Here is a 144,179-nt window from a genome sequence, read left to right as displayed (position 1 = left end):
CACTCCGGTACATTCCATTCCATTCCATTCCATTCCATTCCATTCCATTTCCATTCCCATTCCATTTCCATTCCCGTTCCATTTCCATTCCCGTTTCTTTTCCATTCCCCTTCCATTTCCATTCCCGTTCCATTACCATTCCCGTTCCATTTCCATTCCCGATCCATTTCCATTCCCGTTCCTTTTCCATTCCCGTTCCATTTCCATTCCTGTTCCGTTACCATTCCCGTTCCATTTCCGTTCCCGTTCCGTTTCCGTTCCCGTTCCATTTCCGTTTTCGTTCCGTTTCCGTTCCCGTTCCATTTCCATTCCCGTTCCATTTCCGTTCCCGTTCCATTTCCATTCCCGTTCCATTTCCATTCCCTTTCCATTTCCATTTCATTCCATTCCGTTCTGCTCGGGTACATTCCATTCCATTCCATTGCATTCCATTCCGTTCTGCTCCTGTCCATTCCATTCCATTCCATTTAGTTCCATTCCGTTCTATTCGGGTAGATTCCATTCCATTCCATTCCATTCCATTCCATTCCATTCCATTCCATTCTACTGGTGTCCATTCCATTCCATTCCATTCCATTCCATTCCATTCCATTCCATTCCATTCCATTCCATTGCATTCCATTCCATTCCATTCCATTCCATTCCGTTCCGTTCTACTCGGTTACATTCCATTCAATTCCATTCCATTCCGTTCTACTCGGGTAGATTCCATTCCATTCCATTCCATTCCTTTCCATTCCATTGCATTCCATTGCATTGCATTGCACTCAATTCCATTCCATTCCATTCCATTCCATTCCATTGAATTCCATTCCATTCCATTCCATTCCATTCCATTCCATTCCATGGAATTCCATTCCATTCCATTCCATTCCATTCCATTCCATTCCATTCCATTCCATTGAATTCCATTCCGTTCCATTCCATTCCATTGAATTCCGTTCTATTCCACTCCATTCCATTCCGTTCTGTTCCGTTCTGTTCCGTTCCCTTCCGTTGCGTTCCGCTCCGTTCTACTCGGGTTGATTCCATTCTATTCCATTCCAGTCCATTCGATCCCATTCGATTGCATTCGATTCCATTCGATTCCATTCGATTCCACTCCATTCCATTCCATAGAATTCCATTCCATTCCATTCCATTCCATTCCATTCCATTCCATTCCATTGAATTCCATTCCATTCCATTCCATTCCATGGAATTCCATTCCATTCCATTCCATTCCAATCCATAGAATTCCATTCCATTCCATTCCATTCCATTGAATTCCGTTCCATTCCATTCCATTCCGTTCCGTTCCGTTCCGTTCCGTTGCGTTCCGTTCCGTTCCGTTGTGTTCCGTTCCGTTCTACTCGGGTTGATTCCATTCTATTCCATTCCATTCCAATCCATTCCATTCCATTCCATTCCATTCCATTCCATTCCATTCCATTCCATTCCATTCCATTGAATTCCATTCCATTCCATTCCATTCCATTCCATTCCATTCCATTCCATTGAATTCCATTCCATTCCATTCCATTCCATGGAATTCCGTTCCATTCCATTCCATTCCGTTCCGTTCCGTCCCGTTCCGCTCCGTTGCGTTCCGTTCCGTTCTACTCGGGTTGATTCCATTCTATTCCATTCCTTTCCATTCGATTCCATTCGATTCCATTCGATTCCATTCGATTCCATTCCATTCCATTCCATTGAATTCCATTCCATTCCATTCCATTCCATTGAATTCCATTCCATTCCATTCCATTCCATTCCATTCCATTGAATTCCATTCCATTCCATTCCATTCCATTCCATAGAATTCCATTCCGTTCCATTCCATTCCATTGAATTCCGTTCCATTCCATTCCATTCCATTCCATTCCATTCCATTCCATTCCATTGAATTCCATTCCATTCCATTCCATAGAATTCCATTCCGTTCCATTCCATTCCATTCCATTAAATTCCATTCCATTCCATTCAATTCCATTCCATTCCATTCCATTCCATTCCATTTGAATTCCATTCCGTTCCATTCCATTCCATTCCCTTCCATTCCATTCCATTCCATTCTACTCGGGTTGATTCCATTCTATTCCATTCCATTCCATTCGATTCCATTCGATTCGATTCGATTCCATTCCATTCCATTCCATTCCATTCCGTTCTACTCGGGTTGATTCCATTCTATTCCATTCCATTCCATTCGATTCCATTCGATTCCATTCGATTCCATTCGATTCCATTCCATTCCATAGAATTCCATTCCATTCCATTCCATTCCATTGAATTCCATTCCATTCCATTCCATTCCATTGAATTCCATTCCATTCCATTCCATTCCATTGAATTCCATTCCATTCCATTCCATTCCATTCCATTCCATTCCATTCTACTGTTGTCCATTCCATTCCATTCCATTCCATTCCATTCCATTCCATTGCATTCCATTCCATTCCTTTCCATTCCATTGCATTCCATTGCATTCCATTCCATTCCATTCCATTCCATTCCATTCCATTCCACTCCACACCACTCCACTCCACTCCATTCCACTCCACTCCACTCCGGTACATTCCATTCCATTCCATTCCATTCCATTCCATTCCATTCCGTGCTTCTCGGGTACATTCCGTTCCGTTCCATTCCATTCCATTCCATTCCCTTCCAGTGCACTCTACTCCACTCCACTCCACTCCACTCCGGTACATTCCATTCCATTCCATTCCATTCCATTCCATTCCATTTCCATTCCCATTCCATTTCCATTCCCGTTCCATTTCCATTCCCTTTTCTTTTCCATTCCCCTTCCATTTCCATTCCCGTTCCATTACCATTCCCGTTCCATTTCCATTCCCGATCCATTTCCATTCCCGTTCCTTTTCCATTCCCGTTCCATTTCCATTCCTGTTCCGTTACCATTCCCGTTCCATTTCCGTTCCCGTTCCGTTTCCGTTCCCGTTCCATTTCCGTTCTCGTTCCGTTTCCGTTCCCGTTCCATTTCCATTCCCGTTCCATTTCCGTTCCCGTTCCATTTCCATTCCCGTTCCATTTCCATTCCCTATCCATTTCCATTTCATTCCATTCCGTTCTGCTCGGGTACATTCCATTCCATTCCATTGCATTCCATTCCGTTCTGCTCCTGTCCATTCCATTCCATTCCATTTAGTTCCATTCCGTTCTATTCGGGTAGATTCCATTCCATTCCATTCCATTCCATTCCATTCCATTCCATTCCATTCCATTCTACTGGTGTCCATTCCATTCCATTCCATTCCATTCCATTCCATTCCATTCCATTCCATTCCATTCCATTCCATTGCATTCCATTCCATTCCATTCCATTCCATTCCGTTCCGTTCTACTCGGTTACATTCCATTCAATTCCATTCCATTCCGTTCTACTCGGGTAGATTCCATTCCATTCCATTCCATTCCTTTCCATTCCATTGCATTCCATTGCATTGCATTGCACTCAATTCCATTCCATTCCATTCCATTCCATTCCATAGAATTCCGTTCCATTCCATTCCATTCCATTCCACTCCATTCCATTCCATTCCATTCCATTCCATTCCATTCCATTCCATTCCATTCTACTCGGGTTGATTGCATTCTATTCCATTCCATTCCATTCGATTCCATTCGATTCCATTCGATTCCATTCGATTCCATTCCATTCCATTCCATTCCATGGAATTCCATTCCATTGAATTCCATTCCATTCCATTCCATTCCATTCCATTCCATGGAATTCCATTCCATTCCATTCCATTCCATTCCATTCCATTCCATTGAATTCCATTCCATTCCATTCCATTCCATTCCATTCCATGGAATTCCATTCCATTCCATTCCATTCCATTCCATTCCATTCCATTCCATTCCATTGAATTCCATTCCGTTCCATTCCATTCCATTGAATTCCGTTCCATTCCACTCCATTCCATTCCGTTCTGTTCCGTTCTGTTCCGTTCCCTTCCGTTGCGTTCCGCTCCGTTCTACTCGGGTTGATTCCATTCTATTCCATTCCAGTCCATTCGATCCCATTCGATTGCATTCGATTCCATTCGATTCCATTCGATTCCACTCCATTCCATTCCATAGAATTCCATTCCATTCCATTCCATTCCATTCCATTCCATTCCATTCCATTCCATTGAATTCCATTCCATTCCATTCCATTCCATGGAATTCCATTCCATTCCATTCCATTCCAATCCATAGAATTCCATTCCATTCCATTCCATTCCATTGAATTCCGTTCCATTCCATTCCATTCCGTTCCGTTCCGTTCCGTTCCGTTGCGTTCCGTTCCGTTCCGTTGTGTTCCGTTCCGTTCTACTCGGGTTGATTCCATTCTATTCCATTCCATTCCATTCCATTCCATTCCATTCCATTCCATTCCATTCCATTCCATTCCATTCCATTCCATTGAATTCCATTCCATTCCATTCCATTCCATTCCATTCCATTCCATTCCATTGAATTCCATTCCATTCCATTCCATTCCATGGAATTCCGTTCCATTCCATTCCATTCCGTTCCGTTCCGTCCCGTTCCGCTCCGTTGCGTTCCGTTCCGTTCTACTCGGGTTGATTCCATTCTATTCCATTCCTTTCCATTCGATTCCATTCGATTCCATTCGATTCCATTCGATTCCATTCCATTCCATTCCATTGAATTCCATTCCATTCCATTCCATTCCATTGAATTCCATTCCATTCCATTCCATTCCATTCCATTCCATTGAATTCCATTCCATTCCATTCCATTCCATTCCATAGAATTCCATTCCGTTCCATTCCATTCCATTGAATTCCGTTCCATTCCATTCCATTCCATTCCATTCCATTCCATTCCATTGAATTCCATTCCATTCCATTCCATAGAATTCCATTGCGTTCCATTCCATTCCATTCCATTAAATTCCATTCCATTCCATTCAATTCCATTCCATTCCATTCCATTCCATTCCATTTGAATTCCATTCCGTTCCATTCCATTCCATTCCCTTCCATTCCATTCCATTCCATTCTACTCGGGTTGATTCCATTCTATTCCATTCCATTCCATTCGATTCCATTCGATTCGATTCGATTCCATTCCATTCCATTCCATTCCATTCCGTTCTACTCGGGTTGATTCCATTCTATTCCATTCCATTCCATTCGATTCCATTCGATTCCATTCGATTCCATTCGATTCCATTCCATTCCATAGAATTCCATTCCATTCCATTCCATTCCATTCCATTGAATTCCATTCCATTCCATTCCATTACATTCCATTTCATTGAATTCCATTCAATTCCATTCCATTCCATTCCATTCCATTTCATTGAATTCTATTCAATTCCATTCCATTCCATTCCATTCCATTCCATTGAATTCCATTCCATTCCATTCCATTCCATTCCATTCCATTCTACTCGGGTTGATTCCATTCTATTCCATTCCATTCCATTCGATCCCATTCGATTCCATTCGATTCCGTTCCATTCCATTCCATTCCATTCCATTCCATTCCATTCCATTCCATTCCATTCCATTGAATTCCATTCCATTCCATTCCATTGAATTCCGTTCCATTCCATTCCATTCCGTTCCGTTCCGTCCCGTTCCATTCCATTCCGTTCCGTTGCGTGCCGTTCTGTTCTACTCGGAATGATTCCATTCTATTCCATTCCATTCCATTCCATTCCATTCGATACCAATTGATTCCTTTCGATTCCATTCGATTCCATTCCATTCCATTCCATTGAATTCCATTCCGTTCCACTCCATTCCATTCCATTCCATTGAATTCCATTCCAATCCATTCCATTCCATTCCATTCCATTGAATTCCATTCCATTCCATTCCATTCCATTCCATAGAATTCCATTCCATTCCATTCCATTCCATTCCATAGAATTCCGTTCCATACCATTCCATTCCATTCCATTCCATTCCATTCCATTCCATTCCATTCCATTCCATTTGAATTCCATTCCATTCCATTCCATTCCATTCTATTCCATTCCATTCCATTCCATTCCATTCCATTCCATTCTACTCGGGTTGATTGCATTCTATTCCATTCCATTCCATTCAATTCCATTCCATTCCATTCCATTCCATTGAATTCCATTCCATTCCATTCCATTCCATTCCATTCCATTCCATTCCATTCCATTGCATTCCATTCCATTTGAATTCCATTCCATTCCATTCCATTCCATTCCATTCCATTCCATTCCATTCCATTTGAATTCCATTCCATTCCAATCCATTCCATTCCATTCCATTCCATTCCATTCCATTCCATTCCATTCCATGGAATTCCATTCCATTCCATTCCATTCCATTGAATTCCGTTCCATTCCACTCCATTCCATTCCGTTCCGTTCCGTTCCGTTCCGTTCCCTTCCGTTGCGTTCCGCTCCGTTCTACTCGGGTTGATTCCATTCTATTCCATTCCAGTCCATTCGATCCCATTCGATTGCATTCGATTCCATTCGATTCCATTCGATTCCACTCCATTCCATTCCATAGAATTCCATTCCATTCCATTCCATTCCATTCCATTCCATTCCATTCCATTGAATTCCATTCCATTCCATTCCATTCCATGGAATTCCATTCCATTCCATTCCATTCCAATCCATAGAATTCCATTCCATTCCATTCCATTCCATTGAATTCCGTTCCATTCCATTCCATTCCGTTCCGTTCCGTTCCGTTCCGTTCCGTTGCGTTCCGTTCCGTTCCGTTGTGTTCCGTTCCGTTCTACTCGGGTTGATTCCATTCTATTCCATTCCATTCCAATCCATTCCATTCCATTCCATTCCATTCCATTCCATTCCATTCCATTCCATTCCATTCCATTCCATTCCATTGAATTCCATTCCATTCCATTCCATTCCATGGAATTCCGTTCCATTCCATTCCATTCCGTTCCGTTCCATCCCGTTCCGTTCCGTTCCGTTCCGTTGCGTTCCGTTCCGTTCTACTAGGGTTGATTCCATTCTATTCCATTCCATTCCATTCGATTCCATTCGATTCCATTCGATTCCACTCCATTCCATTACATAGAATTCCATTCCATTCCATTCCATTCCATTGAATTCCATTCCATTCCATTCCATTCCATTGAATTCCATTCCATTCCATTCCATTCCATTGAATTCCATTCCATTCCATTCCATTCCATTCCATTCCATTCCATTCCATTCCATTCTACTGGTGTCCATTCCATTCCATTCCATTCCATTCCATTCCATTCCATTCCATTCCATTCCATTCCTTTCCATTCCATTGCATTCCATTGCATTCCATTCCATTCCATTCCATTCCATTCCATTCCATTCCACTCCACTCCACTCCAGTCCACTCCATTTCACTCCACTCCACTCCGGTACATTCCATTCCATTCCATTCCATTCCATTCCATTCCATTCCGTGCTTCTCGGGTACATTCCCTTCCGTTCCATTCCATTCCATTCCTTTCCATTCCATTCCGTTCCAGTGCACTCTACTCCACTCCACTCCACTCCACTCCACTCCGGTACATTCCATTCCATTCCATTCCATTCCATTCCATTCCATTCCATTTCCATTCCCATTCCATTTCCATTCCCGTTCCATTTCCATTCCCGTTTCTTTTCCATTCCCGTTCCATTTCCATTCCAGTTCCATTACCATTCCCGTTCCATTTCCATTCCCGATCCATTTCCATTCCCGTTCCATTTCCATTCCCGTTCCATTTCCATTCCCGTTCCGTTACCATTCCCGTTCCATTTCCGTTCCCGTTCCGTTTCCGTTCCCGTTCCATTTCCGTTCTCGTTCCGTTTCCGTTCCCGTTCCATTTCCATTCCCGTTCCATTTCCGTTCCCTTTCCATTTCCATTCCCGTTCCATTTCCATTCCCTTTCCATTTCCATTTCATTCCATTCCATTCTGCTCGGGTACATTCCATTCCATTCCATTGCATTCCATTCCGTTCTGTTCCTGTCCATTCCATTCCATTCCATTCCGTTCCATTCCGTTCTACTTGGGTAGATTCCATTAAATTCCATTCCATTCCATTCCATTCCATTCCATTCCATTCCATTCTACTGGTGTCCATTCCATTCCATTCCATTCCATTCCATTCCATTCCATTCCATTCCATTGCATTCCATTCCATTCCATTCCATTCCGTTCCGTTCTACTCGGTTACATTCCATTCAATTCCATTCCATTCCGTTCTACTCGGGTAGATTCCATTCCATTCCATTCCATTCCTTTCCATTCCATTGCATTCCATTGCATTGCATTGCACTCAATTCCATTCCATTCCATTCCATTCCATTCCATTCCATTCCATTCCATTCCATTCCGTTCCGTTCAACTCGGTTACATTCCATTCAATTACATTCCATTCCGTTCTACTCGGTTACATACCATTCCATTCCATTCCATTCCATTCCAATCCATTCCATTCCATTCCATTCCGTTCTACTCGTGTACATTCCATTCCATTCCATTCCATTCCATTCCATTCCATTCCATTCCATTCCATTCCATTCCATTCCATTCCATTGAATTCCATTCCGTTCCATTCCATTCCATTGAATTCCATTCCATTCCATTCCATTCCATTCCATTCCATTCCATCCCATTCCATTCCATTGAATTCCATTCCATTCCATTCCATTCCATTCCATTCCATTCCATTCCATCCCATTCCATTCCATTCCATTCCGTTCTACTCGGGTTGATTCCATTCTATTCCATTCCATTCCATTCGATCCCATTTGATTCCATTCGATTCCATTCAATTCCATTCGATTCCATTCCATTCCACTCCATTCCATTCCATTGAATTCCATTCCATTCCATTCCATTCCATTCCATTCCATTCCATTCCATTCCATGGAATTCCATTCCATTCCATTGAATTCCATTCCATTCCATTCCATTGAATTCCGTTCCATTCCATTCCATTCCGTTCCGTTCCGTTCCGTTCCGTTCCGTTGCGTTCCGTTCCGTTCCGTTGTGTTCCGTTCCGTTCTACTCGGGATGATTCCATTCTATTCCATTCCATTCCAATCCATTCCATTCCATTCCATTGAATTCCATTCCATTCCATTCCATTCCATTCCATTCCATTCCATTGAATTCCATTCCATTCCATTCCATTCCATTCCATTCCATTCCATTCCATTCCATTCCATTCCATTCCATTCCATTCCATTCCATTGAATTCCATTCCATTCCATTCCATTCCATTCCATTCCATTCCATTCCATTCCAATCCATTCCATTCCATTCCATTCCATTCCATTCCATTCCATTCCATGGAATTCCATTCCATTCCATTCCATTCCATTCCATTCCATTGAATTCCATTCCATTCCATTCCATTCCATTCCATTCCATTCCATTCCATTCCATTCCATTGAATTCCATTCCATTCCATTCCATTCCATTGAATTCCGTTCCATTCCACTCCATTCCATTCCGTTCCGTTCCGTTCCGTTCCGTTCCCTTCCGTTGCGTTCCGCTCCGTTCTACTCGGGTTGATTCCATTCTATTCCATTCCAGTCCATTCGATCCCATTCGATTGCATTCGATTCCATTCGATTCCATTCGATTCCACTCCATTCCATTCCATAGAATTCCATTCCATTCCATTCCATTCCATTCCCTTCCATTCCATTCTATTGAATTCCATTCCATTCCATTCCATTCCATGGAATTCCATTCCATTCCATTCCATTCCAATCCATAGAATTCCATTCCATTCCATTCCATTCCATTGAATCCCGTTCCATTCCATTCCATTCCGTTCCGTTCCGTTCCGTTCCGTTCCGTTGCGTTCCGTTCCGTTCCGTTGTGTTCCGTTCCGTTCTACTCGGGTTGATTCCATTCTATTCCATTCCATTCCAATCCATTCCATTCCATTCCATTCCATTCCATTCCATTCCATTCCATTCCATTCCATTCCATTCCATTCCATTCCATTGAATTCCATTCCATTCCATTCCATTCCATGGAATTCCGTTCCATTCCATTCCATTCCGTTCCGTTCCATCCCGTTCCGTTCCGTTCCGTTCCGTTGCGTTCCGTTCCGTTCTACTAGGGTTGATTCCATTCTATTCCATTCCATTCCATTCGATTCCATTCGATTCCATTCGATTCCACTCCATTCCATTCCATAGAATTCCATTCCATTCCATTCCATTCCATTGAATTCCATTCCATTCCATTCCATTCCATTGAATTCCATTCCATTCCATTCCATTCCATTGAATTCCATTCCATTCCATTCCATTCCATTCCATTCCATTCCATTCCATTCCATTCTACTGGTGTCCATTCCATTCCATTCCTTTCCATTCCATTCCATTCCATTCCTTTCCATTCCATTGCATTCCATTGCATTCCATTCCATTCCATTCCATTCCATTCCATTCCATTCCACTCCACTCCACTCCACTCCACTCCATTCCACTCCACTCCACTCCGGTACATTCCATTCCATTCCATTCCATTCCATTCCATTCCATTCCGTGCTTCTCGGGTACATTCCGTTCCGTTCCATTCCATTCCATTCCATTCCATTCCATTCCGTTCCAGTGCACTCTACTCCACTCCACTCCACTCCACTCCACTCCGGTACATTCCATTCCATTCCATTCCATTCCATTCCATTCCATTTCCATTCCCATTCCATTTCCATTCCCGTTCCATTTCCATTCCCGTTTCTTTTCCATTCCCGTTCCATTTCCATTCCAGTTCCATTACCATTCCCGTTCCATTTCCATTCCCGATCCATTTCCATTCCCGTTCCATTTCCATTCCCGTTCCATTTCCATTCTCGTTCCGTTACCATTCCCGTTCCATTTCCGTTCCCGTTCCGTTTCCGTTCCCGTTCCATTTCCGTTCTCGTTCCGTTTCCGTTCCCGTTCCATTTGCATTCCCGTTCCATTTCCGTTCCCTTTCCATTTCCATTCCCGTTCCATTTCCATTCCCTTTCCATTTCCATTTCATTCCATTCCATTCTGCTCGGGTACATTCCATTCCATTCCATTGCATTCCATTCCGTTCTGTTCCTGTCCATTCCATTCCATTCCATTCCGTTCCATTCCGTTCTACTCGGGTAGATTCCATTCCATTCCATTCCATTCCATTCCATTCCATTCCATTCCATTCCATTCTACTGGTGTCCATTCCATTCCATTCCATTCCATTCCATTCCATTCCATTCCATTCCATTCCATTGCATTCCATTCCATTCCATTCCATTCCGTTCCGTTCTACTCGGTTACATTCCATTCAATTCCATTCCATTCCGTTCTACTCGGGTAGATTCCATTCCATTCCATTCCATTCCTTTCCATTCCATTGCATTCCATTGCATTGCATTGCACTCAATTCCATTCCATTCCATTCCATTCCATTCCATTCCATTCCATTCCATTCCATTCCGTTCCGTTCAACTCGGTTACATTCCATTCAATTACATTCCATTCCGTTCTACTCGGTTACATACCATTCCATTCCATTCCATTCCATTCCAATCCATTCCATTCCATTCCATTCCGTTCTACTCGTGTACATTCCATTCCATTCCATTCCATTCCATTCCATTCCATTCCATTCCATTCCATTCCATTCCATTCCATTCCATTCCATTCCATTCCGTTCTACTTTGGTACATTCCATTCCATTCCATTCCATTCCATTCCATTCCATTCCATTCCATTCCATTCTACTCAGGTTGATTCCATTCTATTCCATTCCATTCCATTCCATTCCATTCCATTCCATTCCATTCGATTCCATTCCATTCCATTCCATAGAATTCCATTCCATTCCATTCCATTCCATGGAATTCCATTCCATTCCATTCCATGGAATTCCATTCCATTCCATTCCATTCCATGGAATTCCATTCCATTCCATTCCATTCCATTCCATTCCATTCCATTCCATTGAATTCCATTCCGTTCCATTCCATTCCATTGAATTCCATTCCATTCCATTCCATTCCATTCCATTCCATTCCATTCCATCCCATTCCATTCCATTGAATTCCATTCCATTCCATTCCATTCCATTCCATTCCATTCCATCCCATTGAATTCCATTCCATTCCATTCCATTCCATTCCATTCCATTCCATTCCATCCCATTCCATTCCATTCCATTCCATTCCGTTCTACTCGGGTTGATTCCATTCTATTCCATTCCATTCCATTCGATCCCATTTGATTCCATTCGATTCCATTCAATTCCATTCGATTCCATTCCATTCCACTCCATTCCATTCCATTGAATTCCATTCCATTCCATTCCATTCCATTCCATTCCATTCCATTCCATGGAATTCCATTCCATTCCATTCCATTCCATTCCATTCCATAGAATTCCATTCCATTCCATTCCATTCCATTGAATTCCATTCCATTCCATTCCATTCCATTCCATTCCATTCCATTCCATTGAATTCCATTCCATTCCATTCCATTCCATTCCATTCCATTCCATTCCATTCCAATCCATTCCATTCCATTCCATTCCATTCCATTCCATTCCATTCCATGGAATTCCATTCCATTCCATTCCATTCCATTCCATTCCATTGAATTCCATTCCATTCCATTCCATTCCATTCCATTCCATTCCATTCCATTCCATTGAATTCCATTCCATTCCATTCCATTCCATTGAATTCCGTTCCATTCCACTCCATTCCATTCCGTTCCGTTCCGTTCCGTTCCGTTCCCTTCCGTTGCGTTCCGCTCCGTTCTACTCGGGTTGATTCCATTCTATTCCATTCCAGTCCATTCGATCCCATTCGATTGCATTCGATTCCATTCGATTCCATTCGATTCCACTCCATTCCATTCCATAGAATTCCATTCCATTCCATTCCATTCCATTCCCTTCCATTCCATTCCATTGAATTCCATTCCATTCCATTCCATTCCATGGAATTCCATTCCATTCCATTCCATTCCAATCCATAGAATTCCATTCCATTCCATTCCATTCCATTGAATTCCGTTCCATTCCATTCCATTCCGTTCCGTTCCGTTCCGTTCCGTTCCGTTGCGTTCCGTTCCGTTCCGTTGTGTTCCGTTCCGTTCTACTCGGGTTGATTCCATTCTATTCCATTCCATTCCAATCCATTCCATTCCATTCCATTCCATTCCATTCCATTCCATTCCATTCCATTCCATTCCATTCCATTGAATTCCATTCCATTCCATTCCATTCCATGGAATTCCGTTCCATTCCATTCCATTCCGTTCCGTTCCATCCCGTTCCGTTCCGTTCCGTTCCGTTGCGTTCCGTTCCGTTCTACTAGGGTTGATTCCATTCTATTCCATTCCATTCCATTCGATTCCATTCGATTCCATTCGATTCCACTCCATTCCATTCCATAGAATTCCATTCCATTCCATTCCATTCCATTGAATTCCATTCCATTCCATTCCATTCCATTGAATTCCATTCCATTCCATTCCATTCCATTGAATTCCATTCCATTCCATTCCATTCCATTCCATTCCATTCCATTCCATTCCATTCCATTCTACTGGTGTCCATTCCATTCCATTCCATTCCATTCCATTCCATTCCATTCCTTTCCATTCCATTGCATTCCATTGCATTCCATTCCATTCCATTCCATTCCATTCCATTCCATTCCATTCCACTCCACTCCACTCCACTCCACTCCATTCCACTCCACTCCACTCCGGTACATTCCATTCCATTCCATTCCATTCCATTCCATTCCATTCCGTGCTTCTCGGGTACATTCCGTTCCGTTCCATTCCATTCCATTCCATTCCATTCCATTCCGTTCCAGTGCACTCTACTCCACTCCACTCCACTCCACTCCGGTACATTCCATTCCATTCCATTCCATTCCATTCCATTCCATTTCCATTCCCATTCCATTTCCATTCCCGTTCCATTTCCATTCCCGTTTCTTTTCCATTCCCGTTCCATTTCCATTCCAGTTCCATTACCATTCCCGTTCCATTTCCATTCCCGATCCATTTCCATTCCCGTTCCATTTCCATTCCCGTTCCATTTCCATTCCCGTTCCGTTACCATTCCCGTTCCATTTCCGTTCCCGTTCCGTTTCCGTTCCCGTTCCATTTCCGTTCTCGTTCCGTTTCCGTTCCCGTTCCATTTCCATTCCCGTTCCATTTCCGTTCCCTTTCCATTTCCATTCCCGTTCCATTTCCATTCCCTTTCCATTTCCATTTCATTCCATTCCATTCTGCTCGGGTACATTCCATTCCATTCCATTGCATTCCATTCCGTTCTGTTCCTGTCCATTCCATTCCATTCCATTCCGTTCCATTCCGTTCTACTCGGGTAGATTCCATTCCATTCCATTCCATTCCATTCCATTCCATTCCATTCCATTCCATTCTACTGGTGTCCATTCCATTCCATTCCATTCCATTCCATTCCATTCCATTCCATTCCATTGCATTCCATTCCATTCCATTCCATTCCGTTCCGTTCTACTCGGTTACATTCCATTCAATTCCATTCCATTCCGTTCTACTCGGGTAGATTCCATTCCATTCCATTCCATTCCTTTCCATTCCATTGCATTCCATTGCATTGCATTGCACTCAATTCCATTCCATTCCATTCCATTCCATTCCATTCCATTCCATTCCATTCCATTCCGTTCCGTTCAACTCGGTTACATTCCATTCAATTACATTCCATTCCGTTCTACTCGGTTACATACCATTCCATTCCATTCCATTCCATTCCAATCCATTCCATTCCATTCCATTCCGTTCTACTCGTGTACATTCCATTCCATTCCATTCCATTCCATTCCATTCCATTCCATTCCGTTCTACTTTGGTACATTCCATTCCATTCCATTCCATTCCATTCCATTCCATTCCATTCCATTCCATTCCATTCCATTCTACTCAGGTTGATTCCATTCTATTCCATTCCATTCCATTCCATTCCATTCCATTCCATTCCATTCGATTCCATTCCATTCCATTCCATAGAATTCCATTCCATTCCATTCCATTCCATGGAATTCCATTCCATTCCATTCCATTCCATTCCATTCCATTCCATTCCATTCCATGGAATTCCATTCCATTCCATTCCATTCCATTCCATTCCATTCCATTCCATTCCATTGAATTCCATTCCGTTCCATTCCATTCCATTGAATTCCATTCCATTCCATTCCATTCCATTCCATTCCATTCCATTGAATTCCATTCCATTGAATTCCATTCCATTCCATTCCATTCCATTGAATTCCATTCCATTCCATTCCATTCCATTCCATTCCATTGAATTCCATTCCATTCCATTCCATTCCATTCCATAGAATTCCATTCCGTTCCCTTCCATTCCATTGAATTCCGTTCCGTTCCATTCCATTCCATTCCATTCCATTCCATTCCATTGAATTCCATTCCATTCCATTCCATAGAATTCCATTCCGTTCCATTCCATTCCATTCCATTCAATTCCATTCCATTCCATTCCCTTCCATTCCATTTGAATTCCATTCCGTTCCATTCCATTCCATTCCCTTCCATTCCATTCCATTCCATTCTACTCGGGTTGATTCCATTCTATTCCATTCCATTCCATTCGATTCCATTCGATTCGATTCGATTCCATTCCATTCCATTCCATTCCATTCCGTTCTACTCGGGTTGATTCCATTCTATTCCATTCCATTCCATTCGATTCCATTCGATTCCATTCGATTCCATTCGATTCCATTCCATTCCATAGAATTCCATTCCATTCCATTCCATTCCATTCCATTGAATTCCATTCCATTCCATTCCATTACATTCCATTTCATTGAATTCCATTCAATTCCATTCCATTCCATTCCATTCCATTCCATTGAATTCCATTCCATTCCATTCCATTCCATTCCATTCCATTCTACTCGGGTTGATTCCATTCTATTCCATTCCATTCCATTCGATCCCATTCGATTCCATTCGATTCCGTTCCATTCCATTCCATTCCATTCCATTCCATTCCATTCCATTCCATTGAATTCCATTCCATTCCATTCCATTGAATTCCGTTCCATTCCATTCCATTCCGTTCCGTTCCGTCCCGTTCCATTCCATTCCGTTCCGTTGCGTGCCGTTCTGTTCTACTCGGAATGATTCCATTCTATTCCATTCCATTCCATTCCATTCCATTCGATACCAATTGATTCCTTTCGATTCCATTCGATTCCATTCCATTCCATTCCATTGAATTCCATTCCGTTCCACTCCATTCCATTCCATTCCATTGAATTCCATTCCAATCCATTCCATTCCATTCCATTCAATTGAATTCCATTCCATTCCATTCCATACCATTCCATAGAATTCCATTCCATTCCATTCCATTCCATTCCATAGAATTCCGTTCCATACCATTCCATTCCATTCCATTCCATTCCATTCCATTCCATTCCATTCCATTTGAATTCCATTCCATTCCATTCCATTCCATTCTATTCCATTCCATTCCATTCCATTCCATTCCATTCCATTCTACTCGGGTTGATTGCATTCTATCCCATTCCATTCCATTCGATTCCATTCGATTCCATTCGATTCCATTCCATTCCATTCCATTGAATTCCATTCCATTCAATTCCATTCCATTCCATTCCATTCCATTGAATTCCATTCCATTCCATTCCATTCCATTCCATTCCATTCCATTGCATTCCATTCCATTTGAATTCCATTCCATTCCATTCCATTCCATTCCATTCCATTCCATTTGAATTCCATTCCATTCCAATCCATTCCATTCCATTCCATTCCATTCCATTCCATTCCATTCCATTCCATTCCATGGAATTCCATTCCATTCCATTCCATTCCATTGAATTCCATTCCATTCCATTCCATTCCATTCCATTCCATTCCATTCCATTCCATTGAATTCCATTCCGTTCCATTCCATTCCATTGAATTCCGTTCCATTCCACTCCATTCCATTCCGTTCCGTTCCGTTCCGTTCCGTTCCCTTCCGTTGCGTTCCGCTCCGTTCTACTCGGGTTGATTCCATTCTATTCCATTCCAGTCCATTCGATCCCATTCGATTGCATTCGATTCCATTCGATTCCATTCGATTCCACTCCATTCCATTCCATAGAATTCCATTCCATTCCATTCCATTCCATTCCATTCCATTCCATTCCATGGAATTCCATTCCATTCCATTCCATTCCATGGAATTCCATTCCATTCCATTCCATTCCAATCCATAGAATTCCATTCCATTCCATTCCATTCCATTGAATTCCGTTCCATTCCATTCCATTCCGTTCTGTTCCGTTCCGTTCCGTTCCGTTGCGTTCCTTTCCGTTCCGTTGTGTTCCGTTCCGTTCTACTCGGGTTGATTCCATTCTATTCCATTCCATTCCAATCCATTCCATTCCATTCCATTCCATTCCATTCCATTCCATTCCATTCCATTCCATTGAATTCCATTCCATTCCATTCCATTCCATGGAATTCCGTTCCATTCCATTCCATTCCGTTCCGTTCCATCCCGTTCCGTTCCGTTCCGTTCCGTTGCGTTCCGTTCCGTTCTACTAGGGTTGATTCCATTCTATTCCATTCCATTCCATTCGATTCCATTCGATTCCATTCGATTCCACTCCATTCCATTACATAGAATTCCATTCCATTCCATTCCATTCCATTGAATTCCATTCCATTCCATTCCATTCCATTGAATTCCATTCCATTCCATTCCATTCCATTGAATTCCATTCCATTCCATTCCATTCCATTCCATTCCATTCCATTCCATTCTACTGGTGTCCATTCCATTCCATTCCATTCCATTCCATTCCATTCCATTCCATTCCTTTCCATTCCATTGCATTCCATTGCATTCCATTCCATTCCATTCCATTCCATTCCATTCCATTCCACTCCACTCCACTCCACTCCACTCCATTCCACTCCACTCCACTCCGGTACATTCCATTCCATTCCATTCCATTCCATTCCATTCCATTCCGTGCTTCTCGGGTACATTCCGTTCCGTTCCATTCCATTCCATTCCATTCCATTCCATTCCGTTCCAGTGCACTCTACTCCACTCCACTCCACTCCACTCCACTCCGGTACATTCCATTCCATTCCATTCCATTCCATTCCATTCCATTTCCATTCCCATTCCATTTCCATTCCCGTTCCATTTCCATTCCCGTTTCTTTTCCATTCCCGTTCCATTTCCATTCCAGTTCCATTACCATTCCCGTTCCATTTCCATTCCCGATCCATTTCCATTCCCGTTCCATTTCCATTCCCGTTCCATTTCCATTCCCGTTCCGTTACCATTCCCGTTCCATTTCCGTTCCCGTTCCGTTTCCGTTCCCGTTCCATTTCCGTTCTCGTTCCGTTTCCGTTCCCGTTCCATTTCCATTCCCGTTCCATTTCCGTTCCCTTTCCATTTCCATTCCCGTTCCATTTCCATTCCCTTTCCATTTCCATTTCATTCCATTCCATTCTGCTCGGGTACATTCCATTCCATTCCATTGCATTCCATTCCGTTCTGTTCCTGTCCATTCCATTCCATTCCATTCCGTTCCATTCCGTTCTACTCGGGTAGATTCCATTCCATTCCATTCCATTCCATTCCATTCCATTCCATTCCATTCCATTCTACTGGTGTCCATTCCATTCCATTCCATTCCATTCCATTCCATTCCATTCCATTGCATTCCATTCCATTCCATTCCATTCCGTTCCGTTCTACTCGGTTACATTCCATTCAATTCCATTCCATTCCGTTCTACTCGGGTAGATTCCATTCCATTCCATTCCATTCCTTTCCATTCCATTGCATTCCATTGCATTGCATTGCACTCAATTCCATTCCATTCCATTCCATTCCATTCCATTCCATTCCATTCCATTCCATTCCGTTCCGTTCAACTCGGTTACATTCCATTCAATTACATTCCATTCCGTTCTACTCGGTTACATACCATTCCATTCCATTCCATTCCATTCCAATCCATTCCATTCCATTCCATTCCGTTCTACTCGTGTACATTCCATTCCATTCCATTCCATTCCATTCCATTCCATTCCATTCCATTCCATTCCATTCCATTCCGTTCTACTTTGGTACATTCCATTCCATTCCATTCCATTCCATTCCATTCCATTCCATTCCATTCCATTCCATTCCATTCTACTCAGGTTGATTCCATTCTATTCCATTCCATTCCATTCCATTCCATTCCATTCCATTCCATTCGATTCCATTCCATTCCATTCCATAGAATTCCATTCCATTCCATTCCATTCCATGGAATTCCATTCCATTCCATTCCATTCCATTCCATTCCATTCCATTCCATGGAATTCCATTCCGTTCCATTCCATTCCATTGAATTCCATTCCATTCCATTCCATTCCATTCCATTCCATTCCATTCCATTGAATTCCATTCCATTGAATTCCATTCCATTCCATTCCATTCCATTCCATTCCATCCCATTCCATTCCATTCCATTCCATTCCGTTCTACTCGGGTTGATTCCATTCTATTCCATTCCATTCCATTCGATCCCATTTGATTCCATTCGATTCCATTCAATTCCATTCGATTCCATTCCATTCCACTCCATTCCATTCCATTGAATTCCATTCCATTCCATTCCATTCCATTCCATTCCATGGAATTCCATTCCATTCCATTCCATTCCATTCCATTCCATAGAATTCCATTCCATTCCATTCCATTCCATTGAATTCCGTTCCATTCCATTCCAATCCGTTCCGTTCCGTTCCGTTCCGTTCCGTTGCGTTCCGTTCCGTTCCGTTGTGTTCCGTTCCGTTCTACTCGGGATGATTCCATTCTATTCCATTCCATTCCAATCCATTCCATTCCATTCCATTGAATTCCATTCCATTCCATTCCATTCCATTCCATTCCATTCCATTCCATTGAATTCCATTCCATTCCATTCCATTCCATTCCATTCCATTCCATTCCATTGAATTCCATTCCATTCCATTCCATTCCATTCCATTCCATTCCGTTCCATTCCATTCCATTCCATTCCATTCCATTTGAATTCCATTCCATTCCATTCCATTGAATTCCATTCCATTCCATTTGAATTCCATTCCATTCCAATCCATTCCATTCCATTCCATTCCATTCCATTCCATTCCATTCCATTCCATTCCATTCCATGGAATTCCATTCCATTCCATTCCATTCCATTCCATTCCATTCCATTGAATTCCATTCCATTCCATTCCATTCCATTCCATTCCATTCCATTCCATTCCATTCCATTCCATTGAATTCCATTCCGTTCCATTCCATTCCATTGAATTCCGTTCCATTCCACTCCATTCCATTCCGTTCCGTTCCGTTCCGTTCCGTTCCCTTCCGTTGCGTTCCGCTCCGTTCTACTCGGGTTGATTCCATTCTATTCCATTCCAGTCCATTCGATCCCATTCGATTGCATTCGATTCCATTCGATTCCATTCGATTCCACTCCATTCCATTCCATAGAATTCCGTTCCATTCCATTCCATTCCATTCCATTCCATTCCATTCCATGGAATTCCATTCCATTCCATTCCATTCCATGGAATTCCATTCCATTCCATTCCATTCCATTCCAATCCATAGAATTCCATTCCATTCCATTCCATTCCATTGAATTCCGTTCCATTCCATTCCGTTCCGTTCCGTTCCGTTCCGTTCCGTTCCGTTGCGTTCCGTTCCGTTCCGTTGTGTTCCGTTCCGTTCTACTCGGGTTGATTCCATTCTATTCCATTCCATTCCAATCCATTCCATTCCATTCCATTCCATTCCATTCCATTCCATTCCATTCCATTCCATTCCATTGAATTCCATTCCATTCCATTCCATTCCATGGAATTCCGTTCCATTCCATTCCATTCCGTTCCGTTCCATCCCGTTCCGTTCCGTTCCGTTCCGTTGCGTTCCGTTCCGTTCTACTAGGGTTGATTCCATTCTATTCCATTCCATTCCATTCGATTCCATTCGATTCCATTCGATTCCACTCCATTCCATTCCATAGAATTCCATTCCATTCCATTCCATTCCATTTAATTCCATTCCATTCCATTCCATTCCATTGAATTCCATTCCATTCCATTCCATTCCATTGAATTCCATTCCATTCCATTCCATTCCATTCCATTCCATTCCATTCCATTCTACTGGTGTCCATTCCATTCCATTCCATTCCATTCCATTCCATTCCATTCCATTCCATTCCTTTCCATTCCATTGCATTCCATTGCATTCCATTCCATTCCATTCCATTCCATTCCATTCCATTCCACTCCACTCCACTCCACTCCACTCCATTCCACTCCACTCCACTCCGGTACATTCCATTCCATTCCATTCCATTCCATTCCATTCCATTCCGTGCTTCTCGGGTACATTCCGTTCCGTTCCATTCCATTCCATTCCATTCCATTCCATTCCGTTCCAGTGCACTCTACTCCACTCCACTCCACTCCACTCCACTCCGGTACATTCCATTCCATTCCATTCCATTCCATTCCATTCCATTTCCATTCCCATTCCATTTCCATTCCCGTTCCATTTCCATTCCCGTTTCTTTTCCATTCCCGTTCCATTTCCATTCCAGTTCCATTACCATTCCCGTTCCATTTCCATTCCCGATCCATTTCCATTCCCGTTCCATTTCCATTCCCGTTCCATTTCCATTCCCGTTCCGTTACCATTCCCGTTCCATTTCCGTTCCCGTTCCGTTTCCGTTCCCGTTCCATTTCCGTTCTCGTTCCGTTTCCGTTCCCGTTCCATTTCCATTCCCGTTACATTTCCGTTCCCTTTCCATTTCCATTCCCGTTCCATTTCCATTCCCTTTCCATTTCCATTTCATTCCATTCCATTCTGCTCGGGTACATTCCATTCCATTCCATTGCATTCCATTCCGTTCTGCTCCTGTCCATTCCATTCCATTCCATTCCGTTCCATTCCGTTCTACTCGGGTAGATTCCATTCCATTCCATTCCATTCCATTCCATTCCAATCCATTCCATTCCATTCTACTGGTGTCCATTCCATTCCATTCCATTCCATTCCATTCCATTCCATTCCATTCCATTCCATTCCATTGCATTCCATTCCATTCCATTCCATTCCGTTCCGTTCTACTCGGTTACATTCCATTCAATTCCATTCCATTCCGTTCTACTCGGGTAGATTCCATTCCATTCCATTCCATTCCCTTCCATTCCATTGCATTCCATTGCATTGCATTGCACTCAATTCCATTCCATTCCATTCCATTCCATTCCATTCCATTCCATTCCATTCCGTTCCGTTCAACTCGGTTACATTCCATTCAATTACATTCCATTCCGTTCTACTGGGTTACATACCATTCCATTCCATTCCATTCCATTCCAATCCATTCCATTCCATTCCATACCGTTCTACTCGTGTACATTCCATTCCATTCCATTCCATTCCATTCCATTCCATTCGATTCCATTCCATTCCATTCCGTTCTACTTTGGTACATTCCATTCCATTCCATTCCATTCCATTCCATTCCATTCCATTCCATTCCATTCCATTCCATTCTACTCAGCTTGATTCCATTCTATTCCATTCCATTCCATTCCATTCCATTCCATTCCATTCCATTCGATTCCATTCCATTCCATTCCATAGAATTCCATTCCATTCCATTCCATTCCATGGAATTCCATTCCATTCCATTCCATGGAATTCCATTCCATTCCATTCCATTCCATGGAATTCCATTCCATTCCATTCCATTCCATTCCATTCCATTCCATTCCATTGAATTCCATTCCGTTCCATTCCATTCCATTGAATTCCATTCCATTCCATTCCATTCCATTCCATTCCATTCCATTGAATTCCATTCCATTGAATTCCATTCCATTCCATTCCATTCCATTCCATTCCATCCCATTCCATTCCATTCCATTCCATTCCGTTCTACTCGGGTTGATTCCATTCTATTCCATTCCGTTCCATTCGATCCCATTTGATTCCATTCGATTCCATTCAATTCCATTCGATTCCATTCCATTCCACTCCATTCCATTCCATTGAATTCCATTCCATTCCATTCCATTCCATTCCATTCCATTCCATGGAATTCCATTCCATTCCATTCCATTCCATTCCATTCCATTCCATTCAATTCCATTCCATTCCATTCCATTCCATTGAATTCCGTTCCATTCCATTCCATTCCGTTCCGTTCCGTTCCGTTCCGTTCCGTTGCGTTCCGTTCCGTTCCGTTGTGTTCCGTTCCGTTCTACTCGGGATGATTCCATTCTATTCCATTCCATTCCAATCCATTCCATTCCATTCCATTGAATTCCATTCCATTCCATTCCATTCCATTCCATTCCATTGAATTCCATTCCATTCCATTCCATTCCATTCCATTCCATTCCATTCCATTCCATTGAATTCCATTCCATTCCAATCCATTCCATGGAATTCCGTTCCATTCCATTCCATTCCGTTCCGTTCCGTCCCGTTCCGTTCCGTTCCGTTCCGTTGCGTTCCGTTCCTTTCTACTCGGGTTGATTCCATTCTATTCCATTCCATTCCATTCGATTCCATTCGATTCCATTCGATTCCACTCCATTCCATTCCATAGAATTCCATTCCATTCCATTCCATTCCATTGAATTCCATTCCATTCCATTCCATTCCATTCTATTCCATTCCATTCCAATCCATTCCATTCCATTCCATTGAATTCCATTCCATTCCATTCCATTCCATTCCATTCCATTCCATTCCATTGAATTCCATTCCATTCCATTCAATTCCATTCCATTCCATTCCATTCCATTGAATTCCATTCCATTCCATTCCATTCCATTCCATTCCATTCCATTCCATTCCATTTGAATTCCATTCCATTCCATTCCATTCCATTCCATTCCATTCCATTCCATTTGAATTCCATTCCATTCCAATCCATTCCATTCCATTCCATTCCATTCCATTCCATTCCATTCCATGGAATTCCATTCCATTCCATTCCATTCCATTCCATTCCATTGAATTCCATTCCATTCCATTCCATTCCATTCCATTCCATTCCATTCCATTCCATTCCATTCCATTGAATTCCATTCCGTTCCATTCCATTCCATTGATTTCCGTTCCATTCCACTCCATTCCATTCTGTTCCGTTCCGTTCTGTTCCGTTCCCTTCCGTTGCGTTCCGCTCCGTTCTACTCGGGTTGATTCCATTCTATTCCATTCCAGTCCATTCGATCCCATTCGATTGCATTCGATTCCATTCGATTCCATTCGATTCCACTCCATTCCATTCCATAGAATTCCATTCCATTCCATTCCATTCCATTCCATTCCATTCCATTCCATTGAATTCCATTCAATTCCATTCCATTCCATGGAATTCCATTCCATTCCATTCCATTCCAATCCATAGAATTCCATTCCATTCCATTCCATTCCATTGAATTCCGTTCCATTCCATTCAATTCCGTTCCGTTCCGTTCCGTTCCGTTCCGTTGCGTTCCGTTCCGTTCCGTTGTGTTCCGTTCCGTTCTACTCGGGTTGATTCCATTCTATTCCATTCCATTCCAATCCATTCCATTCCATTCCATTCCATTCCATTCCATTCCATTGAATTCCATTCCATTCCATTCCATTCCATGGAATTCCGTTCCATTCCATTCCATTCCGTTCCGTTCCATCCCGTTCCGTTCCGTTCCGTTCCGTTGCGTTCCGTTCCGTTCTACTAGGGTTGATTCCATTCTATTCCATTCCATTCCATTCGATTCCATTCGATTCCATTCGATTCCACTCCATTCCATAGAATTCCATTCCATTCCATTCCATTCCATTGAATTCCATTCCATTCCATTCCATTCCATTCCATTGAATTCCATTCCATTCCATTCCATTCCATTCCATTCCATTCCATTCCATTCTACTGGTGTCCATTCCATTCCATTCCATTCCATTCCATTCCATTCCATTCCATTCCTTTCCATTCCATTGCATTCCATTGCATTCCATTCCATTCCATTCCATTCCATTCCATTCCATTCCACTCCACTCCACTCCACTCCACTCCATTCCACTCCACTCCACTCCGGTACATTCCATTCCATTCCATTCCATTCCATTCCATTCCATTCCGTGCTTCTCGGGTACATTCCGTTCCGTTCCATTCCATTCCATTCCATTCCATTCCATTCCGTTCCAGTGCACTCTACTCCACTCCACTCCACTCCACTCCACTCCGGTACATTCCATTCCATTCCATTCCATTCCATTCCATTCCATTTACATTCCCATTCCATTTCCATTCCCGTTCCATTTCCATTCCCGTTTCTTTTCCATTCCCGTTCCATTTCCATTCCAGTTCCATTACCATTCCCGTTCCATTTCCATTCCCGATCCATTTCCATTCCCGTTCCTTTTCCATTCCCGTTCCATTTCCATTCCCGTTCCGTTACCATTCCCGTTCCATTTCCGTTCCCGTTCCGTTTCCGTTCCCGTTCCATTTCCGTTCTCGTTCCGTTTCCGTTCCCGTTCCATTTCCATTCCCGTTCCATTTCCGTTCCCGTTCCATTTCCATTCCCGTTCCATTTCCATTCCCTTTCCATTTCCATTTCATTCCATTCCGTTCTGCTCGGGTACATTCCATTCCATTCCATTGCATTCCATTCCGTTCTGCTGCTGTCCATTCCATTCCATTCCATTCCGTTCCATTCCGTTCTACTCGGGTAGATTCCATTCCATTCCATTCCATTCCATTCCATTCCATTCCATTCCATTCCATTCTACTGGTGTCCATTCCATTCCATTCCATTCCATTCCATTCCATTCCATTCCATTCCATTGCATTCCATTCCATTCCATTCCATTGCATTCCATTCCGTTCCGTTCTACTCGGTTCCATTCCATTCCATTCCATTCCATTCCATGGAATTCCATTCCATTCCATTCCATTCCATTCCATTCCATAGAATTCCATTCCATTCCATTCCATTCCATTGAATTCCGTTCCATTCCATTCCATTCCGTTCCGTTCCGTTCCGTTCCGTTCCGTTGCGTTCCGTTCCGTTCCGTTGTGTTCCGTTCCGTTCTACTCGGGTTGATTCCATTCTATTCCATTCCATTCCAATCCATTCCATTCCATTCCATTGAATTCCATTCCATTCCATTCCATTCCATTCCATTCCATTCCATTCCATTCCATTCCATTCCATTGAATTCCATTCCATTCCATTCCATTCCATTCCATTCCATTCCATTCCATTGAATTCCATTCCATTCCATTCCATTCCATGGAATTCCGTTCCATTCCATTCCATTCCGTTCCGTTCCGTCCCGTTCCGTTCCGTTCCGTTCCGTTGCGTTCCGTTCCGTTCTACTCGGGTTGATTCCATTCTATTCCATTCCATTCCATTCGATTCCATTCGATTCCATTCGATTCCACTCCATTCCATTCCATAGAATTCCATTCCATTCCATTGAATTCCATTCCATTCCATTCCATTCCATTGAATTCCATTCCATTCCATTCCATTCCATTGAATTCCATTCCATTCCATTCCATTCCATTCCATTCCATTCCATTCCATTCCATTCCATTCTACTGTTGTCCATTCCATTCCATTCCATTCCATTCCATTCCATTCCATTCCATTCCATTCCATTCCTTTCCATTCCATTGCATTCCATTGCATTCCATTCCATTCCATTCCATTCCATTCCATTCCATTCCATTCCATTCCATTCCGTGTTTCTCGGGTACATTCCGTTCCGTTCCATTCCATTCCATTCCATTCCATTCCTTTCCAGTGCACTCTACTCCACTCCACTCCACTCCACTCCGGTACATTCCATTCCATTCCATTCCATTCCATTCCATTCCATTTCCATTCCCATTCCATTTCCATTCCCGTTCCATTTCCATTCCCGTTTCTTTTCCATTCCCGTTCCATTTCCATTCCCGTTCCATTACCATTCCCGTTCCATTTCCATTCCCGATCCATTTCCATTCCCGTTCCTTTTCCATTCCCGTTCCATTTCCATTCCTGTTCCGTTACCATTCCCGTTCCATTTCCGTTCCCGTTCCGTTTCCGTTCCCGTTCCATTTCCCTTCTCGTTCCGTTTCCGTTCCCGTTCCATTTCCATTCCCGTTCTATTTCCGTTCCCGTTCCATTTCCATTCCCGTTCCATTTCCATTCCCTTTCCATTTCCATTTCATTCCATTCCGTTCTGCTCGGGTACATTCCATTCCATTCCATTGCATTCCATTCCGTTCTGCTCCTGTCCATTCCATTCCATTCCATTGCGTTCCATTCCGTTCTACTCGGGTAGATTCCATTCCATTCCATTCCGTTCCATTCCATTCCATTCCATTCCATTCCATTCCATTCCATTCCGTTCTACTCGGGTTGATTCCATTCTATTCCATTCCATTCCATTCGATCCCATTTGATTCCATTCGATTCCATTCAATTCCATTCGATTCCATTCCATTCCACTCCATTCCATTCCATGGAATTCCATTCCATTCCATTCCATTCCATTCCATTCCATTCCATGGAATTCCATTCCATTCCATTCCATTCCATTCCATTCCATTCCATAGAATTCCATTCCATTCCATTCCATTCCATTGAATTCCGTTCCATTCCATTCCATTCCGTTCCGTTCCGTTCCGTTCCGTTCCGTTGCGTTCCGTTCCGTTCCGTTGTGTTCCGTTCCGTTCTACTCGGGATGATTCCATTCTATTCCATTCCATGCCAATCCATTCCATTCCATTCCATTGAATTCCATTCCATTCCATTCCATTCCATTCCATTCCATTCCATTCCATTCCATTCCATTGAATTCCATTCCATTCCATTCCATTCCATTCCATTCCATTCCATTCCATTGAATTCCATTCCATTCCATTCCATTCCATTCCATTCCATTCCGTTCCATTCCATTCCATTCCATTCCATTCCATTTGAATTCCATTCCATTCCATTCCATTGAATTCCATTCCATTCCATTTGAATTCCATTCCATTCCAATCCATTCCATTCCATTCCATTCCATTCCATTCCATTCCATTCCATTCCATTCCATGGAATTCCATTCCATTCCATTCCATTCCATTCCATTCCATTGAATTCCATTCCATTCCATTCCATTCCATTCCATTCCATTCCATTCCATTCCATTGAATTCCATTCCGTTCCATTCCATTCCATTGAATTCCGTTCCATTCCACTCCATTCCATTCCGCTCCGTTCCGTTCCGTTCCGTTCCCTTCCGTTGCGTTCTGCTCCGTTCTACTCGGGTTGATTCCATTCTATTCCATTCCAGTCCATTCGATCCCATTCGATTGCATTCGATTCCATTCGATTCCATTCGATTCCACTCCATTCCATTCCATAGAATTCCATTCCATTCCATTCCATTCCATTCCATTCCATTCCATTCCATTGAATTCCATTCCATTCCATTCCATTCCATGGAATTCCATTCCATTCCATTCCATTCCAATCCATAGAATTCCATTCCATTCCATTCCATTCCATTGAATTCCGTTCCATTCCATTCCATTCCGTTCCGTTCCGTTCCGTTCCATTCCGTTGCGTTCCGTTCCGTTCCGTTGTGTTCCGTTCCGTTCTACTCGGGTTGATTCCATTCTATTCCATTCCATTCCAATCCATTCCATTCCATTCCATTCCATTCCATTCCATTCCATTCCATTCCATTCCATTCCATTCCATTGAATTCCATTCCATTCCATTCCATTCCATGGAATTCCGTTCCATTCCATTCCATTCCGTTCCGTTCCATCCCGTTCCGTTCCGTTCCGTTCCGTTGCGTTCCGTTCCGTTCTACTAGGGTTGATTCCATTCTATTCCATTCCATTCCATTCGATTCCATTCGATTCCATTCGATTCCACTCCATTCCATTCCATAGAATTCCATTCCATTCCATTCCATTCCATTGAATTCCATTCCATTCCATTCCATTCCATTGAATTCCATTCCATTCCATTCCATTCCATTGAATTCCATTCCATTCCATTCCATTCCATTCCATTCCATTCCATTCCATTCCATTCTACTGGTGTCCATTCCATTCCATTCCATTCCATTCCATTCCATTCCATTCCATTCCATTGCATTCCAAGGCATTCCATTCCATTCCATTCCATTCCATTCCATTCCATTCCATTCCACTCCACTCCACTCCACTCCACTCCATTCCACTCCACTCCACTCCGGTACATTCCATTCCATTCCATTCCATTCCATTCCATTCCATTCCGTGCTTCTCGGGTACATTCCGTTCCGTTCCATTCCATTCCATTCCATTCCATTCCATTCCATTCCGTTCCAGTGCACTCTACTCCACTCCACTCCACTCCACTCCACTCCGGTACATTCCATTCCATTCCATTCCATTCCATTCCATTTCCATTCCCATTCCATTTCCATTCCCGTTCCATTTCCATTCCCGTTTCTTTTCCATTCCCGTTCCATTTCCATTCCAGTTCCATTACCATTCCCGTTCCATTTCCATTCCCGATCCATTTCCATTCCCGTTCCATTTCCATTCCCGTTCCATTTCCATTCCCGTTCCGTTACCATTCCCGTTCCATTTCCGTTCCCGTTCCGTTTCCGTTCCCGTTCCATTTCCGTTCTCGTTCCGTTTCCGTTCCCGTTCCATTTCCATTCCCGTTCCATTTCCGTTCCCTTTCCATTTCCATTCCCGTTCCATTTCCATTCCCTTTCCATTTCCATTTCATTCCATTCCATTCTGCTCGGGTACATTCCATTCCATTCCATTGCATTCCATTCCGTTCTGCTCCTGTCCATTCCATTCCATTCCATTCCGTTCCATTCCGTTCTACTCGGGTAGATTCCATTCCATTCCATTCCATTCCATTCCATTCCATTCCATTCCATTCCATTCTACTGGTGTCCATTCCAATCCATTCCATTCCATTCCATTCCATTCCATTCCATTCCATTGCATTCCATTCCATTCCATTCCATTCCATTCCGTTCCGTTCTACTCGGTTACATTCCATTCAATTCCATTCCATTCCGTTCTACTCGGGTAGATTCCATTCCATTCCATTCCATTCCTTTCCATTCCATTGCATTCCATTGCATTGCATTGCACTCAATTCCATTCCATTCCATTCCATTCCATTCCATTCCATTCCATTCCATTCCGTTCCGTTCAACTCGGTTACATTCCATTCAATTACATTCCATTCCGTTCTACTCGGTTACATACCATTCCATTCCATTCCATTCCATTCCAATCCATTCCATTCCATTCCATTCCGTTCTACTCGTGTACATTCCATTCCATTCCACTCCATTCCATTCCATTCCATTCCATTCCATTCCATTCCATTCCGTTCTACTTTGGTACATTGCATTCCATTCCATTCCATTCCATTCCATTCCATTCCATTCCATTCCATTCCATTCCATTCTACTCAGGTTGATTCCATTCTATTCCATTCCATTCCATTCCATTCCATTCCATTCCATTCCATTCGATTCCATTCCATTCCATTCCATAGAATTCCATTCCATTCCATTCCATTCCATGGAATTCCATTCCATTCCATTCCATGGAATTCCATTCCATTCCATTCCATTCCATGGAATTCCATTCCATTCCATTCCATTCCATTCCATTCCATTCCATTCCATTCCATTGAATTCCATTCCGTTCCATTCCATTCCATTGAATTCCATTCCATTCCATTCCATTCCATTCCATTCCATTCCATTCCATTCCATTCCATTCCATTGAATTCCATTCCATTGAATTCCATTCCATTCCATTCCATTCCATTCCATTCCATCCCATTCCATTCCATTCCATTCCATTCCGTTCTACTAGGGTTGATTCCATTCTATTCCATTCCATTCCATTCGATCCCATTTGATTCCATTCGATTCCATTCAATTCCATTCGATTCCATTCCATTCCACTCCATTCCATTCCATTGAATTCCATTCCATTCCATTCCATTCCATTCCATTCCATTCCATGGAATTCCATTCCATTCCATTCCATTCCATGGAATTCCATTCCATTCCATTCCATTCCATTCCATTCCATAGAATTCCATTCCATTCCATTCCATTCCATTGAATTCCGTTCCATTCCATTCCATTCCGTTCCGTTCCGTTCCGTTCCGTTCCGTTGCGTTCCGTTCCGTTCCGTTGTGTTCCGTTCCGTTCTACTCGGGATGATTCCATTCTATTCCATTCCATTCCAATCCATTCCATTCCATTCCATTGAATTCCATTCCATTCCATTCCATTCCATTCCATTCCATTCCATTCCATTGAATTCCATTCCATTCCATTCCATTCCATTCCATTCCATTCCATTCCATTCCATTGAATTCCATTCCATTCCAATCCATTCCATGGAATTCCGTTCCATTCCATTCCATTCCGTTCCGTTCCGTCCCGTTCCGTTCCGTTCCGTTCCGTTGCGTTCCGTTCCGTTCTACTCGGGTTGATTCCATTCTATTCCATTCCATTCCATTCGATTCCATTCGATTCCATTCGATTCCACTCCATTCCATTCCATAGAATTCCATTCCATTCCATTCCATTCCATTGAATTCCATTCCATTCCATTCCATTCCATTCTATTCCATTCCATTCCAATCCATTCCATTCCATTCCATTGAATTCCATTCCATTCCATTCCATTCCATTCCATTCCATTCCATTGAATTCCATTCCATTCCATTCAATTCCATTCCATTCCATTGAATTCCATTCCATTCCATTCCATTCCATTCCATTCCATTCCATTCCATTCCATTCCATTTGAATTCCATTCCATTCCATTCCATTCCATTCCATTCCATTCCATTTGAATTCCATTCCATTCCAATCCATTCCATTCCATTCCATTCCATTCCATTCCATTCCATTCCATTCCATGGAATTCCATTCCATTCCATTCCATTCCATTCCATTCCATTGAATTCCATTCCATTCCATTCCATTCCATTCCATTCCATTCCATTCCATTCCATTGAATTCCATTCCGTTCCATTCCATTCCATTGAATTCCGTTCCATTCCACTCCATTCCATTCTGTTCCGTTCCGTTCCGTTCCGTTCCCTTCCGTTGCGTTCCGCTCCGTTCTACTCGGGTTGATTCCATTCTATTCCATTCCAGTCCATTCGATCCCATTCGATTGCATTCGATTCCATTCGATTCCGTTCGATTCCACTCCATTCCATTCCATAGAATTCCATTCCATTCCATTCCATTCCATTCCATTCCATTCCATTGAATTCCATTCAATTCCATTCCATTCCATGGAATTCCATTCCATTCCATTCCATTCCAATCCATAGAATTCCATTCCATTCCATTCCATTCCATTGAATTCCGTTCCATTCCATTCCATTCCGTTCCGTTCCGTTCCGTTCCGTTCCGTTGCGTTCCGTTCCGTTCCGTTGTGTTCCGTTCCGTTCTACTCGGGTTGATTCCATTCTATTCCATTCCATTCCAAACCATTCCATTCCATTCCATTCCATTCCATTCCATTCCATTCCATTGAATTCCATTCCATTCCATTCCATTCCATGGAATTCCGTTCCATTCCATTCCATTCCGTTCCGTTCCATCCCGTTCCGTTCCGTTCCGTTCCGTTGCGTTCCGTTCCGTTCTACTAGGGTTGATTCCATTCTATTCCATTCCATTCCATTCGATTCCATTCGATTCCATTCGATTCCACTCCATTCCATTCCATAGAATTCCATTCCATTCCATTCCATTCCATTGAATTCCATTCCATTCCATTCCATTCCAATTCCATTCCATTCCATTCCATTCCATTGAATTCCATTCCATTCCATTCCATTCCATTCCATTCCATTCCATTCCATTCCATTCTACTGGTGTCCATTCCATTCCATTCCATTCCATTCCATTCCATTCCTTTCCATTCCATTGCATTCCATTGCATTCCATTCCATTCCATTCCATTCCATTCCATTCCATTCCACTCCACTCCACTCCACTCCACTCCATTCCACTCCACTCCACTCCGGTACATTCCATTCCATTCCATTCCATTCCATTCCATTCCATTCCATTCCGTGCTTCTCGGGTACATTCCGTTCCGTTCCATTCCATTCCATTCCATTCCATTCCGTTCCAGTGCACTCTACTCCACTCCACTCCACTCCACTCCACTCCGGTACATTCCATTCCATTCCATTCCATTCCATTCCATTCCATTTCCATTCCCATTCCATTTCCATTCCCGTTCCATTTCCATTCCCGTTTCTTTTCCATTCCCGTTCCATTTCCATTCCAGTTCCATTACCATTCCCGTTCCATTTCCATTCCCGATCCATTTCCATTCCCGTTCCTTTTCCATTCCCGTTCCATTTCCATTCCCGTTCCGTTACCATTCCCGTTCCATTTCCGTTCCCGTTCCGTTTCCGTTCCCGTTCCATTTCCGTTCTCGTTCCGTTTCCGTTCCCGTTCCATTTCCATTCCCGTTCCATTTCCGTTCCCGTTCCATTTCCATTCCCGTTCCATTTCCATTCCCTTTCCATTTCCATTTCATTCCATTCCGTTCTGCTCGGGTACATTCCATTCCATTCCATTGCATTCCATTCCGTTCTGCTCCTGTCCATTCCATTCCATTCCATTCCGTTCCATTCCGTTCTACTCGGGTAGATTCCATTCCATTCCATTCCATTCCATTCCATTCCATTCCATTCCATTCCATTCCATTCCATTCTACTGGTGTCCATTCCATTCCATTCCATTCCATTCCATTCCATTCCATTCCATTCCATTCCATTGCATTCCATTCCATTCCATTCCATTCCATTCCATTCCATTCCATTCCATTCCATTCCATTGAATTCCATTCCATTCCAATCCATTCCATGGAATTCCGTTCCATTCCATTCCATTCCGTTCCGTTCCGTCCCGTTCCGTTCCGTTCCGTTCCGTTGCGTTCCGTTCCGTTCTACTCGGGTTGATTCCATTCTATTCCATTCCATTCCATTCGATTCCATTCGATTCCATTCGATTCCACTCCATTCCATTCCATAGAATTCCATTCCATTCCATTCTATTCCATTGAATTCCATTCCATTCCATTCCATTCCATTCTATTCCATTCCATTCCAATCCATTCCATTCCATTCCATTGAATTCCATTCCATTCCATTCCATTCCATTCCATTCCATTCCATTCCATTGAATTCCATTCCATTCCATTCAATTCCATTCCATTCCATTCCATTCCATTGAATTCCATTCCATTCCATTCCATTCCATTCCATTCCATTCCATTTGAATTCCATTCCATTCCATTCCATTCCATTCCATTCCATTCCATTCCATTTGAATTCCATTCCATTCCAATCCATTCCATTCCATTCCATTCCATTCCATTCCATTGCATTCCATTCTACTGGTGTCCATTCCATTCCATTCCATTCCATTCCATTCCATTCCATTCCATTCCATTGCATTCCATTCCATTCCATTCCATTCCATTCCATTCCGTTCCGTTCTACTGGTGTCCATTCCATTCCATTCCATTCCATTCCATTCCATTCCATTCCATTCCATTGCATTCCATTCTACTGGTGTCCATTCCATTCCATTCCATTCCATTCCATTCCTTTCCATTCCATTGCATTCCATTCCATTCCATTCCATTCCATTCCATTCCGTTCCGTTCTACTCGGTTCCATTCCATTCCATTCCATTCCATTCCATGGAATTCCATTCCATTCCATTCCATTCCATTCCATTCCATAGAATTCCATTCCATTCCATTCCATTCCATTGAATTCCGTTCCATTCCATTCCATTCCGTTCCGTTCCGTTCCGTTCCGTTCCGTTGCGTTCCGTTCCGTTCCGTTGTGTTCCGTTCCGTTCTACTCGGGTTGATTCCATTCTATTCCATTCCATTCCAATCCATTCCATTCCATTCCATTGAATTCCATTCCATTCCATTCCATTCCATTCCATTCCATTCCATTCCATTCCATTCCATTGAATTCCATTCCATTCCATTCCATTCCATTCCATTCCATTCCATTCCATTGAATTCCATTCCATTCCATTCCATTCCATGGAATTCCGTTCCATTCCATTCCATTCCGTTCCGTTCCGTCCCGTTCCGTTCCGTTCCGTTCCGTTGCGTTCCGTTCCGTTCTACTCGGGTTGATTCCATTCTATTCCATTCCATTCCATTCGATTCCATTCGATTCCATTCGATTCCACTCCATTCCATTCCATAGAATTCCATTCCATTCCATTGAATTCCATTCCATTCCATTCCATTCCATTGAATTCCATTCCATTCCATTCCATTCCATTGAATTCCATTCCATTCCATTCCATTCCATTCCATTCCATTCCACTCCATTCCATTCCATTCTACTGTTGTCCATTCCATTCCATTCCATTCCATTCCATTCCATTCCATTCCATTCCATTCCATTCCTTTCCATTCCATTGCATTCCATTGCATTCCATTCCATTCCATTCCATTCCATTCCATTCCATTCCATTCCATTCCATTCCGTGTTTCTCGGGTACATTCCGTTCCGTTCCATTCCATTCCATTCCATTCCATTCCTTTCCAGTGCACTCTACTCCACTCCACTCCACTCCACTCCGGTACATTCCATTCCATTCCATTCCATTCCATTCCATTCCATTTCCATTCCCATTCCATTTCCATTCCCGTTCCATTTCCATTCCCGTTTCTTTTCCATTCCCGTTCCATTTCCATTCCCGTTCCATTACCATTCCCGTTCCATTTCCATTCCCGATCCATTTCCATTCCCGTTCCTTTTCCATTCCCGTTCCATTTCCATTCCTGTTCCGTTACCATTCCCGTTCCATTTCCGTTCCCGTTCCGTTTCCGTTCCCGTTCCATTTCCCTTCTCGTTCCGTTTCCGTTCCCGTTCCATTTCCATTCCCGTTCTATTTCCGTTCCCGTTCCATTTCCATTCCCGTTCCATTTCCATTCCCTTTCCATTTCCATTTCATTCCATTCCGTTCTGCTCGGGTACATTCCATTCCATTCCATTGCATTCCATTCCGTTCTGCTCCTGTCCATTCCATTCCATTCCATTCCGTTCCATTCCGTTCTACTCGGGTAGATTCCATTCCATTCCATTCCGTTCCATTCCATTCCATTCCATTCCATTCCATTCCATTCCGTTCTACTCGGGTTGATTCCATTCTATTCCATTCCATTCCATTCGATCCCATTTGATTCCATTCGATTCCATTCAATTCCATTCGATTCCATTCCATTCCACTCCATTCCATTCCATGGAATTCCATTCCATTCCATTCCATTCCATTCCATTCCATTCCATGGAATTCCATTCCATTCCATTCCATTCCATTCCATTCCATTCCATAGAATTCCATTCCATTCCATTCCATTCCATTGAATTCCGTTCCATTCCATTCCATTCCGTTCCGTTCCGTTCCGTTCCGTTCCGTTGCGTTCCGTTCCGTTCCGTTGTGTTCCGTTCCGTTCTACTCGGGATAATTCCATTCTATTCCATTCCATTCCAATCCATTCCATTCCATTCCATTGAATTCCATTCCATTCCATTCCATTCCATTCCATTCCATTCCATTCCATTCCATTCCATTCCATTGAATTCCATTCCATTCCATTCCATTCCATTCCATTCCATTCCATTCCATTGAATTCCATTCCATTCCATTCCATTCCATTCCATTCCATTCCGTTCCATTCCATTCCATTCCATTCCATTCCATTTGAATTCCATTCCATTCCATTCCATTGAATTCCATTCCATTCCATTTGAATTCCATTCCATTCCAATCCATTCCATTCCATTCCATTCCATTCCATTCCATTCCATTCCATTCCATTCCATGGAATTCCATTCCATTCCATTCCATTCCATTCCATTCCATTGAATTCCATTCCATTCCATTCCATTCCATTCCATTCCATTCCATTCCATTCCATTGAATTCCATTCCGTTCCATTCCATTCCATTGAATTCCGTTCCATTCCACTCCATTCCATTCCGCTCCGTTCCGTTCCGTTCCGTTCCCTTCCGTTGCGTTCTGCTCCGTTCTACTCGGGTTGATTCCATTCTATTCCATTCCAGTCCATTCGATCCCATTCGATTGCATTCGATTCCATTCGATTCCATTCGATTCCACTCCATTCCATTCCATAGAATTCCATTCCATTCCATTCCATTCCATTCCATTCCATTCCATTCCATTGAATTCCATTCCATTCCATTCCATTCCATGGAATTCCATTCCATTCCATTCCATTCCAATCCATAGAATTCCATTCCATTCCATTCCATTCCATTGAATTCCGTTCCATTCCATTCCATTCCGTTCCGTTCCGTTCCGTTCCGTTCCGTTGCGTTCCGTTCCGTTCCGTTGTGTTCCGTTCCGTTCTACTCGGGTTGATTCCATTCTATTCCATTCCATTCCAATCCATTCCATTCCATTCCATTCCATTCCATTCCATTCCATTCCATTCCATTCCATTCCATTCCATTCCATTGAATTCCATTCCATTCCATTCCATTCCATGGAATTCCGTTCCATTCCATTCCATTCCGTTCCGTTCCATCCCGTTCCGTTCCGTTCCGTTCCGTTGCGTTCCGTTCCGTTCTACTAGGGTTGATTCCATTCTATTCCATTCCATTCCATTCGATTCCATTCGATTCCATTCGATTCCACTCCATTCCATTCCATAGAATTCCATTCCATTCCATTCCATTCCATTGAATTCCATTCCATTCCATTCCATTCCATTGAATTCCATTCCATTCCATTCCATTCCATTGAATTCCATTCCATTCCATTCCATTCCATTCCATTCCATTCCATTCCATTCTACTGGTGTCCATTCCATTCCATTCCATTCCATTCCATTCCATTCCATTCCATTCCATTCCACTCCACTCCACTCCACTCCACTCCATTCCACTCCACTCCACTCCGGTACATTCCATTCCATTCCATTCCATTCCATTCCATTCCATTCCGTGCTTCTCGGGTACATTCCGTTCCGTTCCATTCCATTCCATTCCATTCCATTCCATTCCGTTCCAGTGCACTCTACTCCACTCCACTCCACTCCACTCCACTCCGGTACATTCCATTCCATTCCATTCCATTCCATTCCATTTCCATTCCCATTCCATTTCCATTCCCGTTCCATTTCCATTCCCGTTTCTTTTCCATTCCCGTTCCATTTCCATTCCAGTTCCATTACCATTCCCGTTCCATTTCCATTCCCGATCCATTTCCATTCCCGTTCCATTTCCATTCCCGTTCCATTTCCATTCCCGTTCCGTTACCATTCCCGTTCCATTTCCGTTCCCGTTCCGTTTCCGTTCCCGTTCCATTTCCGTTCTCGTTCCGTTTCCGTTCCCGTTCCATTTCCATTCCCGTTCCATTTCCGTTCCCTTTCCATTTCCATTCCCGTTCCATTTCCATTCCCTTTCCATTTCCATTTCATTCCATTCCATTCTGCTCGGGTACATTCCATTCCATTCCATTGCATTCCATTCCGTTCTGCTCCTGTCCATTCCATTCCATTCCATTCCGTTCCATTCCGTTCTACTCGGGTAGATTCCATTCCATTCCATTCCATTCCATTCCATTCCATTCCATTCCATTCCATTCTACTGGTGTCCATTCCAATCCATTCCATTCCATTCCATTCCATTCCATTCCATTCCATTGCATTCCATTCCATTCCATTCCATTCCATTCCGTTCCGTTCTACTCGGTTACATTCCATTCAATTCCATTCCATTCCGTTCTACTCGGGTAGATTCCATTCCATTCCATTCCATTCCTTTCCATTCCATTGCATTCCATTGCATTGCATTGCACTCAATTCCATTCCATTCCATTCCATTCCATTCCATTCCATTCCATTCCATTCCATTCCGTTCCGTTCAACTCGGTTACATTCCATTCAATTACATTCCATTCCGTTCTACTCGGTTACATACCATTCCATTCCATTCCATTCCATTCCAATCCATTCCATTCCATTCCATTCCGTTCTACTCGTGTACATTCCATTCCATTCCACTCCATTCCATTCCATTCCATTCCATTCCATTCCATTCCATTCCGTTCTACTTTGGTACATTGCATTCCATTCCATTCCATTCCATTCCATTCCATTCCATTCCATTCCATTCCATTCCATTCTACTCAGGTTGATTCCATTCTATTCCATTCCATTCCATTCCATTCCATTCCATTCCATTCGATTCCATTCCATTCCATTCCATAGAATTCCATTCCATTCCATTCCATTCCATGGAATTCCATTCCATTCCATTCCATGGAATTCCATTCCATTCCATTCCATTCCATGGAATTCCATTCCATTCCATTCCATTCCATGGAATTCCATTCCATTCCATTCCATTCCATTCCATTCCATTCCATTCCATTCCATTGAATTCCATTCCGTTCCATTCCATTCCATTGAATTCCATTCCATTCCATTCCATTCCATTCCATTCCATTCCATTCCATTGAATTCCATTCCATTGAATTCCATTCCATTCCATTCCATTCCATTCCATTCCATCCCATTCCATTCCATTCCATTCCATTCCGTTCTACTAGGGTTGATTCCATTCTATTCCATTCCATTCCATTCGATCCCATTTGAATCCATTCGATTCCATTCAATTCCATTCGATTCCATTCCATTCCACTCCATTCCATTCCATTGAATTCCATTCCATTCCATTCCATTCCATTCCATTCCATTCCATGGAATTCCATTCCATTCCATTCCATTCCATGGAATTCCATTCCATTCCATTCCATTCCATTCCATTCCATACAATTCCATTCCATTCCATTCCATTCCATTGAATTCCGTTCCATTCCATTCCATTCCGTTCCGTTCCGTTCCGTTCCGTTCCGTTGCGTTCCGTTCCGTTCCGTTGTGTTCCGTTCCGTTCTACTCGGGATGATTCCATTCTATTCCATTCCATTCCAATCCATTCCATTCCATTCCATTGAATTCCATTCCATTCCATTCCATTCCATTCCATTGAATTCCATTCCATTCCAATCCATTCCATGGAATTCCGTTCCATTCCATTCCATTCCGTTCCGTTCCGTCCCGTTCCGTTCCGTTCCGTTCCGTTGCGTTCCGTTCCTTTCTACTCGGGTTGATTCCATTCTATTCCATTCCATTCCATTCGATTCCATTCGATTCCATTCGATTCCACTCCATTCCATTCCATAGAATTCCATTCCATTCCATTCCATTCCATTGAATTCCATTCCATTCCATTCCATTCCATTCTATTCCATTCCATTCCAATCCATTCCATTCCATTCCATTGAATTCCATTCCATTCCATTCCATTCCATTCCATTCCATTCCATTCCATTGAATTCCATTCCATTCCATTCAATTCCATTCCATTCCATTCCATTCCATTGAATTCCATTCCATTCCATTCCATTCCATTCCATTCCATTCCATTCCATTCCATTTGAATTCCATTCCATTCCATTCCATTCCATTCCATTCCATTCCATTCCATTTGAATTCCATTCCATTCCAATCCATTCCATTCCATTCCATTCCATTCCATTCCATTCCATTCCATGGAATTCCATTCCATTCCATTCCATTCCATTCCATTCCATTGAATTCCATTCCATTCCATTCCATTCCATTCCATTCCATTCCATTGAATTCCATTCCGTTCCATTCCATTCCATTGATTTCCGTTCCATTCCACTCCATTCCATTCTGTTCCGTTCCGTTCTGTTCCGTTCCCTTCCGTTGCGTTCCGCTCCGTTCTACTCGGGTTGATTCCATTCTATTCCATTCCAGTCCATTCGATCCCATTCGATTGCATTCGATTCCATTCGATTCCATTCGATTCCACTCCATTCCATTCCATAGAATTCCATTCCATTCCATTCCATTCCATTCCATTCCATTCCATTCCATTGAATTCCATTCAATTCCATTCCATTCCATGGAATTCCATTCCATTCCATTCCATTCCAATCCATAGAATTCCATTCCATTCCATTCCATTCCATTGAATTCCGTTCCATTCCATTCAATTCCGTTCCGTTCCGTTCCGTTCCGTTCCGTTGCGTTCCGTTCCGTTCCGTTGTGTTCCGTTCCGTTCTACTCGGGTTGATTCCATTCTATTCCATTCCATTCCAATCCATTCCATTCCATTCCATTCCATTCCATTCCATTCCATTGAATTCCATTCCATTCCATTCCATTCCATGGAATTCCGTTCCATTCCATTCCATTCCGTTCCGTTCCATCCCGTTCCGTTCCGTTCCGTTCCGTTGCGTTCCGTTCCGTTCTACTAGGGTTGATTCCATTCTATTCCATTCCATTCCATTCGATTCCATTCGATTCCATTCGATTCCACTCCATTCCATAGAATTCCATTCCATTCCATTCCATTCCATTGAATTCCATTCCATTCCATTCCATTCCATTCCATTGAATTCCATTCCATTCCATTCCATTCCATTCCATTCCATTCCATTCCATTCTACTGGTGTCCATTCCATTCCATTCCATTCCATTCCATTCCATTCCATTCCATTCCTTTCCATTCCATTGCATTCCATTGCATTCCATTCCATTCCATTCCATTCCATTCCATTCCATTCCACTCCACTCCACTCCACTCCACTCCATTCCACTCCACTCCACTCCGGTACATTCCATTCCATTCCATTCCATTCCATTCCATTCCATTCCGTGCTTCTCGGGTACATTCCGTTCCGTTCCATTCCATTCCATTCCATTCCATTCCATTCCGTTCCAGTGCACTCTACTCCACTCCACTCCACTCCACTCCACTCCGGTACATTCCATTCCATTCCATTCCATTCCATTCCATTCCATTTACATTCCCATTCCATTTCCATTCCCGTTCCATTTCCATTCCCGTTTCTTTTCCATTCCCGTTCCATTTCCATTCCAGTTCCATTACCATTCCCGTTCCATTTCCATTCCCGATCCATTTCCATTCCCGTTCCTTTTCCATTCCCGTTCCATTTCCATTCCCGTTCCGTTACCATTCCCGTTCCATTTCCGTTCCCGTTCCGTTTCCGTTCCCGTTCCATTTCCGTTCTCGTTCCGTTTCCGTTCCCGTTCCATTTCCATTCCCGTTCCATTTCCGTTCCCGTTCCATTTCCATTCCCGTTCCATTTCCATTCCCTTTCCATTTCCATTTCATTCCATTCCGTTCTGCTCGGGTACATTCCATTCCATTCCATTGCATTCCATTCCGTTCTGCTGCTGTCCATTCCATTCCATTCCATTCCGTTCCATTCCGTTCTACTCGGGTAGATTCCATTCCATTCCATTCCATTCCATTCCATTCCATTCCATTCCATTCCATTCTACTGGTGTCCATTCCATTCCATTCCATTCCATTCCATTCCATTCCATTCCATTCCATTCCATTGCATTCCATTCCATTCCATTCCATTGCATTCCATTCCGTTCCGTTCTACTCGGTTCCATTCCATTCCATTCCATTCCATTCCATGGAATTCCATTCCATTCCATTCCATTCCATTCCATTCCATAGAATTCCATTCCATTCCATTCCATTCCATTGAATTCCGTTCCATTCCATTCCATTCCGTTCCGTTCCGTTCCGTTCCGTTCCGTTGCGTTCCGTTCCGTTCCGTTGTGTTCCGTTCCGTTCTACTCGGGTTGATTCCATTCCATTCCATTCCGTTCCATTCCATTCCATTCCATTCCATTCCATTCCATTCCATTCCGTTCTACTCGGGTTGATTCCATTCTATTCCATTCCATTCCATTCGATCCCATTTGATTCCATTCGATTCCATTCAATTCCATTCGATTCCATTCCATTCCACTCCATTCCATTCCATGGAATTCCATTCCATTCCATTCCATTCCATTCCATTCCATTCCATGGAATTCCATTCCATTCCATTCCATTCCATTCCATTCCATTCCATAGAATTCCATTCCATTCCATTCCATTCCATTGAATTCCGTTCCATTCCATTCCATTCCGTTCCGTTCCGTTCCGTTCCGTTCCGTTGCGTTCCGTTCCGTTCCGTTGTGTTCCGTTCCGTTCTACTCGGGATGATTCCATTCTATTCCATTCCATGCCAATCCATTCCATTCCATTCCATTGAATTCCATTCCATTCCATTCCATTCCATTCCATTCCATTCCATTCCATTCCATTCCATTCCATTGAATTCCATTCCATTCCATTCCATTCCATTCCATTCCATTCCATTCCATTGAATTCCATTCCATTCCATTCCATTCCATTCCATTCCATTCCGTTCCATTCCATTCCATTCCATTCCATTCCATTTGAATTCCATTCCATTCCATTCCATTGAATTCCATTCCATTCCATTTGAATTCCATTCCATTCCAATCCATTCCATTCCATTCCATTCCATTCCATTCCATTCCATTCCATTCCATTCCATGGAATTCCATTCCATTCCATTCCATTCCATTCCATTCCATTGAATTCCATTCCATTCCATTCCATTCCATTCCATTCCATTCCATTCCATTCCATTGAATTCCATTCCGTTCCATTCCATTCCATTGAATTCCGTTCCATTCCACTCCATTCCATTCCGCTCCGTTCCGTTCCGTTCCGTTCCCTTCCGTTGCGTTCTGCTCCGTTCTACTCGGGTTGATTCCATTCTATTCCATTCCAGTCCATTCGATCCCATTCGATTGCATTCGATTCCATTCGATTCCATTCGATTCCACTCCATTCCATTCCATAGAATTCCATTCCATTCCATTCCATTCCATTCCATTCCATTCCATTCCATTGAATTCCATTCCATTCCATTCCATTCCATGGAATTCCATTCCATTCCATTCCATTCCAATCCATAGAATTCCATTCCATTCCATTCCATTCCATTGAATTCCGTTCCATTCCATTCCATTCCGTTCCGTTCCGTTCCGTTCCGTTCCGTTGCGTTCCGTTCCGTTCCGTTGTGTTCCGTTCCGTTCTACTCGGGTTGATTCCATTCTATTCCATTCCATTCCAATCCATTCCATTCCATTCCATTCCATTCCATTCCATTCCATTCCATTCCATTCCATTCCATTCCATTCCATTGAATTCCATTCCATTCCATTCCATTCCATGGAATTCCGTTCCATTCCATTCCATTCCGTTCCGTTCCATCCCGTTCCGTTCCGTTCCGTTCCGTTGCGTTCCGTTCCGTTCTACTAGGGTTGATTCCATTCTATTCCATTCCATTCCATTCGATTCCATTCGATTCCATTCGATTCCACTCCATTCCATTCCATAGAATTCCATTCCATTCCATTCCATTCCATTGAATTCCATTCCATTCCATTCCATTCCATTGAATTCCATTCCATTCCATTCCATTCCATTGAATTCCATTCCATTCCATTCCATTCCATTCCATTCCATTCCATTCCATTCCATTCCATTCTACTGGTGTCCATTCCATTCCATTCCATTCCATTCCATTCCATTCCATTCCATTGCATTCCAAGGCATTCCATTCCATTCCATTCCATTCCATTCCATTCCATTCCATTCCACTCCACTCCACTCCACTCCACTCCATTCCACTCCACTCCACTCCGGTACATTCCATTCCATTCCATTCCATTCCATTCCATTCCATTCCGTGCTTCTCGGGTACATTCCGTTCCGTTCCATTCCATTCCATTCCATTCCATTCCATTCCGTTCCAGTGCACTCTACTCCACTCCACTCCACTCCACTCCACTCCGGTACATTCCATTCCATTCCATTCCATTCCATTCCATTTCCATTCCCATTCCATTTCCATTCCCGTTCCATTTCCATTCCCGTTTCTTTTCCATTCCCGTTCCATTTCCATTCCAGTTCCATTACCATTCCCGTTCCATTTCCATTCCCGATCCATTTCCATTCCCGTTCCATTTCCATTCCCGTTCCATTTCCATTCCCGTTCCGTTACCATTCCCGTTCCATTTCCGTTCCCGTTCCGTTTCCGTTCCCGTTCCATTTCCGTTCTCGTTCCGTTTCCGTTCCCGTTCCATTTCCATTCCCGTTCCATTTCCGTTCCCTTTCCATTTCCATTCCCGTTCCATTTCCATTCCCTTTCCATTTCCATTTCATTCCATTCCATTCTGCTCGGGTACATTCCATTCCATTCCATTGCATTCCATTCCGTTCTGCTCCTGTCCATTCCATTCCATTCCATTCCGTTCCATTCCGTTCTACTCGGGTAGATTCCATTCCATTCCATTCCATTCCATTCCATTCCATTCCATTCCATTCCATTCCATTCTACTGGTGTCCATTCCAATCCATTCCATTCCATTCCATTCCATTCCATTCCATTCCATTGCATTCCATTCCATTCCATTCCATTCCATTCCGTTCCGTTCTACTCGGTTACATTCCATTCAATTCCATTCCATTCCGTTCTACTCGGGTAGATTCCATTCCATTCCATTCCATTCCTTTCCATTCCATTGCATTCCATTGCATTGCATTGCACTCAATTCCATTCCATTCCATTCCATTCCATTCCATTCCATTCCATTCCATTCCATTCCGTTCCGTTCAACTCGGTTACATTCCATTCAATTACATTCCATTCCGTTCTACTCGGTTACATACCATTCCATTCCATTCCATTCCATTCCAATCCATTCCATTCCATTCCATTCCGTTCTACTCGTGTACATTCCATTCCATTCCACTCCATTCCATTCCATTCCATTCCATTCCATTCTACTGGTGTCCATTCCATTCCATTCCATTCCATTCCATTCCATTCCATTCCATTCCATTGCATTCCATTCCATTCCATTCCATTCCATTCCATTCCGTTCCGTTCTACTCGGTTCCATTCCATTCCATTCCATTCCATTCCATGGAATTCCATTCCATTCCATTCCATTCCATTCCATTCCATAGAATTCCATTCCATTCCATTCCATTCCATTGAATTCCGTTCCATTCCATTCCATTCCGTTCCGTTCCGTTCCGTTCCGTTCCGTTGCGTTCCGTTCCGTTCCGTTGTGTTCCGTTCCGTTCTACTCGGGTTGATTCCATTCTATTCCATTCCATTCCAATCCATTCCATTCCATTCCATTGAATTCCATTCCATTCCATTCCATTCCATTCCATTCCATTCCATTCCATTCCATTCCATTGAATTCCATTCCATTCCATTCCATTCCATTCCATTCCATTCCATTCCATTGAATTCCATTCCATTCCATTCCATTCCATGGAATTCCGTTCCATTCCATTCCATTCCGTTCCGTTCCGTCCCGTTCCGTTCCGTTCCGTTCCGTTGCGTTCCGTTCCGTTCTACTCGGGTTGATTCCATTCTATTCCATTCCATTCCATTCGATTCCATTCGATTCCATTCGATTCCACTCCATTCCATTCCATAGAATTCCATTCCATTCCATTGAATTCCATTCCATTCCATTCCATTCCATTGAATTCCATTCCATTCCATTCCATTCCATTGAATTCCATTCCATTCCATTCCATTCCATTCCATTCCATTCCACTCCATTCCATTCCATTCTACTGTTGTCCATTCCATTCCATTCCATTCCATTCCATTCCATTCCATTCCATTCCATTCCATTCCATTGAATTCCATTCCATTCCATTCCATTCCATGGAATTCCGTTCCATTCCATTCCATTCCGTTCCGTTCCGTCCCGTTCCGTTCCGTTCCGTTCCGTTGCGTTCCGTTCCGTTCTACTCGGGTTGATTCCATTCTATTCCATTCCATTCCATTCGATTCCATTCGATTCCATTCGATTCCACTCCATTCCATTCCATAGAATTCCATTCCATTCCATTGAATTCCATTCCATTCCATTCCATTCCATTGAATTCCATTCCATTCCATTCCATTCCATTGAATTCCATTCCATTCCATTCCATTCCATTCCATTCCATTCCACTCCATTCCATTCCATTCTACTGTTGTCCATTCCATTCCATTCCATTCCATTCCATTCCATTCCATTCCATTCCATTCCATTCCTTTCCATTCCATTGCATTCCATTGCATTCCATTCCATTCCATTCCATTCCATTCCATTCCATTCCATTCCATTCCATTCCGTGTTTCTCGGGTACATTCCGTTCCGTTCCATTCCATTCCATTCCATTCCATTCCTTTCCAGTGCACTCTACTCCACTCCACTCCACTCCACTCCGGTACATTCCATTCCATTCCATTCCATTCCATTCCATTCCATTTCCATTCCCATTCCATTTCCATTCCCGTTCCATTTCCATTCCCGTTTCTTTTCCATTCCCGTTCCATTTCCATTCCCGTTCCATTACCATTCCCGTTCCATTTCCATTCCCGATCCATTTCCATTCCCGTTCCTTTTCCATTCCCGTTCCATTTCCATTCCTGTTCCGTTACCATTCCCGTTCCATTTCCGTTCCCGTTCCGTTTCCGTTCCCGTTCCATTTCCCTTCTCGTTCCGTTTCCGTTCCCGTTCCATTTCCATTCCCGTTCTATTTCCGTTCCCGTTCCATTTCCATTCCCGTTCCATTTCCATTCCCTTTCCATTTCCATTTCATTCCATTCCGTTCTGCTCGGGTACATTCCATTCCATTCCATTGCATTCCATTCCGTTCTGCTCCTGTCCATTCCATTCCATTCCATTCCGTTCCATTCCGTTCTACTCGGGTAGATTCCATTCCATTCCATTCCGTTCCATTCCATTCCATTCCATTCCATTCCATTCCATTCCATTCCGTTCTACTCGGGTTGATTCCATTCTATTCCATTCCATTCCATTCGATCCCATTTGATTCCATTCGATTCCATTCAATTCCATTCGATTCCATTCCATTCCACTCCATTCCATTCCATGGAATTCCATTCCATTCCATTCCATTCCATTCCATTCCATTCCATGGAATTCCATTCCATTCCATTCCATTCCATTCCATTCCATTCCATAGAATTCCATTCCATTCCATTCCATTCCATTGAATTCCGTTCCATTCCATTCCATTCCGTTCCGTTCCGTTCCGTTCCGTTCCGTTGCGTTCCGTTCCGTTCCGTTGTGTTCCGTTCCGTTCTACTCGGGATAATTCCATTCTATTCCATTCCATTCCAATCCATTCCATTCCATTCCATTGAATTCCATTCCATTCCATTCCATTCCATTGAATTCCATTCCATTCCATTCCATTCCATTCCATTCCATTCCATTCCATTGAATTCCATTCCATTCCATTCCATTCCATTCCATTCCATTCCGTTCCATTCCATTCCATTCCATTCCATTCCATTTGAATTCCATTCCATTCCATTCCATTGAATTCCATTCCATTCCATTTGAATTCCATTCCATTCCAATCCATTCCATTCCATTCCATTCCATTCCATTCCATTCCATTCCATTCCATTCCATGGAATTCCATTCCATTCCATTCCATTCCATTCCATTCCATTGAATTCCATTCCATTCCATTCCATTCCATTCCATTCCATTCCATTCCATTCCATTGAATTCCATTCCGTTCCATTCCATTCCATTGAATTCCGTTCCATTCCACTCCATTCCATTCCGCTCCGTTCCGTTCCGTTCCGTTCCCTTCCGTTGCGTTCTGCTCCGTTCTACTCGGGTTGATTCCATTCTATTCCATTCCAGTCCATTCGATCCCATTCGATTGCATTCGATTCCATTCGATTCCATTCGATTCCACTCCATTCCATTCCATAGAATTCCATTCCATTCCATTCCATTCCATTCCATTCCATTCCATTCCATTGAATTCCATTCCATTCCATTCCATTCCATGGAATTCCATTCCATTCCATTCCATTCCAATCCATAGAATTCCATTCCATTCCATTCCATTCCATTGAATTCCGTTCCATTCCATTCCATTCCGTTCCGTTCCGTTCCGTTCCGTTCCGTTGCGTTCCGTTCCGTTCCGTTGTGTTCCGTTCCGTTCTACTCGGGTTGATTCCATTCTATTCCATTCCATTCCAATCCATTCCATTCCATTCCATTCCATTCCATTCCATTCCATTCCATTCCATTCCATTCCATTCCATTCCATTGAATTACATTCCATTCCATTCCATTGAATTCCATTCCATTCCATTCCATTCCATGGAATTCCGTTCCATTCCATTCCATTCCGTTCCGTTCCATCCCGTTCCGTTCCGTTCCGTTCCGTTGCGTTCCGTTCCGTTCTACTAGGGTTGATTCCATTCTATTCCATTCCATTCCATTCGATTCCATTCGATTCCATTCGATTCCACTCCATTCCATTCCATAGAATTCCATTCCATTCCATTCCATTCCATTGAATTCCATTCCATTCCATTCCATTCCATTGAATTCCATTCCATTCCATTCCATTCCATTGAATTCCATTCCATTCCATTCCATTCCATTCCATTCCATTCCATTCCATTCTACTGGTGTCCATTCCATTCCATTCCATTCCATTCCATTCCATTCCATTCCATTCCATTCCACTCCACTCCACTCCACTCCACTCCATTCCACTCCACTCCACTCCGGTACATTCCATTCCATTCCATTCCATTCCATTCCATTCCATTCCGTGCTTCTCGGGTACATTCCGTTCCGTTCCATTCCATTCCATTCCATTCCATTCCATTCCGTTCCAGTGCACTCTACTCCACTCCACTCCACTCCACTCCACTCCGGTACATTCCATTCCATTCCATTCCATTCCATTCCATTTCCATTCCCATTCCATTTCCATTCCCGTTCCATTTCCATTCCCGTTTCTTTTCCATTCCCGTTCCATTTCCATTCCAGTTCCATTACCATTCCCGTTCCATTTCCATTCCCGATCCATTTCCATTCCCGTTCCATTTCCATTCCCGTTCCATTTCCATTCCCGTTCCGTTACCATTCCCGTTCCATTTCCGTTCCCGTTCCGTTTCCGTTCCCGTTCCATTTCCGTTCTCGTTCCGTTTCCGTTCCCGTTCCATTTCCATTCCCGTTCCATTTCCGTTCCCTTTCCATTTCCATTCCCGTTCCATTTCCATTCCCTTTCCATTTCCATTTCATTCCATTCCATTCTGCTCGGGTACATTCCATTCCATTCCATTGCATTCCATTCCGTTCTGCTCCTGTCCATTCCATTCCATTCCATTCCGTTCCATTCCGTTCTACTCGGGTAGATTCCATTCCATTCCATTCCATTCCATTCCATTCCATTCCATTCCATTCCATTCTACTGGTGTCCATTCCAATCCATTCCATTCCATTCCATTCCATTCCATTCCATTCCATTGCATTCCATTCCATTCCATTCCATTCCATTCCGTTCCGTTCTACTCGGTTACATTCCATTCAATTCCATTCCATTCCGTTCTACTCGGGTAGATTCCATTCCATTCCATTCCATTCCTTTCCATTCCATTGCATTCCATTGCATTGCATTGCACTCAATTCCATTCCATTCCATTCCATTCCATTCCATTCCATTCCATTCCATTCCGTTCCGTTCAACTCGGTTACATTCCATTCAATTACATTCCATTCCGTTCTACTCGGTTACATACCATTCCATTCCATTCCATTCCATTCCAATCCATTCCATTCCATTCCATTCCGTTCTACTCGTGTACATTCCATTCCATTCCACTCCATTCCATTCCATTCCATTCCATTCCATTCCATTCCATTCCGTTCTACTTTGGTACATTGCATTCCATTCCATTCCATTCCATTCCATTCCATTCCATTCCATTCCATTCCATTCCATTCTACTCAGGTTGATTCCATTCTATTCCATTCCATTCCATTCCATTCCATTCCATTCCATTCCATTCGATTCCATTCCATTCCATTCCATAGAATTCCATTCCATTCCATTCCATTCCATGGAATTCCATTCCATTCCATTCCATGGAATTCCATTCCATTCCATTCCATTCCATGGAATTCCATTCCATTCCATTCCATTCCATGGAATTCCATTCCATTCCATTCCATTCCATTCCATTCCATTCCATTCCATTCCATCCCATTCCATTCCATTCCATTCCATTCCGTTCTACTAGGGTTGATTCCATTCTATTCCATTCCATTCCATTCGATCCCATTTGATTCCATTCGATTCCATTCAATTCCATTCGATTCCATTCCATTCCACTCCATTCCATTCCATTGAATTCCATTCCATTCCATTCCATTCCATTCCATTCCATTCCATGGAATTCCATTCCATTCCATTCCATTCCATGGAATTCCATTCCATTCCATTCCATTCCATTCCATTCCATAGAATTCCATTCCATTCCATTCCATTCCATTGAATTCCGTTCCATTCCATTCCATTCCGTTCCGTTCCGTTCCGTTCCGTTCCGTTGCGTTCCGTTCCGTTCCGTTGTGTTCCGTTCCGTTCTACTCGGGATGATTCCATTCTATTCCATTCCATTCCAATCCATTCCATTCCATTCCATTGAATTCCATTCCATTCCATTCCATTCCATTCCATTCCATTCCATTCCATTGAATTCCATTCCATTCCATTCCATTCCATTCCATTCCATTCCATTCCATTCCATGGAATTCCATTCCATTCCAATCCATTCCATGGAATTCCGTTCCATTCCATTCCATTCCGTTCCGTTCCGTCCCGTTCCGTTCCGTTCCGTTCCGTTGCGTTCCGTTCCGTTCTACTCGGGTTGATTCCATTCTATTCCATTCCATTCCATTCGATTCCATTCGATTCCATTCGATTCCACTCCATTCCATTCCATAGAATTCCATTCCATTCCATTCCATTCCATTGAATTCCATTCCATTCCATTCCATTCCATTCTATTCCATTCCATTCCAATCCATTCCATTCCATTCCATTGAATTCCATTCCATTCCATTCCATTCCGTTCCATTCCATTCCATTGAATTCCATTCCATTCCATTCAATTCCATTCCATTCCATTCCATTCCATTGAATTCCATTCCATTCCATTCCATTCCATTCCATTCCATTCCATTCCATTCCATTCCATTCCATTTGAATTCCATTCCATTCCATTCCATTCCATTCCATTCCATTCCATTTGAATTCCATTCCATTCCAATCCATTCCATTCCATTCCATTCCATTCCATTCCATTCCATTCCATTCCATGGAATTCCATTCCATTCCATTCCATTCCATTCCATTCCATTGAATTCCATTCCATTCCATTCCATTCCATTCCATTCCATTCCATTCCATTCCATTGAATTCCATTCCGTTCCATTCCATTCCATTGAATTCCGTTCCATTCCACTCCATTCCATTCTGTTCCGTTCCGTTCCGTTCCGTTCCCTTCCGTTGCGTTCCGCTCCGTTCTACTCGGGTTGATTCCATTCTATTCCATTCCAGTCCATTCGATCCCATTCGATTGCATTCGATTCCATTCGATTCCATTCGATTCCACTCCATTCCATTCCATAGAATTCCATTCCATTCCATTCCATTCCATTCCATTCCATTCCATTGAATTCCATTCAATTCCATTCCATTCCATGGAATTCCATTCCATTCCATTCCATTCCAATCCATAGAATTCCATTCCATTCCATTCCATTCCATTGAATTCCGTTCCATTCCATTCCATTCCGTTCCGTTCCGTTCCGTTCCGTTCCGTTGCGTTGCGTTCCGTTCCGTTGTGTTCCGTTCCGTTCTACTCGGGTTGATTCCATTCTATTCCATTCCATTCCAAACCATTCCATTCCATTCCATTCCATTCCATTCCATTCCATTCCATTGAATTCCATTCCATTCCATTCCATTCCATGGAATTCCGTTCCATTCCATTCCATTCCGTTCCGTTCCATCCCGTTCCGTTCCGTTCCGTTCCGTTGCGTTCCGTTCCGTTCTACTAGGGTTGATTCCATTCTATTCCATTCCATTCCATTCGATTCCATTCGATTCCATTCGATTCCACTCCATTCCATTCCATAGAATTCCATTCCATTCCATTCCATTCCATTGAATTCCATTCCATTCCATTCCATTCCAATTCCATTCCATTCCATTCCATTCCATTGAATTCCATTCCATTCCATTCCATTCCATTCCATTCCATTCCATTCCATTCCATTCTACTGGTGTCCATTCCATTCCATTCCATTCCATTCCATTCCATTCCATTCCTTTCCATTCCATTGCATTCCATTGCATTCCATTCCATTCCATTCCATTCCATTCCATTCCATTCCACTCCACTCCACTCCACTCCACTCCATTCCACTCCACTCCACTCCGGTACATTCCATTCCATTCCATTCCATTCCATTCCATTCCATTCCATTCCGTGCTTCTCGGGTACATTCCGTTCCGTTCCATTCCATTCCATTCCATTCCATTCCGTTCCAGTGCACTCTACTCCACTCCACTCCACTCCACTCCACTCCGGTACATTCCATTCCATTCCATTCCATTCCATTCCATTCCATTTCCATTCCCATTCCATTTCCATTCCCGTTCCATTTCCATTCCCGTTTCTTTTCCATTCCCGTTCCATTTCCATTCCAGTTCCATTACCATTCCCGTTCCATTTCCATTCCCGATCCATTTCCATTCCCGTTCCTTTTCCATTCCCGTTCCATTTCCATTCCCGTTCCGTTACCATTCCCGTTCCATTTCCGTTCCCGTTCCGTTTCCGTTCCCGTTCCATTTCCGTTCTCGTTCCGTTTCCGTTCCCGTTCCATTTCCATTCCCGTTCCATTTCCGTTCCCGTTCCATTTCCATTCCCGTTCCATTTCCATTCCCTTTCCATTTCCATTTCATTCCATTCCGTTCTGCTCGGGTACATTCCATTCCATTCCATTGCATTCCATTCCGTTCTGCTCCTGTCCATTCCATTCCATTCCATTCCGTTCCATTCCGTTCTACTCGGGTAGATTCCATTCCATTCCATTCCATTCCATTCCATTCCATTCCATTCCATTCCATTCCATTCCATTCCATTCTACTGGTGTCCATTCCATTCCATTCCATTCCATTCCATTCCATTCCATTCCATTCCATTGCATTCCATTCCATTCCATTCCATTCCATTCCGTTCCGTTCTACTCGGTTCCATTCCATTCCATTCCATTCCATTCCATTCCATAGAATTCCATTCCATTCCATTCCATTCCATTGAATTCCGTTCCATTCCATTCCATTCCGTTCCGTTCCGTTCCGTTCCGTTCCGTTGCGTTCCGTTCCGTTCCGTTTTGTTCCGTTCCGTTCTACTCGGGTTGATTCCATTCTATTCCATTCCATTCCAATCCATTCCATTCCATTCCATTGAATTCCATTCCATTCCATTCCATTCCATTCCATTCCATTCCATTCCATTCCACTCCATTCCATTGAATTCCATTCCATTCCATTCCATTCCATTCCATTCCATTCCATTGAATTCCATTCCATTCCATTCCATTTCCATTCCCATTCCATTTCCATTCCCGTTCCATTTCCATTCCCGTTTCTTTTCCATTCCCGTTCCATTTCCATTCCAGTTCCATTACCATTCCCGTTCCATTTCCATTCCCGATCCATTTCCATTCCCGTTCCTTTTCCATTCCCGTTCCATTTCCATTCCCGTTCCGTTACCATTCCCGTTCCATTTCCGTTCCCGTTCCGTTTCCGTTCCCGTTCCATTTCCGTTCTCGTTCCGTTTCCGTTCCCGTTCCATTTCCATTCCCGTTCCATTTCCGTTCCCGTTCCATTTCCATTCCCGTTCCATTTCCATTCCCTTTCCATTTCCATTTCATTCCATTCCGTTCTGCTCGGGTACATTCCATTCCATTCCATTGCATTCCATTCCGTTCTGCTCCTGTCCATTCCATTCCATTCCATTCCGTTCCATTCCGTTCTACTCGGGTAGATTCCATTCCATTCCATTCCATTCCATTCCATTCCATTCCATTCCATTCTACTGGTGTCCATTCCATTCCATTCCATTCCATTCCATTCCATTCCATTCCATTCCATTGCATTCCATTCCATTCCATTCCATTCCATTCCGTTCCGTTCTACTCGGTTACATTCCATTCCATTCCATTCCATTCCATTCCATGGAATTCCATTCCATTCCATTCCATTCCATTCCATTCCATAGAATTCCACTCCATTCCATTCCATTCCATTGAATTCCGTTCCATTCCATTCCATTCCGTTCCGTTCGGTTCCGTTCCGTTCCGTTGCGTTCCGTTCCGTTCCGTTTTGTTCCGTTCCGTTCTACTCGGGTTGATTCCATTCTATTCCATTCCATTCCAATCCATTCCATTCCATTCCATTGAATTCCATTCCATTCCATTCCATTCCATTCCATTCCATTCCATTCCATTCCAATCCATTCCATGGAATTCCGTTCCATTCCATTCCATTCCGTTCCGTTCCGTCCCGTTCCGTTCCGTTCCGTTCCGTTGCGTTCCGTTCCGTTCTACTCGGGTTGATTCCATTCTATTCCATTCCATTCCATTCGATTCCATTCGATTCCATTCGATTCCACTCCATTCCATTCCATAGAATTCCATTCCATTCCATTGAATTCCATTCCATTCCATTCCATTCCATTGAATTCCATTCCATTCCATTCCATTCCATTGAATTCCATTCCATTCCATTCCATTCCATTCCATTCCATTCCATTCCATTCCATTCCATTCTACTGTTGTCCATTCCATTCCATTCCATTCCATTCCATTCCATTCCATTCCATTCCATTCCTTTCCATTCCATTGCATTCCATTGCATTCCATTCCATTCCATTCCATTCCATTCCATTCCATTCCATTCCATTCCGTGCTTCTCGGGTACATTCCGTTCCGTTCCATTCCATTCCATTCCATTCCATTCCGTTCCAGTGCACTCTACTCCACTCCACTCCACTCCACTCCGGTACATTCCATTCCATTCCATTCCATTCCATTTCCATTCCCATTCAATTTCCATTCCCGTTCCATTTCCATTCCCGTTTCTTTTCCATTCCCGTTCCATTTCCATTCCCGTTCCATTACCATTCCCGTTCCATTTCCATTCCCGATCCATTTCCATTCCCGTTCCTTTTCCATTCCCGTTCCATTTCCATTCCTGTTCCGTTACCATTCCCGTTCCATTTCCGTTCCCGTTCCGTTTCCGTTCCCGTTCCATTTCCCTTCTCGTTCCGTTTCCGTTCCCGTTCCATTTCCATTCCCGTTCTATTTCCGTTCCCGTTCCATTTCCATTCCCGTTCCATTTCCATTCCCTTTCCATTTCCATTTCATTCCATTCCGTTCTGCTCGGGTACATTCCATTCCATTCCATTGCATTCCATTCCGTTCTGCTCCTGTCAATTCCATTCCATTCCATTCCGTTCCATTCCGTTCTACTCGGGTAGATTCCATTCCATTCCATTCCATTCCATTCCATTCCATTCCATTCCATTCCATTCCATTCCATTCTACTGGTGTCCATTCCATTCCATTCCATTCCATTCCATTCCTTTCCATTCCATTGCATTCCATTCCATTCCATTCCATTCCATTCCATTCCGTTCCGTTCTACTCGGTTACATTCCATTCAATTCCATTCCATTCCGTTCTACTCGGGTAGATTCCATTCCATTCCATTCCATTCCTTTCCATTCCATTGCATTCCATTGCATTGCATTGCACTCAATTCCATTCCATTCCATTCCATTCCATTCCATTCCATTCCATTCCATTCCATTCCGTTCCGTTCAATCCGGTTACATTCCATTGAATTACATTCCATTCCGTTCTACTCGGTTACATTCCATTCCATTCCATTCCATTCCATTCCAATCCATTCCATTCCATTCCATTCCGTTCTACTCGGGTACATTCCATTCCATTCCATTCCATTCCATTCCATTCCATTCCATTCCGTTCTACTTTGGTACATTCCATTCCATTCCATTCCATTCCATTCCATTCCATTCCATTCCATTCCATTCGATTCCATTCCATTCCATTCCACTCCATTCCATGGAATTCCATTCCATTCCATTCCATTCCATTCCATTCCATTCCATTGAATTCCATTCCATTCCATTCCATTGAATTCCATTCCGTTCCATTCCATTCCATTGAATTCCATTCCATTCCATTCCATTCCATTCCATTCCATTCCATTCCATTGAATTCCATTCCATTCCATTCCATTCCATTCCATCCCATTCCATTCCATTCCATTCCATTCCGTTCTACTCGGGTTGATTCCATTCTATTCCATTCCATTCCATTCGATCCCATTTGATTCCATTCGATTCCATTCAATTCCATTCGATTCCATTCCATTCCACTCCATTCCATTCCATTGAATTCCATTCCATTCCATTCCATTCCATTCCATTGAATTCCATTCCATTCCATTCCATTGAATTCCATTCCGTTCCATTCCATTCCATTGAATTCCATTCCATTCCATTCCATTCCATTGAATTCCATTCCATTCCATTCCATTGAATTCCGTTCCATTCCATTCCATTCCGTTCCGTTCCGTTCCGTTCCGTTCCGTTGCGTTCCGTTCCGTTCCGTTGTGTTCCGTTCCGTTCTACTCGGGATGATTCCATTCTATTCCATTCCATTCCAATCCATTCCATTCCATTCCATTGAATTCCATTCCATTCCATTCCATTCCATTCCATTCCATTGAATTCCATTCCATTCCATTCCATTCCATTCCATTCCATTCCATTGAATTCCATTCCATTCCAATCCATTCCATGGAATTCCGTTCCATTCCATTCCATTCCGTTCCGTTCCGTCCCGTTCCGTTCCGTTCCGTTCCGTTGCGTTCCGTTCCGTTCCGTTGTGTTCCGTTCCGTTCTAATCGGGTTGATTCCATTCTATTCCATTCCATTCCAATCCATTCCATTCCATTCCATTCCATTCCATTCCATTCCATGGAATTCCATTCCATTCCATTCCATTCCATGGAATTCCGTTCCATTCCATTCCATTCCGTTCCGTTCCATCCCGTTCCGTTCCGTTCCGTTCCGTTGCGTTCCGTTCCGTTCTACTCGGGTTGATTCCATTCTATTCCATTCCATTCCATTCGATTCCATTCGATTCCATTCGATTCCACTCCATTCCATTCCATAGAATTCCATTCCATTCCATTCCATTCCATTGAATTCCATTCCATTCCATTCCATTCCATTCTATTCCATTCCATTCCAATCCATTCTATTCCATTCCATTGAATTCCATTCCATTCCATTCCATTCCATTCCATTCCATTGAATTCCATTCCATTCCATTCCATTCCATTCCATTCCATTCCATTCCATTCCATTGAATTCCATTCCATTCCAATCCATTCCATGGAATTCCGTTCCATTCCATTCCATTCCGTTCCGTTCCGTCCCGTTCCGTTCCGTTCCGTTCCGTTGCGTTCCGTTCCGTTCCGTTGTGTTCCGTTCCGTTCTACTCGGGTTGATTCCATTCTATTCCATTCCATTCCAATCCATTCCATTCCATTCCATTCCATTCCATTCCATTCCATTGAATTCCATTCCATTCCATTCCATTCCATGGAATTCCGTTCCATTCCATTCCATTCCGTTCCGTTCCATCCCGTTCCGTTCCGTTCCGTTCCATTGCGTTCCGTTCCGTTCTACTCGGGTTGATTCCATTCTATTCCATTCCATTCCATTCGATTCCATTCGATTCCATTCGATTCCACTCCATTCCATTCCATAGAATTCCATTCCATTCCATTCCATTCCATTGAATTCCATTCCATTCCATTCCATTCCATTCTATTCCATTCCATTCCAATCCATTCCATTCCATTCCATTGCATTCCATTCCATTCCATTCCATTCCATTCCATTCCATTCCATTGAATTCCATTCCATTCCATTCCATTCCATGGAATTCCGTTCCATTCCATTCCATTCCGTTCCGTTCCGTCCCGTTCCGTTCCGTTCCGTTCCGTTGCATTCCGTTCCGTTCTACTCGGGTTGATTCCATTCTATTCCATTCCATTCCATTCGATTCCATTCGATTCCATTCGATTCCACTCCATTCCATTCCATAGAATTCCATTACATTCCATTCCATTCCATTGAATTCCATTCCATTCCATTCCATTCCATAGAATTCCATTCCATTCCATTCCATTCCATTGAATTCCATTCCATTCCATTCCATTCCATTCCATTCCATTGCATTCCATTCCATTCCATTCCATTCTACTGGTGTCCATTCCATTCCATTCCATTCCATTCCATTCCATTCCTTTCCATTCCATTGCATTCCATTGCATTCCATTCCATTCCATTCCGTTCCATTCCATTCCATTCCACTCCACTCCACTCCACTCCACTCCATTCCACTCCACTCCACTCCGGTATATTCAATTCCATTCCATTCCATTCCATTCCATTCCGTGCTTCTCGGGTACATTCCGTTCCGTTCCATTCCATTCCATTCCATTCCATTCCGTTCCAGTGCACTCTACTCCACTCCACTCCACTCCACTCCACTCTGGTACATTCCATTCCATTCCATTCCATTCCATTTCCATTCCCATTCCATTTCCATTCCCGTTCCATTTCCATTCCCGTTTCTTTTCCATTCCCGTTCCATTTCCATTCCAGTTCCATTACCATTCCCGTTCCATTTCCATTCCCGATCCATTTCCATTCCCGTTCCATTTCCATTCCCGTTCCATTTCCATTCCCGTTCCATTACCATTCCCGTTCCATTTCCGTTCCCGTTCCGTTTCCGTTCCCGTTCCATTTCCGTTCTCGTTCCGTTTCCGTTCCCGTTCCATTTCCATTCCCGTTCCATTTCCGTTCCCGTTCCATTTCCATTCCCGTTCCATTTCCATTCCCTTTCCATTTCCATTTCATTCCATTCCGTTCTGCTCGGGTACATTCCATTCCATTCCATTGCATTCCATTCCGTTCTGCTCCTGTCCATTCCATTCCATTCCATTCCGTTCCATTCCGTTCTACTCGGGTAGATTCCATTCCATTCCATTCCATTCCATTCCATTCCATTCCATTCCATTCCATTCCATTCTACTGGTGTCCATTCCATTCCATTCCATTCCATTCCATTCCATTCCATTGCATTCCATTCCATTCCATTCCATTCCATTCCATTCCATTCCGTTCCGTTCTACTCGGTTACATTCCATTCAATTCCATTCCATTCCGTTCTACTCGGGTAGATTCCATTCCATTCCATTCCATTCCTTTCCATTCCATTGCATTCCATTGCATTGCATTGCACTCAATTCCATTCCATTCCATTCCATTCCATTCCATTCCATTCCATTCCATTCCATTCCGTTCCGTTCAATCCGGTTACATTCCATTGAATTACATTCCATTCCGTTCTACTCGGTTACATTCCATTCCATTCCATTCCATTCCATTCCAATCCATTCCATTCCATTCCATTCCGTTCTACTCGGGTACATTCCATTCCATTCCATTCCATTCCATTCCATTCCATTCCATTCCATTCCGTTCTACTTTGGTACATTCCATTCCATTCCATTCCATTCCATTCCATTCCATTCCATTACATTCCATTCCATTCGATTCCATTCCATTCCATTCCACTCCATTCCATGGAATTCCATTCCATTCCATTCCATTCCATTCCATTCCATTCCATTGAATTCCATTCCATTCCATTCCATTGAATTCCATTCCGTTCCATTCCATTCCATTGAATTCCATTCCATTCCATTCCATTCCATTCCATTCCATTCCATTCCATTGAATTCCATTCCATTCCATTCCATTCCATTCCATCCCATTCCATTCCATTCCATTCCATTCCGTTCTACTCGGGTTGATTCCATTCTATTCCATTCCATTCCATTCGATCCCATTTGATTCCATTCGATTCCATTCAATTCCATTCGATTCCATTCCATTCCACTCCATTCCATTCCATGGAATTCCATTCCATTCCATTCCATTCCATTCCATTGAATTCCATTCCATTCCATTCCATTGAATTCCATTCCGTTCCATTCCATTCCATTGAATTCCATTCCATTCCATTCCATTCCATTGAATTCCATTCCATTCCATTCCATTGAATTCCGTTCCATTCCATTCCATTCCGTTCCGTTCCGTTCCGTTCCGTTCCGTTGCGTTCCGTTCCGTTCCGTTGTGTTCCGTTCCGTTCTACTCGGGATGATTCCATTCTATTCCATTCCATTCCAATCCATTCCATTCCATTCCATTGAATTCCATTCCATTCCATTCCATTCCATTCCATTCCATTGAATTCCATTCCATTCCATTCCATTCCATTCCATTCCATTCCATTCCATTCCATTCCATTGAATTCCATTCCATTCCAATCCATTCCATGGAATTCCGTTCCATTCCATTCCATTCCGTTCCGTTCCGTCCCGTTCCGTTCCGTTCCGTTCCGTTGCGTTCCGTTCCGTTCCGTTGTGTTCCGTTCCGTTCTACTCGGGTTGATTCCATTCTATTCCATTCCATTCCAATCCATTCCATTCCATTCCATTCCATTCCATTCCATTCCATTGAATTCCATTCCATTCCATTCCATTCCATGGAATTCCGTTCCATTCCATTCCATTCCGTTCCGTTCCATCCCGTTCCGTTCCGTTCCGTTCCGTTGCGTTCCGTTCCGTTCTACTCGGGTTGATTCCATTCTATTCCATTCCATTCCATTCGATTCCATTCGATTCCATTCGATTCCACTCCATTCCATTCCATAGAATTCCATTCCATTCCATTCCATTCCATTGAATTCCATTCCATTCCATTCCATTCCATTCTATTCCATTCCATTCCAATCCATTCCATTCCATTCCATTCCATTCCATTGCATTCCATTCCATTCCATTCCATTCCATTCCATTCCATTCCATTGAATTCCATTCCATTCCATTCCATTCCATGGAATTCCGTTCCATTCCATTCCATTCCGTTCCATTCCGTCCCGTTCCGTTCCGTTCCGTTCCGTTGCATTCCGTTCCGTTCTACTCGGGTTGATTCCATTCTATTCCATTCCATTCCATTCGATTCCATTCGATTCCATTCGATTCCACTCCATTCCATTCCATAGAATTCCATTCCATTCCATTCCATTCCATTGAATTCCATTCCATTCCATTCCATTCCATAGAATTCCATTCCATTCCATTCCATTCCATTGAATTCCATTCCATTCCATTCCATTCCATTCCATTCCATTCCATTCCATTCCATTCCATTCCATTCTACTGGTGTCCATTCCATTCCATTCCATTCCATTCCATTCCATTCCATTCCATTCCATTCCTTTCCATTCCATTGCATTCCATTGCATTCCATTCCATTCCATTCCGTTCCATTCCATTCCATTCCACTCCACTCCACTCCACTCCACTCCATTCCACTCCACTCCACTCCGGTATATTCAATTCCATTCCATTCCATTCCATTCCATTCCGTGCTTCTCGGGTACATTCCGTTCCGTTCCATTCCATTCCATTCCATTCCATTCCGTTCCAGTGCACTCTACTCCACTCCACTCCACTCCACTCCACTCCGGTACATTCCATTCCATTCCATTCCATTCCATTCCATTCCGTGCTTCTCGGGTACATTCCGTTCCGTTCCATTCCATTCCATTCCATTCCATTCCGTTCCAGTGCACTCTACTCCACTCCACTCCACTCCACTCCACTCTGGTACATTCCATTCCATTCCATTCCATTCCATTTCCATTCCCATTCCATTTCCATTCCCGTTCCATTTCCATTCCCGTTTCTTTTCCATTCCCGTTCCATTTCCATTCCAGTTCCATTACCATTCCCGTTCCATTTCCATTCCCGATCCATTTCCATTCCCGTTCCATTTCCATTCCCGTTCCATTTCCATTCCCGTTCCATTACCATTCCCGTTCCATTTCCGTTCCCGTTCCGTTTCCGTTCCCGTTCCATTTCCGTTCCCGTTCCGTTTCCGTTCCCGTTCCATTTCCGTTCTCGTTCCGTTTCCGTTCCCGTTCCATTTCCATTCCCGTTCCATTTCCGTTCCCGTTCCATTTCCATTCCCGTTCCATTTCCATTCCCTTTCCATTTCCATTTCATTCCATTCCGTTCTGCTCGGGTACATTCCATTCCATTCCATTGCATTCCATTCCGTTCTGCTCCTGTCCATTCCATTCCATTCCATTCTGTTCCATTCCGTTCTACTCGGGTAGATTCCATTCTATTCCATTCCATTCCATTCCATTCCATTCCATTCCATTCCATTCCATTCCATTCTACTGGTGTCCATTCCATTCCATTCCATTCCATTCCATTCCATTCCATTCCATTCCATTCCATTCCATTCCATTCCATTCCATTGAATTCCATTCCATTCCATTCCATTCAATTGAATTCCGTTCCATTCCATTCCATTCCGTTCCGTTCCGTCCCGTTCCGTTCCGTTCCGTTGCGTTCCGTTCCGTTCAACTAGGGTTGATTCCATTCTATTCAATTCCATTCCATTCCATTCTACACGGGTTGATCATTCCATTCCGTTCCGTTCCGTTCCGTTCCGTTCCGTTCCGTACCGTTCTACTCGGGTTGATTCCATTCTATTCCATTCCATTCCATTCGATTCCATTCGACTCCATTCCATTCCATTCCATTCCATTCCATTCCATTCCATTCCATTGCATTCCATTCCACTCCAATCCATTCCATTCCATTCCATTCCATTACATTCCATTCCGTTCCGTTCCGTTCCGTTCCGTTCCGTTGCGTTCCGTTCCGTTCTACTCGGGTTGATTCCATTCTATTCCATTCCATTCCATTTGACTCCATTCGATTCCATTCCATTCCATTGCATTGAATTCCATTCCATTCCATTCCATTCCATTCCATTCCATTCCATTCCATTCCACTCCATTGAATTCCATTCCATTCCATTCCATTCCATTCCATTCCATTCCATTCCACTCCATTCCATTACACTCCACTGCACTCCACTCCACTCCACTCCACTCCATTCCACTCCCTTCCATTCCATTAAATTGAATTCCATTACATTCCATTCCATTCCATTCCATTCCATTCCATTCCATTCCATTCCACTCCATTCCATTCCACTCCACTCCACTCCACTCCACTCCACTCCATTCCATTCCCTTCCATTCCATTCAATTGAATTGCATTGAATTCCATTCCATTCCATTCCATAACATTTCATTCCATTCCATTCCATTCCATTCCATTCCATTCCATTCCATTCCGTTCTACTCGGGTTGATTCCATTCTATTCCATTCCATTCCATTCGATTCCATTAGATTCCATTCGATTCCATTCGATTCCATTCGTTTCCATTCCATTCCATTCCATTCTATTCCATTGAATTCCATTCCATTCCATTCCATTCCATTCCATTCCATTGCATTCCATTCCATTGAATTCCATTGAATTCCATTCCATTCCATGGAATTCCATTCCATTCCATTCCATTCCATTCCATAGAATTCCATTCCATTCCATTCCATTCCATGGAATTCCGTTCCATTCCATTCCATTCCGTTCCGTTCCGTTCCGTTCCGTTCCGTTGCGTTCCGTTCCGTTCCGTTGTGTTCCGTTCCGTTCTACTCGGGTTGATTCCATTCTATTCCATTCCATTCCAATCCATTCCATTCCATTCCATTGAATTCCATTCCATTCCATTCCATTCCATTCCATTCCATTCCATTCCATTGAATTCCATTCCATTCCATTCCATTCCATTCCATTCCATTGAATTCCATTCCATTCCATTCCATTCCATGGAATTCCGTTCCATTCCATTCCATTCCGTTCCGTTCCGTCCCGTTCCGTTCCGTTCCGTTCCGTTGCGTTCCGTTCCGTTCTACTCGGGTTGATTCCATTCTATTCCATTCCATTCCATTCGATTCCATTCGATTCCATTCGATTCCACTCCATTCCATTCCATAGAATTCCATTCCATTCCATTCCATTCCATTGAATTCCATTCCATTCCATTCCATTCCATAGAATTCCATTCCATTCCATTCCATTCCATTGAATTCCATTCCATTCCATTCCATTCCATTCCATTCCATTCCATTCCATTCCATTCCATTCCATTCCATTCTACTGGTGTCCATTCCATTCCATTCCATTCCATTCCATTCCATTCCATTCCTTTCCATTCCATTGCATTCCATTGCATTCCATTCCATTCCATTCCGTTCCATTCCATTCCATTCCACTCCACTCCACTCCACTCCACTCCATTCCACTCCACTCCACTCCGGTACATTCAATTCCATTCCATTCCATTCCATTCCATTCCATTCCATTCCGTGCTTCTCGGGTACATTCCGTTCCGTTCCATTCCATTCCATTCCATTCCATTCCGTTCCAGTGCACTCTACTCCACTCCACTCCACTCCACTCCTTTCTGGTACATTCCATTCCATTCCATTCCATTCCATTTCCATTCCCATTCCATTTCCATTCCCGTTCCATTTCCATTCCCGTTTCTTTTCCATTCCCGTTCCATTTCCATTCCAGTTCCATTACCATTCCCGTTCCATTTCCATTCCCGATCCATTTCCATTCCCGTTCCATTTCCATTCCCGTTCCATTTCCATTCCCGTTCCATTACCATTCCCGTTCCATTTCCGTTCCCGTTCCGTTTCCGTTCCCGTTCCATTTCCGTTCTCGTTCCGTTTCCGTTCCCGTTCCATTTCCATTCCCGTTCCGTTTCCGTTCCCGTTCCATTTCCATTCCCGTTCCATTTCCATTCCCTTTCCATTTCCATTTCATTCCATTCCGTTCTGCTCGGGTACATTCCATTCCATTCCATTGCATTCCATTCCGTTCTGCTCCTGTCCATTCCATTCCATTCCATTCCGTTCCATTCCGTTCTACTCGGGTAGATTCCATTCCATTCCATTCCATTCCATTCCATTCCATTCCATTCCATTCCATTCCATTCCATTCCATTCTACTGGTGTCCATTCCATTCCATTCCATTCCATTCCATTCCATTCCATTCCATTCCATTGAATTCCATTCCATTCCATTCCATTCAATTGAATTCCGTTCCATTCCATTCCATTCCGTTCCGTTCCGTCCCGTTCCGTTCCGATCCGTTGCGTTCCGTTCCGTTCAACTAGGGTTGATTCCATTCTATTCAATTCCATTCCATTCCATTCTACACGGGTTGATCATTCCATTCCGTTCCGTTCCGTTCCGTTCCGTTCCGTTCCGTACCGTTCTACTCGGGTTGATTCCATTCTATTCCATTCCATTCCATTCGATTCCATTCGACTCCATTCCATTCCATTCCATTCCATTCCATTCCATTCCATTGCATTCCATTCCACTCCATTCCATTCCATTCCATTCCATTCCATTACATTCCATTCCGTTCCGTTCCGTTCCGTTCCGTTCCGTTGCGTTCCGTTCCGTTCTACTCGGGTTGATTCCATTCTATTCCATTCCATTCCATTTGACTCCATTCGATTCCATTCCATTCCATTGCAATGAATTCCATTCCATTCCATTCCATTCCATTCCATTCCATTCCATTCCACTCCATTGAATTCCATTCCATTCCATTCCATTCCATTCCATTCCATTCCATTCCACTCCATTCCATTACACTCCACTGCACTCCACTCCACTCCACTCCACTCCATTCCACTCCCTTCCATTCCATTAAATTGAATTCCGTTCCATTCCATTCCATTCCATTCCATTCCATTCCATTCCACTCCATTCCATTCCACTCCACTCCACTCCACTCCACTCCACTCCATTCCATTCCCTTCCATTCCATTCAATTGAATTGCATTGAATTCCATTCCATTCCATTACATAACATTTCATTCCATTCCATTCCATTCCATTCCATTCCATTCCATTCCATTCCGTTCTACTCGGGTTGATTCCATTCTATTCCATTCCATTCCATTCGATTCCATTAGATTCCATTCGATTCCATTCGATTCCATTCGTTTCCATTCCATTCCATTCAATTCTATTCCATTGAATTACATTCCATTCCATTCCATTCCATTCCATTCCATTGCATTCCATTCCATTGAATTCCATTGAATTCCATTCCATTCCATGGAATTCCATTCCATTCCATTCCATTCCATTCCATAGAATTCCATTCCATTCCATTCCATTCCATTGAATTCCGTTCCATTCCATTCCATTCCGTTCCGTTCCGTTCCGTTCCGTTCCGTTGCGTTCCGTTCCGTTCCGTTGTGTTCCGTTCCGTTCTACTCGGGTTGATTCCATTTTATTCCATTCCATTCCATTCGATTCCATTCCATTCCATTGAATTCCATTCCATTCCATTCCATTCCATTCCATTCCATTGAATTCCATTCCATTCCATTCCATTCCATTCCATTCCATTCCATTCCATTGAATTCCATTCCATTCCATTCCATTCCATTCCATTCCATTCCATTGAATTCCATTCCATTCCATTCCATTCCATGGAATTCCGTTCCATTCCATTCCATTCCGTTACGTTCCGTCCCGTTCCGTTCCGTTCCGTTCCGTTGCGTTCCGTTCCGTTCTCCTCGGGTTGATTCCATTCTATTCCATTCCATTCCATTCGATTCCATTCGATTCCATTCGATTCCACTCCATTCCATTCCATAGAATTCCATTCCATTCCATTCCATTCCATTGAATTCCATTCCATTCCATTCCATTCCATTGAATTCCATTCCATTCCATTCCATTCCATTGAATTCCATTCCATTCCATTCCATTCCATTCCATTCCATTCCATTCCATTCCATTCCATTCTACTGTTGTCCATTCCATTCCATTCCATTCCATTCCATTCCATTCCTTTCCATTCCATTGCATTCCATTGCATTCCATTCCATTCCATTCCATTCCATTCCAATCCACTCCACTCCACTCCACTCCATTCCACTCCACTCCACTCCGGTACATTCCATTCCATTCCATTCCATTCCATTCCATTCCATTCCATTCCGTGCTTCTCGGGTACATTCCGTTCCGTTCCATTCCATTCCATTCCATTCCATTCCGTTCCAGTGCACTCTACTCCACTCCACTCCACTCCACTCCACTCTGGTACATTCCATTCCATTCCATTCCATTCCATTTTCATTCCCATTCCATTTCCATTCCCGTTCCATTTCCATTCCCGTTTCTTTTCCATTCCCGTTCCATTTCCATTCCAGTTCCATTACCATTCCCGTTCCATTTCCATTCCCGATCCATTTCCATTCCCGTTCCATTTCCATTCCCGTTCCATTTCCATTCCCGTTCCATTACCATTCCCGTTCCATTTCCGTTCCCGTTCCGTTTCCGTTCCCGTTCCATTTCCGTTCTCGTTCCGTTTCCGTTCCCGTTCCATTTCCATTCCCGTTCCATTTCCGTTCCCGTTCCATTTCCATTCCCGTTCCATTTCCATTCCCTTTCCATTTCCATTTCATTCCATTCCGTTCTGCTCGGGTACATTCCATTCCATTCCATTGCATTCCATTCCGTTCTGCTCCTGTCCATTCCATTCCATTCCATTCCGTTCCATTCCGTTCTACTCGGGTAGATTCCATTCCATTCCATTCCATTCCATTCCATTCCATTCCATTCCATTCCATTCCATTCTACTGGTGTCCATTCCATTCCATTCCATTCCATTCCATTCCATTCCATTCCATTCCATTGAATTCCAATCCATTCCATTCCATTCAATTGAATTCCGTTCCATTCCATTCCATTCCGTTCCGTTCCGTCCCGTTCCGTTCCGTTCCGTTCCGTTCCGTTGCGTTCCGTTCCGTTCTACTCGGGTTGATTAAATTCTATTCCATTCCATTCTATTCGATTCCATTCAATTCCAATCGATTCCATTCGATTCCAATCGATTCCATTGAATTCCATTCCATTCCATTCCATTCCATTGAATTCCGTTGCATTATATTCCATTCCGTTCCGTTCCGTCCCGTTCCGTTCCGTTCCGTTCCGTTGCGTGCCGTTCCGTTCTACTCGGGTTGATTCCATTCCATTCCATTCCATTCCATTCCATTCCATTCCATTCCATTCCATTGAATTCCATTCCATTCCATTCCATTCCATTCCATTCCATTCCATTCCATTCCGTTCTACTCGGGTTGATTCCATTCTATTCCATTCCATTCCATTCGATCTCATTCGATTCCATTCGATTCCATTCGATTCCACTCCATTCCATTCCATTGAATTCCATTCCATTCCATTCCATTCCATTCCATTCCATTCCATTGATTTCCATTCCATTCCATTCCATTCCATTCCATTCCATTCCATTCCATTGAATACCATTCCATTCCATTGAATTCCATTCCATTCCATTCCATTCCATTCCATTCCATTCCATTGAATTCCATTCCATTCCATTGAATTCCATTCCATTCCATTCCATTCCATTGAATTCCGTTCCATTCCATTCCATTCCATTCCATTCCATTGAATTCCATTCCATTCCATTCCATAGAATTCCGTTCCATTCCATTCCATTCCATTCCATTCCATTCCATTCCATTCCATTGAATTCAATTCCATTTCATTCCATTCCTTTCCATTGAATTCCATTCTGTTCCATTCCATTCCTTTGAATTCCGTTCCATTCCATTCCATTCCATTCCTTTCCTTTCCGTTCCGTTCCGTTCCGTTCCGTTGCGTTCCACTCCGTTCTACTCGGGTTGATTCCATTCTATTCCATTCCATTCCATTCGATCCCATTCGATTCCATTCGATTCCATTCGATTCCATTCGATTCCACTCCATTCCATTCCATAGAATTCCATTCCATTCCATTCCATTTGAATTCCATTCCATTCCATTCCATTGAATTCCATTCCATTCCATTCCATTCCATTGAATTCCATTCCATTCCATTCCATTCCATTGAATTCCGTTCCTTTCCATTCCATTCCGTTCCGTTCCGTTCCGTTCCGTTCCGTTGCGTTCCGTTCCGTTCCGTTGCGTTCCGTTCTACTCGGGTTGATTCCATTCTATTCCATTCCATTCCATTCCATTCCATTCCATTCCATGCCATTCCATTCCATTCCATTGAATTCCATTCCATTCCATTCCATTCCATTGAATTCCATTCCATTCCATTCCATTCCATTCTATTCCATTCCATTCCAATCCATTCCATTCCATTCCATTCCATTGCATTCCATTCCATTCCATTCCATTCCATTCCATTGAATTCCATTCCATTCCATTCCATTCCATGGAATTCCGTTCCATTCCATTCCATTCCGTTCCGTTCCGTCCCGTTCCGTTCCGTTCCGTTCCGTTGCATTCCGTTCCGTTCTACTCGGGTTGATTCCATTCTATTCCATTCCATTCCATTCGATTCCATTCGATTCCATTCGATTCCACTCCATTCCATTCCATAGAATTCCATTCCATTCCATTCCATTCCATTGAATTCCATTCCATTCCATTCCATTCCATTGAATTCCATTCCATTCCATTCCATTCCATTCCATTCCATTCCATTCCATTCCATTCCATTCTACTGGTGTCCATTCCATTCCATTCCATTCCATTCCATTCCATTCCATTCCATTCCATTCTTTTCCATTCCATTGCATTCCATTGCATTCCATTCCATTCCATTCCGTTCCATTCCATTCCATTCCACTCCACTCCACTCCACTCCACTCCATTCCACTCCACTCCACTCCGGTATATTCAATTCCATTCCATTCCATTCCATTCCATTCCGTGCTTCTCGGGTACATTCCGTTCCGTTCCATTCCATTCCATTCCATTCCATTCCGTTCCAGTGCACTCTACTCCACTCCACTCCACTCCACTCCACTCCGGTACATTCCATTCCATTCCATTCCATTCCATTCCATTCCGTGCTTCTCGGGTACATTCCGTTCCGTTCCATTCCATTCCATTCCATTCCATTCCGTTCCAGTGCACTCTACTCCACTCCACTCCACTCCACTCCACTCTGGTACATTCCATTCCATTCCATTCCATTCCATTTTCATTCCCATTCCATTTCCATTCCCGTTCCATTTCCATTCCCGTTTCTTTTCCATTCCCGTTCCATTTCCATTCCAGTTCCATTACCATTCCCGTTCCATTTCCATTCCCGATCCATTTCCATTCCCGTTCCATTTCCATTCCCGTTCCATTTCCATTCCCGTTCCATTACCATTCCCGTTCCATTTCCGTTCCCGTTCCGTTTCCGTTCCCGTTCCATTTCCGTTCTCGTTCCGTTTCCGTTCCCGTTCCATTTCCATTCCCGTTCCATTTCCGTTCCCGTTCCATTTCCATTCCCGTTCCATTTCCATTCCCTTTCCATTTCCATTTCATTCCATTCCGTTCTGCTCGGGTACATTCCATTCCATTCCATTGCATTCCATTCCGTTCTGCTCCTGTCCATTCCATTCCATTCCATTCTGTTCCATTCCGTTCTACTCGGGTAGATTCCATTCTATTCCATTCCATTCCATTCCATTCCATTCCATTCCATTCCATTCCATTCCATTCCATTCCATTCTACTGGTGTCCATTCCATTCCATTCCATTCCATTCCATTCCATTCCATTCCATTCCATTCCATTGAATTCCATTCCATTCCATTCCATTCAATTGAATTCCGTTCCATTCCATTCCATTCCGTTCCGTTCCGTCCCGTTCCGTTCCGTTCCGTTGCGTTCCGTTCCGTTCAACTAGGGTTGATTCCATTCTATTCCATTCCATTCCATTCCATTCTACACGGGTTGATCATTCCATTCCGTTCCGTTCCGTTCCGTTCCGTTCCGTTCCGTACCGTTCTACTCGGGTTGATTCCATTCTATTCCATTCCATTCCATTCGATTCCATTCGACTCCATTCCATTCCATTCCATTCCATTCCATTCCATTCCATTCCATTGCATTCCATTCCACTCCATTCCATTCCATTCCATTCCATTCCATTACATTCCATTCCGTTCCGTTCCGTTCCGTTCCGTTCCGTTGCGTTCCGTTCCGTTCTACTCGGGTTGATTCCATTCTATTCCATTCCATTCCATTTGACTCCATTCGATTCCATTCCATTCCATTGCATTGAATTCCATTCCATTCCATTCCATTCCATTCCATTCCATTCCATTCCACTCCATTGAATTCCATTCCATTCCATTCCATTCCATTCCATTCCATTCCATTCCATTCCATTCCATTGCATTACACTCCACTGCACTCCACTCCACTCCACTCCACTCCATTCCACTCCCTTCCATTCCATTAAATTGAATTCCATTCCATTCCATTCCATTCCATTCCATTCCATTCCATTCCATTCCACTCCATTCCATTCCACTCCACTCCACTCCACTCCACTCCACTCCATTCCATTCCCTTCCATTCCATTCAATTGAATTGCATTGAATTCCATTCCATTCCATTCCATAACATTTCATTCCATTCCATTCCATTCCATTCCATTCCATTCCATTCCATTCCGTTCTACTCGGGTTGATTCCATTCTATTCCATTCCATTCCATTCGATTCCATTAGATTCCATTCGATTCCATTCGATTCCATTCGTTTCCATTCCATTCCATTCCATTCTATTCCATTGAATTCCATTCCATTCCATTCCATTCCATTCCATTCCATTGCATTCCATTCCATTGAATTCCATTGAATTCCATTCCATTCCATGGAATTCCATTCCATTCCATTCCATTCCATTCCATAGAATTCCATTCCATTCCATTCCATTCCATGGAATTCCGTTCCATTCCATTCCATTCCGTTCCGTTCCGTTCCGTTCCGTTCCGTTGCGTTCCGTTCCGTTCCGTTGTGTTCCGTTCCGTTCTACTCGGGTTGATTCCATTCTATTCCATTCCATTCCAATCCATTCCATTCCATTCCATTGAATTCCATTCCATTCCATTCCATTCCATTCCATTCCATTCCATTCCATTCCATTGAATTCCATTCCATTCCATTCCATTCCATTCCATTCCATTGAATTCCATTCCATTCCATTCCATTCCATGGAATTCCGTTCCATTCCATTCCATTCCGTTCCGTTCCGTCCCGTTCCGTTCCGTTCCGTTCCGTTGCGTTCCGTTCCGTTCTACTCGGGTTGATTCCATTCTATTCCACTCCATTCCATTCGATTCCATTCGATTCCATTCGATTCCACTCCATTCCATTCCATAGAATTCCATTCCATTCCATTCCATTCCATTGAATTCCATTCCATTCCATTCCATTCCATAGAATTCCATTCCATTCCATTCCATTCCATTGAATTCCATTCCATTCCATTCCATTCCATTCCATTCCATTCCATTCCATTCCATTCCATTCCATTCTACTGGTGTCCATTCCATTCCATTCCATTCCATTCCATTCCATTCCATTCCTTTCCATTCCATTGCATTCCATTGCATTCCATTCCATTCCATTCCGTTCCATTCCATTCCATTCCACTCCACTCCACTCCACTCCACTCCATTCCACTCCACTCCACTCCGGTACATTCAATTCCATTCCATTCCATTCCATTCCATTCCATTCCATTCCGTGCTTCTCGGGTACATTCCGTTCCGTTCCATTCCATTCCATTCCATTCCATTCCGTTCCAGTGCACTCTACTCCACTCCACTCCACTCCACTCCTTTCTGGTACATTCCATTCCATTCCATTCCATTCCATTTCCATTCCCATTCCATTTCCATTCCCGTTCCATTTCCATTCCCGTTTCTTTTCCATTCCCGTTCCATTTCCATTCCAGTTCCATTACCATTCCCGTTCCATTTCCATTCCCGATCCATTTCCATTCCCGTTCCATTTCCATTCCCGTTCCATTTCCATTCCCGTTCCATTACCATTCCCGTTCCATTTCCGTTCCCGTTCCGTTTCCGTTCCCGTTCCATTTCCGTTCTCGTTCCGTTTCCGTTCCCGTTCCATTTCCATTCCCGTTCCGTTTCCGTTCCCGTTCCATTTCCATTCCCGTTCCATTTCCATTCCCTTTCCATTTCCATTTCATTCCATTCCGTTCTGCTCGGGTACATTCCATTCCATTCCATTGCATTCCATTCCGTTCTGCTCCTGTCCATTCCATTCCATTCCATTCCGTTCCATTCCGTTCTACTCGGGTAGATTCCATTCCATTCCATTCCATTCCATTCCATTCCATTCCATTCCATTCCATTCCATTCCATTCCATTCCATTCTACTGGTGTCCATTCCATTCCATTCCATTCCATTCCATTCCATTCCATTCCATTCCATTCCATTGAATTCCATTCCATTCCATTCCATTCAATTGAATTCCGTTCCATTCCATTCCATTCCGTTCCGTTCCGTCCCGTTCCGTTCCGATCCGTTGCGTTCCGTTCCGTTCAACTAGGGTTGATTCCATTCTATTCAATTCCATTCCATTCCATTCTACACGGGTTGATCATTCCATTCCGTTCCGTTCCGTTCCGTTCCGTACCGTTCTACTCGGGTTGATTCCATTCTATTCCATTCCATTCCATTCGATTCCATTCGACTCCATTCCATTCCATTCCATTCCATTCCATTCCATTCCATTGCATTCCATTCCACTCCATTCCATTCCATTCCATTCCATTCCATTACATTCCATTCCGTTCCGTTCCGTTCCGTTCCGTTCCGTTCCGTTGCGTTCCGTTCCGTTCTACTCGGGTTGATTCCATTCTATTCCATTCCATTCCATTTGACTCCATTCGATTCCATTCCATTCCATTGCAATGAATTCCATTCCATTCCATTCCATTCCATTCCATTCCATTCCATTCCACTCCATTGAATTCCATTCCATTCCATTCCATTCCATTCCATTCCATTCCATTCCATTCCATTACACTCCATTCCATTACACTCCACTGCACTCCACTCCACTCCACTCCACTCCATTCCACTCCCTTCCATTCCATTAAATTGAATTCCGTTCCATTCCATTCCATTCCATTCCATTCCATTCCATTCCACTCCATTCCATTCCACTCCACTCCACTCCACTCCACTCCACTCCATTCCATTCCCTTCCATTCCATTCAATTGAATTGCATTGAATTCCATTCCATTCCATTCCATAACATTTCATTCCATTCCATTCCATTCCATTCCATTCCATTCCATTCCATTCCGTTCTACTCGGGTTGATTCCATTCTATTCCATTCCATTCCATTCGATTCCATTAGATTCCATTCGATTCCATTCGATTCCATTCGTTTCCATTCCATTCCATTCCATTCTATTCCATTGAATTCCATTCCATTCCATTCCATTCCATTCCATTCCATTGCATTCCATTCCATTGAATTCCATTGAATTCCATTCCATTCCATGGAATTCCATTCCATTCCATTCCATAGAATTCCATTCCATTCCATTCCATTCCATTGAATTCCGTTCCATTCCATTCCATTCCGTTCCGTTCCGTTCCGTTCCGTTGCGTTCCGTTCCGTTCCGTTGTGTTCCGTTCCGTTCTACTCGGGTTGATTCCATTCTATTCCATTCCATTCCATTCGATTCCATTCCATTCCATTGAATTCCATTCCATTCCATTCCATTCCATTCCATTCCATTGAATTCCATTCCATTCCATTCCATTCCATTCCATTCCATTCCATTCCATTCCATTGAATTCCATTGAATTCCATTCCATTCCATTCCATTCCATTGAATTCCATTCCATTCCATTCCATTCCATGGAATTCCGTTCCATTCCATTCCATTCCGTTCCGTTCCGTCCCGTTCCGTTCCGTTCCGTTCCGTTGCGTTCCGTTCCGTTCTCCTCGGGTTGATTCCATTCTATTCCATTCCATTCCATTCGATTCCATTCGATTCCATTCGATTCCACTCCATTCCATTCCATAGAATTCCATTCCATTCCATTCCATTCCATTGAATTCCATTCCATTCCATTCCATTCCATTGAATTCCATTCCATTCCATTCCATTCCATTGAATTCCATTCCATTCCATTCCATTCCATTCCATTCCATTCCATTCCATTCCATTCTACTGTTGTCCATTCCATTCCATTCCATTCCATTCCATTCCATTCCATTCCATTCCATTCCTTTCCATTCCATTGCATTCCATTGCATTCCATTCCATTCCATTCCATTCCATTCCAATCCACTCCACTCCACTCCACTCCATTCCACTCCACTCCACTCCGGTACATTCCATTCCATTCCATTCCATTCCATTCCATTCCATTCCATTCCGTGCTTCTCGGGTACATTCCGTTCCGTTCCATTCCATTCCATTCCATTCCATTCCGTTCCAGTGCACTCTACTCCACTCCACTCCACTCCACTCCACTCTGGTACATTCCATTCCATTCCATTCCATTCCATTTTCATTCCCATTCCATTTCCATTCCCGTTCCATTTCCATTCCCGTTTCTTTTCCATTCCCGTTCCATTTCCATTCCAGTTCCATTACCATTCCCGTTCCATTTCCATTCCCGATCCATTTCCATTCCCGATCCATTTCCATTCCCGTTCCATTTCCATTCCCGTTCCATTACCATTCCCGTTCCATTTCCGTTCCCGTTCCGTTTCCGTTCCCGTTCCATTTCCGTTCTCGTTCCGTTTCCGTTCCCGTTCCATTTCCATTCCCGTTCCATTTCCGTTCCCGTTCCATTTCCATTCCCGTTCCATTTCCATTCCCTTTCCATTTCCATTTCATTCCATTCCGTTCTGCTCGGGTACATTCCATTCCATTCCATTGCATTCCATTCCGTTCTGCTCCTGTCCATTCCATTCCATTCCATTCCGTTCCATTCCGTTCTACTCGGGTAGATTCCATTCCATTCCATTCCATTCCATTCCATTCCATTCTACTGGTGTCCATTCCATTCCATTCCATTCCATTCCATTCCATTCCATTCCATTCCATTCCATTGAATTCCATTCCATTCCATTCCATTCAATTGAATTCCGTTCCATTCCATTCCATTCCGTTCCGTTCCGTCCCGTTCCGTTCCGTTCCGTTCCGTTCCGTTGCGTTCCGTTCCGTTCTACTCGGGTTGATTAAATTCTATTCCATTCCATTCTATTCGATTCCATTCAATTCCAATCGATTCCATTCGATTCCAATCGATTCCATTGAATTCCATTCCATTCCATTCCATTCCATTGAATTCCGTTGCATTATATTCCATTCCTTTCCGTTCCGTCCCGTTCCGTTCCGTTCCGTTCCGTTGCGTGCCGTTCCGTTCTACTCGGGTTGATTCCATTCCATTCCATTCCATTCCATTCCATTCCATTCCATTCCATTGAATTCCGTTCCTTTCCATTCCATTCCGTTCCGTTCCGTTCCGTTCAGTTCCGTTGCGTTCCGTTCCGTTCCGTTGCGTTCCGTTCTACTCGGGTTGATTCCATTCTATTCCATTCCATTCCATTCCATTCCATTCCATTCCATTCCATTCCATTCCATTCCATTGAATTCCATTCCATTCCATTCCATTCCATTGAATTCCATTCCATTCCATTCCATTCCATTCTATTCCATTCCATTCCAATCCATTCCATTCCATTCCATTCCATTCCATTCCATTGCATTCCATTCCATTCCATTCCATTCCATTCCATTCCATTGAATTCCATTCCATTCCATTCCATTCCATGGAATTCCGTTCCATTCCATTCCATTCCGTTCCGTTCCGTCCCGTTCCGTTCCGTTCCGTTCCGTTGCATTCCGTTCCGTTCTACTCGGGTTGATTCCATTCTATTCCATTCCATTCCATTCGATTCCATTCGATTCCATTCGATTCCACTCCATTCCATTCCATAGAATTCCATTCCATTCCATTCCATTCCATTGAATTCCATTCCATTCCATTCCATTCCATAGAATTCCATTCCATTCCATTCCATTCCATTGAATTCCATTCCATTCCATTCCATTCCATTCCATTCCATTCCATTCCATTCCATTCCATTCCATTCCATTCTACTGGTGTCCATTCCATTCCATTCCATTCCATTCCATTCCATTCCATTCCATTCCTTTCCATTCCATTGCATTCCATTGCATTCCATTCCATTCCATTCCGTTCCATTCCATTCCATTCCACTCCACTCCACTCCACTCCACTCCATTCCACTCCACTCCACTCGGGTATATTCAATTCCATTCCATTCCATTCCATTCCATTCCGTGCTTCTCGGGTACATTCCGTTCCGTTCCATTCCATTCCATTCCATTCCATTCCGTTCCAGTGCACTCTACTCCACTTCACTCCACTCCACTCCACTCCGGTACATTCCATTCCATTCCATTCCATTCCATTCCATTCCGTGCTTCTCGGGTACATTCCGTTCCGTTCCATTCCATTCCATTCCATTCCATTCCGTTCCAGTGCACTCTACTCCACTCCACTCCACTCCACTCCACTCTGGTACATTCCATTCCATTCCATTCCATTCCATTTCCATTCCCATTCCATTTCCATTCCCGTTCCATTTCCATTCCCGTTTCTTTTCCATTCCCGTTCCATTTCCATTCCAGTTCCATTACCATTCCCGTTCCATTTCCATTCCCGATCCATTTCCATTCCCGTTCCATTTCCATTCCCGTTCCATTTCCATTCCCGTTCCATTACCATTCCCGTTCCATTTCCGTTCCCGTTCCGTTTCCGTTCCCGTTCCATTTCCGTTCTCGTTCCGTTTCCGTTCCCGTTCCATTTCCATTCCCGTTCCATTTCCGTTCCCGTTCCATTTCCATTCCCGTTCCATTTCCATTCCCTTTCCATTTCCATTTCATTCCATTCCGTTCTGCTCGGGTACATTCCATTCCATTCCATTGCATTCCATTCCGTTCTGCTCCTGTCCATTCCATTCCATTCCATTCTGTTCCATTCCGTTCTACTCGGGTAGATTCCATTCTATTCCATTCCATTCCATTCCATTCCATTCCATTCCATTCCATTCCATTCCATTCTACTGGTGTCCATTCCATTCCATTCCATTCCATTCCATTCCATTCCATTCCATTCCATTCCATTCCATTGAATTCCATTCCATTCCATTCCATTCAATTGAATTCCGTTCCATTCCATTCCATTCCGTTCCGTTCCGTCCCGTTCCGTTCCGTTCCGTTGCGTTCCGTTCCGTTCAACTAGGGTTGATTCCATTCTATTCAATTCCATTCCATTCCATTCTACACGGGTTGATCATTCCATTCCGTTCCGTTCCGTTCCGTTCCGTTCCGTACCGTTCTACTCGGGTTGATTCCATTCTATTCCATTCCATTCCATTCGATTCCATTCGACTCCATTCCATTCCATTCCATACCATTCCATTCCATTCCATTCCATTGCATTCCATTCCACTCCATTCCATTCCATTCCATTCCATTCCATTACATTCCATTCCGTTCCGTTCCGTTCCGTTCCGTTCCGTTGCGTTCCGTTCCGTTCTACTCGGGTTGATTCCATTCTATTCCATTCCATTCCATTTGACTCCATTCGATTCCATTCCATTCCATTGCATCGAATTCCATTCCATTCCATTCCATTCCATTCCATTCCATTCCATTCCACTCCATTGAATTCCATTCCATTCCATTCCATTCCATTCCATTCCATTCCATTCCATTCCACTCCATTCCATTACACTCCACTGCACTCCACTCCACTCCACTCCACTCCATTCCACTCCCTTCCATTCCATTAAATTGAATTCCATTCCATTCCATTCCATTCCATTCCATTCCATTCCATTCCATTCCATTCCACTCCATTCCATTCCACTCCACTCCACTCCACTCCACTCCACTCCATTCCATTCCCTTCCATTCCATTCAATTGAATTGCATTGAATTCCATTCCATTCCATTCCATAACATTTCATTCCATTCCATTCCATTCCATTCCATTCCATTCCATTCCATTCCGTTCTACTCGGGTTGATTCCATTCTATTCCATTCCATTCCATTCGATTCCATTAGATTCCATTCGATTCCATTCGATTCCATTCGTTTCCATTCCATTCCATTCCATTCTATTCCATTGAATTCCATTCCATTCCATTCCATTCCATTCCATTCCATTGCATTCCATTCCATTGAATTCCATTGAATTCCATTCCATTCCATGGAATTCCATTCCATTCCATTCCATTCCATTCCATAGAATTCCATTCCATTCCATTCCATTCCATGGAATTCCGTTCCATTCCATTCCATTCCGTTCCGTTCCGTTCCGTTCCGTTCCGTTGCGTTCCGTTCCGTTCCGTTGTGTTCCGTTCCGTTCTACTCGGGTTGATTCCATTCTATTCCATTCCATTCCAATCCATTCCATTCCATTCCATTGAATTCCATTCCATTCCATTCCATTCCATTCCATTCCATTCCATTCCATTCCATTGCATTCCATTCCATTCCATTCCATTCCATTCCATTCCATTGAATTCCATTCCATTCCATTCCATTCCATGGAATTCCGTTCCATTCCATTCCATTCCGTTCCGTTCCGTCCCGTTCCGTTCCGTTCCGTTCCGTTGCATTCCGTTCCGTTCTACTCGGGTTGATTCCATTCTATTCCATTCCATTCCATTCGATTCCATTCGATTCCATTCGATTCCACTCCATTCCATTCCATAGAATTCCATTCCATTCCATTCCATTCCATTGAATTCCATTCCATTCCATTCCATTCCATAGAATTCCATTCCATTCCATTCCATTCCATTGAATTCCATTCCATTCCATTCCATTCCATTCCATTCCATTCCATTCCATTCCATTCCATTCCATTCCATTCCATTCTACTGGTGTCCATTCCATTCCATTCCATTCCATTCCATTCCATTCCATTCCATTCCTTTCCATTCCATTGCATTCCATTGCATTCCATTCCATTCCATTCCGTTCCATTCCATTCCATTCCACTCCACTCCACTCCACTCCACTCCATTCCACTCCACTCCACTCGGGTATATTCAATTCCATTCCATTCCATTCCATTCCATTCCGTGCTTCTCGGGTACATTCCGTTCCGTTCCATTCCATTCCATTCCATTCCATTCCGTTCCAGTGCACTCTACTCCACTTCACTCCACTCCACTCCACTCCGGTACATTCCATTCCATTCCATTCCATTCCATTCCATTCCGTGCTTCTCGGGTACATTCCGTTCCGTTCCATTCCATTCCATTCCATTCCATTCCGTTCCAGTGCACTCTACTCCACTCCACTCCACTCCACTCCACTCTGGTACATTCCATTCCATTCCATTCCATTCCATTTCCATTCCCATTCCATTTCCATTCCCGTTCCATTTCCATTCCCGTTTCTTTTCCATTCCCGTTCCATTTCCATTCCAGTTCCATTACCATTCCCGTTCCATTTCCATTCCCGATCCATTTCCATTCCCGTTCCATTTCCATTCCCGTTCCATTTCCATTCCCGTTCCATTACCATTCCCGTTCCATTTCCGTTCCCGTTCCGTTTCCGTTCCCGTTCCATTTCCGTTCTCGTTCCGTTTCCGTTCCCGTTCCATTTCCATTCCCGTTCCATTTCCGTTCCCGTTCCATTTCCATTCCCGTTCCATTTCCATTCCCTTTCCATTTCCATTTCATTCCATTCCGTTCTGCTCGGGTACATTCCATTCCATTCCATTGCATTCCATTCCGTTCTGCTCCTGTCCATTCCATTCCATTCCATTCTGTTCCATTCCGTTCTACTCGGGTAGATTCCATTCTATTCCATTCCATTCCATTCCATTCCATTCCATTCCATTCCATTCCATTCCATTCTACTGGTGTCCATTCCATTCCATTCCATTCCATTCCATTCCATTCCATTCCATTCCATTCCATTGAATTCCATTCCATTCCATTCCATTCAATTGAATTCCGTTCCATTCCATTCCATTCCGTTCCGTTCCGTCCCGTTCCGTTCCGTTCCGTTGCGTTCCGTTCCGTTCAACTAGGGTTGATTCCATTCTATTCAATTCCATTCCATTCCATTCTACACGGGTTGATCATTCCATTCCGTTCCGTTCCGTTCCGTTCCGTTCCGTACCGTTCTACTCGGGTTGATTCCATTCTATTCCATTCCATTCCATTCGATTCCATTCGACTCCATTCCATTCCATTCCATACCATTCCATTCCATTCCATTCCATTGCATTCCATTCCACTCCATTCCATTCCATTCCATTCCATTCCATTACATTCCATTCCGTTCCGTTCCGTTCCGTTCCGTTCCGTTGCGTTCCGTTCCGTTCTACTCGGGTTGATTCCATTCTATTCCATTCCATTCCATTTGACTCCATTCGATTCCATTCCATTCCATTGCATCGAATTCCATTCCATTCCATTCCATTCCATTCCATTCCATTCCATTCCACTCCATTGAATTCCATTCCATTCCATTCCATTCCATTCCATTCCATTCCATTCCATTCCACTCCATTCCATTACACTCCACTGCACTCCACTCCACTCCACTCCACTCCATTCCACTCCCTTCCATTCCATTAAATTGAATTCCATTCCATTCCATTCCATTCCATTCCATTCCATTCCATTCCACTCCATTCCATTCCACTCCACTCCACTCCACTCCACTCCACTCCATTCCATTCCCTTCCATTCCATTCAATTGAATTGCATTGAATTCCATTCCATTCCATTCCATAACATTTCATTCCATTCCATTCCATTCCATTCCATTCCATTCCATTCCATTCCGTTCTACTCGGGTTGATTCCATTCTATTCCATTCCATTCCATTCGATTCCATTAGATTCCATTCGATTCCATTCGATTCCATTCGTTTCCATTCCATTCCATTCCATTCTATTCCATTGAATTCCATTCCATTCCATTCCATTCCATTCCATTCCATTGCATTCCATTCCATTGAATTCCATTGAATTCCATTCCATTCCATGGAATTCCATTCCATTCCATTCCATTCCATTCCATAGAATTCCATTCCATTCCATTCCATTCCATGGAATTCCGTTCCATTCCATTCCATTCCGTTCCGTTCCGTTCCGTTCCGTTCCGTTGCGTTCCGTTCCGTTCCGTTGTGTTCCGTTCCGTTCTACTCGGGTTGATTCCATTCTATTCCATTCCATTCCAATCCATTCCATTCCATTCCATTGAATTCCATTCCATTCCATTCCATTCCATTCCATTCCATTCCATTCCATTCCATTGAATTCCATTCCATTCCATTCCATTCCATTCCATTCCATTGAATTCCATTCCATTCCATTCCATTCCATGGAATTCCGTTCCATTCCATTCCATTCCGTTCCGTTCCGTCCCGTTCCGTTCCGTTCCGTTCCGTTGCGTTCCGTTCCGTTCTACTCGGGTTGATTCCATTCTATTCCATTCCATTCCATTCGATTCCATTCGATTCCATTCGATTCCACTCCATTCCATTCCATAGAATTCCATTCCATTCCATTCCATTCCATTGAATTCCATTCCATTCCATTCCATTCCATAGAATTCCATTCCATTCCATTCCATTCCATTGAATTCCATTCCATTCCATTCCATTCCATTCCATTCCATTCCATTCCATTCCATTCCATTCCATTCTACTGGTGTCCATTCCATTCCATTCCATTCCATTCCATTCCATTCCATTCCTTTCCATTCCATTGCATTCCATTGCATTCCATTCCATTCCATTCCGTTCCATTCCATTCCATTCCACTCCACTCCACTCCACTCCACTCCATTCCACTCCACTCCACTCCGGTACATTCAATTCCATTCCATTCAATTCCATTCCATTCCATTCCATTCCGTGCTTCTCGGGTACATTCCGTTCCGTTCCATTCCATTCCATTCCATTCCATTCCGTTCCAGTGCACTCTACTCCACTCCACTCCACTCCACTCCTTTCTGGTACATTCCATTCCATTCCATTCCATTCCATTTCCATTCCCATTCCATTTCCATTCCCGTTCCATTTCCATTCCCGTTTCTTTTCCATTCCCGTTCCATTTCCATTCCAGTTCCATTACCATTCCCGTTCCATTTCCATTCCCGATCCATTTCCATTCCCGTTCCATTTCCATTCCCGTTCCATTTCCATTCCCGTTCCATTACCATTCCCGTTCCATTTCCGTTCCCGTTCCGTTTCCGTTCCCGTTCCATTTCCGTTCTCGTTCCGTTTCCGTTCCCGTTCCATTTCCATTCCCGTTCCGTTTCCGTTCCCGTTCCATTTCCATTCCCGTTCCATTTCCATTCCCTTTCCATTTCCATTTCATTCCATTCCGTTCTGCTCGGGTACATTCCATTCCATTCCATTGCATTCCATTCCGTTCTGCTCCTGTCCATTCCATTCCATTCCATTCCGTTCCATTCCGTTCTACTCGGGTAGATTCCATTCCATTCCATTCCATTCCATTCCATTCCATTCCATTCCATTCCATTCCATTCCATTCCATTCCATTCCATTCTACTGGTGTCAATTCCATTCCATTCCATTCCATTCCATTCCATTCCATTCCATTCCATTCCATTGAATTCCATTCCATTCCATTCCATTCAATTGAATTCCGTTCCATTCCATTCCATTCCGTTCCGTTCCGTCCCGTTCCGTTCCGATCCGTTGCGTTCCGTTCCGTTCAACTAGGGTTGATTCCATTCTATTCAATTCCATTCCATTCCATTCTACACGGGTTGATCATTCCATTCCGTTCCGTTCCGTTCCGTTCCGTACCGTTCTACTCGGGTTGATTCCATTCTATTCCATTCCATTCCATTCGATTCCATTCGACTCCATTCCATTCCATTCCATTCCATTCCATTCCATTCCATTGCATTCCATTCCACTCCATTCCATTCCATTCCATTCCATTCCATTACATTCCATTCCGTTCCGTTCCGTTCCGTTCCGTTCCGTTGCGCTCCGTTCCGTTCTACTCGGGTTGATTCCATTCTATTCCATTCCATTCCATTTGACTCCATTCGATTCCATTCCATTCCATTGCAATGAATTCCATTCCATTCCATTCCATTCCATTCCATTCCATTCCATTCCACTCCATTGAATTCCATTCCATTCCATTCCATTCCATTCCATTCCATTCCATTCCATTCCACTCCATTCCATTACACTCCACTGCACTCCACTCCACTCCACTCCACTCCATTCCACTCCCTTCCATTCCATTAAATTGAATTCCGTTCCATTCCATTCCATTCCATTCCATTCCATTCCATTCCACTCCATTCCATTCCACTCCACTCCACTCCACTCCACTCCACTCCATTCCATTCCCTTCCATTCCATTCAATTGAATTGCATTGAATTCCATTCCATTCCATTCCATAACATTTCATTCCATTCCATTCCATTCCATTCCATTCCATTCCATTCCATTCCGTTCTACTCGGGTTGATTCCATTCTATTCCATTCCATTCCATTCGATTCCATTAGATTCCATTCGATTCCATTCGATTCCATTCGTTTCCATTCCATTCCATTCCATTCTATTCCATTGAATTCCATTCCATTCCATTCCATTCCATTCCATTCCATTGCATTCCATTCCATTGAATTCCATTGAATTCCATTCCATTCCATGGAATTCCATTCCATTCCATTCCATTCCATTCCATAGAATTCCATTCCATTCCATTCCATTCCATTGAATTCCGTTCCATTCCATTCCATTCCGTTCCGTTCCGTTCCGTTCCGTTCCGTTGCGTTCCGTTCCGTTCCGTTGTGTTCCGTTCCGTTCTACTCGGGTTGATTCCATTCTATTCCATTCCATTCCATTCGATTCCATTCCATTCCATTGAATTCCATTCCATTCCATTCCATTCCATTCCATTCCATTGAATTCCATTCCATTCCATTCCATTCCATTCCATTCCATTCCATTCCATTGAATTCCATTCCATTCCATTCCATTCCATTCCATTCCATAGAATTCCATTCCATTCCATTCCATTCCATGGAATTCCGTTCCATTCCATTCCATTCCGTTCCGTTCCGTCCCGTTCCGTTCCGTTCCGTTCCGTTGCGTTCCGTTCCGTTCTCCTCGGGTTGATTCCATTCTATTCCATTCCATTACATTCGATTCCATTCGATTCCATTCGATTCCACTCCATTCCATTCCATAGAATTCCATTCCATTCCATTCCATTCCATTGAATTCCATTCCATTCCATTCCATTCCATTGAATTCCATTCCATTCCATTCCATTCCATTGAATTCCATTCCATTCCATTCCATTCCATTCCATTCCATTCCATTCCATTCCATTCTACTGTTGTCCATTCCATTCCATTCCATTCCATTCCATTCCATTCCATTCCATTCCATTCCTTTCCATTCCATTGCATTCCATTGCATTCCATTCCATTCCATTCCATTCCATTCCAATCCACTCCACTCCACTCCACTCCATTCCACTCCACTCCACTCCGGTACATTCCATTCCATTCCATTCCATTCCATTCCATTCCATTCCGTGCTTCTCGGGTACATTCCGTTCCGTTCCATTCCATTCCATTCCATTCCATTCCGTTCCAGTGCACTCTACTCCACTCCACTCCACTCCACTCCACTCTGGTACATTCCATTCCATTCCATTCCATTCCATTTTCATTCCCATTCCATTTCCATTCCCGTTCCATTTCCATTCCCGTTTCTTTTCCATTCCCGTTCCATTTCCATTCCAGTTCCATTACCATTCCCGTTCCATTTCCATTCCCGATCCATTTCCATTCCCGATCCATTTCCATTCCCGTTCCATTTCCATTCCCGTTCCATTACCATTCCCGTTCCATTTCCGTTCCCGTTCCGTTTCCGTTCCCGTTCCATTTCCGTTCTCGTTCCGTTTCCGTTCCCGTTCCATTTCCATTCCCGTTCCATTTCCGTTCCCGTTCCATTTCCATTCCCGTTCCATTTCCATTCCCTTTCCATTTCCATTTCATTCCATTCCGTTCTGCTCGGGTACATTCCATTCCATTCCATTGCATTCCATTCCGTTCTGCTCCTGTCCATTCCATTCCATTCCATTCCGTTCCATTCCGTTCTACTCGGGTAGATTCCATTCCATTCCATTCCATTCCATTCCATTCCATTCCATTCCATTCCATTCCATTCCATTCCATTCCATTCTACTGGTGTCCATTCCATTCCATTCCATTCCATTCCATTCCATTCCATTCCATTCCATTGAATTCCATTCCATTCCATTCCATTCAATTGAATTCCGTTCCATTCCATTCCATTCCGTTCCGTTCCGTCCCGTTCCGTTCCGTTCCGTTCCGTTCCGTTGCGTTCCGTTCCGTTCTACTCGGGTTGATTAAATTCTATTCCATTCCATTCTATTCGATTCCATTCAATTCCAATCGATTCCATTCGATTCCAATCGATTCCATTGAATTCCATTCCATTCCATTCCATTCCATTGAATTCCGTTGCATTATATTCCATTCCGTTCCGTTCCGTCCCGTTCCGTTCCGTTCCGTTCCGTTGCGTGCCGTTCCGTTCTACTCGGGTTGATTCCATTCCATTCCATTCCATTCCATTCCATTCCATTCCATTCCATTGAATTCCATTCCATTCCATTCCATTCCATTCCATTCCATTCCATTCCATTCCGTTCTACTCGGGTTGATTCCATTCTATTCCATTCCATTCCATTCGATCTCATTCGATTGCATTCGATTCCATTCGATTCCACTCCATTCCATTCCATTGAATTCCATTCCATTCCATTCCATTCCATTCCATTCCATTCCATTCCATTGATTTCCATTCCATTCCATTCCATTCCATTCCATTCCATTCCATTCCATTGAATACCATTCCATTCCATTGAATTCCATTCCATTCCATTCCATTCCATTCCATTCCATTCCATTGAATTCCATTCCATTCCATTGAATTCCATTCCATTACATTCCATTCCATTGAATTCCGTTCCATTCCATTCCATTCCATTCCATTCCATTGAATTCCATTCCATTCCATTCCATAGAATTCCGTTCCATTCCATTCCATTCCATTCCATTCCATTCCATTCCATTCCATTCCATTGAATTCAATTCCATTTCATTCCATTCCTTTCCATTGAATTCCATTCTGTTCCATTCCATTCCTTTGAATTCCGTTCCATTCCATTCCATTCCATTCCTTTCCTTTCCGTTCCGTTCCGTTCCGTTCCGTTGCGTTCCGCTCCGTTCTACTCGGGTTGATTCCATTCTATTCCATTCCATTCCATTCGATCCCATTCGATTCCATTCGATTCCATTCGATTCCATTCGATTCCACTCCATTCCATTCCATAGAATTCCATTCCATTCCATTCCATTTGAATTCCATTCCATTCCATTCCATTGAATTCCATTCCATTCCATTCCATTCCATTGAATTCCATTCCATTCCATTCCATTCCATTGAATTCCGTTCCTTTCCATTCCATTCCGTTCCGTTCCGTTCCGTTCCGTTCCGTTGCGTTCCGTTCCGTTCCGTTGCGTTCCGTTCTACTCGGGTTGATTCCATTCTATTCCATTCCATTCCATTCCATTCCATTCCATTCAATTGAATTGCATTGAATTCCATTCCATTCCATTCCATAACATTTCATTCCATTCCATTCCATTCCATTCCATTCCATTCCATTCCATTCCGTTCTACTCGGGTTGATTCCATTCTATTCCATTCCATTCCATTCGATTCCATTAGATTCCATTCGATTCCATTCGATTCCATTCGTTTCCATTCCATTCCATTCCATTCTATTCCATTGAATTCCATTCCATTCCATTCCATTCCATTCCATTCCATTGCATTCCATTCCATTGAATTCCATTGAATTCCATTCCATTCCATGGAATTCCATTCCATTCCATTCCATTCCATTCCATAGAATTCCATACCATTCCATTCCATTCCATTGAATTCCGTTCCATTCCATTCCATTCCGTTCCGTTCCGTTCCGTTCCGTTGCGTTCCGTTCCGTTCCGTTGTGTTCCGTTCCGTTCTACTCGGGTTGATTCCATTCTATTCCATTCCATTCCATTCGATTCCATTCCATTCCATTGAATTCCATTCCATTCCATTCCATTCCATTCCATTCCATTGAATTCCATTCCATTCCATTCCATTCCATTCCATTCCATTCCATTCCATTCCATTGAATTCCATTGAATTCCATTCCATTCCATTCCATTCCATTGAATTCCATTCCATTCCATTCCATTCCATGGAATTCCGTTCCATTCCATTCCATTCCGTTCCGTTCCGTCCCGTTCCGTTCCGTTCCGTTCCGTTGCGTTCCGTTCCGTTCTCCTCGGGTTGATTCCATTCTATTCCATTCCATTCCATTCGATTCCATTCGATTCCATTCGATTCCACTCCATTCCATTCCATAGAATTCCATTCCATTCCATTCCATTCCATTGAATTCCATTCCATTCCATTCCATTCCATTGAATTCCATTCCATTCCATTCCATTCCATTGAATTCCATTCCATTCCATTCCATTCCATTCCATTCCATTCCATTCCATTCCATTCTACTGTTGTCCATTCCATTCCATTCCATTCCATTCCATTCCATTCCATTCCATTCCATTCCTTTCCATTCCATTGCATTCCATTCCATTCCATTCCATTCCATTCCATTCCATTCCACTCCACTCCACTCCACTCCACTCCATTCCACGCCACTCCACTCCGGTACATTCCATTCCATTCCATTCCATTCCATTCCATTCCATTCCATTCCGTGCTTCTCGGGTACATTCCGTTCCGTTCCATTCCATTCCATTCCATTCCATTCCGTTCCAGTGCACTCTACTCCACTCCACTCCACTCCAGTCCTTTCTGGTACATTCCATTCCATTCCATTCCATTCCATTTCCATTCCCATTCCATTTCCATTCCCGTTCCATTTCCATTCCCGTTTCTTTTCCATTCCCGTTCCATTTCCATTCCAGTTCCATTACCATTCCCGTTCCATTTCCATTCCCGATCCATTTCCATTCCCGTTCCATTTCCATTCCCGTTCCATTTCCATTCCCGTTCCATTACCATTCCCGTTCCATTTCCGTTCCCGTTCCGTTTCCGTTCCCGTTCCATTTCCGTTCTCGTTCCGTTTCCGTTCCCGTTCCATTTCCGTTCCCGTTCCGTTTCCGTTCCCGTTCCATTTCCATTCCCGTTCCATTTCCATTCCCTTTCCATTTCCATTTCATTCCATTCCGTTCTGCTCGGGTACATTCCATTCCATTCCATTGCATTCCATTCCGTTCTGCTCCTGTCCATTCCATTCCATTCCATTCCGTTCCATTCCGTTCTACTCGGGTAGATTCCATTCCATTCCATTCCATTCCATTCCATTCCATTCCATTCCATTCCATTCCATTCCATTCCATTCCATTCTACTGGTGTCCATTCCATTCCATTCCATTCCATTCCATTCCATTCCATTCCATTGAATTCCATTCCATTCCATTCCATTCAATTGAATTCCGTTCCATTCCATTCCATTCCGTTCCGTTCCGTCCCGTTCCGTTCCGATCCGTTGCGTTCCGTTCCGTTCAACTAGGGTTGATTCCATTCTATTCAATTCCATTCCATTCCATTCTACACGGGTTGATCATTCCATTCCGTTCCGTTCCGTTCCGTTCCGTACCGTTCTACTCGGGTTGATTCCATTCTATTCCATTCCATTCCATTCGATTCCATTCGACTCCATTCCATTCCATTCCATTCCATTCCATTCCATTCCATTGCATTCCATTCCACTCCATTCCATTCCATTCCATTCCATTCCATTACATTCCATTCCGTTCCGTTCCGTTCCGTTCCGTTCCGTTGCGTTCCGTTCCGTTCTACTCGGGTTGATTCCATTCTATTCCATTCCATTCCATTTGACTCCATTCGATTCCATTCCATTCCATTGCAATGAATTCCATTCCATTCCATTCCATTCCATTCCATTCCATTCCATTCCACTCCATTGAATTCCATTCCATTCCATTCCATTCCATTCCATTCCATTCCATTCCATTCCACTCCATTCCATTACACTCCACTGCACTCCACTCCACTCCACTCCACTCCATTCCACTCCCTTCCATTCCATTAAATTGAATTCCGTTCCATTCCATTCCATTCCATTCCATTCCATTCCATTCCACTCCATTCCATTCCACTCCACTCCACTCCACTCCACTCCACTCCATTCCATTCCCTTCCATTCCATTCAATTGAATTGCATTGAATTCCATTCCATTCCATTCCATAACATTTCATTCCATTCCATTCCATTCCATTCCATTCCATTCCATTCCATTCCGTTCTACTCGGGTTGATTCCATTCTATTCCATTCCATTCCATTCGATTCCATTAGATTCCATTCGATTCCATTCGATTCCATTCGTTTCCATTCCATTCCATTCCATTCTATTCCATTGAATTCCATTCCATTCCATTCCATTCCATTCCATTCCATTGCATTCCATTCCATTGAATTCCATTGAATTCCATTCCATTCCATGGAATTCCATTCCATTCCATTCCATTCCATTCCATAGAATTCCATTCCATTCCATTCCATTCCATTGAATTCCGTTCCATTCCATTCCATTCCGTTCCGTTCCGTTCCGTTCCGTTCCGTTGCGTTCCGTTCCGTTCCGTTGTGTTCCGTTCCGTTCTACTCGGGTTGATTCCATTCTATTCCATTCCATTCCATTCGATTCCATTCCATTCCATTGAATTCCATTCCATTCCATTCCATTCCATTCGATTCCATTGAATTCCATTCCATTCCATTCCATTCCATTCCATTCCATTCCATTCCATTGAATTCCATTCCATTCCATTCCATTCCATTCCATTCCATTGAATTCCATTCCATTCCATTCCATTCCTTGGAATTCCGTTCCATTCCATTCCATTCCGTTCCGTTCCGTCCCGTTCCGTTCCGTTCCGTTCCGTTGCGTTCCGTTCCGTTCTCCTCGGGTTGATTCCATTCTATTCCATTCCATTCCATTCGATTCCATTCGATTCCATTCGATTCCACTCCATTCCATTCCATAGAATTCCATTCCATTCCATTCCATTCCATTGAATTCCATTCCATTCCATTCCATTCCATTGAATTCCATTCCATTCCATTCCATTCCATTGAATTCCATTCCATTCCATTCCATTCCATTCCATTCCATTCCATTCCATTCTACTGTTGTCCATTCCATTCCATTCCATTCCATTCCATTCCATTCCATTCCATTCCTTTCCATTCCATTGCATTCCATTGCATTCCATTCCATTCCATTCCATTCCATTCCAATCCACTCCACTCCACTCCACTCCATTCCACTCCACTCCACTCCGGTACATTCCATTCCATTCCATTCCATTCCATTCCATTCCATTCCATTCCATTCCGTGCTTCTCGGGTACATTCCGTTCCGTTCCATTCCATTCCATTCCATTCCATTCCGTTCCAGTGCACTCTACTCCACTCCACTCCACTCCACTCCACTCTGGTACATTCCATTCCATTCCATTTTCATTCCCATTCCATTTCCATTCCCGTTCCATTTCCATTCCCGTTTCTTTTCCATTCCCGTTCCATTTCCATTCCAGTTCCATTACCATTCCCGTTCCATTTCCATTCCCGATCCATTTCCATTCCCGATCCATTTCCATTCCCGTTCCATTTCCATTCCCGTTCCATTACCATTCCCGTTCCATTTCCGTTCCCGTTCCGTTTCCGTTCCCGTTCCATTTCCGTTCTCGTTCCGTTTCCGTTCCCGTTCCATTTCCATTCCCGTTCCATTTCCGTTCCCGTTCCATTTCCATTCCCGTTCCATTTCCATTCCCTTTCCATTTCCATTTCATTCCATTCCGTTCTGCTCGGGTACATTCCATTCCATTCCATTGCATTCCATTCCGTTCTGCTCCTGTCCATTCCATTCCATTCCATTCCGTTCCATTCCGTTCTACTCGGGTAGATTCCATTCCATTCCATTCCATTCCATTCCATTCCATTCCATTCCATTCCATTCCATTCTACTGGTGTCCATTCCATTCCATTCCATTCCATTCCATTCCATTCCATTCCATTCCATTGAATTCCATTCCATTCCATTCCATTCAATTGAATTCCGTTCCATTCCATTCCATTCCGTTCCGTTCCGTCCCGTTCCGTTCCGTTCCGTTCCGTTCCGTTGCGTTCCGTTCCGTTCTACTCGGGTTGATTAAATTCTATTCCATTCCATTCTATTCGATTCCATTCAATTCCAATCGATTCCATTCGATTCCAATCGATTCCATTGAATTCCATTCCATTCCATTCCATTCCATTGAATTCCGTTGCATTATATTCCATTCCGTTCCGTTCCGTCCCGTTCCGTTCCGTTCCGTTCCGTTGCGTGCCGTTCCGTTCTACTCGGGTTGATTCCATTCCATTCCATTCCATTCCATTCCATTCCATTCCATTCCATTCCATTCCATTCCATTGAATTCCATTCCATTCCATTCCATTCCATTCCATTCCATTCCATTCCATTCCGTTCTACTCGGGTTGATTCCATTCTATTCCATTCCATTCCATTCGATCTCATTCGATTCCATTCGATTCCATTCGATTCCACTCCATTCCATTCCATTGAATTCCATTCCATTCCATTCCATTCCATTCCATTCCATTCCATTGATTTCCATTCCATTCCATTCCATTCCATTCCATTCCATTCCATTCCATTGAATACCATTCCATTCCATTGAATTCCATTCCATTCCATTCCATTCCATTCCATTCCATTCCATTGAATTCCATTCCATTCCATTGAATTCCATTCCATTCCATTCCATTCCATTGAATTCCGTTCCATTCCATTCCATTCCATTCCATTCCATTGAATTCCATTCCATTCCATTCCATAGAATTCCGTTCCATTCCATTCCATTCCATTCCATTCCATTCCATTCCATTCCATTCCATTCCATTGAATTCAATTCCATTTCATTCCATTCCTTTCCATTGAATTCCATTCTGTTCCATTCCATTCCTTTGAATTCCGTTCCATTCCATTCCATTCCATTCCTTTCCTTTCCGTTCCGTTCCGTTCCGTTCCGTTGCGTTCCGCTCCGTTCTACTCGGGTTGATTCCATTCTATTCCATTCCATTCCATTCGATCCCATTCGATTCCATTCGATTCCATTCGATTCCATTCGATTCCACTCCATTCCATTCCATAGAATTCCATTCCATTCCATTCCATTTGAATTCCATTCCATTCCATTCCATTGAATTCCATTCCATTCCATTCCATTCCATTGAATTCCATTCCATTCCATTCCATTCCATTGAATTCCGTTCCTTTCCATTCCATTCCGTTCCGTTCCGTTCCGTTCCGTTCCATTGCGTTCCGTTCCGTTCCGTTGCGTTCCGTTCTACTCGGGTTGATTCCATTCTATTCCATTCATTCCATTCCATTCCATTCCATTCCATGCCATTCCATTCCATTCCATTGAATTCCATTCCATTCCATTCCATTCCATTGAATTCCGTTCCATTCCATTCCATACCCTTCCGTTCCGTCCCGTTCCGTTCCGTTCCGTTCCGTTGCGTGCCGTTCCGTTCTACTCAGGTTGATTACATTCTATTCCATTCCATTCCATTCGATTCCATTCGATTCCAATCGATTCCATTCGATTGCATTCGATTCCATTCGTTGCCATTCCATTCCATTCCATTGAATTCCATTCCGTTCCATTCCATTCCATTCCATTCCATTGAATTCCATTCCATTCCATTCCATTCCTTTCCATTCCATTGAATTCCATTCCATTCCATTCCATTCCATTCCATTCCATTCCATTGAATTCCATTCCATTCCATTCCATAGAATTCCGTTCCATTCCATTCCATTCCATTCCATTCCATTCCATTCCATTGAATTCCATTCCGTTCCATTCCATTCCATTGAATTCCGTTCCATTCCACTCCATTCCATTCCGTTCCGTTCCGTTCCGTTCCGTTCCGTTCCGTTGCGTTCCGCTCCGTTCTACTCGGGTTGATTCCATTCTATTCCATTCCAGTCCATTCGATCCCATTCGATTCCATTCGATTCCACTCCATTCCATTCCATAGAATTCCATTCCATTCCATTCCATCCCATTCCATTCCACTGAATTCCATTCCATTCCATTCCATTCCATTCCACTCCATTGAATTCCATTCCATTCCATTCCATTCCATGGAATTCCATTCCATTCCATTCCATTCCATGGAAATCCATTCCATTCCATTCCATTCCATTCCATTCCATTCCATTCCATTCTACTGTTGTCCATTCCATTCCATTCCATTCCATTCCATTCCATTCCATTCCATTCCATTCCTTTCCATTCCATTGCATTCCATTGCATTCCATTCCATTCCATTCCATTCCATTCCAATCCACTCCACTCCACTCCACTCCATTCCACTCCACTCCACTCCGGTACATTCCATTCCATTCCATTCCATTCCATTCCATTCCATTCCATTCCGTGCTTCTCGGGTACATTCCGTTCCGTTCCATTCCATTCCATTCCATTCCATTCCGTTCCAGTGCACTCTACTCCACTCCACTCCACTCCACTCCACTCTGGTACATTCCATTCCATTCCATTCCATTCCATTTTCATTCCCATTCCATTTCCATTCCCGTTCCATTTCCATTCCCGTTTCTTTTCCATTCCCGTTCCATTTCCATTCCAGTTCCATTACCATTCCCGTTCCATTTCCATTCCCGATCCATTTCCATTCCCGATCCATTTCCATTCCCGTTCCATTTCCATTCCCGTTCCATTACCATTCCCGTTCCATTTCCGTTCCCGTTCCGTTTCCGTTCCCGTTCCATTTCCGTTCTCGTTCCGTTTCCGTTCCCGTTCCATTTCCATTCCCGTTCCATTTCCGTTCCCGTTCCATTTCCATTCCCGTTCCATTTCCATTCCCTTTCCATTTCCATTTCATTCCATTCCGTTCTGCTCGGGTACATTCCATTCCATTCCATTGCATTCCATTCCGTTCTGCTCCTGTCCATTCCATTCCATTCCATTCCGTTCCATTCCGTTCTACTCGGGTAGATTCCATTCCATTCCATTCCATTCCATTCCATTCCATTCCATTCCATTCCATTCCATTCCATTCTACTGGTGTCCATTCCATTCCATTCCATTCCATTCCATTCCATTCCATTCCATTCCATTGAATTCCATTCCATTCCATTCCATTCAATTGAATTCCGTTCCATTCCATTCCATTCCGTTCCGTTCCGTCCCGTTCCGTTCCCTTCCGTTCCGTTCCGTTGCGTTCCGTTCCGTTCTACTCGGGTTGATTAAATTCTATTCCATTCCATTCTATTCGATTCCATTCAATTCCAATCGATTCCATTCGATTCCAATCGATTCCATTGAATTCCATTCCATTCCATTCCATTCCATTGAATTCCGTTGCATTATATTCCATTCCGTTCCGTTCCGTCCCGTTCCGTTCCGTTCCGTTCCGTTGCGTGCCGTTCCGTTCTACTCGGGTTGATTCCATTCCATTCCATTCCATTCCATTCCATTCCATTCCATTCCATTCCATTCCATTCCATTGAATTCCATTCCATTCCATTCCATTCCATTCCATTCCATTCCATTCCATTCCGTTCTACTCGGGTTGATTCCATTCTATTCCATTCCATTCCATTCGATCTCATTCGATTCCATTCGATTCCATTCGATTCCACTCCATTCCATTCCATTGAATTCCATTCCATTCCATTCCATTCCATTCCATTCCATTCCATTGATTTCCATTCCATTCCATTCCATTCCATTCCATTCCATTCCATTCCATTGAATACCATTCCATTCCATTGAATTCCATTCCATTCCATTCCATTCCATTCCATTCCATTGAATTCCATTCCATTCCATTGAATTCCATTCCATTCCATTCCATTCCATTGAATTCCGTTCCATTCCATTCCATTCCATTCCATTCCATTGAATTCCATTCCATTCCATTCCATAGAATTCCGTTCCATTCCATTCCATTCCATTCCATTCCATTCCATTCCATTCCATTCCATTCCATTGAATTCAATTCCATTTCATTCCATTCCTTTCCATTGAATTCCATTCTGTTCCATTCCATTCCTTTGAATTCCGTTCCATTCCATTCCATTCCATTCCTTTCCTTTCCGTTCCGTTCCGTTCCGTTCCGTTGCGTTCCGCTCCGTTCTACTCGGGTTGATTCCATTCTATTCCATTCCATTCCATTCGATCCCATTCGATTCCATTCGATTCCATTCGATTCCATTCGATTCCACTCCATTCCATTCCATAGAATTCCATTCCATTCCATTCCATTTGAATTCCATTCCATTCCATTCCATTGAATTCCATTCCATTCCATTCCATTCCATTGAATTCCATTCCATTCCATTCCATTCCATTGAATTCCGTTCCTTTCCATTCCATTCCGTTCCGTTCCGTTCCGTTCCGTTCCGTTGCGTTCCGTTCCGTTCCTTTGCGTTCCGTTCTACTCGGGTTGATTCCATTCTATTCCATTCCATTCCATTCCATTCCATTCCATTCCATGCCATTCCATTCCATTCCATTGAATTCCATTCCATTCCATTCCATTCCATTGAATTCCGTTCCATTCCATTCCATACCCTTCCGTTCCGTCCCGTTCCGTTCCGTTCCGTTCCGTTGCGTGCCGTTCCGTTCTACTCAGGTTGATTACATTCTATTCCATTCCATTCCATTCGATTCCATTCGATTCCAATCGATTCCATTCGATTGCATTCGATTCCATTCGTTGCCATTCCATTCCATTCCATTGAATTCCATTCCGTTCCATTCCATTCCATTCCATTCCATTGAATTCCATTCCATTCCATTCCATTCCATTCCATTCCATTCCATTCCATTGAATTCCATTCCATTCCATTCCATAGAATTCCGTTCCATTCCATTCCATTCCATTCCATTCCATTCCATTCCATTGAATTCCATTCCATTCCATTCCATAGAATTCCGTTCCATTCCATTCCATTCCATTCCATTCCATTCCATTCCATTGAATTCCATTCCATTCCATTCCATAGAATTCCGTTCCATTCCATTCCATTCCATTCCATTCCATTCCATTCCATTGAATTCCATTCCGTTCCATTCCATTCCATTGAATTCCGTTCCATTCCACTCCATTCCATTCCGTTCCGTTCCGTTCCGTTCCGTTCCGTTCTGTTGCGTTCCGCTCCGTTCTACTCGGGTTGATTCCATTCTATTCCATTCCAGTCCATTCGATCCCATTCGATTCCATTCGATTCCACTCCATTCCATTCCATAGAATTCCATTCCATTCCATTCCATCCCATTCCATTCCACTGAATTCCATTCCATTCCATTCCATTCCATTCCACTCCATTGAATTCCATTCCATTCCATTCCATTCCATGGAATTCCATTCCATTCCATTCCATTCCATGGAAATCCATTCCATTCCATTCCATTCCATTCCATTCCATAGAATTCCATTCCATTCCATTCCATTCCATTGAATTCCGTTCCATTCCGTTCCATTCCGTTCCGTTCCGTTCCGTTCCGTTGCGTTCCGTTCCGTTCCGTTGTGTTCCGTTCCGTTCTACTCGGGTTGATTCCATTCTATTCCATTCCATTCCAATCCATTCCATTCCATTCCATTGAATTCCATTCCATTCCATTCCATTCCATTCCATTCCATTCCATTCCATTGAATTCCATTCCATTCCATTCCATTCCATTCCATTCCATTGAATTCCATTCCATTCCATTCCATTCCATGGAATTCCGTTCCATTCCATTCCATTCCGTTCCGTTCCGTCCCGTTCCGTTCCGTTCCGTTCCGTTCCGTTCCGTTCCGTTCTACTCGGGTTGATTCCATTCTATTCCATTCCATTCCATTCGATTCCATTCGATTCCATTCGATTCCACTCCATTCCATTCCATAGAATTCCATTCCATTCCATTCCATTCCATTGAATTCCATTCCATTCCATTCCATTCCATAGAATTCCATTCCATTCCATTCCATTCCATTGAATTCCATTCCATTCCATTCCATTCCATTCCATTCCATTCCATTCCATTCCATTCCATTCTACTGGTGTCCATTCCATTCCATTCCATTCCATTCCATTCCATTCCATTCCATTCCATTCCTTTCCATTCCATTTCATTCCATTGCATTCCATTCCATTCCATTCCGTTCCATTCCATTCCATTCCACTCCACTCCACTCCACTCCACTCCATTCCACTCCACTCCACTCCGGTACATTCCATTCCATTCCATTCCATTCCATTCCATTCCATTCCATTCCGTGCTTCTCGGGTACATTCCGTTCCGTTCCATTCCATTCCATTCCATTCCATTCCGTTCCAGTGCACTCTACTCCACTCCACTCCACTCCACTCCACTCCGGTACATTCCATTCCATTCCATTCCATTCCATTCCATTCCGTGCTTCTCGGGTACATTCCGTTCCGTTCCATTCCATTCCATTCCATTCCATTCCGTTCCAGTGCACTCTACTCCACTCCACTCCACTCCACTCCACTCTGGTACATTCCATTCCATTCCATTCCATTCCATTTCCATTCCCATTCCATTTCCATTCCCGTTCCATTTCCATTCCCGTTTCTTTTCCATTCCCGTTCCATTTCCATTCCAGTTCCATTACCATTCCCGTTCCATTTCCATTCCCGATCCATTTCCATTCCCGTTCCATTTCCATTCCCGTTCCATTTCCATTCCCGTTCCATTACCATTCCCGTTCCATTTCCGTTCCCGTTCCGTTTCCGTTCCCGTTCCATTTCCGTTCTCGTTCCGTTTCCGTTCCCGTTCCATTTCCATTCCCGTTCCATTTCCGTTCCCGTTCCATTTCCATTCCCGTTCCATTTCCATTCCCTTTCCATTTCCATTTCATTCCATTCCGTTCTGCTCGGGTACATTCCATTCCATTCCATTGCATTCCATTCCGTTCTGCTCCTGTCCATTCCATTCCATTCCATTCCGTTCCATTCCGTTCTACTCGGGTAGATTCCATTCCATTCCATTCCATTCCATTCCATTCCATTCCATTCCATTCCATTCCATTCTACTGGTGTCCATTCCATTCCATTCCATTCCATTCCATTCAATTCCATTCCATTCCATTCCATTCCATTGAATTCCATTCCATTCCATTCCATTCAATTGAATTCCGTTCCATTCCATTCCATTCCGTTCCGTTCCGTCCCGTTCCGTTCCGTTCCGTTCCGTTCCGTTGCGTTCCGTTCCGTTCTACTCGGGTTGATTAAATTCTATTCCATTCCATTCTATTCGATTCCATTCGATTCCAATCGATTCCATTCGATTCCATTCGATTCCATTGAATTCCATTCCATTCCATTCCATTCCATTGAATTCCATTCCATTCCATTCCATTCCATTCCATTCCATTCCATTCCATTCCATTCCATTCCATTCTACTGGTGTCCATTCCATTCCATTCCATTCCATTCCATTCCATTCCATTCCATTCCATTCCTTTCCATTCCATTGCATTCCATTGCATTCCATTCCATTCCATTCCGTTCCATTCCATTCCATTCCACTCCACTCCACTCCACTCCACTCCATTCCACTCCACTCCACTCCGGTACATTCCATTCCATTCCATTCCATTCCATTCCATTCCATTCCATTCCATTCCGTGCTTCTCGGGTACATTCCGTTCCGTTCCATTCCATTCCATTCCATTCCATTCCGTTCCAGTGCACTCTACTCCACTCCACTCCACTCCACTCCACTCCGGTACATTCCATTCCATTCCATTCCATTCCATTCCATTCCGTGCTTCTCGGGTACATTCCGTTCCGTTCCATTCCATTCCATTCCATTCCATTCCGTTCCAGTGCACTCTACTCCACTCCACTCCACTCCACTCCACTCTGGTACATTCCATTCCATTCCATTCCATTCCATTTCCATTCCCATTCCATTTCCATTCCCGTTCCATTTCCATTCCCGTTTCTTTTCCATTCCCGTTCCATTTCCATTCCAGTTCCATTACCATTCCCGTTCCATTTCCATTCCCGATCCATTTCCATTCCCGTTCCATTTCCATTCCCGTTCCATTTCCATTCCCGTTCCATTACCATTCCCGTTCCATTTCCGTTCCCGTTCCGTTTCCGTTCCCGTTCCATTTCCGTTCTCGTTCCGTTTCCGTTCCCGTTCCATTTCCATTCCCGTTCCATTTCCGTTCCCGTTCCATTTCCATTCCCGTTCCATTTCCATTCCCTTTCCATTTCCATTTCATTCCATTCCGTTCTGCTCGGGTACATTCCATTCCATTCCATTGCATTCCATTCCGTTCTGCTCCTGTCCATTCCATTCCATTCCATTCCGTTCCATTCCGTTCTACTCGGGTAGATTCCATTCCATTCCATTCCATTCCATTCCATTCCATTCCATTCCATTCCATTCCATTCCATTCCATTCTACTGGTGTCCATTCCATTACATTCCATTCCATTCCATTCCATTCCATTCCATTCCATTCCATTCCATTGAATTCCATTCCATTCCATTCCATTCAATTGAATACCGTTCCATTCCATTCCATTCCGTTCCGTTCCGTCCCGTTCCGTTCCGTTCCGTTCCGTTCCGTTGCGTTCCGTTCCGTTCTACTCGGGTTGATTAAATTCTATTCCATTCCATTCTATTCGATTCCATTCGATTCCAATCGATTCCATTCGATTCCATTCGATTCCATTGAATTCCATTCCATTCCATTCGATTCCATTGAATTCCATTCCATTCCATTCCATTCCATTCCATTCCATTCCATTCCATTCCATTCTACTGGTGTCCATTCCATTCCATTCCATTCCATTCCATTCCATTCCATTCCATTCCTTTCCATTCCATTGCATTCCATTGCATTCCATTCCATTCCATTCCGTTCCATTCCATTCCATTCCACTCCACTCCACTCCACTCCACTCCATTCCACTCCACTCCACTCCGGTACATTCCATTCCATTCCATTCCATTCCATTCCATTCCGTGCTTCTGGGGTACATTCCGTTCCGTTCCATTCCATTCCATTCCATTCCATTCCGTTCCAGTGCACTCTACTCCACTCCACTCCACTCCACTCCACTCCGGTACATTCCATTCCATTCCATTCCATTCCATTCCATTCCGTGCTTCTCGGGTACATTCCGTTCCGTTCCATTCCATTCCATTCCATTCCATTCCGTTCCAGTTCACTCTACTCCACTCCACTCCACTCCACTCCACTCTGGTACATTCCATTCCATTCCATTCCATTCCATTTCCATTCCCATTCCATTTCCATTCCCGTTCCATTTCCATTCCCGTTTCTTTTCCATTCCCGTTCCATTTCCATTCCAGTTCCATTACCATTCCCGTTCCATTTCCATTCCCGATCCATTTCCATTCCCGTTCCATTTCCATTCCCTTTCCATTTCCATTTCATTCCATTCCGTTCTGCTCGGGTACATTCCATTCCATTCCATTGCATTCCATTCCGTTCTGCTCCTGTCCATTCCATTCCATTCCATTCCGTTCCATTCCGTTCTACTCGGGTAGATTCCATTCCTTTCCATTCCATTCCATTCCATTCCATTCCATTCCATTCCATTCCATTCCATTCCATTCCATTCCATTCCATTCCATTCTACTGGTGTCCATTCCATTCCATTCCATTCCATTCCATTCCATTCCATTCCATTCCATTGAATTCCATTCCATTCCATTCCATTCAATTGAATTCCGTTCCATTCCATTCCATTCCGTTCCGTTCCGTCCCGTTCCGTTCCGTTCCGTTCCGTCCCGTTCCGTTCCGTTCCGTTCCGTTCCGTTGCGTTCCGTTCCGTTCTACTCGGGTTGATTAAATTCTATTCCATTCCATTCTATTCGATTCCATTCGATTCCAATCGATTCCATTCGATTCCATTCGATTCCATTGAATTCCATTCCATTCCATTCCATTCCATTGAATTCCATTCCATTCCATTCCATTCCATTCCATTCCATTCCATTCCATTCCATTCTACTGGTGTCCATTCCATTCCATTCCATTCCATTCCATTCCATTGCATTCCATTCCTTTCCATTCCATTGCATTCCATTGCATTCCATTCCATTCCATTCCGTTCCATTCCATTCCATTCCACTCCACTCCACTCCACTCCACTCCATTCCACTCCACTCCACTCCGGTACATTCCATTCCATTCCATTCCATTCCATTCCATTCCATTCCATTCCATTCCATTCCGTGCTTCTCGGGTACATTCCGTTCCGTTCCATTCCATTCCATTCCATTCCATTCCGTTCCAGTGCACTCTACTCCACTCCACTCCACTCCACTCCACTCCGGTACATTCCATTCCATTCCATTCCATTCCATTCCATTCCATTCCGTGCTTCTCGGGTACATTCCGTTCCGTTCCATTCCATTCCATTCCATTCCATTCCATTCCGTTCCAGTGCACTCTACTCCACTCCACTCCACTCCACTCCACTCTGGTACATTCCATTCCATTCCATTCCATTCCATTTCCATTCCCATTCCATTTCCATTCCCGTTCCATTTCCATTCCCGTTTCTTTTCCATTCCCGTTCCATTTCCATTCCAGTTCCATTACCATTCCCGTTCCATTTCCATTCCCGATCCATTTCCATTCCCGTTCCATTTCCATTCCCGTTCCATTTCCATTCCCGTTCCATTACCATTCCCGTTCCATTTCCGTTCCCGTTCCGTTTCCGTTCCCGTTCCATTTCCGTTCTCGTTCCGTTTCCGTTCCCGTTCCATTTCCATTCCCGTTCCATTTCCGTTCCCGTTCCATTTCCATTCCCGTTCCATTTCCATTCCCTTTCCATTTCCATTTCATTCCATTCCGTTCTGCTCGGGTACATTCCATTCCATTCCATTGCATTCCATTCCGTTCTGCTCCTGTCCATTCCATTCCATTCCATTCCGTTCCATTCCGTTCTACTCGGGTAGATTCCATTCCATTCCATTCCATTCCATTCCATTCCATTCCATTCCATTCCATTCCATTCCATTCCATTCCATTCCATTCTACTGGTGTCCATTCCATTCCATTCCATTCCATTCCATTCCATTCCATTCCATTCCATTGAATTCCATTCCATTCCATTCCATTCAATTGAATTCCGTTCCATTCCATTCCATTCCGTTCCGTTCCGTCCCGTTCCGTTCCGTTCCGTTCCGTTCCGTTGCGTTCCGTTCCGTTCTACTCGGGTTGATTAAATTCTATTCCATTCCATTCTATTCGATTCCATTCGATTCCAATCGACTCCATTCGATTCCATTCGATTCCATTGAATTCCATTCCATTCCATTCCATTCCATTGAATTCCGTTGCATTATATTCCATTCCGTCCGTTCCGTCCCGTTCCGTTCCGTTCCGTTCCGTTGCGTGCCGTTCCGTTCTACTCGGGTTGATTCCATTCCATTCCATTCCATTCCATTCCATTCCATTCCATTGAATTCCATTCCATTCCATTCCATTCCGTTCTACTCGGGTTGATTCCATTCTATTCCATTCCATTCCATTCGATCTCATTCGATTCCATTCGATTCCATTCGATTCCACTCCATTCCATTCCATTGAATTCCATTCCATTCCATTCCATTCCATTCCATTCCATTGAATTCCATTCCATTCCATTACATTCCATTCCATTCCATTCCATTCCATTCCATTGAATACCATTCCATTCCATTGAATTCCATTCCATTCCATTCCATTCCATTCCATTCCATTCCATTCCATTGAATTCCATTCCATTCCATTCCATTCCATTCCATTCCATTGAATTCCATTCCATTCCATTCCATTCCATGGAATTCCGTTCCATTCCATTCCATTCCGTTCCGTTCCGTCCCGTTCCGTTCCGTTCCGTTCCGTTGCGTTCCGTTCCGTTCTACTCGGGTTGATTCCATTCTATTCCATTCCATTCCATTCGATTCCATTCGATTCCATTCGATTCCACTCCATTCCATTCCATAGAATTCCATTCCATTCCATTCCATTCCATTGAATTCCATTCCATTCCATTCCATTCCATAGAATTCCATTCCATTCCATTCCATTACATTGAATTCCATTCCATTCCATTCCATTCCATTCCATTCCATTCCATTCCATTCCATTCCATTCCATTCTACTGGTGTCCATTCCATTCCATTCCATTCCATTCCATTCCATTCCATTCCATTCCATTCCATTCCATTCCATTCCATTGCATTCCATTGCATTCCATTCCATTCCATTCCGTTCCATTCCATTCCATTCCACTCCACTCCACTCCACTCCACTCCATTCCACTCCACTCCACTCCGGTACATTCCATTCCATTCCATTCCATTCCATTCCATTCCATTCCATTCCGTGCTTCTAGGGTACATTCCGTTCCGTTCCATTCCATTCCATTCCATTCCATTCCGTTCCAGTGCACTCTACTCCACTCCACTCCACTCCACTCCACTCCGGTACATTCCATTCCATTCCATTCCATTCCATTCCATTCCATTCCATTTCCATTCCCATTCCATTTCCATTCCCGTTCCATTTCCATTCCCGTTTCTTTTCCATTCCCGTTCCATTTCCATTCCAGTTCCATTACTATTCCCGTTCCATTTCCATTCCCGATCCATTTCCATTCCCGTTCCTTTTCCATTCCCGTTCCATTTCCATTCCCGTTCCATTACCATTCCCGTTCCATTTCCGTTCCCGTTCCGTTTCCGTTCCCGTTCCATTTCCGTTCTCGTTCCGTTTCCGTTCCCGTTCCATTTCCATTCCCGTTCCATTTCCGTTCCCGTTCCATTTCCATTCCCGTTCCATTTCCATTCCCTTTCCATTTCCATTTCATTCCATTCCGTTCTGCTCGGGTACATTCCATTCCATTCCTTTGCATTCCATTCCGTTCTGCTCCTGTCCATTCCATTCCATTCCATTCCGTTCCATTCCGTTCTACTCGGGTAGATTCCATTCCATTCCATTCCATTCCATTCCATTCCATTCCATTCCATTCCATTCCATTCCATTCCATTCCATTCCATTCCATTCTACTGGTGTCCATTCCATTCCATTCCATTCCATTCCATTCCATTCCATTCCATTCCATTGCATTCCATTCCATTCCATTCCATTCCATTCCATTCCGTTCCGTTCTACTCGGTTACATTCCATTCAATTCCATTCCATTCCGCTCTACTCGGGTAGATTCCATTCCATTCCATTCCATTCCTTTCCATTCCATTGCATTCCATTGCATTGCATTGCACTCAATTCCATTCCATTCCATTCCATTCCATTCCATTCCATTCCGTTCCGTTCAACTCGGTTACATTCCATTCAATTACATTCCATTCCGTTCTACTCGGTTACATTCCATTAAATTCCATTCCATTCCATTCCAATCCATTCCATTCCATTCCGTTCTACTCGGGTACATTCCATTCCATTCCATTCCATTCCATTCCATTCCATTCCATTCCATTCCGTTCTACTTTGTTACATTCCATTCCATTCCATTCCATTCCATTCCATTCCATTCCATTCCATTCCATTCCATTCCGTTCTACTCGGGTTGATTCCACTCTATTCCATTCCATTCTATTCCATTCCATTCCACCCCATTCCATTCCATTGAATTCCATTCCATTCCATTCCATTCCATTCCATTCCATTCCATGGAATTCCATTCCATTCCATTCCATTCCATTCCATTGAATTCCATTCCATTCCATTCCATTCAATTGAATTCCGTTCCATTCCATTCCATTCCGTTCCGTTCCGTCCCGTTCCGTTCCGTTCCGTTGCGTTCCGTTCCGTTCTACTCGGGTTGATTAAATTCTATTCCATTCCATTCTATTCGATTCCATTCGATTCCAATCGATTCCATTCGATTCCATTCGATTCCATTGAATTCCATTCCATTCCATTCCATTCCATTGAATTCCGTTGCATTATATTCCATTCCGTTCCGTTCCGTCCCGTTCCGTTCCGTTCCGTTCCATTGCGTGCCGTTCCGTTCTACTCGGGTTGATTCCATTCCATTCCATTCCATTCCATTCCATTCCATTCCATTCCATTCCATTGAATTCCATTCCATTCCATTCCATTCCATTCCATTCCATTCCATTCCATTCCATTCCGTTCTACTCGGGTTGATTCCATTCTATTCCATTCCATTCCATTCGATCTCATTCGATTCCATTCGATTCCATTCGATTCCACTCCATTCCATTCCATTGAATTCCATTCCATCCCATTCCATTCCATTCCATTCCATTGAATTCCATTCCATTCCATTCCATTCCATTCCATTCCATTCCATTCCATTCCATTCCATTCCATTGAATTCCATTCCATTCCATTGAATTCCATTCCATTCCATTCCATTCCATTGAATTCCTTTCCATTCCATTCCATTCCATTCCATTCCATTGAATTCCATTCCATTCCATTCCATAGAATTCCGTTCCATTCCATTCCATTCCATTCCATTCCATTCCATTCCATTCCATTCCATTGAATTCAATTCCATTCCATTCCATTCCTTTCCATTGAATTCCATTCTGTTCCATTCCATTCCTTTGAATTCCGTTCCATTCCATTCCATTCCATTCCTTTCCGTTCCGTTCCGTTCCGTTCCGTTCCGTTGCGTTCCGCTCCGTTTTACTCGGGTTGATTCCATTCTATTCCATTCCATTCCATTCGATCCCATTCGATTCCATTCGATTCCATTCGATTCCATTCGATTCCACTCCATTCCATTCCATAGAATTCCATTCCATTCCATTCCATTTGAATTCCATTCCATTCCATTCCATTCCATTCCATTCCATTCCATTCCATTCCATTCCATTGAATTCCATTCCATCCCATTCCATTCCATTGAATTCCGTTCCTTTCCATTCCATTCCGTTCCGTTCCGTTCCGTTCCGTTCCGTTGCGTTCCGTTCCGTTCCGTTGCGTTCCGTTCCGTTCTACTCGGGTTGATTCCATTCTATTCCATTCAATTCCATTCCATTCCATTCCATTCCATTCCATCCCATTCCATTGAATTCCATTCCATTCCATTCCATTCCATTGAATTCCGTTCCATTCCATTCCATACCCTTCTGTTCCGTCCCGTTCCGTTCCGTTCCGTTCCGTTGCGTGCCGTTCCGTTCTACTCAGGTTGATTACATTCTATTCCATTCCATTCCATTCGATTCCATTCGATTCCAATCGATTCCATTCGATTGCATTCGATTCCATTCGTTGCCATTCCATTCCATTCCATTGAATTCCATTCTGTTCCATTCCATTCCATTCCATTCCATTGAATTCCATTCCATTCCATTCCATTCTTTCCATTCCATTGAATTCCATTCCATTCCATTCCATTCCATTCCATTCCATTCCATTCCATTCCATTCCATAGAATTCCGTTCCATTCCATTCCATTCCATTCCATTCCATTCCATTGAATTCCATTCCGTTCCATTCCATTCCATTGAATTCCGTTCCATTCCACTCCATTCCATTCCGTTCCGTTCCGTTCCGTTCCGTTCCGTTCCGTTGCGTTCCGCTCCGTTCTACTCGGGTTGATTCCATTCTATTCCATTCCAGTCCATTCGATCCCATTCGATTCCATTCGATTCCATTCGATTCCATTCGATTCCACTCCATTCCATTCAATAGAATTCCATTCCATTCCATTCCATCCCATTCCATTCCATGGAATTCCATTCCATTCCATTCCATTCCATTCCATTCCATTCCATTGAATTCCATTCCATTCCATTCCATTCCATGGAATTCCATTCCATTCCATTCCATTCCATGGAATTCCATTCCATTCCATTCCATTCCATGGAATTCCATTCCATTCCATTCCATTCCATTCCATAGAATTCCATTCCATTCCATTCCATTCCATGGAATTCCATTCCATTCCATTCCATTCCATTCCATAGAATTCCATTCCATTCCATTCCATTCCATTGAATTCCGTTCCATTCCGTTCCATTCCGTTCCGTTCCGTTCCGTTCCGTTGCGTTCCGTTCCGTTCCGTTGTGTTCCGTTCCGTTCTACTCGGGTTGATTCCATTCTATTCCATTCCATTCCAATCCATTCCATTCCATTCGATTCAATTGAATTCCATTCCATTCCATTCCATTCCATGGAATTCCGTTCCATTCCATTCCATTCCGTTCCGTTCCGTCCCGTTCCGTTCCGTTCCGTTCCGTTGCGTTCCGTTCCGTTCTACTCGGGTTGATTCAATTCTATTCCATTCCATTCCATTCGATTCCATTCGATTCCATTCGATTCCACTCCATTCCATTCCATAGAATTCCATTCCATTCCATTCCATTCCATTGAATTCCTTTCCATTCCATTCCATTCCATTGAAATCCATTCCATTCCATTCCATTCCATTCCATTGAATTCCATTCCATTCCATTCCATTCCATTCCATTCCATTCCATTCCATTCCATTCTACTGGTGTCCATTCCATTCCATTCCATTCCATTCCCTTCCATTCCATTCCTTTCCATTCCATTTCATTCCATTGCATTCCATTCCATTCCATTCCATTCCACTCCACTCCACTCCACTCCACTCCATTCCACTCCACTCCACTCCGGTACATTCCATTCCATTCCATTCCATTCCATTCCGTGCTTCTCGGGTACATTCCGTTCCGTTCCATTCCATTCCATTCCATTCCATTCCGTTCCAGTGCACTCTACTCCACTCCACTCCACTCCACTCCACTCCGGTACATTCCATTCCATTCCATTGAATTCCATTCCATTCCATTCCATTCCATTCCATTCCATTGAATTCCATTCCATTCCATTCCATTCCATGGAATTCCGTTCCATTCCATTCCATTCCGTTCCGTTCCGTCCCGTTCCGTTCCGTTCCGTCCCGTTCCGTTCCGTTCCGTTCCGTTGCGTTCCGTTCCGTTCTACTCGGGTTGATTCCATTCTATTCCATTCCATTCCATTCGATTCCATTCGATTCCATTCGATTCCACTCCATTCCATTCCATAGAATTCCATTCCATTCCATTCCATTCCATTGAATTCCATTCCATTCCATTCCATTCCATTCCATTCCATTCCATTCCATTCCATTCTACTGGTGTCCATTCCATTCCATTCCATTCCATTCCATTGCATTCCATTCCTTTCCATTCCATTGCATTCCATTGCATTCCATTCCATTCCATTCCGTTCCATTCCATTCCATTCCACTCCACTCCACTCCACTCCACTCCATTCCACTCCACTCCACTCCGGTACATTCCATTCCATTCCATTCCATTCCATTCCATTCCATTCCATTCCATTCCATTCCATTCCGTGCTTCTCGGGTACATTCCGTTCCGTTCCATTCCATTCCATTCCATTCCATTCCGTTCCAGTGCACTCTACTCCACTCCACTCCACTCCACTCCACTCCGGTACATTCCATTCCATTCCATTCCATTCCATTCCATTCCATTCCGTGCTTCTCGGGTACATTCCGTTCCGTTCCATTCCATTCCATTCCATTCCATTCCATTCCGTTCCAGTGCACTCTACTCCACTCCACTCCACTCCACTCCACTCTGGTACATTCCATTCCATTCCATTCCATTCCATTTCCATTCCCATTCCATTTCCATTCCCGTTCCATTTCCATTCCCGTTTCTTTTCCATTCCCGTTCCATTTCCATTCCAGTTCCATTACCATTCCCGTTCCATTTCCATTCCCGATCCATTTCCATTCCCGTTCCATTTCCATTCCCGTTCCATTTCCATTCCCGTTCCATTACCATTCCCGTTCCATTTCCGTTCCCGTTCCGTTTCCGTTCCCGTTCCATTTCCGTTCTCGTTCCGTTTCCGTTCCCGTTCCATTTCCATTCCCGTTCCATTTCCGTTCCCGTTCCATTTCCATTCCCGTTCCATTTCCATTCCCTTTCCATTTCCATTTCATTCCATTCCGTTCTGCTCGGGTACATTCCATTCCATTCCATTGCATTCCATTCAGTTCTGCTCCTGTCCATTCCATTCCATTCCATTCCGTTCCATTCCGTTCTACTCGGGTAGATTCCATTCCATTCCATTCCATTCCATTCCATTCCATTCCATTCCATTCCATTCCATTCCATTCCATTCCATTCCATTCTACTGGTGTCCATTCCATTCCATTCCATTCCATTCCATTCCATTCCATTCCATTCCATTGAATTCCATTCCATTCCATTCCATTCAATTGAATTCCGTTCCATTCCATTCCATTCCGTTCCGTTCCGTCCCGTTCCGTTCCGTTCCGTTCCGTTCCGTTGCGTTCCGTTCCGTTCTACTCGGGTTGATTAAATTCTATTCCATTCCATTCTATTCGATTCCATTCGATTCCAATCGACTCCATTCGATTCCATTCGATTCCATTGAATTCCATTCCATTCCATTCCATTCCATTGAATTCCGTTGCATTATATTCCATTCCGTCCGTTCCGTCCCGTTCCGTTCCGTTCCGTTCCGTTGCGTGCCGTTCCGTTCTACTCGGGTTGATTCCATTCCATTCCATTCCATTCCATTCCATTCCATTCCATTGAATTCCATTCCATTCCATTCCATTCCGTTCTACTCGGGTTGATTCCATTCTATTCCATTCCATTCCATTCGATCTCATTCGATTCCATTCGATTCCATTCGATTCCACTCCATTCCATTCCATTGAATTCCATTCCATTCCATTCCATTCCATTCCATTCCATTGAATTCCATTCCATTCCATTCCATTCCATTCCATTCCATTCCATTCCATTCCATTGAATACCATTCCATTCCATTGAATTCCATTCCATTCCATTCCATTCCATTCCATTCCATTCCATTCCATTCCATTCCATTGAATTCCATTCCATTCCATTCCATTCCATTCCATTCCATTGAATTCCATTCCATTCCATTCCATTCCATGGAATTCCGTTCCATTCCATTCCATTCCGTTCCGTTCCGTCCCGTTCCGTTCCGTTCCGTTCCGTTGCGTTCCGTTCCGTTCTACTCGGGTTGATTCCATTCTATTCCATTCCATTCCATTCGATTCCATTCGATTCCATTCGATTCCACTCCATTCCATTCCATAGAATTCCATTCCATTCCATTCCATTCCATTGAATTCCATTCCATTCCATTCCATTCCATAGAATTCCATTCCATTCCATTCCATTCCATTGAATTCCATTCCATTCCATTCCATTCCATTCCATTCCATTCCATTCCATTCCATTCCATTCCATTCTACTGGTGTCCATTCCATTCCATTCCATTCCATTCCATTCCATTCCATTCCATTCCATTCCTTTCCATTCCATTGCATTCCATTGCATTCCATTCCATTCCATTCCGTTCCATTCCATTCCATTCCACTCCACTCCACTCCACTCCACTCCATTCCACTCCACTCCACTCCGGTACATTCCATTCCATTCCATTCCATTCCATTCCATTCCATTCCATTCCGTGCTTCTAGGGTACATTCCGTTCCGTTCCATTCCATTCCATTCCATTCCATTCCGTTCCAGTGCACTCTACTCCACTCCACTCCACTCCACTCCACTCCGGTACATTCCATTCCATTCCATTCCATTCCATTCCATTCCATTCCATTTCCATTCCCATTCCATTTCCATTCCCGTTCCATTTCCATTCCCGTTTCTTTTCCATTCCCGTTCCATTTCCATTCCAGTTCCATTACTATTCCCGTTCCATTTCCATTCCCGATCCATTTCCATTCCCGTTCCTTTTCCATTCCCGTTCCATTTCCATTCCCGTTCCGTTACCATTCCCGTTCCATTTCCGTTCCCGTTCCGTTTCCGTTCCCGTTCCATTTCCGTTCTCGTTCCGTTTCCGTTCCCGTTCCATTTCCATTCCCGTTCCATTTCCGTTCCCGTTCCATTTCCATTCCCGTTCCATTTCCATTCCCTTTCCATTTCCATTTCATTCCATTCCGTTCTGCTCGGGTACATTCCATTCCATTCCTTTGCATTCCATTCCGTTCTGCTCCTGTCCATTCCATTCCATTCCATTCCGTTCCATTCCGTTCTACTCGGGTAGATTCCATTCCATTCCATTCCATTCCATTCCATTCCATTCCATTCCATTCCATTCCATTCTACTGGTGTCCATTCCATTCCATTCCATTCCATTCCATTCCATTCCATTCCATTCCATTGCATTCCATTCCATTCCATTCCATTCCATTCCATTCCGTTCCGTTCTACTCGGTTACATTCCATTCAATTCCATTCCTTTCCGTTCTACTCGGGTAGATTCCATTCCATTCCATTCCATTCCTTTCCATTCCATTGCATTCCATTGCATTGCATTGCACTCAATTCCATTCCATTCCATTCCATTCCATTCCATTCCATTCCGTTCCGTTCAACTCGGTTACATTCCATTCAATTACATTCCATTCCGTTCTACTCGGTTACATTCCATTAAATTCCATTCCATTCCATTCCAATCCATTCCATTCCATTCCATTCCGTTCTACTCGGGTACATTCCATTCCATTCCATTCCATTCCATTCCATTCCATTCCATTCCATTCCGTTCTACTTTGTTACATTCCATTCCATTCCATTCCATTCCATTCCATTCCATTCCATTCCATTCCGTTCTACTCGGGTTGATTCCACTCTATTCCATTCCATTCTATTCCATTCCATTCCACCCCATTCCATTCCATTGAATTCCATTCCATTCCATTCCATTCCATTCCATTCCATTCCATGGAATTCCATTCCATTCCATTCCATTCCATTCCATTGAATTCCATTCCATTCCATTCCATTCAATTGAATTCCGTTCCATTCCATTCCATTCCGTTCCGTTCCGTCCCGTTCCGTTCCGTTCCGTTGCGTTCCGTTCCGTTCTACTCGGGTTGATTAAATTCTATTCCATTCCATTCTATTCGATTCCATTCGATTCCAATCGATTCCATTCGATTCCATTCGATTCCATTGAATTCCATTCCATTCCATTCCATTCCATTGAATTCCGTTGCATTATATTCCATTCCGTTCCGTTCCGTCCCGTTCCGTTCCGTTCCGTTCCGTTGCGTGCCGTTCCGTTCTACTCGGGTTGATTCCATTCCATTCCATTCCATTCCATTCCATTCCATTCCATTCCATTCCATTGAATTCCATTCCATTCCATTCCATTCCATTCCATTCCATTCCATTCCATTCCATTCCGTTCTACTCGGGTTGATTCCATTCTATTCCATTCCATTCCATTCGATCTCATTCGATTCCATTCGATTCCATTCGATTCCACTCCATTCCATTCCATTGAATTCCATTCCATCCCATTCCATTCCATTCCATTCCATTGAATTCCATTCCATTCCATTCCATTCCATTCCATTCCATTCCATTCCATTCCATTCCATTCCATTCCATTGAATTCCATTCCATTCCATTGAATTCCATTCCATTCCATTCCATTCCATTGAATTCCGTTCCATTCCATTCCATTCCATTCCATTCCATTGAATTCCATTCCATTCCATTCCATAGAATTCCGTTCCATTCCATTCCATTCCATTCCATTCCATTCCATTCCATTCCATTCCATTGAATTCAATTCCATTCCATTCCATTCCTTTCCATTGAATTCCATTCTGTTCCATTCCATTCCTTTGAATTCCGTTCCATTCCATTCCATTCCATTCCTTTCCGTTCCGTTCCGTTCCGTTCCGTTCCGTTGCGTTCCGCTCCGTTTTACTCGGGTTGATTCCATTCTATTCCATTCCATTCCATTCGATCCCATTCGATTCCATTCGATTCCATTCGATTCCATTCGATTCCACTCCATTCCATTCCATAGAATTCCATTCCATTCCATTCCATTTGAATTCCATTCCATTCCATTCCATTCCATTCCATTCCATTCCATTCCATTCCATTCCATTGAATTCCATTCCATCCCATTCCATTCCATTGAATTCCGTTCCTTTCCATTCCATTCCGTTCCGTTCCGTTCCGTTCCGTTCCGTTGCGTTCCGTTCCGTTCCGTTGCGTTCCGTTCCGTTCTACTCGGGTTGATTCCATTCTATTCCATTCAATTCCATTCCATTCCATTCCATTCCATTCCATTCCATCCCATTCCATTGAATTCCATTCCATTCCATTCCATTCCATTGAATTCCGTTCCATTCCATTCCATACCCTTCTGTTCCGTCCCGTTCCGTTCCGTTCCGTTCCGTTGCGTGCCGTTCCGTTCTACTCAGGTTGATTACATTCTATTCCATTCCATTCCATTCGATTCCATTCGATTCCAATCGATTCCATTCGATTGCATTCGATTCCATTCGTTGCCATTCCATTCCATTCCATTGAATTAAATTCCGTTCCATTCCATTCCATTCCATTCCATTGAATTCCATTCCATTCCATTCCATTCTTTCCATTCCATTGAATTCCATTCCATTCCATTCCATTCCATTCCATTCCATTCCATTCCATTCCATTCCATAGAATTCCGTTCCATTCCATTCCATTCCATTCCATTCCATTCCATTGAATTCCATTCCGTTCCATTCCATTCCATTGAATTCCGTTCCATTCCACTCCATTCCATTCCGTTCCGTTCCGTTCCGTTCCGTTCCGTTCCGTTGCGTTCCGCTCCGTTCTACTCGGGTTGATTCCATTCTATTCCATTCCAGTCCATTCGATCCCATTCGATTCCATTCGATTCCATTCGATTCCATTCGATTCCACTCCATTCCATTCAATAGAATTCCATTCCATTCCATTCCATCCCATTCCATTCCATGGAATTCCATTCCATTCCATTCCATTCCATTCCATTCCATTCCATTGAATTCCATTCCATTCCATTCCATTCCATGGAATTCCATTCCATTCCATTCCATTCCATGGAATTCCATTCCATTCCATTCCATTCCATGGAATTCCATTCCATTCCATTCCATTCCATTCCATAGAATTCCATTCCATTCCATTCCATTCCATGGAATTCCATTCCATTCCATTCCATTCCATTCCATAGAATTCCATTCCATTCCATTCCATTCCATTGAATTCCGTTCCATTCCGTTCCATTCCGTTCCGTTCCGTTCCGTTCCGTTGCGTTCCGTTCCGTTCCGTTGTGTTCCGTTCCGTTCTACTCGGGTTGATTCCATTCTATTCCATTCCATTCCAATCCATTCCATTCCATTCGATTCAATTGAATTCCATTCCATTCCATTCCATTCCATGGAATTCCGTTCCATTCCATTCCATTCCGTTCCGTTCCGTCCCGTTCCGTTCCGTTCCGTTCCGTTGCGTTCCGTTCCGTTCTACTCGGGTTGATTCAATTCTATTCCATTCCATTCCATTCGATTCCATTCGATTCCATTCGATTCCACTCCATTCCATTCCATAGAATTCCATTCCATTCCATTCCATTCCATTGAATTCCTTTCCATTCCATTCCATTCCATTGAAATCCATTCCATTCCATTCCATTCCATTCCATTGAATTCCATTCCATTCCATTCCATTCCATTCCATTCCATTCCATTCCATTCCATTCCATTCTACTGGTGTCCATTCCATTCCATTCCATTCCATTCCCTTCCATTCCATTCCTTTCCATTCCATTTCATTCCATTGCATTCCATTCCATTCCATTCCATTCCACTCCACTCCACTCCACTCCACTCCACTCCATTCCACTCCACTCCACTCCGGTACATTCCATTCCATTCCATTCCATTCCATTCCGTGCTTCTCGGGTACATTCCGTTCCGTTCCATTCCATTCCATTCCATTCCATTCCGTTCCAGTGCACTCTACTCCACTCCACTCCACTCCACTCCACTCCGGTACATTCCATTCCATTCCATTCCATTCCATTTCCATTCCCATTCCATTTCCATTCCCGTTCCATTTCCATTCCCGTTTCTTTTCCATTCCCGTTCCATTTCCATTCCAGTTCCATTACCATTCCCGTTCCATTTCCATTCCCGATCCATTTCCATTCCCGTTCCTTTTCCATTCCCGTTCCATTTCCATTCCCGTTCCGTTACCATTCCCGTTCCATTTCAGTTCCCGTTCCATTTCCATTCCCGTTCCATTTCCATTCCCTTTCCATTTCCATTTCATTCCATTCCGTTCTGCTCGGGTACATTCCATTCCATTCCATTGCATTCCATTCCGTTCTGCTCCTGTCCATTCCATTCCATTCCATTCCGTTCCATTCCGTTCTACTCGGGTAGATTCCATTCCATTCCATTCCATTCCATTCCATTCCTTTCCATTCCATTCCATTCCATTCCATTCTACTGGTGTCCATTCCATTCCATTCCATTCCATTCCATTCCATTCCATTCCATTCCATTCCATTGCATTCCATTCCATTCCATTCCATTCCATTCCGTTCCGTTCTACTCGGTTACATTCCATTCAATTCCATTCCATTCCGTTCTACTCGGGTAGATTCCATTCCATTCCATTCCATTCCTTTCCATTCCATTGCATTCCATTGCATTGCATTGCACTCAATTCCATTCCATTCCATTCCATTCCATTCCATTCCATTCCATTCCATTCCGTTCCATTCAACTCGGTTACATTCCATTCAATTACATTCCATTCCGTTCTACTCGGTTACATTCCATTCCATTCCATTCCATTCCATTCCAATCCATTCCATTCCATTCCATTCCGTTCTACTCGGGTTGATTCCATTCTTTTCCATTACATTCCATTCGATCCCATTTGATTCCATTCGATTCCATTCAATTCCATTCGATTCCATTCCATTCCACTCCATTCCATTCCATTGAATTCCATTCCATTCCATTCCATTCCATTCCATTCCTATTCATTCCATTCTACTCGGGTTGATTCCATTCCATTCCAATCCATTCCATTCCATTCCATTCCATTGAATTCCATTCCATTCCATTCCATTCCATTCCATACCATTCCATTCCATTGAATTCCATTCCATTCCTTTCCATTCCATTCCACTCCATTCCATTCCACTCCACTCCACTCCACTCCACTCCACTCCATTCCATTCCCTTCCATTCCATTCAATTGAATTGCATGGAATTCCATTCCATTCCATTCCATAACATTTCATTCCATTCCATTCCATTCCATTCCATTCCACTCCATTCCATTCCGTTCTACTCGGGTTGATTCCATTCTATTCCATTCCATTTCATTCGATTCCATTAGATTCCATTCGATTCCATTCGATTCCATTCCATTCCACTCCATTCCATTCCATTGAATTCCATTCCATTCCATTCCATTCCATTCCTATTCATTCCATTCTACTCGGGTTGATTCCATTCCATTCCAATCCATTCCATTCCATTCCATTCCATTGAATTCCATTCCATTCCATTCCATTCCATTCCATTCCATTCCATTCCATTGAATTCCATTCCATTCCTTTCCATTCCATTCCACTCCATTCCATTCCACTCCACTCCACTCCACTCCACTCCACTCCATTCCATTCCCTTCCATTCCATTCAATTGAATTGCATTGAATTCCATTCCATTCCATTCCATAACATTTCATTCCATTCCATTCCATTCCATTCCATTCCATTCCATTCCATTCCGTTCTACTCGGGTTGATTCCATTCTATTCCATTCCATTTCATTCGATTCCATTAGATTCCATTCGATTCCATTCGATTCCATTCGTTTCCATTCCATTCCATTCCATTCTTTTCCATTGAATTCCATTCCATTCCATTCCATTCCATTCCATTCCATTGCATTCCATTCCATCGAATTCCATTGAATTCCATTCCATTCCATGGAATTCCATTCCATTCCATTCCATTCCATTCCATAGAATTCCATTCCATTCCATTCCATTCCATTGAATTCCGTTCCATTCCATTCCATTCCGTTCCGTTCCGTTCCGTTCCGTTCCGTTGCGTTCCGTTCCGTTCCGTTCCGTTGTGTTCCGTTCCATTCTACTCGGGTTGATTCCATTCTATTCCATTCCATTCCAATCCATTCCATTCCATTCCATTCCATTCCATTCCATTCCATTCCATTGAATTCCATTCCATTCCATTCCATTCCATTCCATTCCATTGAATTCCATTCCATTCCATTCCATTCCATGGAATTCCGTTCCATTCCATTCCATTCCGTTCCGTTCCGTCCCGTTCCGTTCCGTTCCGTTCCGTTGCGTTCCGTTCCGTTCTACTCGGGTTGATTCCATTCTATTCCATTCCATTCCATTCGATTCCATTCGATTCCATTCGATTCCACTCCATTCCATTCCATAGAATTCCATTCCATTCCATTCCATTCCATTGAATTCCATTCCATTCCATTCCATTCCATTCCATTCCATTCCATTCCATTCCATTCTACTGGTGTCCATTCCATTCCATTCCATTCCATTCCATTCCATTCCATTCCTTTCCATTCCATTGCATTCCATTGCATTCCATTCCATTCCATTCCATTCCATTCCATTCCATTCCATTCCACTCCACTCCACTCCACTCCACTCCATTCCACTCCACTCCACTCCGGTACATTCCATTCCATTCCATTCCATTCCATTCCATTCCATTCCGTGCTATTCGGGTACATTCCGTTCCGTTCCATTCCATTCCATTCCATTCCATTCCGTTCCAGTGCACTCTACTCCACTCCACTCCACTCCACTCCACTCCGGTACATTCCATTCCATTCCATTCCATTTCCATTCCCATTCCATTTCCATTCCCGTTCCATTTCCATTCCCGTTCCATTTCCGTTCCCGTTCCATTTCCATTCCCGTTCCATTTCCATTCCCTTTCCATTTCCATTTCATTCCATTCCGTTCTGCTCGGGTACATTCCATTCCATTCCATTGCATTCCATTCCGTTCTGCTCCTGTCCATTCCATTCCATTCCATTCCGTTCCATTCCGTTCTACTCGGGTAGATTCCATTCCATTCCATTCCATTCCATTCCATTCCATTCCATTCCATTCCATTCTACTGGTGTCCATTCCATTCCATTCCATTCCATTCCATTCCATTCCATTCCATTCCATTCCATTCCATTCCATTCCATTCTACTCGGGTTGATTCCATTCTATTCCATTCCATTCCATTCGATCCCATTCGATTCCATTCGATTCCGTTCCATTCCATTCCATTCCATTCCATTCCATTGAATTCCATTCCATTCCATTCCATTGAATTCCGTTCCATTCCATTCCATTCCGTTCCGTTCCGTCCCGTTCCATTCCATTCCGTTCCGTTGCGTGCCGTTCTGTTCTACTCGGGATGATTCCATTCTATTCCATTCCATTCCATTCCATTCCATTCGATTCCAATTGATTCCATTCGATTGCATTCGATTCCATTCCATTCCATTCCATTGAATTCCATTCCGTTCCACTCCATTCCATTCCATTCCATTGAATTCCATTCCAATCCGTTCCATTCCATTCCATTCCATTGAATTCCATTCCATTCCATTCCATTCCATTCCATTGAATTCCATTCCATTCCATTCCATTCCATTCCATTGAATTCCATTCCATTCCATTCCATAGAATTCCGTTCCATTACTTTCCATTCCATTCCATTCCATTCCTTTCCATTCCATTTGAATTCCATTCCATTCCATTCCATTCCATTCTATTCCATTCCATTCCATTCCATTCCGTTCCATTCCATTCTACTCGGGTTGATTGCATTCTATTCCATTCCATTCCATTCGATTCCATTCGATTCCATTCGATTCCATTCGATTCCATTCCATTCCATTCCATTCCATTCCATTCCATTGAATTCCCTTCCATTCCATTCCATTCCATTCCATTGAATTCCATTCCATTCCATTCCATTGCATTCCATTCCATTCCATTCCATTCCATTCCATTCCATTCCATTCCATTCCATTCCATTGAATTCCATTCCATTCCATTCCATTCCATTGAATTCCGTTCCTTTCCATTCCATTCCGTTCCGTTCCGTTCCGTTCCGTTCCGTTCCGTTCCGTTGCGTTCCGTTCCGTTCCGTTGCGTTCCGTTCCGTTCTACTCGGGTTGATTCCACTCCATTCCATTCCATTCCATTCCATTCCATTCCATTCCATTCCATTCCATTCCATTCCAGTCCATTCCATTCCATTCCATTCCATTCCATTTCATTGCATTCCATTCCATTCCATTCCATTCCATTCCATTCCTTTCCATTCCATTCCATTCCATTCCATTCCATTCCATTCCTTTCTACTCGTGTTGATTCCATTCCATTCCATTCCATTCCATTCCATTCCATTCCATTCCATTCCGTTCCATTCCATTCCATTCCCTTCCATTCCATTCCATTCCAATCCAATCCATTCTACTCGGGTTTATTCCATTCAATTCCATTCCATTCCATTCCATTCCTTTCCCTTCCATTCCATTCCATTCGGTTCCATTCGATTCCATTCGATTCCATTCCATTTCACTCCATTCCATTCCGTTCCGTTCCGTTCCGTTCCATTCCGTTCCGTTCCGTTCCGTTCCATTCCGTTGCATTCCATTCGGTTCCATTCGATTCCATTCGATTCCATTCCATTCCATTCCATTCCATTCCATTCCATTCCATTCCATTCCATTCCATTCCATTCCGTTCTACTCGGGTCCACTCCATTCCATTCCATTCCATTCTATTCCATTCGATTCCATTCGATTCCATTCCATTCGATTCCATTCCAATCCATTCCATTCCAATCCATTCCATTCTACTTGGGTTGATTCCATTCCATTGCATTCCATTCCATTCCATGCCCTTCCATTCCATTCCATTCGGTTCCGTTCGATTCCATTCGATTCCATTCCATTTCACTCCATTCCATTCCATTCCGTTCCGTTCCGTTCCGTTCCGTTCGGTTCCGTTCCGTTCTATTCGGGTTGATTCCATTCTATTCCACTCCACTCCATTCGATTCCTTTCGATTCCATTCGATTCCATTCCATTCCATTCCATTCCATTCCATTCCATTCCATTCCAATCCATTCCATTCTACTCGGGTTGATTCCATTCCATTCCATTCCGTTCCATTCCATTCCATTCCATTCCATTCCATTCCATTCCATTCCATTCCATTCCATTCGATTCCATTCCATTCCATTCCATTCCATTCCATTCCATTCCATTCCATTCAATTCCATTCCATTCCATTCCGTTCTACTCGGGTTCATTCCATTCCATTCCATTCCATTCCATTCTATTCCATGGAATTCCATTCGATTCCATTCCATTCCATTCCATTCCATTGCATTCCATTCCATTCCATTCCATTCCATTCCATTCCGTTTTACTCGGGTTGATTCCATTCCATTCCATTCCATTCCATTCCATTGCATTCCATTCGATTCCATTCCATTCCATTCCATAGAATTCCATTCCATTCCATTCCACTCCATGGAATTCCATTCCATTCCATTCCATTCCATTCCATTCCATGGAATTCCATTCCGTTCCATTCCATTCCATTGAATTCCATTCCATTCCATTCCATTCCATTCCATTCCATTCCATTGAATTCCATTCCATTGAATTCCATTCCATTCCATTCCATTCCATTCCATTCCATCCCATTCCATTCCATTCCATTCCATTCCGTTCTACTCGGGTTGATTCCATTCTATTCCATTCCATTCCATTCGATCCCATTTGATTCCATTCGATTCCATTCAATTCCATTCGATTCCATTCCATTCCACTCCATTCCATTCCATTGAATTCCATTCCATTCCATTCCATTCCATTCCATTCCATTCCATTCCATGGAATTCCATTCCATTCCATTCCATTCCATTCCATTCCATAGAATTCCATTCCATTCCATTCCATTCCATTGAATTCCGTTCCATTCCATTCCAATCCGTTCCGTTCCGTTCCGTTCCGTTCCGTTGCGTTCCGTTCCGTTCCGTTGTGTTCCGTTCCGTTCTACTCGGGATGATTCCATTCTATTCCATTCCATTCCAATCCATTCCATTCCATTCCATTGAATTCCATTCCATTCCATTCCATTCCATTCCATTCCATTCCATTGAATTCCATTCCATTCCATTCCATTCCATTCCATTCCATTCCATTCCATTCCATTGAATTCCATTCCATTCCATTCCATTCCATTCCATTCCATTCCGTTCCATTCCATTCCATTCCATTCCATTCCATTTGAATTCCATTCCATTCCATTCCATTGAATTCCATTCCATTCCATTTGAATTCCATTCCATTCCAATCCATTCCATTCCATTCCATTCCATTCCATTCCATTCCATTCCATTCCATTCCATGGAATTCCATTCCATTCCATTCCATTCCATTCCATTCCATTCCATTGAATTCCATTCCATTCCATTCCATTCCATTCCATTCCATTCCATTCCATTCCATTCCATTGAATTCCATTCCGTTCCATTCCATTCCATTGAATTCCGTTCCATTCCACTCCATTCCATTCCGTTCCGTTCCGTTCCGTTCCGTTCCCTTCCGTTTCGTTCCGCTCCGTTCTACTCGGGTTGATTCCATTCTATTCCATTCCAGTCCATTCGATCCCATTCGATTGCATTCGATTCCATTCGATTCCATTCGATTCCACTCCATTCCATTCCATAGAATTCCGTTCCATTCCATTCCATTCCATTCCATTCCATTCCATTCCATTGAATTCCATTCCATTCCATTCCATTCCATGGAATTCCATTCCATTCCATTCCATTCCATTCCAATCCATAGAATTCCATTCCATTCCATTCCATTCCATTGAATTCCGTTCCATTCCATTCCGTTCCGTTCCGTTCCGTTCCGTTCCGTTCCGTTGCGTTCCGTTCCGTTCCGTTGTGTTCCGTTCCGTTCTACTCGGGTTGATTCCATTCTATTCCATTCCATTCCAATCCATTCCATTCCATTCCATTCCATTCCATTCCATTCCATTCCATTCCATTCCATTCCATTCCATTGAATTCCATTCCATTCCATTCCATTCCATGGAATTCCGTTCCATTCCATTCCATTCCGTTCCGTTCCATCCCGTTCCGTTCCGTTCCGTTCCGTTGCGTTCCGTTCCGTTCTACTAGGGTTGATTCCATTCTATTCCATTCCATTCCATTCGATTCCATTCGATTCCATTCGATTCCACTCCATTCCATTCCATAGAATTCCATTCCATTCCATTCCATTCCATTTAATTCCATTCCATTCCATTCCATTCCATTGAATTCCATTCCATTCCATTCCATTCCATTGAATTCCATTCCATTCCATTCCATTCCATTCCATTCCATTCCATTCCATTCTACTGGTGTCCATTCCATTCCATTCCATTCCATTCCATTCCATTCCATTCCATTCCATTCCTTTCCATTCCATTGCATTCCATTGCATTCCATTCCATTCCATTCCATTCCATTCCATTCCATTCCACTCCACTCCACTCCACTCCACTCCATTCCACTCCACTCCACTCCGGTACATTCCATTCCATTCCATTCCATTCCATTCCATTCCATTCCGTGCTTCTCGGGTACATTCCGTTCCGTTCCATTCCATTCCATTCCATTCCATTCCATTCCGTTCCAGTGCACTCTACTCCACTCCACTCCACTCCACTCCACTCCGGTACATTCCATTCCATTCCATTCCATTCCATTCCATTCCATTTCCATTCCCATTCCATTTCCATTCCCGTTCCATTTCCATTCCCGTTTCTTTTCCATTCCCGTTCCATTTCCATTCCAGTTCCATTACCATTCCCGTTCCATTTCCATTCCCGATCCATTTCCATTCCCGTTCCATTTCCATTCCCGTTCCATTTCCATTCCCGTTCCGTTACCATTCCCGTTCCATTTCCGTTCCCGTTCCGTTTCCGTTGCCGTTCCATTTCCGTTCTCGTTCCGTTTCCGTTCCCGTTCCATTTCCATTCCCGTTACATTTCCGTTCCCTTTCCATTTCCATTCCCGTTCCATTTCCATTCCCTTTCCATTTCCATTTCATTCCATTCCATTCTGCTCGGGTACATTCCATTCCATTCCATTGCATTCCATTCCGTTCTGCTCCTGTCCATTCCATTCCATTCCATTCCGTTCCATTCCGTTCTACTCGGGTAGATTCCATTCCATTCCATTCCATTCCATTCCATTCCAATCCATTCCATTCCATTCTACTGGTGTCCATTCCATTCCATTCCATTCCATTCCATTCCATTCCATTCCATTCCATTGTATTCCATTCCATTCCATTCCATTCCGTTCCGTTCTACTCGGTTACATTCCATTCAATTCCATTCCATTCCGTTCTACTCGGGTAGATTCCATTCCATTCCATTCCATTCCCTTCCATTCCATTGCATTCCATTGCATTGCATTGCACTCAATTCCATTCCATTCCATTCCATTCCATTCCATTCCATTCCATTCCATTCCATTGAATTCCATTCCGTTCCATTCCATTCCATTGAATTCCATTCCATTCCATTCCATTCCATTCCATTCCATTCCATTGAATTCCATTCCATTGAATTCCATTCCATTCCATTCCATTCCATTCCATTCCATCCCATTCCATTCCATTCCATTCCATTCCGTTCTACTCGGGTTGATTCCATTCTATTCCATTCCATTCCATTCGATCCCATTTGATTCCATTCGATTCCATTCAATTCCATTCGATTCCATTCCATTCCACTCCATTCCATTCCTTTGAATTCCATTCCATTCCATTCCATTCCATTCCATTCCATTCCATGGAATTCCATTCCATTCCATTCCATTCCATTCCATTCCATTCCATTCAATTCCATTCCATTCCATTCCATTCCATTGAATTCCGTTCCATTCCATTCCATTCCGTTCCGTTCCGTTCCGTTCCGTTCCGTTGCGTTCCGTTCCGTTCCGTTGTGTTCCGTTCCGTTCTACTCGGGATGATTCCATTCTATTCCATTCCATTCCAATCCATTCCATTCCATTCCATTGAATTCCATTCCATTCCATTCCATTCCATTCCATTCCATTCCATTCCATTGAATTCCATTCCATTCCATTCCATTCCATTCCATTCCATTCCATTCCATTCCATTGAATTCCATTCCATTCCAATCCATTCCATGGAATTCCGTTCCATTCCATTCCATTCCGTTGCGTTCCGTCCCGTTCCGTTCCGTTCCGTTCCGTTGCGTTCCGTTCCGTTCTACTCGGGTTGATTCCATTCTATTCTATTCCATTCCATTCGATTCCATTCGATTCCATTCGATTCCACTCCATTCCATTCCATAGAATTCCATTCCATTCCATTCCATTCCATTGAATTCCATTCCATTCCATTCCATTCCATTCTATTCCATTCCATTCCAATCCATTCCATTCCATTCCATTGAATTCCATTCCATTCCATTCCATTCCATTCCATTCCATTCCATTGAATTCCATTCCATTCCATTCAATTCCATTCCATTCCATTCCATTCCATTGAATTCCATTCCATTCCATTCCATTCCATTCCATTCCATTCCATTCCATTCCATTCCATTTGAATTCCATTCCATTCCATTCCATTCCATTCCATTCCATTCCATTTGAATTCCATTCCATTCCAATCCATTCCATTCCATTCCATTCCATTCCATTCCATTCCATTCCATTCCATGGAATTCCATTCCATTCCATTCCATTCCATTCCATTCCATTGAATTCCATTCCATTCCATTCCATTCCATTCCATTCCATTCCATTCCATTCCATTGAATTCCATTCCGTTCCATTCCATTCCATTGATTTCCGTTCCATTCCACTCCATTCCATTCTGTTCCGTTCCGTTCCGTTCCGTTCCCTTCCGTTGCGTTCCGCTCCGTTCTACTCGGGTTGATTCCATTCTATTCCATTCCAGTCCATTCGATCCCATTCGATTGCATTCGATTCCATTCGATTCCATTCGATTCCACTCCATTCCATTCCATAGAATTCCATTCCATTCCATTCCATTCCATTCCATTCCATTCCATTCCATTGAATTCCATTCAATTCCATTCCATTCCATGGAATTCCATTCCATTCCATTCCATTCCAATCCATAGAATTCCATTCCATTCCATTCCATTCCATTGAATTCCGTTCCATTCCATTCAATTCCGTTCCGTTCCGTTCCGTTCCGTTCCGTTGCGTTCCGTTCCGTTCCGTTGTGTTCCGTTCCGTTCTACTCGGGTTGATTCCATTCTATTCCATTCCATTCCAATCCATTCCATTCCATTCCATTCCATTCCATTCCATTCCATTGAATTCCATTCCATTCCATTCCATTCCATGGAATTCCGTTCCATTCCATTCCATTCCGTTCCGTTCCATCCCGTTCCGTTCCGTTCCGTTCCGTTGCGTTCCGTTCCGTTCTACTAGGGTTGATTCCATTCTATTCCATTCCATTCCATTCGATTCCATTCGATTCCATTCGATTCCACTCCATTCCATAGAATTCCATTCCATTCCATTCCATTCCATTGAATTCCATTCCATTCCATTCCATTCCATTCCATTGAATTCCATTCCATTCCATTCCATTCCATTCCATTCCATTCCATTCCATTCTACTGGTGTCCATTCCATTCCATTCCATTCCATTCCATTCCATTCCATTCCATTCCTTTCCATTCCATTGCATTCCATTGCATTCCATTGCATTCCATTCCATTCCATTCCATTCCATTCCACTCCACTCCACTCCACTCCACTCCATTCCACTCCACTCCACTCCGGTACATTCCATTCCATTCCATTCCATTCCATTCCATTCCATTCCGTGCTTCTCGGGTACATTCCGTTCCGTTCCATTCCATTCCATTCCATTCCATTCCATTCCGTTCCAGTGCACTCTACTCCACTCCACTCCACTCCACTCCACTCCGGTACATTCCATTCCATTCCATTCCATTCCATTCCATTCCATTCCATTTCCATTCCCATTCCATTTCCATTCCCGTTCCATTTCCATTCCCGTTTCTTTTCCATTCCCGTTCCATTTCCATTCCAGTTCCATTACCATTCCCGTTCCATTTCCATTCCCGATCCATTTCCATTCCCGTTCCTTTTCCATTCCCGTTCCATTTCCATTCCCGTTCCGTTACCATTCCCGTTCCATTTCCGTTCCCGTTCCGTTTCCGTTCCCGTTCCATTTCCGTTCTCGTTCCGTTTCCGTTCCCGTTCCATTTCCATTCCCGTTCCATTTCCGTTCCCGTTCCATTTCCATTCCCGTTCCATTTCCATTCCCTTTCCATTTCCATTTCATTCCATTCCGTTCTGCTCGGGTACATTCCATTCCATTCCATTGCATTCCATTCCGTTCTGCTGCTGTCCATTCCATTCCATTCCATTCCGTTCCATTCCGTTCTACTCGGGTAGATTCCATTCCATTCCATTCCATTCCATTCCATTCCATTCCATTCCATTCCATTCTACTGGTGTCCATTCCATTCCATTCCATTCCATTCCATTCCATTCCATTCCATTGCATTCCATTCCATTCCATTCCATTCCATTCCATTCCGTTCCGTTCTACTCGGTTCCATTCCATTCCATTCCATTCCATTCCATTCCATGGAATTCCATTCCATTCCATTCCATTCCATTCCATTCCATAGAATTCCATTCCATTCCATTCCATTCCATTGAATTCCGTTCCATTCCATTCCATTCCGTTCCGTTCCGTTCCGTTCCGTTCCGTTGCGTTCCGTTCCGTTCCGTTGTGTTCCGTTCCGTTCTACTCGGGTTGATTCCATTCTATTCCATTCCATTCCAATCCATTCCATTCCATTCCATTGAATTCCATTCCATTCCATTCCATTCCATTCCATTCCATTCCATTCCATTCCATTGAATTCCATTCCATTCCATTCCATTCCATTCCATTCCATTCCATTCCATTGAATTCCATTCCATTCCATTCGATTCCATGGAATTCCGTTCCATTCCATTCCATTCCGTTCCGTTCCGTCCCGTTCCGTTCCGTTCCGTTCCGTTGCGTTCAGTTCCGTTCTACTCGGGTTGATTCCATTCTATTCCATTCCATTCCATTCGATTCCATTCGATTCCATTCGATTCCACTCCATTCCATTCCATAGAATTCCATTCCATTCCATAGAATTCCATTCCATTCCATTCCATTCCATTGAATTCCATTCCATTCCATTCCATTCCATTGAATTCCATTCCATTCCATTCCATTCCATTCCATTCCATTCCATTCCATTCCATTCCATTCTACTGTTGTCCATTCCATTCCATTCCATTCCATTCCATTCCATTCCATTCCATTCCATTCCATTCCTTTCCATTCCATTGCATTCCATTGCATTCCATTCCATTCCATTCCATTCCATTCCATTCCATTCCATTCCATTCCATTCCATTCCGTGTTTCTCGGGTACATTCCGTTCCGTTCCATTCCATTCCATTCCATTCCATTCCTTTCCAGTGCACTCTACTCCACTCCACTCCACTCCACTCCGGTACATTCCATTCCATTCCATTCCATTCCATTCCATTCCATTCCATTCCATTTCCATTCCCATTCCATTTCCATTCCCGTTCCATTTCCATTCCCGTTTCTTTTCCATTCCCGTTCCATTTCCATTCCCGTTCCATTACCATTCCCGTTCCATTTCCATTCCCGATCCATTTCCATTCCCGTTCCTTTTCCATTCCCGTTCCATTTCCATTCCTGTTCCGTTACCATTCCCGTTCCATTTCCGTTCCCGTTCCGTTTCCGTTCCCGTTCCATTTCCCTTCTCGTTCCGTTTCCGTTCCCGTTCCATTTCCATTCCCGTTCTATTTCCGTTCCCGTTCCATTTCCATTCCCGTTCCATTTCCATTCCCTTTCCATTTCCATTTCATTCCATTCCGTTCTGCTCGGGTACATTCCATTCCATTCCATTGCATTCCATTCCGTTCTGCTCCTGTCCATTCCATTCCATTCCATTCCGTTCCATTCCGTTCTACTCGGGTAGATTCCATTCCATTCCATTCCGTTCCATTCCATTCCATTCCATTCCATTCCATTCCATTCCATTCCGTTCTACTCGGGTTGATTCCATTCTATTCCATTCCATTCCATTCGATCCCATTTGATTCCATTCGATTCCATTCAATTCCATTCGATTCCATTCCATTCCACTCCATTCCATTCCATGGAATTCCATTCCATTCCATTCCATTCCATTCCATTCCATTCCATTCCATTCCATGGAATTCCATTCCATTCCATTCCATTCCATTCCATTCCATTCCATAGAATTCCATTCCATTCCATTCCATTCCATTGAATTCCGTTCCATTCCATTCCATTCCGTTCCGTTCCGTTCCGTTCCGTTCCGTTGCGTTCCGTTCCGTTCCGTTGTGTTCCGTTCCGTTCTACTCGGGATGATTCCATTCTATTCCATTCCATTCCAATCCATTCCATTCCATTCCATTGAATTCCATTCCATTCCATTCCATTCCATTCCATTCCATTCCATTCCATTCCATTCCATTGAATTCCATTCCATTCCATTCCATTCCATTCCATTCCATTCCATTCCATTGAATTCCATTCCATTCCATTCCATTCCATTTCATTCCATTCCGTTCCATTCCATTCCATTCCATTCCATTCCATTTGAATTCCATTCCATTCCATTCCATTGAATTCCATTCCATTCCATTTGAATTCCATTCCATTCCAATCCATTCCATTCCATTCCATTCCATTCCATTCCATTCCATTCCATTCCATTCCATGGAATTCCATTCCATTCCATTCCATTCCATTCCATTCCATTGAATTCCATTCCATTCCATTCCATTCCATTCCATTCCATTCCATTCCATTCCATTGAATTCCATTCCGTTCCATTGCATTCCATTGAATTCCGTTCCATTCCACTCCATTCCATTCCGCTCCGTTCCGTTCCGTTCCGTTCCCTTCCGTTGCGTTCTGCTCCGTTCTACTCGGGTTGATTCCATTCTATTCCATTCCAGTCCATTCGATCCCATTCGATTGCATTCGATTCCATTCGATTCCATTCGATTCCACTCCATTCCATTCCATAGAATTCCATTCCATTCCATTCCATTCCATTCCATTCCATTCCATTCCATTGAATTCCATTCCATTCCATTCCATTCCATGGAATTCCATTCCATTCCATTCCATTCCAATCCATAGAATTCCATTCCATTCCATTCCATTCCATTGAATTCCGTTCCATTCCATTCCATTCCGTTCCGTTCCGTTCCGTTCCGTTCCGTTGCGTTCCGTTCCGTTCCGTTGTGTTCCGTTCCGTTCTACTCGGGTTGATTCCATTCTATTCCATTCCATTCCAATCCATTCCATTCCATTCCATTCCATTCCATTCCATTCCATTCCATTCCATTCCATTCCATTCCATTGAATTCCATTCCATTCCATTCCATTCCATGGAATTCCGTTCCATTCCATTCCATTCCGTTCCGTTCCATCCCGTTCCGTTCCGTTCCGTTCCGTTGCGTTCCGTTCCGTTCTACTAGGGTTGATTCCATTCTATTCCATTCCATTCCATTCGATTCCATTCGATTCCATTCGATTCCACTCCATTCCATTCCATAGAATTCCATTCCATTCCATTCCATTCCATTGAATTCCATTCCATTCCATTCCATTCCATTGAATTCCATTCCATTCCATTCCATTCCATTGAATTCCATTCCATTCCATTCCATTCCATTCCATTCCATTCCATTCCATTCCATTCTACTGGTGTCCATTCCATTCCATTACATTCCATTCCATTCCATTCCATTCCATTCCATTCCATTGCATTCCAAGGCATTCCATTCCATTCCATTCCATTCCATTCCATTCCATTCCACTCCACTCCACTCCACTCCATTCCACTCCACTCCACTCCGGTACATTCCATTCCATTCCATTCCATTCCATTCCATTCCATTCCGTGCTTCTCGGGTACATTCCGTTCCGTTCCATTCCATTCCATTCCATTCCATTCCATTCCGTTCCAGTGCACTCTACTCCACTCCACTCCACTCCACTCCACTCCGGTACATTCCATTCCATTCCATTCCATTCCATTCCATTCCATTTCCATTCCCATTCCATTTCCATTCCCGTTCCATTTCCATTCCCGTTTCTTTTCCATTCCCGTTCCATTTCCATTCCAGTTCCATTACCATTCCCGTTCCATTTCCATTCCCGATCCATTTCCATTCCCGTTCCATTTCCATTCCCGTTCCATTTCCATTCCCGTTCCGTTACCATTCCCGTTCCATTTCCGTTCCCGTTCCGTTTCCGTTCCCGTTCCATTTCCGTTCTCGTTCCGTTTCCGTTCCCGTTCCATTTCCATTCCCGTTCCATTTCCGTTCCCTTTCCATTTCCATTCCCGTTCCATTTCCATTCCCTTTCCATTTCCATTTCATTCCATTCCATTCTGCTCGTGTACATTCCATTCCATTCCATTGCATTCCATTCCGTTCTGCTCCTGTCCATTCCATTCCATTCCATTCCGTTCCATTCCGTTCTACTCGGGTAGATTCCATTCCATTCCATTCCATTCCATTCCATTCCATTCCATTCCATTCCATTCTACTGGTGTCCATTCCAATCCATTCCATTCCATTCCATTCCATTCCATTCCATTCCATTGCATTCCATTCCATTCCATTCCATTCCATTCCGTTCCGTTCTACTCGGTTACATTCCATTCAATTCCATTCCATTCCGTTCTACTCGGGTAGATTCCATTCCATTCCATTCCATTCCTTTCCATTCCATTGCATTCCATTGCATTGCATTGCACTCAATTCCATTCCATTCCATTCCATTCCATTCCATTCCATTCCATTCCATTCCGTTCCGTTCAACTCGGTTACATTCCATTCAATTACATTCCATTCCGTTCTACTCGGTTACATACCATTCCATTCCATTCCATTCCATTCCAATCCATTCCATTCCATTCCATTCCGTTCTACTCGTGTACATTCCATTCCATTCCACTCCATTCCATTCCATTCCATTCCATTCCATTCCATTCCATTCCGTTCTACTTTGGTACATTGCATTCCATTCCATTCCATTCCATTCCATTCCATTCCATTCCATTCCATTCCATTCTACTCAGGTTGATTCCATTCTATTCCATTCCATTCCATTCCATTCCATTCCATTCCATTCCATTCGATTCCATTCCATTCCATTCCATAGAATTCCATTCCATTCCATTCCATTCCATGGAATTCCATTCCATTCCATTCCATGGAATTCCATTCCATTCCATTCCATTCCATGGAATTCCATTCCATTCCATTCCATTCCATTCCATTCCATTCCATTCCATTCCATTGAATTCCATTCCGTTCCATTCCATTCCATTGAATTCCATTCCATTCCATTCCATTCCATTCCATTCCATTCCATTCTACTGTTGTCCATTCCATTCCATTCCATTCCATTCCATTCCATTCCATTCCATTCCATTCCATTCCTTTCCATTCCATTGCATTCCATTGCATTCCATTCCATTCCATTCCATTCCATTCCATTCCATTCCATTCCATTCCATTCCGTGTTTCTCGGGTACATTCCGTTCCGTTCCATTCCATTCCATTCCATTCCATTCCTTTCCAGTGCACTCTACTCCACTCCACTCCACTCCACTCCGGTACATTCCATTCCATTCCATTCCATTCCATTCCATTCCATTCCATTTCCATTCCCATTCCATTTCCATTCCCGTTCCATTTCCATTCCCGTTTCTTTTCCATTCCCGTTCCATTTCCATTCCCGTTCCATTACCATTCCCGTTCCATTTCCATTCCCGATCCATTTCCATTCCCGTTCCTTTTCCATTCCCGTTCCATTTCCATTCCTGTTCCGTTACCATTCCCGTTCCATTTCCGTTCCCGTTCCGTTTCCGTTCCCGTTCCATTTCCCTTCTCGTTCCGTTTCCGTTCCCGTTCCATTTCCATTCCCGTTCTATTTCCGTTCCCGTTCCATTTCCATTCCCGTTCCATTTCCATTCCCTTTCCATTTCCATTTCATTCCATTCCGTTCTGCTCGGGTACATTCCATTCCATTCCATTGCATTCCATTCCGTTCTGCTCCTGTCCATTCCATTCCATTCCATTCCGTTCCATTCCGTTCTACTCGGGTAGATTCCATTCCATTCCATTCCGTTCCATTCCATTCCATTCCATTCCATTCCATTCCATTCCATTCCGTTCTACTCGGGTTGATTCCATTCTATTCCATTCCATTCCATTCGATCCCATTTGATTCCATTCGATTCCATTCAATTCCATTCGATTCCATTCCATTCCACTCCATTCCATTCCATGGAATTCCATTCCATTCCATTCCATTCCATTCCATTCCATGGAATTCCATTCCATTCCATTCCATTCCATTCCATTCCATTCCATTCCATTCCATAGAATTCCATTCCATTCCATTCCATTCCATTGAATTCCGTTCCATTCCATTCCATTCCGTTCCGTTCCGTTCCGTTCCGTTCCGTTGCGTTCCGTTCCGTTCCGTTGTGTTCCGTTCCGTTCTACTCGGGATGATTCCATTCTATTCCATTCCATTCCAATCCATTCCATTCCATTCCATTGAATTCCATTCCATTCCATTCCATTCCATTCCATTCCATTCCATTCCATTCCATTCCATTGAATTCCATTCCATTCCATTCCATTCCATTCCATTCCATTCCATTCCATTGAATTCCATTCCATTCCATTCCATTCCATTTCATTCCATTCCGTTCCATTCCATTCCATTCCATTCCATTCCATTTGAATTCCATTCCATTCCATTCCATTGAATTCCATTCCATTCCATTTGAATTCCATTCCATTCCAATCCATTCCATTCCATTCCATTCCATTCCATTCCATTCCATTCCATTCCAATCCATTCCATTCCATTCCATTCCATTCCATTCCATTCCATTCCATTCCATTCCATTCCATTCCATTCCATTCCATTGAATTCCATTCCATTCCATTCCATTCCATTGAATTCCGTTCCATTCCACTCCATTCCATTCCGTTCCGTTCCGTTCCGTTCCGTTCCCTTCCGTTGCGTTCCGCTCCGTTCTACTCGGGTTGATTCCATTCTATTCCATTCCAGTCCATTCGATCCCATTCGATTGCATTCGATTCCATTCGATTCCATTCGATTCCACTCCATTCCATTCCATAGAATTCCATTCCATTCCATTCCATTCCATTCCATTCCATTCCATTGAATTCCATTCAATTCCATTCCATTCCATGGAATTCCATTCCATTCCATTCCATTCCATGGAATTCCATTCCATTCCATTCCATTCCAATCCATAGAATTCCATTCCATTCCATTCCATTCCATTGAATTCCGTTCCATTCCATTCCATTCCGTTCCGTTCCGTTCCGTTCCGTTCCGTTGCGTTCCGTTCCGTTCCGTTGTGTTCCGTTCCGTTCTACTCGGGTTGATTCCATTCTATTCCATTCCATTCCAATCCATTCCATTCCATTCCATTCCATTCCATTCCATTCCATTCCATTCCATTCCATTCCATTCCATTGAATTCCATTCCATTCCATTCCATTCCATGGAATTCCGTTCCATTCCATTCCATTCCGTTCCGTTCCATCCCGTTCCGTTCCGTTCCGTTCCGTTGCGTTCCGTTCCGTTCTACTAGGGTTGATTCCATTCTATTCCATTCCATTCCATTCGATTCCATTCGATTCCATTCGATTCCACTCCATTCCATTCCATAGAATTCCATTCCATTCCATTCCATTCCATTGAATTCCATTCCATTCCATTCCATTCCATTGAATTCCATTCCATTCCATTCCATTCCATTGAATTCCATTCCATTCCATTCCATTCCATTCCATTCCATTCCATTCCATTCTACTGGTGTCCATTCCATTCCATTCCATTCCATTCCATTCCATTCCATTCCATTCCATTGCATTCCAAGGCATTCCATTCCATTCCATTCCATTCCATTCCATTCCATTCCACTCCACTCCACTCCACTCCATTCCACTCCACTCCACTCCGGTACATTCCATTCCATTCCATTCCATTCCATTCCATTCCATTCCGTGCTTCTCGGGTACATTCCGTTCCGTTCCATTCCATTCCATTCCATTCCATTCCATTCCGTTCCAGTGCAATCTACTCCACTCCACTCCACTCCACTCCACTCCGGTACATTCCATTCCATTCCATTCCATTCCATTCCATTCCATTTCCATTCCCATTCCATTTCCATTCCCGTTCCATTTCCATTCCCGTTTCTTTTCCATTCCCGTTCCATTTCCATTCCAGTTCCATTACCATTCCCGTTCCATTTCCATTCCCGATCCATTTCCATTCCCGTTCCATTTCCATTCCCGTTCCATTTCCATTCCCGTTCCGTTACCATTCCCGTTCCATTTCCGTTCCCGTTCCGTTTCCGTTCCCGTTCCATTTCCGTTCTCGTTCCGTTTCCGTTCCCGTTCCATTTCCATTCCCGTTCCATTTCCGTTCCCTTTCCATTTCCATTCCCGTTCCATTTCCATTCCCTTTCCATTTCCATTTCATTCCATTCCATTCTGCTCGTGTACATTCCATTCCATTCCATTGCATTCCATTCCGTTCTGCTCCTGTCCATTCCATTCCATTCCATTCCGTTCCATTCCGTTCTACTCGGGTAGATTCCATTCCATTCCATTCCATTCCATTCCATTCCATTCCATTCCATTCCATTCTACTGGTGTCCATTCCAATCCATTCCATTCCATTCCATTCCATTCCATTCCATTCCATTGCATTCCATTCCATTCCATTCCATTCCATTCCGTTCCGTTCTACTCGGTTACATTCCATTCAATTCCATTCCATTCCGTTCTACTCGGGTAGATTCCATTCCATTCCATTCCATTCCTTTCCATTCCATTGCATTCCATTGCATTGCATTGCACTCAATTCCATTCCATTCCATTCCATTCCATTCCATTCCATTCCATTCCATTCCGTTCCGTTCAACTCGGTTACATTCCATTCAATTACATTCCATTCCGTTCTACTCGGTTACATACCATTCCATTCCATTCCATTCCATTCCAATCCATTCCATTCCATTCCATTCCGTTCTACTCGTGTACATTCCATTCCATTCCACTCCATTCCATTCCATTCCATTCCATTCCATTCCATTCCATTCCGTTCTACTTTGGTACATTGCATTCCATTCCATTCCATTCCATTCCATTCCATTCCATTCCATTCCATTCCATTCTACTCAGGTTGATTCCATTCTATTCCATTAAATTCCATTCCATTCCATTCCATTCCATTCCATTCGATTCCATTCCATTCCATTCCATAGAATTCCATTCCATTCCATTCCATTCCATGGAATTCCATTCCATTCCATTCCATGGAATTCCATTCCATTCCATGGAATTCCATTCCATTCCATTCCATTCCATGGAATTCCATTCCATTCCATTCCATTCCATTCCATTCCATTCCATTCCATTCCATTGAATTCCATTCCGTTCCATTCCATTCCATTGAATTCCATTCCATTCCATTCCATTCCATTCCATTCCATTCCATTCCATTGAATTCCATTCCATTGAATTCCATTCCATTCCATTCCATTCCATTCCATTCCATCCCATTCCATTCCATTCCATTCCATTCCGTTCTACTAGGGTTGATTCCATTCTATTCCATTCCATTCCATTCGATCCCATTTGATTCCATTCGATTCCATTCAATTCCATTCGATTCCATTCCATTCCACTCCATTCCATTCCATTGAATTCCATTCCATTCCATTCCATTCCATTCCATTCCATTCCATGGAATTCCATTCCATTCCATTCCATTCCATGGAATTCCATTCCATTCCATTCCATTCCATTCCATTCCATAGAATTCCATTCCATTCCATTCCATTCCATTGAATTCCGTTCCATTCCATTCCATTCCGTTCCGTTCCGTTCCGTTCCGTTCCGTTGCGTTCCGTTCCGTTCCGTTGTGTTCTGTTCCGTTCTACTCGGGATGATTCCATTCTATTCCATTCCATTCCAATCCATTCCATTCCATTCCATTGAATTCCATTCCATTCCATTCCATTCCATTCCATTCCATTCCATTCCATTGAATTCCATTCCATTCCATTCCATTCCATTCCATTCCATTCCATTCCATTCCATTGAATTCCATTCCATTCCAATCCATTCCATGGAATTCCGTTCCATTCCATTCCATTCCGTTCCGTTCCGTCCCGTTCCGTTCCGTTCCGTTCCGTTGCGTTCCGTTCCGTTCTACTCGGGTTGATTCCATTCTATTCCATTCCATTCCATTCGATTCCATTCGATTCCATTCGATTCCACTCCATTCCATTCCATAGAATTCCATTCCATTCCATTCCATTCCATTGAATTCCATTCCATTCCATTCCATTCCATTCTATTCCATTCCATTCCAATCCATTCCATTCCATTCCATTGAATTCCATTCCATTCCATTCCATTCCATTCCATTCCATTCCATTGAATTCCATTCCATTCCATTCAATTCCATTCCATTCCATTCCATTCCATTGAATTCCATTCCATTCCATTCCATTCCATTCCATTCCATTCCATTCCATTCCATTTGAATTCCATTCCATTCCATTCCATTCCATTCCATTCCATTCCATTTGAATTCCATTCCATTCCAATCCATTCCATTCCATTCCATTCCATTCCATTCCATTCCATTCCATTCCATGGAATTCCATTCCATTCCATTCCATTCCATTCCATTCCATTGAATTCCATTCCATTCCATTCCATTCCATTCCATTCCATTCCATTCCATTCCATTGAATTCCATTCCGTTCCATTCCATTCCATTGAATTCCGTTCCATTCCACTCCATTCCATTCTGTTCCGTTCCGTTCCGTTCCGTTCCCTTCCGTTGCGTTCCGCTCCGTTCTACTCGGGTTGATTCCATTCTATTCCATTCCAGTCCATTCGATCCCATTCGATTGCATTCGATTCCATTCGATTCCATTCGATTCCACTCCATTCCATTCCATAGAATTCCATTCCATTCCATTCCATTCCATTCCATTCCATTCCATTGAATTCCATTCCATTCCATTCCATTCCATGGAATTCCATTCCATTCCATTCCATTCCAATCCATAGAATTCCATTCCATTCCATTCCATTCCATTGAATTCCGTTCCATTCCATTCCATTCCGTTCCGTTCCGTTCCGTTCCGTTCCGTTGCGTTCCGTTCCGTTCCGTTGTGTTCCGTTCCGTTCTACTCGGGTTGATTCCATTCTATTCCATTCCATTCCAAACCATTCCATTCCATTCCATTCCATTCCATTCCATTCCATTCCATTGAATTCCATTCCATTCCATTCCATTCCATGGAATTCCGTTCCATTCCATTCCATTCCGTTCCGTTCCATCCCGTTCCGTTCCGTTCCGTTCCGTTGCGTTCCGTTCCGTTCTACTAGGGTTGATTCCATTCTATTCCATTCCATTCCATTCGATTCCATTCGATTCCATTCGATTCCACTCCATTCCATTCCATAGAATTCCATTCCATTCCATTCCATTCCATTGAATTCCATTCCATTCCATTCCATTCCAATTCCATTCCATTCCATTCCATTCCATTGAATTCCATTCCATTCCATTCCATTCCATTCCATTCCATTCCATTCCATTCTACTGGTGTCCATTCCATTCCATTCCATTCCATTCCATTCCATTCCATTCCTTTCCATTCCATTGCATTCCATTGCATTCCATTCCATTCCATTCCATTCCATTCCATTCCATTCCACTCCACTCCACTCCACTCCACTCCATTCCACTCCACTCCACTCCGGTACATTCCATTCCATTCCATTCCATTCCATTCCATTCCATTCCATTCCGTGCTTCTCGGGTACATTCCGTTCCGTTCCATTCCATTCCATTCCATTCCATTCCGTTCCAGTGCACTCTACTCCACTCCACTCCACTCCACTCCACTCCGGTGCATTCCATTCCATTCCATTCCATTCCATTCCATTCCATTTCCATTCCCATTCCATTTCCATTCCCGTTCCATTTCCATTCCCGTTTCTTTTCCATTCCCGTTCCATTTCCATTCCAGTTCCATTACCATTCCCGTTCCATTTCCATTCCCGATCCATTTCCATTCCCGTTCCTTTTCCATTCCCGTTCCATTTCCATTCCCGTTCCGTTACCATTCCCGTTCCATTTCCGTTCCCGTTCCGTTTCCGTTCCCGTTCCATTTCCGTTCTCGTTCCGTTTCCGTTCCCGTTCCATTTCCATTCCCGTTCCATTTCCGTTCCCGTTCCATTTCCATTCCCGTTCCATTTCCATTCCCTTTCCATTTCCATTTCATTCCATTCCGTTCTGCTCGGGTACATTCCATTCCATTCCATTGCATTCCATTCCGTTCTGCTCCTGTCCATTCCATTCCATTCCATTCCGTTCCATTCCGTTCTACTCGGGTAGATTCCATTCCATTCCATTCCATTCCATTCCATTCCATTCCATTCCATTCCATTCCATTCTACTGGTGTCCATTCCATTCCATGCCATTCCATTCTACTGGTGTCCATTCCATTCCATTCCATTCCATTCCATTCCATTCCATTCCATTGCATTCCATTCCATTCCATTCCATTCCATTCCGTTCCGTTCTACTCTGTTCCATTCCATTCCATTCCATTCCATTCCATTCCATTCCATTCCATTCCATTGAATTCCATTCCATTCCATTCCATTCCATTCCATCCCATTCCATTCCATTCCATTCCATTCCGTTCTACTCGGGTTGATTCCATTCTATTCCATTCCATTCCATTCGATCCCATTTGATTCCATTCGATTCCATTCAATTCCATTCGATTCCATTCCATTCCACTCCATTCCATTCCATTGAATTCCATTCCATTCCATTCCATTCCATTCCATTCCATTGAATTCCATTCCATTCCATTCCATTGAATTCCATTCCGTTCCATTCCATTCCATTGAATTCCATTCCATTCCATTCCATTCCATTCCATTGAATTCCATTCCATTCCATTCCATTGAATTCCGTTCCATTCCATTCCATTCCGTTCCGTTCCGTTCCGTTCCGTTCCGTTGCGTTCCGTTCCGTTCCGTTGTGTTCCGTTCCGTTCTACTCGGGATGATTCCATTCTATTCCATTCCATTCCAATCCATTCCATTCCATTCCATTGAATTCCATTCCATTCCATTCCATTCCATTCCATTCCATTGAATTCCATTCCATTCCATTCGATTCCATTCCATTCCATTCCATTCCATTCCATTCCATTGAATTCCATTCCATTCCAATCCATTCCATGGAATTCCGTTCCATTCCATTCCATTCCGTTCCGTTCCGTCCCGTTCCGTTCCGTTCCGTTCCGTTGCGTTCCGTTCCGTTCCGTTGTGTTCCGTTCCGTTCTACTCGGGTTGATTCCATTCTATTCCATTCCATTCCAATCCATTCCATTCCATTCCATTCCATTCCATTCCATTCCATTGAATTCCATTCCATTCCATTCCATTCCATGGAATTCCGTTCCATTCCATTCCATTCCGTTCCGTTCCATCCCGTTCCGTTCCGTTCCGTTCCGTTGCGTTCCGTTCCGTTCTACTCGGGTTGATTCCATTCTATTCCATTCCATTCCATTCGATTCCATTCGATTCCATTCGATTCCACTCCATTCCATTCCATAGAATTCCATTCCATTCCATTCCATTCCATTGAATTCCATTCCATTCCATTCCATTCCATTCTATTCCATTCCATTCCAATCCATTCCATTCCATTCCATTCCATTCCATTGCATTCCATTCCATTCCATTCCATTCCATTCCATTCCATTGAATTCCATTCCATTCCATTCCATTCCATGGAATTCCGTTCCATTCCATTCCATTCCGTTCCGTTCCGTCCCGTTCCGTTCCGTTCCGTTCCGTTGCATTCCGTTCCGTTCTACTCGGGTTGATTCCATTCTATTCCATTCCATTCCATTCGATTCCATTCGATTCCATTCGATTCCACTCCATTCCATTCCATAGAATTCCATTCCATTCCATTCCATTCCATTGAATTCCATTCCATTCCATTCCATTCCATAGAATTCCATTCCATTCCATTCCATTCCATTGAATTCCATTCCATTCCATTCCATTCCATTCCATTCCATTCCATTCCATTCCATTCCATTCTACTGGTGTCCATTCCATTCCATTCCATTCCATTCCATTCCATTCCATTCCTTTCCATTCCATTGCATTCCATTGCATTCCATTCCATTCCATTCCGTTCCATTCCATTCCATTCCACTCCACTCCACTCCACTCCACTCCATTCCACTCCACTCCACTCCGGTATATTCAATTCCATTCCATTCCATTCCATTCCATTCCGTGCTTCTCGGGTACATTCCGTTCCGTTCCATTCCATTCCATTCCATTCCATTCCGTTCCAGTGCACTCTACTCCACTCCACTCCACTCCACTCCACTCCGGTACATTCCATTCCATTCCATTCCATTCCATTCCATTCCGTGCTTCTCGGGTACATTCCGTTCCGTTCCATTCCATTCCATTCCATTCCATTCCGTTCCAGTGCACTCTACTCCACTCCACTCCACTCCACTCCACTCTGGTACATTCCATTCCATTCCATTCCATTCCATTTCCATTCCCATTCCATTTCCATTCCCGTTCCATTTCCATTCCCGTTTCTTTTCCATTCCCGTTCCATTTCCATTCCAGTTCCATTACCATTCCCGTTCCATTTCCATTCCCGATCCATTTCCATTCCCGTTCCATTTCCATTCCCGTTCCATTTCCATTCCCGTTCCATTACCATTCCCGTTCCATTTCCGTTCCCGTTCCGTTTCCGTTCCCGTTCCATTTCCGTTCTCGTTCCGTTTCCGTTCCCGTTCCATTTCCATTCCCGTTCCATTTCCGTTCCCGTTCCATTTCCATTCCCGTTCCATTTCCATTCCCTTTCCATTTCCATTTCATTCCATTCCGTTCTGCTCGGGTACATTCCATTCCATTCCATTGCATTCCATTCCGTTCTGCTCCTGTCCATTCCATTCCATTCCATTCTGTTCCATTCCGTTCTACTCGGGTAGATTCCATTCTATTCCATTCCATTCCATTCCATTCCATTCCATTCCATTCCATTCCATTCCATTCTACTGGTGTCCATTCCATTCCATTCCATTCCATTCCATTCCATTCCATTCCATTCCATTCCATTGAATTCCATTCCATTCCATTCCATTCAATTGAATTCCGTTCCATTCCATTCCATTCCGTTCCGTTCCGTCCCGTTCCGTTCCGTTCCGTTGCGTTCCGTTCCGTTCAACTAGGGTTGATTCCATTCTATTCAATTCCATTCCATTCCATTCTACACGGGTTGATCATTCCATTCCGTTCCGTTCCGTTCCGTTCCGTTCCGTACCGTTCTACTCGGGTTGATTCCATTCTATTCCATTCCATTCCATTCGATTCCATTCGACTCCATTCCATTCCATTCCATTCCATTCCATTCCATTCCATTCCATTGCATTCCATTCCACTCCAATCCATTCCATTCCATTCCATTCCATTACATTCCATTCCGTTCCGTTCCGTTCCGTTCCGTTCCGTTGCGTTCCGTTCCGTTCTACTCGGGTTGATTCCATTCTATTCCATTCCATTCCATTTGACTCCATTCGATTCCATTCCATTCCATTGCATCGAATTCCATTCCATTCCATTCCATTCCATTCCATTCCATTCCATTCCACTCCATTGAATTCCATTCCATTCCATTCC

Source organism: Gorilla gorilla, chromosome 12, assembly GCF_029281585.2.
Source record: "Gorilla gorilla gorilla isolate KB3781 chromosome 12, NHGRI_mGorGor1-v2.1_pri, whole genome shotgun sequence".
Taxonomy (NCBI): Eukaryota; Metazoa; Chordata; class Mammalia; order Primates; family Hominidae; genus Gorilla; species Gorilla gorilla.
Note: the sequence above shows the minus strand (reverse complement) of the source record.